We start from the raw sequence: 144,179 nt of genomic DNA on the forward strand, positions 1-144,179 counted from the left end.
GATATATTGCTGAGCCATGGAAGAAGAGGGAGTATAGAAGATAAAATGAGGGTCAAGTATTATTCTGCCTCCTTTTTCAGGCCTATGAGCTGGCTTGAAGTATTCAAGAAAGTACAACCAGTACTGGAAATGTTCATCAAAGATACAATATCATTATCGGGGTTCCAGGTTACAGTGAATGTCAATGTATAGAATGAGAAAAAGAAGAGGTCTAAAATGAATATTTTTAGTTAAAGAAGGGTAGTCACAGAGGACAGTGGAAGTTGCAGTTATATAGATAGTTTGACATGAAGAGGGTGAAGTTTAAGGTAGACAGGAATGAGGAAGCAGACAGATAGTGTATAATGGCTGTTCTTTTGTCTTTAGGAGTTCAACATCATTGATAGAGGGAAAGTAAGACAAACTTAGGAGCATGTCAACCATTAAGCATTGAGTCCTGGCAGAGTATCAGTGAATGGGAAAAGGTTTATTCCTGAACTCAAGTAATTAAAGCCTTGTTTGACACACCCTATAATTATCTGATCAGCAGGTAGGTAGTGTAGTCTCCTAATGTCTGAAAACCTGACCTTTCATCAAACTCAAGCAGGGACTAGTGGTGTTGTGGCCATGTGTTTCTGGAAGCTTAGGCCAAAGACAAGAGGTCCTTCATGTTGGATCCTGGCTAACAGCAAATAGGAGAAGAGCTTGATCATGTGGTGGCCCCATAGGCCTTATGGAGCCTTTGGAGTGCATGAAAATTGGCATATTAGGCAAAGCCTGTGATGAGGTAGGAAGTGGTATATGCTAACATCCCAACTCAGGCAAAGCAGAACCAGGGGCCTTCTGAGAACTTATCCTCAGAGCATGCATGAACAGAAACTAGAAAGGTTATTGGTTTGTAGAATCTCATAAAAGAAGCAGTAGGTTGTAGCAAGGAGGCCAGAAGCGATGTGTCCTACTGCTTGACTCACTATCAGTAGGAGTTTCAGCCAAGGGTCAGTCTTTCATGTAACTAGCAAGGAGGCAGGAGATGTTATAAGATTCACTTTGAGGCAAGCACAGCAGACCACCTTCTTAAAAGGCTCACTGAATACAATTTTGGCATTTTTTAGTTGTATGAAGGTTTCTTCACTATGTATCATCTTTGTCATTTAAAATCAATATGCAATATTTTAATCTGATAACCATCTTGCTTTCCTCCTAATTTGTGAGAATGGGAGTTTAAATGGAGGAGAGAAAGGAAAGCTGATTTATTAGCTTGGAGGAGGAGGATATGGGGAAGTAGGAAGGCAGAATACTGAGGGCAAGGACTAAAAGGTGGAAGATAGGTACAGAAAGGAAGAGGAATACAGTAAATCATATATTTTTCAGTTTTGTGTAAGGCCTGTATAGTTATTACTTGAAAATCTCTGTGCTATTTTCTGTCAAGTGTGCTAAAAGCTGCTAATTCTTAGCATTGCTCCATTTTGTAAACATTTGTTGAAAAGAGAGGGGGACCATGTGACTTTCAGAGTCTGTTCAACCTATCACCTTCAATAACTTTCCTTAGTCTTGGAGAGTTTAACCTTTGTTTTAGTAAAGAAAAGTCCTACTATGAAGCCTTCATTATGACACAAATATAAGCAATCCTAGGTTCTTGGAGGCTAGCCCAGGGAACTATAAGCTCTGATTTTCTATCAAGCTAGAAAGACTGCAGTTCCCACCCTGGTGGCCTACATCTGAGTGCTAGGTTAGCCAAGTGTAGGGAGGCTCATCATTGGTAGGTTGATTACCAGGTGATTAATTATTTGCTCATGGCAACTTATGAAGAATTCATGGAGAGTGAGAAATCATGGAAGAGTTGTAATTGACCACTGGAAGAACCCTCCATATTAATGAGGACAAGCATATACTAATATATGGAGGAAGTGATAAGCCCCTAGGTGGTACAATACATAGAGCAATGGGTTCAGGATTAGGAAGGCATCTTCATGAGTTCAAATCTGACCTAAGACACTTATTAGCTGACCCTGGGCTGTGTAACTCCATTTGCTTCAGTAAAATAACCTGAAGAAGGAAATGGCAAACCACTCCAGTATCCTTGCCAAGAAAACCCCAAATAGATCACAACAAGTTGGACAGGACTGAAATGACTTAACAATCACAAAAATTATATGTAACCTGGAGTGTAGTCCTATGACTCAGTATTTGTATAACACCTATCTCTTAGTAACATAATAATGCTCATACATACTACCTCATAAATCCTCCATACATGTGAAGTGGGATTTGGTGGTAGAAAAAAAAATAAAGAAGAACTAAGAACCAAGGAGCACTGAGCATCTGGCTTTGGACACAAATGCCAGATAGACCTTATCCTATTTCTGACTTTCTTTTCACCTCCACTCTTTCTGCATGCAAGGGTGGGCTCATACAAATGGCAGAGAGGTATATGGCAAGTATCTAGAAATCCATTTCCTAAACATGACAAACTGAGGCATAAAACCTTCAAAGAAGGCAAGGAATGGAACGCCATGTTGTCAATCCCTTCTTTGTTATTTTGACACCTTTGTGGGTTGAATTTGGCATTTCCAAAGGTTATTTTATTCTCAGTAAGTTGACTTTCCTGTTTGTCATCACTGCGAAGTTTTCAATATTTCCTATTTTCTGACAATTTTTTATAAATAGAGTAATTTGAATTTCAGCTGTATGCTCATTGTTTGTAGAGTTTCGCTTAGCTCTAGATAATGGAAATGTCGGTTGTAAAAAGTATCATTTGATTAGGCTGAAGGTGTGCTTTGTTCCCTCGATAACTTTTTGACATTGAGACTGCCAAAAGAAGACGGATTTGTGCTTAAAATGCTTTTGAGGTTGAGACAATTTAAATGAGTGAAATTTCAAATGTCTCATTGAGACACAGCAAATTCTTTCACTGCCTGCAGCAGATAAAGAAAGAAAAAAGCCTGCCTCATTTGAGTTTCTCCTTTAAAGCATTGAAAAAGTGTAATAATGAAGTGTTTGCATGTGTCAAGAGTCCAGAGGCTTGGGGAGATGATTAAGAGAAAAGCAATAATTCTATTTATTGATGAGGTAGATGCATTAATTACATTTTACTTTATTTGCTTTCTGCCTGGTATCTGTACCTTTCATGGGTAGATGGCATTCGATAATATTTTATCCTTTTCTTGCCTCCAGGCAAGGCCAAACTGCCTCAAATGGTCATATGTGATTCCATGAGCTTCCCTGCCTTCATACACATTTTAGACAGGTGATACTATGTGAAGATAAAGGAGAACTCAGATTTCTATAGCATTTCAAGGTTTACAGAGTTGTCTTCTCACAACAAACTCATGAAGCAGGCAGTTGGTGAAGCAGTAATTTTGTAGTTGTTGTCCAGTCATGTCTGACTCTTTGTGACCCGTTTGGGGTTTTCTTGGCAAAGATACTGGAGAGGTTTGCCATTTCATTCTTCAGCTCATTTTATAGATGAGGAAACTGAGGCTAACAGGGTTAAGTGACTTGCCCAGGATCACATAGCTAGTAAGTTTCCAAAGTTGGATTTGAACTCAAGTCTTCTTGACTTCAAACCCAGAGCTATTTTACTGTACCACTTAGTTGCCCCAAAGCAGTAATATCCTTATTTATCACATGGAAGGCAACAGATAATGGTAGATAAAGAGCTGCCCTCTGGAATCAAAAAGACCTGGCTGAAAACTTTATACTTGACACATATTGGCTATGTGACCCTGTATAAGTTCTTTTCAACTGTCCTTATCCCAGGCAGTTCTCTACGACTCTAAATCACAGAACAGTTGATAATCTGTGTTGGTAGAGGGAAATATTCCGCTGAAAGTTCCCTACGATAAGGAGATCATGGTTTCAGACCAAATACATTTATAGAATATGTGTACATGTGTATATAAAGGGCAGCTAGGTAGCATAATGGATAGAATGCTGGGCCTGAAGTCAGAAAGAATCATCTTCCTGAGTTCAAATCTGGCCTCAGACACTAACTGTACGAGACTGCGTAAATTACTTCATCCTGTTTACCTCAATTTCCTCATCTATAAAGTGAGAGCTGGAAAAGGAAATAGCAAATCACTCCAGTATCTTTGCATGACCCCAGTGGGGTCATGAAGAGTCAGATACAACTGAAAATGATTCAACATGTACCTACCTACCTACCTACCTAAAGAGATAGATAGGCAGATAAAAAAGTGGTCCTAGAGTTAAGAAAATACAACTGGGTTTAAATCTGGCCTCAAACATGAACCATGTCACTCTGGGCAAGTCATTTAACCTCTGTCTACCTCAGTTTCTTCAACTTTAATATGGAATAAAAATAGCACCCACCTCCTAGGGGTGTGATGAGGGTCAAATTAGATAACATTTGTACCATCTTAGTGCAGTTCCTGGTAAATAGTAAATTCTTTATTGTTTGTTTTTTTGTTTCTTTATTGTTTCCTTCCTTTCTTCCTATATCCATACACATGTGACCATGTTTCCAGGTCCACTAGGTTTCCTATTGTATCATTTGCTGCCACTCTGAAAAACAGGTAAAGAAAGAATCACTGAAAGGGAAAGGTGCTGACCAAATCTGGTCCCTTCGTGCCTTTTTCGTCTTTTTACCCCTTATTATACAGCCCTACTGCCCCACCACATGTTCTGTGATTCAGCCATTTCTTTGCTGTTCCTTGCATAAGACGCTTCATCTCCTTACTGGATGAACATTTTCACTGACTGTCCCCCATGCCTGGAACTCTCTCCCTTTTCTTCTTGATCTCCTGAATTCCGACTTCTTTCAAATGCCATCTCAAAGAAGACTTTTCCAGTCCCCATCAATGTCATTGCCTTCCTTGTATTTATTGTTTCCATTTTGTTCTGTGCATATCTTGATTGTATATAGTTGTCTGTATGTTCTCTCCTCCAACAGATCATTTCTCTAGGGTTTAGTGCAATGCCTGATAGATAGTAAGTGCTTAATGAAGACATATTACTTGAATGAATGACTGAAAGACTAATTAACAAATTGTAACATAAAGCACAGACAATGAAGGAAGCCCTGCCTTAATTTACTTCAGTGATTCGGGGGAAAATAGTTTATATAGTAATATAAATACATATGGTGATATAGCATGATGTTATTGTGAGAGATGATCTCTGAGATCTTTCAGGGGTGAAGCCTCCTCAAAGAGTTGTTTCCTGTCCTGTTGAAACATTTGTAGTAGGTTGACCTTGTAGAGAAATATTTTTCAACATATTCTGTACTTTCCCAGACTTACCCCCCTTAGGCAGATTGTACCCTCCGGGCTTGCACCAATGAGCCCTCAGGAAGGGGGCGAAGGAGGAGAGGATTGCAGTTAGGATCTATATAATCTACTGAGCTGAACACACCTCCACTCTCTTCAGTCAGTGCCAACTTGTGGGTTGCTCTGAGGGACCCTTTCTCAAGAAAGTCAATAAGTGAACTATTCTTTCTGCTAATATCTCTGAGTCTCTGATTTCTTGGTAAGGGTCTCTGTACCCCACACGATATGAATACGTGGGTCTTAGGTCTGTTTTGTGTGAGTGCATTGGGGAACTCCAAAGCATATATTCCTCCCAAGTGTTTCATCTCAGTAAAATTCCATTCGTTTGCAAAGGGAAGGTGAGGCATCATCTGCTCCATCAGGAGAAAACCTTACTTACATATTCTTTGTGCATTGGGTGCATTCTTTATATGCTGTAAACGAGTACAGCTATTTTTTAGTTCATACATAAAACTGTGATAGTAAATTCTTAGAAAATTGTACTTTTTATGAGATGAGGAGGGGAAGGAGAATGGCAATCTCTTAGTTGTACTGTGAAGCTAAGTATAGTATTGTCCTTAGGCCCCTTTTAATAACAGCTGGCTAAGCTGAATCCTCACCCTTTCTGATTAACTTGGCACCCACCTACTTGGTTGAAGTAGACTCATCCCCCAAGGGACATCTACTTTAGGAATTTTTTTAAGAACTCTATGCTGTCCTATAGTGTGATTTTTGAATGAGAAGATTTTATCACTCAAATTGTGAAATGTTTTGGGCATATAGTTTGAGATTATTTAATTGTGATTAATTTAGACAAATTCCCTTTACTCCCTGGTGTCCTTTGCTGAAAAAGTGCTAATTTAGAGGTATCTGTAAGATACTTACAGCTCTACTGGCCTGAGGCAAGAATTACTTTTTTTCTTTTCTATCAAATAGGGTGAAACAACTGGAAACATATTTATAGATTTTCTTTCCAATGCTCTAGCTTTTCCCTCTGTTAAAGAAAGGTAAGTCTGCTTACCCTGTGGGTAACATGGTTAAGTTTCTTAAACATTTAGATTACAATCCTAAACCCAGAATGCATGCTCTGTCATCGCAGAGTTGTGTTTAACTTCTAGCCGTCTTTGTCTTTGTTGTCATTTAAAGTGTCACCACTTAAACATCAGAGTTTCCAGAAGGAGCAAGACGTTTATCTCATTTGATAGCCATGTGTCATCTAGCACACGGAAGGAAGAAAGGAAGACTTTTTCAGCAACTTCTTAGAATCAACCAGAAGGGTCTTGTGAGGCTCAAATGGAATAACTGATGGAAAGCGCTTTGGAAATCACAAAGTTGTATAGAAATTCCCATGATGATGACGATGATGATGACCACGACAACTATGACTAGCTTTCATTCTGGTGATGACTTCATTCCTTAAGCCCTTTTAGTAAATATATTATGAGCTCAAACAATGTTAAAACAGAAATATAGGGGATGTGCTTATAAATGTTAAACAATTGTCTTCTCTCTCCCCTCCCCAATAAGCAAACATATGTACAGTTTTAAATTTAATTTACATTATTTTTTGATTCAATTTTGCTTTCAATTCTGAATTCTCTCTCTCCAATTTTCTCCTACCTCATGTTGAGAAAGTAGAAAGTAGAGAAGAAAAAAAGTTACAAATATGTATAGTTAAGAAAAACATTACTGCATTTAATCTATATTAATCTTTTTATTTTTAATCTAGACAATCAACAGGGCAGTGAGGTGGCACGAGGATCGAGTGCCAGGCCTGGAGTCAGGAAAACCCATCTTCTTGAGTTCAAATCTAGCCTCAGACATTAGCTGTGTCACCCTGGGCAGATAATTTAAACCTGTTTGCTTCAGTTTCCTCATTTGTAAAATGAGCTGGAGAAGGAAATGGCAAAACATTCCAGTATCTTTGCCAAGAAAATTCCAAATGGTATCACAAAACAACAAATCAAGCTCTAATTTGTTGCTATAACCCATTTCTAAGGTATAAAAGCTTAACAATGAAAGTTAACAATGAGCTCCTGAAGTCCATTGTTTCAGTATGCCCTTATATAGGGCATACTTAATCTTTGGTAATACATGGCAAGTCCATCATTTTGCAGATCAGGTAACTGAAGCCCAGAGAAATTGAATGACTAGCCTAGGGTCCAATGAAATTGGAATTCAGGTTCACTCACTTTCCATAAAGCTGTCTTGCCTCTCACTTCTGACCTTGAGTGAATAGAAGGGCAGGGATAACCTAATAGAAATAGGGAAATATGGAGGAGTAGGTCTAGCATAGAAGGAAGTTAGTTCTATTTTGGATATGTTGTGTTTTAGTTGTTGGTGAGACATCTAGATGGAGAAGTCCAATAGGCACTGGTAATGCAGTCTCACATTCTTCAGAGATGTTAGAATGAGAAACTGAGAGGAATATTCAAAGAAGGACAGAGAGACAGATAGATTCAGGAGTCATTTATGAAGAAATGGTTATTGAACCCATAGGAGCTAATGAAATTACCAGGAGAGGTTATATGGAGAGAAAAGAGTGAGACATGAGAGAGAAACTTGGGATATCACTACTGTTAGTGGGAAACAGTGATTGAATAAAGGAAAATAAGAAGTTTCATAGGCAGGATGATACACAGGAGAGAACAGTCGGAACTCAAAGTAGGAAATCACTCTTCATAAATAGGATTAGTTGATCAGTCATGTCAGAAGCAGCAGAGAAGTCAAGTAGGGTGGTAAAGTGAAAAGCCAGCTTGTAAGGGATAAATGGGCTGTCTCCTCTGACCCTGGGCTCCTCGCTGTCTCTCGCCCCCCATATCCAAGGTTGCTAAGGCCTGTTGATTGTACCTTTGTGACATCTCTCCTACACACTCCCTTCTGTCCTTTGACACTGACACCACTCAGGTACAGGCCCTCATCACTTTATGCCTGAACTATTGCAATTGCCTGCTGGTGGGTCTGCCTCCCAGAAGTCTTTTGCTACTCCAGTCTATCCTTCATTCAGCCACTGAAATGCTTTTTCCCAAAACAAAGGTCTGATCATGTCACTTCACTACTCAATAAATTCCTGTGGCTTCTTTTGGCCTCCAGGATCAAATGCAAAATGTTCTTTTTGACATTCAAAGCCCTTCATGATCTCACACCAACTCCCCTTTCTAGTCTTCTTGCATCTTCCTCCCAAACATATTCTCTTTGATTTAGTAACAATGGCCTCTTGGCTGTTGCATGAAAAGGACACTGTTCTAGGCATTTCATTTGCCTATTCCCCATGGCTGGAATGTTCGCCGTCCTTTGGTCTGATTACTGACCTCCTTGACTTCTTTTAAGTCCCAATACTTTTACTATATATTGGGCCCTCCAGGCTTAGAGGGAATGTAATGGTCAATGGTAACTGTTTCTCTTTGAAACAGCAACTCTGAGGGTCTTGCCTTCCCAACTTGATTTTTTTTTTCTTTTTTTGTAATTAAAGTGGACATCTCTTGACTTCTTAAAGAGGCCTGTTCACTGAAGGGGCATTACCTCACTCAAAGTGAGAACCTGAAAAGGCCTTAGCCTAAAGGGCCAGGATCTCCCTTTGCATCCTGGGTCATCTCCAGTCATCCTGATGAATATTTGGCCACTGGATCCAGATGGCTCTGGAGGAGAAAGCAAGGCTGGTGGCCTTGCACAATCCTCCCTCACTCAAATCCAAGTCAACTGCAAGTCATGTCATCATTTTCCTGATGCCATGGTCTTCTTCAAAAACGAAGGACAAGCACTATACCATATACTACAAGAAGCTTTTCCTTTCTCTTCCTAATTCCAATGCTTTCCCTCCATTAATAATCTCATAATTATTCTGTATACAAAGGTTCCTTTGTATACACTTGTCTACACGTCTTCTCATTAGATTGTCAGTTCCTTGAGGGCAAATATTGTCTTGAGCCTCTTTTTGTATACTCAGTGTTTAGCAAAGTACCTGGAACATAGTAGGCACTTAATACACTTTAATTAGTTGATTGACTGATCTATCCTGATCCAGTATAGCCTAGTTTTACAAGAAGTTCTTACTTTGCTTTTACTATAAGTAGTATCTAATAGTGTGGTGGAGTAGAAAGAACCCTTTGGAGTTTGAAGAGAAGCTGGCTTTGAATCCTGACAGCCTCTTAAATACACCTATGGACCTCAGTTTCTTCATTTTAAAAATTAGAATATTGGACTAAACATTTTTTATGGTCCCTTCTAGCTCTGAATCCTATGATATCATATATATATATATATATACTATTGTACACACACACACACACACACACACACACACACACACACACACACACATCTTTCTAGGCCCTCTACAGTTTGGTACTACCCTACTTTTATCTCCCATCACTCTTCTCTATACATACGACATTCTAGCCAAAGTGAACTATCCCTTTCCTTCTAAACATGGACCAAAACTTTCTCGGTTCCAAGTCTTCACTCATTTTACTCCTTGTCCCCCACATCTTTGACTGTTTTCAGTCAGCATCAATTTCTTTGGATGTGTACCCTACTAAAATAGGCAATCAGGAAAGCATAGACTGCTGCACCCTTGGATTTGGGTTGGGAAGTCAGGGACACTAACCCTTGCTTGAGTGATCTGCTTCTACAAGATTCTACCTCTCAGTCATGACGAATTTGTCACGATCACAGTATATTGTAAATATACTCTTAAAGGCTTAGGGGCTCCTTCTCCAGCTTCAAAGCACTTTTAGGCACACACTTCACCCTCAAGCACTATTATCAAAAATGGGTGGAAATAAGGGAGGGTCTCTGGCAATGTGCCTCAGTGGGTGATGAGAATCTCTCGATCTGTTTTTCTAGAGTTTGTTCTGTTAGAAGTAATTTCTGCAATGAGATTTTAGAAATGTTCATTTTTACTACAACATATTTTCTCCTCTGTACCATGATTCTAAGCTGTTTAATCATTTCAGTCATATCTGACTCTTCTTTGCCCCATTTGGGTCTTCCTGGCAGATACTGGAGTGATTTTCCATTTCCTTCTCCAGTTCATTTTATAGAAGAGGAAATTGAGGCAAATGAAGTTAAGCAACTTGCCCAGGGTCACACATCCAGTAACTGCCTGAGGCCATATTTGAACTCAGGTCTTCCTGACGGTAAGCCTGGCATTCTATCCATTGTACCACCTAACTGCCCTCTATGATCTTGAAGTTGTATAGTTAACGTGATTTTTCATTTTAAAAAAAGCTTATTGCTATTTACCTACATCTATATAATTAGTTCTATCAGTAGTTGTCTCCCTACTGAGGAGACCTTTTTAAGTTCCAGGGGACCTATTCAGTAAATTCTAGAGGTCAGGAAGGAGTAATATAGAGCTGTGAGGAGCACCTGATCTAGGCCCAACTGTGTTCCCTGAGGCTTTCCATGAACCTCCTTTATTTCTCCATGTCAATCCCCTGTCACTGCTATTATGCTCAAGGGACATGTATACAGTGGAGAACTACACAGTGGAGAAGTTACCACCTCGAAAAACCTCTTATCGCCCTATAATGAGTTCTTTTTATTTGTTCTGTTAGGCTCACGTTCTGATTTACCTCTCCAATTGCTGATACTAGCACAGATGCTAACTTCCCTCAAATTTGGGGTTTACTTAGGGGTATACTGTTAAATTTTAATAACCATTTATCTGGGGGAAAGTATCACATACTTGTAAGTTTAATCTGCATTATTAAAATTTTTTCTACCACTTTCTTAAGGCTAGACAAGCAATAAAACAAAAATTCATCTTGTGGTTTCTTCCAGTGGTTTCAATTCTTCTTTACTACATGACTAATGTGAAAATAGGTTCAATATAAATGTATATGTAGAGCCTATGTCAAATTACATGTGCCTTGGGATGGGGGGAGGGGAGAGATGGATGGGGAGAAAAACTCAAACTCAAAATCTTATGGAAGTAAATGTTGAAAACTAAAAATAAATTAATGAATTAAAAAAAGAAAACTAAAATTTTTAGTGTAAGCACTTACACTTTGGACCTCAGTAGATGCTACAGGCAAGGGCTGGATTTATTATCTTACTGATTGTCTAAACCAGGGGATTTGTTCTATGAAGTTTGGATTTAGTCAAAGGGCCACACTTGAGGACTTCGAGAGCCATATGTGGCTTCAAGTCCACAGGTTCCCTACCCCTGGCCTAGACTTAAAGAAGATGATGGAGAAAAATGGTGGTAATAGTTTAAACTTAAAAAAAAATGCAAACCATAATTTGTAGCCTTTACCTAGTTGGTATAAATATTCACCCTGAAAATTTAACAATGGGCTTCAAGGCCTGTTTTGCCTTGCTTCAGAGCATTTCTACACTGATTTCTTGCCCTTTTCATGACCCTGACAGCTCTCCCATGACCAATTATGCGGATCTAAGTTCATGACCATAGGTTTACATTTTTTAAAATCCTGTCCCCTAATATTAGAATAAGGACAAGGACAGACAGCAGTGCTTGGACCTGTGATTTCATTGGTATAGGAAACACCACAGTATGGAAACTCCCTCTGTCAATGAATATCAGGACCTTCTTGGAAACTTATAGAGTTGGGGGTTACCTTGTACAACAAAGAGATTAAATAACTTACTTGGGGTTATAAAATCATTCTGTTAGAGTTAGGACTCAAACCTAAGTCTTCCTGGTTTAAAGTCTGGTTCTCTACCCACTATACCATGCTTGATGTTTCCCACTCCTCCCTGAGTCATGACCTTAGCAGTATCCCAGAATCAGTATATGTATATACCTTTAGGCAACTCCCGCTGTGGATCCATCCAAGATCAAGTTATATTAGATACTCCACATAGTCGGAATCTAGTACATTATGACATTTGGCAAGATAGTTCAGCAAAAATGAGAGCTTCAATCTCTTTTATAATGTACTCTATTCCTGTTAGGGCCCAGTAGTAAACCAAGAGCTGTTTCAAAAAGAAGGTAATTATCTATCACTGCTGGAAGATGACATGTCCAGAATCCTATGGCCTGGTTAGGCTATGTAGCCTGTATCATCTGCCACAAAAACCAGGTCACATCCTGCCCCATCATGAAAAGCTCAAGAACAATTGAGTTCTGAGAAATAAGGTCCCAGAAGGACAGCATGTCATAGCCCTGAATTGACTTTTTCCTGGTTCCTGATTACCTGATGTAGGGGATACAACAGGGGATAACAAAGTGACAGAGAAGGTGCTGTCAGACCCAAGCAAGCCTATTAAATGCTCAGTCTCTTATTTCAGGTCTGGCAGCTTTTCCTGCTGGGTCCCACATCATATGACTGCCAGAAGCTGCACAGTTTCCATGAACACTGAATTTCAGCAGGATTTAAAGCACAAACTTGATTTTCAAGGACTTCTAGTAGAAAATTCATAGCCCCCTTCCCATCCTCAGAATAAACTTAATAGTATCTATGTAATGGGAAAACTGTCATTTTTAGCTAGGACCAGTCTGTGGGTTTGACAGACTAAATAGTGGCATAGTGTAGAGCTTTTGACATACCTTTAAGGATGATCAAAGTAAACTGCCTCCTCCACCAAACTCAAGGCAAATTGGGCTTAGCAATAAGAGGGAATGAGGACTGAAAATATAACATTGGCCAGGTCACCATACTCCATGTCTGACTTCAGGAGGCCAGTCTGTTCCCATGTCTGGAATTCTTTCCTTCATTTCTACATCCTAACTTTGATTTTCTTCAACTCTCAGCTAAAATCCCATCATCTTCAAGATGTCTTTCTCTTCCTTCTTTCCTTTCCCCCCTTCTCTCTCTCTTTCTCTCATTTCTTCTGCATTTGGGGTTCAGTGACTTGCCCAGGGTCATACAGCTAGTAAGTTTCCAAGACCAGATCTGAACTCAAGCCCTCCCAACTCCAGGACCAATGCTCCATCCAATGCACCATCTAGCTTTCTTGCAAGAAGTCTTTCTTGATCTCCCCCTTAATACTAATACCTTTGCTTTGTTAATTATCTCCAATTTATCCTATCTATAACTTGTTTGGATAGAATTGTATGCACATAGTCTTTCCCATTAGACTGTGAGCTCCTTGAGGGCAGGGATGCCCTCTTTTGCCTTTCTTTGTATCCCAAGTGCTTGGCACAATGATTGGCACATAGTGGGCACTTAATAAACACTAGCTGACTGACTAAAGTTCTTATTTGCTAATAGTAAGAATATCTAGCATTTATATAGCCAATAAAGTATGCAAAGTTTACTTACATTAACTCATTCTGTCCTTATAATGACCTTGTGAGGTAGGTATTATTATCCCTATTTTACAGATGAAGAAACTGTGCCACAGAGGTTAATGACTTGTCCATGGTCATACAGGTGGTAAAGTCTGAGGCAGGATTTGATCTCAGTTTTTCCTTACTCCAAGTCCTGAGCTCTAACCATTAGACCACCCAACTGTTCCACATATCCATACATCTCTTTGATATGCTCAAGAATAGTCTCCATATCGTTAACCAGTACAGCAAGAGTGGAACTACCTAATTTAACTCATACCTCATACTTATCTGGCTTTTGCTAACTGTTTTCTTGATCAGTTGTAATAAGGAGTTAAATATGACCTTGAAATATCTGTTTTTAAAAAGTCATTGTTATCTGGATAAGGAGAGAGCTGTTTGATTATAGGATTATGGAATCATAGATCTGGAATGGTTCCTAGAGGATTTGGGGTGCTGCAAGAGACTTGACAAAAGAAAAAAACAAAAAACTAAGAACTGCAAAGATTAAGTGACCTGGGCAAACTCACAGAGTTAGTGTGAATATCTGAGGTAGGTGGGGTGGTTCTACTATTGATGCACTAAGTAAGGATATGGTCACCAGGCTGGAGCGTATTGGAGAGATCTTTGTCATTCTGACTCCAAACCAGTCTTCCAGTTATCATTTTACCTTGTACAGGTTAGGAGAAGGTTTGAGAGGTATAGCATCATAGGTGAAACTTTACATGTCCATCTTCCAGATATAAGTATTTATCTTATGATTCTTTCCTCTGGCCACTAACTTCCCTATATATTCCCAAGCCACTACAGAAGACTGAAACTGATCCCTGAACTAAGCTAAGGCATTCAAGCTTATAATAGGTTTTCTTTGTAATGCTATGTATTATTTTTTTTTTGGCATTTAAAAAATAATTATCCTAAGAAGGGATCTATAGATTTCACCAAACTGCCCAAGGGATCCATGAAAAAACAAAAAAAGGCTAAGGATAGCACCCCTGCTAGAAAGCTTATCCAAAAGTCTGTAAGTATGTGCAAGCAATTCCAATGGACACTGAGCTGCATTCGGAATAGAAAAGAAAGAGGAGGACAGTGGGATAAATTGCTTTTGGGAAATTGAATGGCTCTTTTATGAACTCTAAGCTTCCCATGAGAGCTACGGTCCATCATTTTAATACTAACATTTTACTAATGTTGCTATGCGGAAATGAGAGATGGGGAGAACATTGCTGCCTCTGAAGAACAAAAGATGAATATCGCACAAGGGCAATGGATGAGCACATTGGTTGTGAGCAGGCTGCATCATATAATCAACAAAGGTTTCTGAAGAAAAATGAGAGGGAACCACAGGAGCAATTTATTGTATAGCAAGAAGACAGGATGTATTGGTCACTTGACAAGAAGAAAGGATGACAGGAGGTAGCCAGAGTATTCCACTATTACTGCGATGATGTTGAGAGAAAGCAAGGAAGGCCTCCAACCCAGAAAGTGATAGAATCTCTGGGGTCCTTATGTCAACTTTGACTCTTACAGACTGGCCAGGTTCCCCAGACCAAGGCTGGCTACATCTTCTCCTTGGGGTTCTAGCAGTAATTGTAAAGCTTTTCAGGGATTTCTCTAATGCTGAAGATTTGAAGCTCCTATTCTGGTGGGTTTTTTTCCTCAATATTAATCATTCAGTTTCCTCTTTAACATCATCTAATATCTCCTTGGTATAATCAGCATCACTAGCTTTGACCCAAGCTTGAACAAAAATTCATTATTTCACAAAAACTGCTGGGAAAACTGGAAAATAGTATGGAAGAAGCTAAGTATAGATCAACATTTCACACTATATACCAAGATGAGGTGAAAATGGGTACATGATTTAAAATGGGAAAAGGTCCCACATGTACAAAAATATTTATACCGGAATGCCCATCAATTGGAGAATGTCTGAACAAGTTGTGGTATGTAATGGAATACTATTGTGCTATCAGAAATGACGAACAGGTGGACTGCAGAAAAATCTGGAAAGACTTATATAAACTGATGCTGAATGAAATGAGCAGAACCAGGAGAACATTATACACAATAACAGCCACAGGATAAGAGGACTGTTTCTGATAGACTTAACCCTTCACAGCAATGCAAGGACCTAAACATCCTCAAAGGATTCTTGATGCAAAATGCCATCCACATCCAGAAAAAGAACTATGGAATCAGAATGCAGAATGAAGCAGACTATTTTCTCTTGTATTATGTTTTGTTTTGGATTTTCTCATGGTTTCTCCCATTCATTTTAATTCTTCTATGCAACATGACCAATGTGAAAATGTGTTTATTAAGAATGTATATGTATATATTCACCCTTTATGTGTAAATCATGTGCCCCCCCCCCCACAATGGGCACATGATTTACACATAAAGGGTGAATATAAAGCAAATTAGGAGACCATGGAATAATTTATCTGTTAGATCTATGGATATGGGGAGAATTTATGATCAAACAAGAGATAGAGAGCATTATAAAATGTAAAAGATAATTTTGATTGTATAAAATTAAAACAGAATTTTGCACAAACAAAATGAACACAACTAAAATTATTTTAAAAAGCAGAAAAATGAGGGGAATATGCAAAGAATATCTCTGATAGAGGCCTCATTTCTCAAATATATAGAGAACTAAGTCTAATTTCTAAAAATACAAATCATTCATCAATTGATAAATGGTCAAAGTTTGAGACAAAAAAATCAACACTATTTGTAGTCATAGGAAAAAAATACTCCAGATCACTGTTGATTAGAGATATGCAAATTAAAACAGTTCTAAGGTATCATCTCCCACTTATTAGATTGGTTAATATGGCAAAAAAGGAAAATGACAAATGTTGGAGAGGATGTGGGAAAATGGGGATACTAATGCACTGTTGGTGGAGTTGCGAACTAATAGAACCATTTGGGAGAGCAATCTGGAACTATGCCCAAAGAACTATAAACCTGTGCATGTTCTTTCATCTAGTAATACTACTGCTAAGTCTATATCGCAAATACATCCCCCCAAAATGGGAAAGGATATGTATGTATAAAAATATTCATAGCATTCTTTTTTGTGGTGGCTAAGAATTGGGAATTGAAGCGTTGCCTATAAACTGATAAATGGCTGGACAAGCTGTGGTTTATGATTGTAATGGAATTATAAAAAATGACAAGCAGAATGATTTCAGAAAAACTTGGGAACTTACATGAACTGATGCAAAGTGAAATGAACAGAACCAGGACAGTGCTGTATACAGTAACAGCAATATTGTTCAGTGAAGAACTGTGAATGACTTCACTATTCTCAGTAATACAGTGAATTTGTATTCATTGAATACAAGAAAATCTCAAAGGATTTAGGGTGAAACATACTATCCACCTCCAAAACAGAACTGATATTGTTTGAATACAGACTGAAACATGCTATTTTTCACTTTCTTTCTGCCATTCTTTTTCTTTTATTTGAGTTTTCTTGTACAAAATGACTACTATGGAAATGTTTAACATGACTGCACATATATAATTTTTATCTGATTGCATATGATCTCACAGAGAGAGGAAAGCAGGAGAGATAGAATTTGGAACTCAAAACAACAAAAAAAACCCCACAAATGTTAAAAAAATTGTTTTAACATGTAATTGGGGGAAAATATATTTTAAAAATATCCTTATGATATCTAGTATATCATATTTCCTATTTCATTTATCTTCTGCCCTGTGCGGCCACCTTCCCCTCCATTTCTACTACTTATGAAAAGATGATTAAGCTAACAGTTGAAGAGTATAAAGTGTCTGTGTATTTTGTGTAGCTAAGGAGTTTAGATCAAAATTGCCAGGCACAAATTTAGTCTCCTCACTTTGTTTACACAATGAGGAAAATAAAATTAGTTTATTAAATGTTTCGTGTAACTGCATCCAAGATTTTCCAAGTAGGAAACTTGGAATTTTCCTGTATATTTTTAATTCTAGTTTTCCTAATCTAGAGATCAGACTGTTATTTTTGCATGATATATGTAGTGTCTCATGACTAGAGTTTGTTTTGTTTTATAGTATCTGTCCTCCTTGTATTTTTCAAGAACTATTTTGTAAGCAGATGATGTATTTCTCCATTGAAAATACAAAATAAAAAAGCACAACCCCCTGCAAAATCGTTATGCTTTAACCAAATAACATCAATTAGCTTTTGCAAAATGGAACTTTGCTCAGAAAACATAGCAAGAGCAAAGACAGAAACAGTCCCCACCACTGAACTAAGATCACATACTTCCTTTTATCACTTTGGCTTTTAGAAGAGTGGGTGTAAATGTAGTAGTTGCTACAGAGCGTTTGCCCTTCTAAATTCAGTACTGAATATGACATAATCAGTGGGTGAAGTGTTTCCTTTCCCTGAAGAAACACTTTTGTCTTCCAGAATCTATTCATTTCTGGGCTAAATCTCACAGGTCACTTTCCATGTAAATGCTTGTACCTCACCTGTCTTGGCAACTGGCAACTGTGATATTCACTCCTATTCCTGGATTGCAAGGCCTCCACCCTTTCAGATTTAACAAGGTGTTTGTGTATCCATTACTCCAACTAACAACAGCAAACATTACCTGGAGGAAACCAAACATTGGCACCATGTCTGTGGCCACTTGTTGGCCTATGTGGTGAAATTGGCGGCTGCCACCTCTACTACTTTCTTACCTAATAGCTTTATGGTAACCCTCATTTTCTTACTCAGACACAGATTAGGAGTCAAGAGACCAAAATGCTCCTTTTTCAGTCTTTTAGGTGAGCTGGTTCAGGCTCAGCAGACAATCATGAAGGCATGCAGTAATATATCAGAAAATTCCATAGAACAGAAATTCTAACTATTCTGAATTGGACAGCAGGGACCTCTATTAGCTTGCCTGGAAGCAGGCCTCAAAGCATTCTTGTGGTTCCTCTCCATGGACTACCAGGACTGAGTTTTCACTGGACTTTCTCATGTTATTCATTCATATTGCATTGTATTCAAATCATATTATACATAGAATTTATAAATGAATATTCATAAATAATATAAATAAATAAATGAATATTCATATATGGGAGATACGATTAAAAATGTTTTCTGAAAGTGTATAATAGCAATAATTTTGTTAAAAAGTATCCAGACCACTGTTTTAGGCCTTTACCAGGTTTCAGTTTTAGACCAAACCATACCTGAACTTATGCTACACAAACCTGATGGCATTGTATGCTAGATTGTTATTTTATATTCTCAAGATTGATCATCTGGTTTAGATTAGCAGTTAAAACTTCTCTGCTTTTAATAGGGCAGCTGTCAGTGCCTGTAAGAATCACTTAGGCGTCACAGACCTCCCTTGGCATGCTCAAGTTTTCTTGGACCCCTGCAGCCAAGTTAAGTCATCCTGAGAATTTTTTAACCACTGTCAAAAAAGGCTGTGGAGTAACCTTGTTCTTCCCTGGGGAGAAGCAGCTGGCCAGCTACACTGTCCAGACTTGCAGTTGTTCAGGGGGAGTTCTTAATCTCAGTTCCTTCTGCTCACCCCACCTCCTTTCACTGAGCCCCTCTGAGCACACCCCAGGTCACGAGGCAGTTATAAATCTAAAGGCTTAGGTTGGCAGATGGGAGTGAGAAAGAAGGAAGTCTGAGGTTATTCTTAAATTTAAACTACCTTCAGGTCCCTTTCTTGAGTCCTTAATTGATGACAAGAGGAGTGCATATATATGCACATACACATATATTATGTATATACATATTTATATATATATCCACATATATACACACATATATACTACGTATATATATGTATATACACACACATATATACGTATATATTTTACACATACATATATATGTATTTGGTATCATTCAAAAATGTGTTCTTTTAATTTTCAAGTAGTAAAGTTTCTGTCTGGGACCACCACTGAAGGAAGTGTCCATATTATTATCCATGCTTAGTTTCTTTCCAGGTTCTACTCTTGACTCTAAGCTTTTCCAACTTACCCCTGACTTCCCCAACTACTTTTCCACATCCCTTGTATTTCTTATTTTCTTGCATTAGAATGTAAGTGCCTCAATGGTCAGCATTTTTTTCTGGTATTTGTATTTCCAGAAATTATCATAGTACCTGGCACATGGTAAGCACTTAGTAAATGTTCTATCTATCTAGTCTATATTATTTTAAATTGGATTTTATGGTCCAAGTGTGAATTCATTTTTCACCTTTAACTTTGTTTAAAAGTTCCCTGTTACCTGGACTACCACAGAGGTCATCCCCAACTCCGTCCCATCATCTCAGCTTTATACATACTTCACCTTGACCATAGTTTCCATAGTTTCCATGAACTCTTCCTCTGTAAGCAGTCCTCCTTGTCCTTCGATGAGGCTTGATTACCAAGCTTAGAAACCAAGAGTCTGAAACTTTGTCAACTTTGACCCTACCCTGGAAGAGCAAATTATCTTACTTACGCAGGTTTACCTTCTATATGAGATAACAGAAATCTGTTCCTTGAAATACTGTTTGTGACACTAGGTTTGACCATCTTGATGTGGCCTTTCAAGGAACAGAGATAAAGCCAATACTCAATTTACTATGGTTAGTTGACATAAAAAAAATTAAAATTATTTGAATAGTAAAAAATGTAAGATATAAGCACAATTAGTTTCGTTTTTGTCCCTGGCTTCTGCCTCATCCAGATCCCTAAGGGACAAAAGCATTCCAGAAAAGACCATACAAGTTGGCTACAAGTAATCCACAAAAGTCAGGGCTAATATTGTTCGTTTCTTAGAACTCAACAAAGAAAAATTCGCACTTTTCTAAAAGGCCCCAAACTGGTAGCAAAGTCTCTTTGTCTGTACCACTCACATGCACATAGGTTTAGGCTCATTTGCTTTGGTACCATATGACTCTACCATAGGAATCCACTACTTAGTTTTGGATATGCTGTGTATGTTTTCTTTCTCTGTCCCACACCCACATGTAAGGAGGAGGGAATAATGATAGTGCCGGAGATGACTTTCATCATCTGGAATTTTTAGAGTGCTGTATCACAAATATCACCCTGTGTTTATAGGTGCTACTGTCTAAAGCATAATTTTTCCAAGCTGTGAAGTTCTTAAGGTTTTAGATAAATTTAGATCACAGGATCAGAGATATAAGGCTGGGAGGTACCTCAGACCATCTCTAAGCCAACTCCATCAGTTTAGATAAGAAGAGACTAAGGTCCCAAAAGATAAAATAATTTCCACAAGGTTACCAACTCCAGCATTCTTTCTTTGATACTATGTTGAATCTTAAAATGAAACTACATGCTACTTTTATGAATACTATAATTCTAAATCCCATGTTGAATGAGAGACTGTTTAACCTAGTGGAAATAGCACTGGGCTCAGACTTTGAAGACTTAAGTTTGAGTCTGAGGTTCAGTGTTTTCAAACTGAGTGACTGAATAACTCTTTGATTGTTAATTTCTGCAACTTTAGAATGAACAAGGCACTTGTTCATTGTTTACGGTAGAACAGAATCCATGCTAAGTTCTTGGGATACAAATATAATCAAGCAAGACAATCCTTTCTCTCCAAACATATTCTAATAATGGAAGTCAACACATAAAGGGAAGTTTGGGGAAGGGGAGAGAGGGTACCACAAATTAGAAATGAGATGATGTGACATGGTGACCTTGCTATGAGATAAATATGGTAAAAACTCACCTATCAGCATTTTGGGTTTCAGAGGTAGAATCTGAGTTCCAATGGGAGGAATAGAAGGGTCAAAGGAAAATGGTCCAGATGTTAATGAACTATCTTATAATGCTGTTGTTAGGAAGCCATATATCCATTCATTCAAACAAAATATATTTTAAGCACCTATTGCGCCTAAGATAAAGTTTAGTTAAGATGTAGTCATCCTCTACTCACCAAACTTGTAGTCTGGTGGGGGAAAAATACATAAACAAAGCTACAGTATCTTATCTTACATGGTTTGTTTATTTAATTGTTGAAAACAAAATTGTACATGGTATCCAGAGGACAAGATCATTTTGTATAGAGGGATCAGGTAAGGCTTTATGGAGGAGGAGATATTTGAGTTGGACTCTGGTGGATAGGCAGCATTTCGGCATGAAATGAGTTGGTAAATCCCTGGGCATGTTCCAGAGAAAGGGGATAGAGTTCATTTAGGCTAGAGAGAAGTATGCTTGTAGGGAAATTACATGAGAAAACATATGAGTGGCCCCAGATTGTGGCAGGCATTTGACTCACAATTTGATCCCAGATTTCTGACTCCAGAATGTTTTTTCCATGGTGCTAGACTATAAGATATGACATATACTTAGGCATATGCTTATTTCATGTATGACCTTGATCCTTAAACTCCCTGGGCTTCAGTTTTCTCACCCATAAAATGAAGGTGTTGGGCCCTAATAGCCTTTGGGCATCTTTCCAGTTCTAAATCAGTAATTCTAAATTTGTAGTCTGGGAAGCTCTAAGTACCACTGGGTTATTCTGAATTTTCATGGGCCCTGTGACCATTCATTCTGTTTCTACATTTGGGTGCCATAAAAAGAATGTATCAGAAGAATTTGTGAGGATAACAACAACTCCATTACCATAGTGACAAGTTTATTGTGAGGAAAGTGCTTCATAAACCTTAACATGTTATATAAATATTGGTGTATTGTGAATAAGATTATCTATTCCTGCTTCTAGCATAATCCTAACTCACAGACAATATACTAGATAATATACCAACATAATTTCCAAATAACTGGTGTCCAGTAAAATAATTCCATGTATATCAACCAATATTAAAACATCCTTTGAATGTTTGCATTTATTTTCCCTTAACACTTTTACAATTCCCAAAGCAATGGATCATCATTTTTACTAAAGAAAAACATTTTCCCTTCTGAGTGAACAGAATGTGCCTGGAATTCATTTTTTTTAAAAATCATGTTAATCAGCACCAACGTTAGTACACATTCAGCTCTGTTGGGCTTTTTCTGACTAAGGAGGTCACTGACTACAGGAAATGAACCAACCTATGCTTCTCCCCACTTCTCTGGCATTCTCCCCATCAGTCAATACTTGGAAATGATTGTAACTCAATGTTGCTCAGGAGAAACCCTATTTTGCTTTATCCTCTATGCACTTGAATATTCGACCACACACCTTCAAAGCCAGCTCCTCCCCAAGTTTTTTGGAGAGAATCTAACTGCCCATTCATGACCCTGTCTATCTTTTCCAACAGGAGTCACTCTGGTGGAATAACAATCCCAGTAGGATAGCTAATATCAGAGGAAAACATGGTTTTATTCATGGGAAGTAGTCAGTTTGTGATTCTAGAGATGGAATAAAGCACCCCACTTAAATCCCCACCCTTTTCCCCTGTAAGCCCTTGAGAAGAGTCACCCTTGGAAACTGTGCTATGAAATCAGATGATCAGCCATGTAGTATTTCACTATAGGTTAAAGAACGTTAAGTTGCCTTTGAAAGGGCTTTCACACTGGATGTGTTCTCGGTGTCGGGCTGTGAGTGGCCCGAGCATATCCACGTAGCAGAGATTCTGAGGGTAATGTTTCTCAGAGAAGGAAATTGTAAGGCTGCTTCCACTGGCAGTCATGCAGAGAGACTCTGCGGGCAAACTTCTGGACTTCCTCCAGTCACTACACATTTGGAAAGAGTTTCACACAAAGGTATTTTGTGCATGAATGGTCTCAAGGAATAGGTTTCTGGACCAACTGGTGTGTAGCTAATTTTAAAAAGTCAGTTTACCATAACAATTATTTTATGGGCTGCAGAGCAGATCTCATTAAAGTGGGAAGGGAATCATAAATTAGAGGAGATCCAAACACATTAATATATTTAATGCAACTCCTCTTAACAGGAGCATTACAAATAGTAATAAGAAAACAATTCATCTGATCTTTCCTTTTCCCTTACACTAAGACTTACACTGAACACTTTAATGGAATATTTCCAGATGTGATATTTACCTGGTTTCTTTCTCTTTGTTTCCTTGTAGAGACTGCTTAATAACTATTACTTTGTTCAAGAACCTCTCCAATGTTGTCCTATTTTATACTGCTCTATTATCATATTATCTTTCCTTTTACTGAAATGCTCAACTGTGAACAACCCAGAGTTTAGGCTTTTATTGCCACAGTGACCACCCACCTTCCTCTGAAAACAATTTTGAAATTAAAATTAGCAGCTTAAGGCTGTTCTTGCTAGCTAGCATACATATTTTGACTACCAAATTGCTATGCTTCATCATTTTTTCTCTCCTTTTAAAATGTAACTTTTAAATTTTCAGTTGCATTCATATAAAGGCATAGGGCATTTGGGCGTAGGAAAGGAAGAAGTAGGTTTGTAGGAAAATACTTTTCTTCTATCTGATATGCAATTTCCAAAAACAAACAACTCAGAGGTGCCTTTATATACATGTCTGAGAAAGAGATAGAAATCTGCATGTGAATCATAGAGCTGCATCAGATATCAGAGATCACCTAAAACAGTTCTCTCATTTTAAAGATAAGGAAAGCATGACCTCAAGATAATTGCATATTCAAAGCACTGAACATTTACAGGATGCCCTTCCCATTTGAGGCTTCAATACTCACATCCGGTCAACAGACAAATATGGCAGATCCTAATGTCTACACCATATCTTGCATCTATCCCCTACATGCCACTCAAAGAAATTGCTAATCTCATTTAGGTTCTTATCCTCCCTCACTTGAATTATTACATTAGCTTCCTAAATTGATCTCACTGCCTCCTATTAATCCTAGTTCTCCATTTTATAACCGACACAGCTTCTATATTGATATGTAATTATTATAGCAGAGGTTGCAGCAGAAAATGGAGGACTTGGCGACCATTTCTCTAACTTGCCATTTCTACCCAGGAAATCTAGAATCACATTTTAAATGTTCATCACAGTCTAGCACTTAGTCACAGTGGACTGAAGGGCATGAGTAAAATGGTAGCATCTCTGGATTGGGATTTCTGCATTTTTAAGATCCAATCCTCATAACAGACTCAGCTGAGTCTAAGAACTACTAGACCTTCTGAGCCACGTGGACCTCCCCTGACTCTCCTTTTATGGGCTTTTATGACTTTTATAGAAACCATTTGCTTGTGTAGACTGTGCAGTCACCAATTCTCCTTTCACAAATGAGGTTCACAAAATTCAAAGACTAATACGTTTAGATAAATATATAAGGCTCAAAACAAAATTCATGGTTAATGCTCTTATCTATCAACAACTCTCCTTAGAAGCATTTATAGCTCCATTTGTTTAAAGCTATGCCTTGCACTGGGCTACCAGAAGGCACTGCCCCAAATGAAGCTTCTAAGAACATGTCTTCTTCAGAGGTTCTGCAAAACCTTGGCAAAAATACACATCTTCACTGTACCTCCAGTAGTTACTGTACAGTGTAGCTCCTTATTCTTTGTGTAGTTCTAAGAAGAGAGTGCTTTTTTCTCCTTTGTTACAGCTCACAGATGATTTCCCAAAAGTGAAGCTTCTTAGGCAAACTGTGGTCTTGTTTAGGTCTATCCTGAACTGCTGTTGAGTGTGTAGAAACACCAGAGCTCCTTTGTCTTCATATACGAAATTCAGATACCTTGTATCCAGTTAGACTACAGTTTTTCTGCTTGATAGCTTGTTCTACATGGTCTTCTATGTTTCTTATTCCCTCTCTTTTCTAAGTGTATCTACGTCCCCATTACCAGGTTGGGTTGGAATGAATTTCTCAGTCTTATAAGCTGTCTTCCCAAGCACACTGGTCATATACCACCTCCATTTTTAGGTTCTTCAACCATTGAAAGACAAATCTCTAATTCCTCTCCTAACCTATGGCTCAAAAATCTTAACTCAAAAAAGGATATATATTTGTGGTCCTCTCAAAAATGGTAATTTAAGTTGAAAATAGTGATAGCTACATTTTATATAATGCTTACAAATGCTATTTCATTGCCCAGCAATGTTGGTACCACTATTCTCATTTTATAGATGAGAAAAGTGAAACTAGAAGAGGTTAAAAGACTTGTTCAGGATCATACAGCTAAGAAGCTTCTTAAGCATGACCAAAATTCAGGTCTTTCCAAGTCCAAGTTCACTCTATTTCATCACTTAGCTGCATGGACCAATCCCTGCCCAGAGCTGTTCCTTTGAGACCAACTGAATTTGACTCATGTCTCTCAAGGCCTTCTTTCCCCTCTAGTCACTAAAACCTACAAACTTACAATGTGAGAAAAACTTATCAAAATAGGAATAGTCAGAAAACATCAATCCATGGACACTGTAACCAGAACAAAAAACCACCTCTTACCAGGTACAGATCCTCTCTACTTACGGTTCTCATACTCCAAACTCACATTCTAACTGTTCATCACAGTCTAGCACTTAGTCACAGTGGACTGAAGGGCATGAGCGAAATGGTAGCATCTCTGGGTTGGGATTTCTGCATTTTAAAGTCCAACCCTCATAACAGAACTAGCTGAGTCTAAGAACTATTAGTCCTCCTGAGCAATGTGGGCCTCCCCCTGGCCCTCCTCTGATGCACTTTTATGACTTTTACGTGAGCCTTCTGCTTCTCATTTTGGACCAAGGCATGATGTTTTTCCTCTAAAGCAACCTGAAGCAACTTTAAGTCTTTCAGCTTCACTCAGTTGACCTCAATTTGAGTGGGTTTCTAACAGTTCTGTTATCACCAATTCTGCTTCCACCATGCTCAGTGAGAAGGTAGAGCAAAAGAATAACTTGCACTGGCAAGAATTTTTCTTTAAATCACTGTACAAGAAGAATTACTCCTTCGAGAAGGGGAAAATGAACCCCTAAGTGAGAAAGTACATCCCATTACCGTGTATGACAAAATACTTTTGGGTTGCTTCCTATGAAATCCAGAAGAAGGATATGATGTTGAGAGTTGCCAAGCACTCCTCTAGTGTCTACGAGTTCTGAGAAGAAGAAGGTGGATCTCACAATAAGTAGAAAAAAGAAAATTGCATTTAGAGAATATTTTTGTTTTCTATTCATTCTACTGGGTTGACTCTCTTTTGATTAACATTTTCATTTTTACCTCTGCCTTTACCTGAGCCTTTCCTCTGAGCTATGAGCTTTGCCCCTCTTCACTCCTGCTCCCCTTATTACCACTGGTCCTTTTCCTGAGGGAAGAGAAAAAAGTCAATAGTCATTCTCTTTGAGGGTATGTTTGGCAAACCACACCTATGCATATGGGGAGAGAGAGTAAAGGAGGCAGGAAGCAAGGAGGAAAAGACAGAGTAGATATATTCCCCCAAAATGCTATTTCTCAAGTACCACAGGTAGGTGTCAGATATGCCTTAAAAATATCCCATCACAAGAGATATGCCGTAGGATCACTGAATATCAGAGAAGCAAGGGACTTTAGAGGCCATCTAATCCAATCCTTGCCTTAAGCATGAATCCCCTGAACAATTCTATTAGCAATTCTCCTGATGGACACGGGATTCTCATTTCAGAAGCAATTAAAGAGTGTGAATGTAATGTGTGTGTATTCCTAAAGAACTACTTCCCCCTTTTAAAGTTTAAAATGATAAATTATATCAATCGGCACACAATTTCTAATTCTTTTGTTTTTTTGTTACTTTTTAATGAGAAAATATATTTAATATTTACCAAAAAACTAAAATGAAAAATTGTCCTTATTTTATGGAAACACAAAGTAATACAGTTTTTAGGGAGTATGTTGGAGAAAAAAGTCAACAGAACAGCAATGTTGGGTTTCCGTCTAGGTGACTGAATTAATGATATTTATTGTGGATTTGGAGATGTTATGATAGAAATTAATTGTAATAACCTCACAAGGTTATTGTAAAAACATGCAAAATGCTAGTGTGCTGCTGTGTAAAATGCATGGGACTCAATTAGGTTCACCATTTTTGAAACCCAGAGCTTTCTCCTTGTTGGTTGGCTGACCAAGGATGAGCAAGTCCCCAAACCTCACAGTCATAGCTTTCTTCTCTGTGTGCTGAGAAACAGATAGGGACTGTAAAGAAAGTTATTTATAAACTTTAAAGTTATATTTATAAACTTTAAAGCATGTATAAATATGAGTAATTGTTATGTAGAGTGCCCTGGCTAACTTTGTGGGTTGCTTGATTTGAAGTGATAGGCATAATCTGGAGGTAAATGGGATCCCATTAGAAGTGAGGCAATTTACAGAGGGGTCATTATGTATTCATGTAACTATCACTGGCAAGTAATATTGTTATATTACTATCAATATTAATGTTTGGGGAAAGCTAAGGCAATGAACCAACATTAAGACAAGGAAAAGAAGCTGGAGACCCAGCATTTGAGAGCCAGGGGGAAAGGAAGACAGCTTGGCTCAAATCACTGAGGAAACTGTCAGCAACTGGTCCTTGCCTTAGTGACCAATGAAATGTCAAACAAAGAGAAAAGACAGATTTCTGTTCATCATGCAGACACTGCATCTCTGGGATCTTGGGGCCATTCATGTACCTAGGCCTTTTATGTTTCACAAACAGCTTTAAAAGCCCCATTAACCAAGTAGACGTGGTTGCAATAGGTTTGACTATGAATTTAAGCCAAAGATAGGCACCTTTATTGTTTAAAAAAAAGTGTTTCATAAGTCATTCATAAATCAGGAAATAACAGCTCCCTCAGGAACACTTCAAAATGGAGAAGTCTCTCCGCCAAAAATTCTTTCCCTTTTCTTATTTCCACATGGAAAATGTGGAACATTTCAACAAGTTTCTACAACATTCAGATCACTCTTAGAGGATGATGATACAAACACAAAAATGGAAGCAGCTCCTCTCCTCTTCTTCTATGGGGAGAAACAATTAAATTCAATTTAACAAGCATTTATTTAGTGTCTTTTATGTGCCAGCCACTCAGATAATCACTGGAGACAAAGATAAAAATGAAAATATCCTCGTCCTCAAAACACTTACATTTTACTACAAAGAAACAACAGGTTTACAGATAAATAAATATAAAATATACAAATGTGGGTAGTCCACTGAATAAATAAATCTATTATCCTGACACTATTAAAATAAATGTCAAGATGATGTGCTCTGATAAACAGGTGAAAACACTTCTCTCCAATCAATCATAGTCTTGAGACTAAATGTGGAAAAAGTCCTTAATTAAGCTTTGAAAGTCTCTGATGAGTCAACTTGCATACATCATCTGGAAAAACTTGGTCATGCCATGTGGATTGTTGATAAAATACCAAGATAGTTCAGAACAAGATTCAAGTGTCCTGCAGCTTAATAGTGGAAAACTCTAGCCAAGTCCTGTAGAAATTTTTTTTTGAGGGTGGATATTGTGAAAGTGCCTCTAACATAGTATCCCCCATCCATGTCGACTGAGAGAAGAAATGTGAACTTTGGATTACCAAAAGACTCGGACTTTTCATAGGTATAGTCCCTGGGACAGAACAGCAACTGGACAGCAACATCCCCACAGGGAGCTGACCATATCTTTGATATTATAGCCTATCTAAGTGGAATATCTTGAAGATTACATCAAAAGAACTTCCAGGAGCTATGAGATACCCCTTTGCTACATGTACTATATAAGCTGGAGTCCACTTTCCCTTGGATTAAGAATAGGCAAAGTCTTTTAGGGCTATATTTTGTTCTTTAATATTCTACTTTAGCAAATACCCCTTCAATAAAACTAATGAAGTTTGACCAGCTACTTGATATCAACTGATAATCACAGCAGAGGTGGGAAAGAAGAAGAGAAACACTGGTGGGAGTTCCTTAGCTATGGGGTTAAAGAGACAACCCCATCACCCTCAATACTACTCCTAGAGACCCAAGAGAAGTAGTACCTTTGCTTTGGGACCCCAGTCTGTCAGAGTCAATGAGGATTAGGAAAATAGATGCTTAGTATTGCTACAAATACAAAGGATTTACAAAGTGATTTTAGTAGTTGAGGGAAGAACAATAACTAGGAGAAATAAGAAAGCCCTCCTAGTAGGAGGTAGTATTTGACCTGAGAATTAAAGAGAAATAAAGTTTCTAAAGGACAGATATAAAATTAAAAAGCATTTGAGGCAGGGGTAACAACCCATACAGAAAGCACAGAGGCAGGAAGTTTGATGTGATGCAAAAGGGGATGGCAATTATGCCACTGTGGATAGAATGTAGAATGTATGAGGCAAAGTAGTGTGTAATCAGCCTGGAAAAGTAGGCTACAGTCAGAATGTCAAGGGTTTTACATATCAAAGAGACGGGTTTGTATTTTATCTCGAAGACAATACGCAGTCACCAAAGTTTCTTGAGCATGTAAGTGACATGATCAGATCTGTGCTCCAAGAATATAAATTTGGGAGGTACAAAGAGAGCATATTTGAGAGGAGAGAGACAATATGGAGAAAAACCAGTTAGAAGCAATGTAGTAGTCCCGGAAAGGGATAATAGAAAGATTGAACTAGGATGGTGTCTGTCTAAGAGGAGAGAAGGGGAAAGACCAAGAAATATTCTTGAGGTGGAATAGACAAGATATGGCAACTAATTAAATATGAGGTAGGAGTGAGAGTGAAGAGTTGGGGATGACATCTAGGTTACAAACCTGGGTGACTAGAAAGATGATGGTGCTCATGATAGAACAGAAAAGTTAGGAAGGAGGGGTTTAGGGGGAAAATAATGAGTTCTGTTTTGAAAACATTGATTTTATCATGCTTATGTAGAAGACATATAATGGGCAGTGGATGATATAGTACTCAAGCTCAGGAAAAAGATAAGTCAATATTCAGAGTCATCTGCATAGAAATGATAATCAAATTCATGAAGATCTTACAAAGGAGTCTGAAAAAGCATGAGATGGAGATCCTGGAAAGATCAGGGTCACCAAACTCCTGGGAGGAGAGTATCAGAATATAGGACTCTTATTTTTTTAAAAGGAGTTTGACTTTTAAAGGGAGGAGAGATGGAGGATGAGAACTTGAGGGGAAGGAGGTCACAGAAAGGCTTTTTTTCCAATATAAAGGAGATCTGGGAATATTAGTACTTAGTAGGAAGAAGATAGTAGATAAAGAAGACTGAAAATGGGAAGAAAGAGGACGATGGAAAAGGAAAGCTTTAGAATAATGGGAGAGCATTTGGAAGTTTGGGTCTTGGAAAGGAGGAACACATTTTTCTTTTATACTCCAAGAATGGGAAGAATGGGGATAGGAGGTACAGAGCTAAACACAGGAGGAGACTTAGATCAGCCTCAAAGTGTATCACCTGAACATAGGTGAATAAATATAAAGTAAACTGAAGAGGGGAGGAGTTCAAAGAATTAGGAGAAACATTAGGAAAAACTTTCCATGATGCATGGCATCTGAGTATAATTTTATATAAAGGAGAGGATTCTGAGAGTTAAAGGTGAGAAAGTAGGATATTCCAATTATGAAAGAAAGGAATGTATGGACACATGAAGATGGAGTGTTGATTTTCAGGATTAGTTAGATTACCAGTTTGGCTTTAATGTGAAATTTGAAGAGGCCACAAGTAATGGCTCACTTCACTCTTGACTTACTGCCCTGCCAGTTTTTTTTATTTTCAACTCTACCTAGCAAAGTGCCCTTCCCAGGTTAAGCTCATCACTTCTAATATCACCATGCTACTAACTGCTGTCATCTGCCTCAGCCTCCTATCCTCTCTGATTACAGAGTTAGAGGGTGGAGTTCCAAACTCCTCTAATACCTTCCTTTATAGAGGACAGAAATTGAACTTCTGGGCTCATGCCACTCTGCATCTTCTGCTATGCCTAATTTTTTCAACACAGAACAAGATGCCCCTGCCCTTTACTGCCTCCTTTTGTGTGTTCTCTCCCCTTATTAGATTTTAAGCTCTTTGAAGGCAAGGACAGCCTTTTTATTACCTGTATCCCTAAGGTACAGTTCCTGGCCCACAACAGGCATTTAGTAAATGCTTATTGGATTGGATTGCAGAGAAGATGGAATAATTCTAGAAAAATTAAGGATAAATCTTAGAAAGCAGTATGGTGAGAAGGCATTTAGTATAGCAGATAGGAGTACAGGATTTGGCAGTCATGGATACCTGGGTTTGAATGGTACCTCAGACACTATGTATCCTAGGGAAACCCACGTGACATCTCTAGATCTGTTTCCCCCACTACGAAATTATGGTGATGCACTCAATGACTTTTAAGATCATTTCAAGCTTGAAAGCTGATTCTTTTTGGAACCCCGTGTTTTTTTCCATTCTTTTCTTTCTCAAATTATTTTGTATTGTTACGTATGGAAATGTCTTTCACCCAGAGAATATATTCTCCTTAAGAGAAGATGCTATTTTAAAAAACTGCTTTTTGTATGTTTCTGTAATTCCACCACTGTAGAGGGCCGAGCTCTGGACCGTGGCCCCCTGGTGAGCCCGGAGACGCCCGGGGGTGAGAATCCCCCTTCGGGTGCTGGGAACGCCCCTTATGGAGCTGACTCCGCCTCCAGGGCGGAACATGGGAGGAGCTACGGCAGGGTATGGCGGGGGGAAGGGAAAGGGAAAGGGAAAGGGAAAGTGAATAAAGTGCAGTAAGCAGCCTCCTCGGGTGAACTGTCTGGTCATTCCCCTCCCCCAGGGGAGGGGCCGGAACCGTTGGAAGACTGGTAAAAGCAGTTGGTTTCCAGGAGAGGTAAGCTTCCAGGCGATGGCCAGGGGACAGCACAGACCATGGTGCCATGTATATAGTAGGAACTTAATTAATGCCTGCTGAATTTATGAGTAGGTGTCTATCTGTCAAGTTCTGCAGTTTTAGAACAGAAATTGAAGATTAAAGGAAGAGAGAGACCACCTTGCTCTTTTATTTCTTCACTTTCCTAGCTGACAAGTGGTCCTGATTGATTCTTTCCAAACTAATCCTTTCTCCTCCCACCAGAAATCCCACTAAGTCTAGCTTCCTTTGAGCCTTACCTTTGCCCTGACTTTTTGGAAGATGGAGCTTTATTGAAGTACTTGCGTTCTAGTCATCTAACTTTGGTTGATGACTTTTTCACTCTAGGGGTGAAAAATTACTGATTTACATAGATCTCTCCCCTCTTTATTAGCCTATAAAAGTTATTAATAAAACCAGAACCATAAAGCTTTCTCACAATTACAGCACAGTGCCTCCAACATAGGCTAAAATTCTAAGATCCTAGCTATATTAACTATATGGTTGAATTGGGTGCATTTACAACTATTCACTGATCTCCATTTCTTACTCCCAACCCCCTCCACAATTAACATACAGATATGCATCAAAAAAAAAGTTATGATTAATCTTAGTTTTTACATGAAACTAAAACAGGAAATAGAAGCAACTTAAAGGAATAAAGAAAATCATATAGGAAAAGTATCTGGTGACAATAAGAATAAAGTAGGGAGATGGGGGTGGGGGTGAAGAAGTTTATCTTTTTTCTACAACTCTCAAACAATAACTATAGCCAGTAATTTTAGTCCAGTCAAGTTGTTTCCCATCTAAGTTCTTTTAATAAGCAGGGGAAAGCTCTAACTGCATCAATACTTTTTTTTTTTATTCTTCATTTAATAAACCTGCATCATGATGGCAAACCCAAATTTGCTTCAGTCTGAGCTCCAGAATTTACAGCTAGTTGGTAGATTGTTTTTCTGTATCTTCAAGAACAGAAGTAAAACAACCTGTTTCTTTAACATACAACCTAATTTATTTGTAGGACAGTATGAAATGAAGGTTTCCTTCAACAGGCAGCTTTCCTCCTCAGCATGCATCTTGTCCTGAGCAGGGAGAGAATAGTACACAAATTATAAATGAATATATCTGAAATTCCATTACAGAACAAGGATCTAACTGCCTTTTCACTTTCCACCTTCCTGTAAGTCCTATAATGTTCCATATTTTTACATGATGAAGAAAAAAAAATCTTTGGTACCTTTTCATTTAACTCTTACCTTCCTTAGCTGACATGAGGGGATCCTTGGGTCAAATATGTCACAGATAATTGTACTGTGAGAATTTTCCAAATTTCAATTGTTTTTGATAATAATTGTTTAATGTCTTCCTCTTTAAATTCACTTCTCCTCATTGTTGGACTTCTAAGTCTTACTTTCTACCATCTCTGCCACTGAGATAATCTTGTTCATCCCTAAGTTACCTATCATCCTCTTCCTTTCTGAATGAACCACAGGTCCTACTTACTGTGCTTTTCCTTTTTTTCCAGAGGAAAAGAGACCAGAAAATCTACCACCAAAACACCTATTTTGTTCTGATCACCTCTGTTGACCAAGTAGGGATTATTTCTTGCTCTGTTACTAAGCTCTAGGCATCTCATCCATGTTCAATTAAAAGGGATGGATTTTGACTTTTTCTCCCAACACATATGTAGTGAATGTTGAGATTCATGGTTTCTTGATGAGATATCTAAGGCCCAGATGAGGTAACCCCAGAGTTAGCCAGTTGTGTTTAACCCTGAGCTATATTTGCAACTTGAATTATAAACACAATTGATCCATTGCTCTCCCATATAGAAATACCCATAAAGCTAAATACTTCACAAATTGTCACTTTGATATGTATTTCTGCAAAGCAAGTATAGATTTGATCCTGTGTCTGTCTTTTTCTGCTTTCGGTTATTTTTCCTCAGGGAATGTGCCAGGCTGTCATCAAGGTATGGCATGATTCACTAGTTAAAATTAAAAGGAAAAACTACCTACCTACTAGAAGGTTTGAACAGAATATGTGAATGTGTTTAAGTGTATGTGCAGATGAACTGATCTTTTCTAGGATAATCAAGCTCCCTGCTGATGAATTTTCATTATTTCAATTTTTCTACAACACTGCATTTGATGTTGCATATTCTATTGTTCAGGAACCTAAAATCACATGACTACTCTGTAACAAAGAGGAGACACCATAGATCTAGATTAGGTAACTTCCAGTTTGTGACTTCATTTTATCTATCCCATGGTAATTTTCTTAAAAAAAAAAAAAAAAGATGAGCCACCTCTGTCTCCTATACTTAAATAATTAAATTAATTTTGATCTCACTAATGAAGATAGCTTAATAACGTAGAATCTGTGTTTACTTGTCCTATGTGATTCTTAACCATATATCTCAAGCAGAGACAAAAATCTGTTTGTAACACACTAAATCACTTGGGATTAAAAATATTTTTAAACAGTTGCTTTACTTATGCAGTAACAATTCATAATGAGCATGATTCTTCTTGACCTTTCATTGTCTCCAGAGTTTCCTTTCAATAACTCCAGATAGAAATGGCCTACACAGAGATAAAGGTTTAGTTTGCTCTGAGAAGTTCCTGAGGGTCAGGCCAAGCTCTCCTGAACACTTCTTAAGACACCCCTATCCTCCAGAGGGCCATTCACCCAAGAGGCCAGTTCCTGTTCATTCATCTGGAGAGTAGATTCCTTTTCAACAGCGGTGAGCTGTACTGTGCTCATTCAAGTCCTTTACTGCCTACCACAGTCTACCCCCTGACCCTTGTTCTCGTAATTACCTAGGACGTTAGGCAGTGAAACACTAGGAGCTGATACCCCTAGCTGAGATAAAGAATGTCAATCCTTCATAACCCATATGGTCTCCAGTTTTCTTAAGACAAATATTGTTCCAGTATCCCCTTTATAACCCATCCTTCTCAGGATCCCCAATTTTGTGCTAGAGGGGGAAAATCAGGTTAAGCCACAAGGCTTTATACAGCACCACAACGGGACTTTAAGAGGTTATAGAGAACCTTTCTATGCTGCTGCCCTTGATGTCTGCAAACTGATGTCCATTATCACTGCCTGTGCTAAAAGTCATATCCTTTTCTGAGCTGCTGGATGAGATTCAGCCTTCACATTGTCCACTTTGACTTTATACCCAAATACAGCTTTCCTACCAAAATTGGCAGTGGGGGTAGAAGAATGTTTTTGATCACTTATGCTAAAGCAAGAGACCAAGAGAAGCTTGGGGTCATGAAAGACTTTAAGATCAATAAATATCATTGCACATATATTTGAAAGAGAGCTCATAAATGGGTAGTACTTGGTGCCTCTTTAATCACAAATCCTCTGAAATCTATGTCCAAAACTCATGGCACATTTGTGTCAAGATCCACTTAAAACCAATGGCTCTGTGCTGCTACGCATGTATTTCTCTTTTAGACCCTTGTTCACTTTTATCATAATCACACACTGTAGTGAGTAATAAGAACAATTGATTTTAAACTTTAAAAGCATTTTGATATCAAGAAGTACCAAAAATATATCAAATACAATTACTTCTCATGTAACTTCTTTCAACACTGATTCCCAGTGTGTCAGGTGTCTAAGGGTGAATTCTAAGTCTCAGAGAACCAGTGACTAAATGATATCCAGTTTTGATGCCTGGGGACAGGGATAGGTGGGGAAGGATGTGCCCCAGAGGAACATCCAAAAAAGGACTATGTCACCATAAGAAGGTGCAAGGATCAGGGATCTACTTCATGATCCTGTGGATATAGATAGGGTTTCCAAGGGCTGGAAGAGCATGACCTCATGTAGTCCAAATCTAGTCTGGCATCATTAGAAAGAACAAGGAAAGTCACAGTGATTACATGAAGCTGATGCTTCAACACCTAATTTCCAAAAGAAAAGGATAGGGACAGGAAGGAGGGAAAATCTCAACTCCCTTTCAGGACAAGTTATCATTTTTCTTCCCCGGTTGCGTGGCTTCTTCTCAGCTGTATTGCTGAAACTCTTTTTTTTTTGTAACATGCAGCTCCATGTGTTATTATAATCTATATCATGGCAGACCCCTGGCTTAATGGTTTCTGAGGGAATTCTAAGACAGACAAAGAACATGAAAGAGTTCTAGCATGGTCCATTGATTCCTAGAGAGGCTGTGCTGGCTTCCTCTCCCTATTGCCTTCCAGGATACATTCCTTCCTGCATCTCTAACATGGATATCTTTCTTGTTCAGGAATCCCATGTATTTCTTTGTTTTTTCTATTCCTTTCCCATCCCAAATTTGTCTAGGAAATCTAAGTGTTACAGAGAAATCAAAGCTGGAATGGTCCTTGGGAAATTAGGTGTTTATTTTAAGAGAAGAAAATCCTCTCTCTCACTCCCTGCCACCACCCCACCTATTCCATAAGATATTAAATAATCATCAACGAGACATAAATTTTTTGTCATGTTGTTACCCACTGAGACTTTTTTTTTAAACTCTATAATCTTTACAAATAGCACGCAACTTCACTCTACCTATGGAAACAGTAGCAGAATATTACCTAGCTTCACTGTACTTATGGAAACAGTAGCAAAAAAGAAAAAAAAAGAGGTGGAGGAGATCTGTAATTTAAAAAAAATAATTTAAATTTAAAAAAGAAACATGCAGAAGCAGAGTAGGGTGTAGATTTAACTATAACCACTAAAAGTTACAAAAAATACTTTATTCCTCTTCTTGTGCAAAAAAGTAAAATAAGGTTAGGTTCCATGACCTCTAAGGTCCCTTCTAGTTCCAAATGCCATTATCTAGCTGTAGTCACTGAAAGTCCCCTTCAATCGGTGACTGAAACTTTTCAGCACTTTTTCTGGAGCAAAGTGACTCAGATATTTAGAGTAAGGTCAACCCAGCCCAGAAAATGAGAATTTATCTTTATTAAATGTGCTCACCATCCTGAGCATCCTAGGACAGCTCTGGAGATACAAAGGACTTTCGAGGTTATCTAGTACAATTTTACTGATGAGAAAACTGAATCCCAGAGAGGATAAGTAAAATGCCATCATCATACAGGTAGAAAGTAACTATTTTTGTAGTTACCTTGTAAGAGCTAGGATTCAAACTCAGATACTGTGACTCCAAATTTAGAAGACTTTTTCCCCCTGTAGCATACCATCTCAAAGATGCAATAATAGTAAATAAGTCCTATTTTTCCATGGCTTCATGCCAGGCTTGGAATGTGGAAAGTGACATGACTAGAATCTCTTACAGTGGAAGATGATCAGTCCTGACATGAATGTACCCATTTACACCATATAATATGGAGATAAAGTGTAATCATTCAGTCTCTTTGTGGAAGCCAAAGTTTAACTGAGGAAGACTTCCTCTTTTCAAACAGAAGAGAAACCTCTAATTGTTCTCAGATCAGGACTGTCTCTTCCCACTGTTCTTAGCTATGGGCATAAACTTCTCTTTGATCAAGGTCCCCCTCATCCATGCCTCTTCCCCTTTCCTTTGCTCTTGGTTGGTGTTTTTGCCTGAGGCCTACAATGTCTGAGCCTAGAGGAAAACAGGCCCTTTGGTTCATGTAACTTCTCTTTCTCACCTTTTTTGAGGGGCTTAGAAAAAATTCAGGTTATTAATAAAATCATCAAAGCTCACAGACCTCAGAACAGAATTGTTCAGATCACTAGGATAGGTTTTGATCCTTCCATATATGTATACATACATATATATGTATATAGGTGCATCTCTCTGTTCATGTATATGTATATATATAGTATGTGTATGTGTGTGTATATGTACATATATGCACATATATACTTATTTAAACTAGTCACTGCCATCTCATTTGCATTCTCTGTGTTCAATGAATGACCCAAATGCAATTATGATTGATTATCTAGAGAAAGCTAGCTTTAAAGTATTTTACAAAACATCAAATAAATAGCTTAAAGGAAAAGCAAAAGTAATTATACACTCTTCTTGTTAGCACATATGGGTATGGGGAGGGGAATATGAGAAGAGTCACATGTTCCAGAGCATTCCTCAATCATTAAAGTAGCAATTCTAACCCGGAGCTTCAGACACAAGGTAACTATAGGGGTTATTCAGCTAGGTGGCACAGCATATAGAGAGCTGGACTAGAATTGAGACTACCTGATTTCAAATCCATCCTTAAACATGTATTTACTAGCTGTGTAACCCTGGGCAAATGATTTAACCTCTTTCTGTCTTAGTTTAGTTAATTGTAAAATGAGAATACTGATAGCACCCAGCTTGTTGTGAGGATCAAATAACATTATATAAAATATTTAGCATACTGCAACACAGTACATAGTGAGTTTAGGATTTGTAATGAGGATGGGCAGTTTGGTGAAGGATAACTATGAGAGTCCTACGTATAGAGTAGGGAGAAACAGTACATTTCTTTTTGGTTAATTCAAGAAAACTTCATGGAATAGTCAGAATACCAGAAGCTCTACAAATGAAAGAAGAAAAGGACTCATTGCACACTCTCTTTTCTAATCCCCTTGTCACCCCTGAATGTCCTGTGTGGTCTAGGATTCCATTTTGCTTTTGTGAATGTAATGCTCCTCAAGAAGCCATGTTAATTACTCAAGTCATGTTTTACTTCATCGAATGGACCGAGCATAGGAAATTACTGCCTCATTGGTGATCCTTAATTTTGACTTACAGATTTTGTATCTATAAAGAGATATTTCATTGACTGGGTTCAGCTGGTGCTAGGTTTCCCTGATGAGACTGATACAGCGTAATGCATTGACTTGCGTCAGTTCTCATGATGTGTTTTACAACTGACCTGAGATCAGAAATTCATTTTACAGACCACTGAACAATTGCCAGATGACTATACACCTCCATTTTCCAGCATTCACTAATAATTTTTTCATCATTAAAGATGGCTCTGTGATGGATTTAATGGGTAGTAGTCAAATGACCTAACAGTGAAAATTTACATTTAGGGAACAGGAAGGTCAATTTTGCCTGAACATATAATTTTATTGCCCCTGGCCCCTCTTCTTCAACTTTATCTATTAGATTTTCTCTTCTTGATTTATGCACTCAGCAATGTCTACACATCAATGCTCCTACAATCATTGCTGCCATCAGTTGAACAAAGCAGAATTTTTAAAGATTCCAAAATTTTGGATGAATGAGGGGAAAATAATCCTGAGGAGAATAAAGGGTAGTTAAAGAACTGCACAGTCAAGGGCAGAGGAAAATTTCTACTGTCGAGTAAAGCTTGAAGACCAAAAAATTTTTTAAAAAATTCAGATTTGACTGCATTATATTTTACTATTGGCTTTCCAATAATCAGTAACATGCCATTGTGGAAAAAGTGCCAGCCTTGGTGTAAGGGAAACCTGATTTTATGGCCTGACACTAACTAGCTATGTGACCTTAGGCAAGATGCTGAACCTCTGAATGAGCCCAAGGAACGTTCTTAGAGTTACAAAAAAGTTGCTGATTTGCATGGGTGCAGAGAGTTTGGAAGTGCGTACTCCTGATAAAATCAGATATCAAGACCATTCCCAAATGTTTTTTAAAAAGAGAAAAATTCATATAAATGAGTACATCATAATTACAGGGTAAGGAGCAAAACAGGATGACCAAAGAAAGGAGAGGGAAATAAATGTGAGAGAAGGTGAGCATTCCCTGGTGCCTAATGTACAATTATAATAGGTCATGCTTATATTGATACATGTATGTGTGCATACTTATCCCCTAACCCAAAGATCCTTTGTTAAACACTTACCAACATACCCTCGTATTGCCCTATACAAACACATTGTTGAATTCATTAGGAGTACAATAGAAGGTTCAGGGAAGGAAGTCATCAGGAGACTGAAGACCTGGTGACCAAAGGCCACCAATAATAACGATAATAAATAGTATCAAAGAGAACCAAAATGACATTGTGATGTCAGGGTCCACGTATTGTGTGTCCAGCTGTGTCTGATCAGACCAATACAAGTTCAGAAGACTCTACCACAGATTAGGCACAAATAGTCCACATGACCATCTGGGAGAGAGTTGTCTCAGTTTGTGCAGCTCATGTTCCTTTTGAGCTACTACAATTCTGCTTTACTCATGGGGTACATCACCTTCTTTAATGTTGGATGATCCTGTGCCAGTGTCTCCCATGTGTCACAACTGATACTAAAGCGCTTCAGAGAGACCTTGAGAGTGTCCTTGTGTCTCTTCTTCTACCATGTAAGTGCCTGCCTTGTGTGAGTTCTCAGTAAAACAGTCCTTTAGACAAATACACATTTGGCATTTGAATGTGGCCAGCTAGTATTTAAATAACGTTTTAAACCTTGAAAGTTGTTTACATCCATTATCTCATGTGGGCCTCACAAAACCCTGGTATAGAATTATATTCCCAATCTCATCCAATTTGTGTCCTACAAAAGAATTAGGCTAATTACTGATGCATGCTCTGCACTTGGAAAACAATCTAATCCATCCCCTCTGGCACAGATACTTAACTTTTTATTTTGGGACATTTCTGTTGGAACTTTTTTGATGTTCCAATTTTCAGTCTGTTGAAACCTAAGGATCTTATTAAATTTTGTTTAAATTCATAAAATTAAATACTCAGGGCTACAAAGTAAAGGATTTGCATAGTTATACAGTTATCAATTTTTTTTTTTTTAAATTATGACCATCGGGTTAAAAACTCCTGCCCTAAAGGAAGTTCTGTCATCAACCCAGAAAAAAAATGAGAAAAAGAATTTTTTTTAATGAAAAGAATAATATAAAAGAGAAAGGGATAAAAGATTTTTACCTAAAAATACGTTAGAGGATTGGGGTATGGAATAAGTTTGACATAGATTATACAGTTGGAAAGCTAATATTATTAGAATACGAAAGAGTGGTAAAAGAAAGCCTAAGCATTGCCAATGCTGATGAAAATTAACCAGGAAGATTAAATTGAAACTGATAGCTTTACAATTGCATTTGCAACTTTTTGTATAATTTCCATATTACTGTGTAGGAAAAAACTGAACATATATACATTTTTTTAAAAAGCTAACTGGTAAATTTAAAATTCATAAAGTCCCATTTTTTGCTTTGTATGTCAAATGCAATTTAAATATCACCTTTTGCTTGTTCATATGCAATTTAAATATAATCTTTTACAGATTAATTTATCAATATTTGCTACATATTTGATAGAATGGCAATTTAATAGAATCTAACATTTGAAAGATTTTTGAAAGATTACATACTTCTGCCTTGAAGTTAAGTATATACACATAAACTAAAATGGATATAAATCTTCTGAATTTTAATTTTTGGAGATTTGTTAATCAGTGCTTCTTTCTCAAGTACAATCATAAAATTTGCCTAAAAAAATACTGATATAAGAAGATCTGGATAAAATGAATTGATTAACAAAAATGCAGATTGAGTTAAGGCATCTTTGTTTTCCTTCCAAATGTGTTTGTTTATTTCCTCATTTGAAATAAATAAATGAAGCTTATCCTTCATTTCTCCTTATTCTGGAAAGTGATTCTTTCTGCTGACCTCTGCTCGCACTAGCCAGGCTGCCTGATAATGCTGTCACTTCCTTTCACAGTAGTATTTTGGCAATGTATCTCTGTCCCAGCAGTAGGGGTTCTTAGACTTTGTCCAAGGTCAGAGGCCATTGCTTGTCTCCAGAATATTTCAAAGAAGAAACTCCAATATGCTGCTGTGATTCTGAGTCTTTATTGTCTGGGGAATAGGATACAAGGTAATAGGGCTTTATTCTCTGGTGGGTTGAAGCATTTGAAATCTAAATGTTGCAAAATATTTTTGCATTGCTCTTTATGCTAAATAAATAGTGCATTCAAATATCACTGCAGATCATATAGACTGCATACCCTTCAATAGAATTAAGTAAAAGTATCCAATAGTGTGACTATAATTTAAGATACATGCAATGGTCTGCTCTCAATCACCCGCTTCTCTGCTAAGCAATTGGAGATAAATTTCACTCATTGTCTATTCTCTGGGATCAATTCTGGTAATTATAAGAACAAATATTTTATTGTTTCCTTACTGTTCTTTTTGTTTAAATTATTATAATCACTTTATAAATTGTTCCTCTGGACCAAATAATTCTTTCTACAAATTCTTAATGATAGTTTTGATGACCTAAAAAAAGAATCACATATTCATATATGCATGTGTATATAAATACAGACACAGATACTGTATACATATGTATAAGCATGTACATATATGTGTGTGTGAGAGAGAGACAGAGACAGAGAGACAGAGAGAGACTCTATGTATATATTCTAAGGAATTCACTTTTATGATTTAGGAATACCTCTTTGAACTGTTATATTTCCAAAACCATAACACATTGGACAAGCTAAAAAAAGTTTTCTCCCTCAACTATCTTTTAGGTAGTATGTTCTATTAAAGAGCTATGAATTTGCATAGACCTTTTTCCATCCCCTACACTCTCAAAATCCACCTCATAAATTGCCCTTAGACAGTACATGTGTTCCTGTTTAAGTTGATAAAAACCTTTGTAGTTCACTGCCATCTTCATTATGCATGAAATGTGACTATGTAGAACATACCGTGACTCTAGGAAGAGTAATGGATTACCTGGGGCTTCACATAGATCAAAATCAGAGTGTTAGATGGGAAGATAGTATATAAGGTGAGTTGAACAAAACTGTTATTTTTACTTGAGGTTTCAAGCCTTGACAGATTTTTCCACTGTGTCAGAATATCATATTACTAAGGATTTTCATGAGTATTTGAGCTCTTTTATTCTGAATATTATGGATCATTCAAGATCTCATCTCCTTTGTAGAAAAGGAGGGAGAAAAAAGACAATCTTTAGTGATTTGCTTTTTCCAGTTATATGTAGTATCCTAATGCACTTTCAAACTAACTCAAAAACCATTTTTCAATGCTATCAGGATCCTTTCAGGAAATGATTAGTGATGATATGATATATATGTATACCATGCCATGGCTCTTAACAGAGGGACACTTTAATGGGCAGATGCACAGTCAGTTCAGGTTATCTTTCCCATTTTACCTCATATCACTTTCCTCCATTCAGTCTCTTTTCCATGCAAAGTGGACTTTGTTCAATTATTGAACATATACTATGCTCTCCAATTTCCCTCCCTTTGCTCAGGTTATTGTCTTTGTCTAGAATGTACTTCTCTACTCTTTTGATGTGTTGAATTTCTACTAATCCTTTAAAGCCTAACTCAGATGTCATCTTTGCATGAAGCTTCTCCTGATTTTCTTAAACTCATAGAATCAAAGATTTCAATTTAGAGCTGGAAAGGATCTTAGTGACCAATCTTTCCATTTTACAGATGAGGTAGCTAGGCCCAGAATTCAGCATCCAAAATGATTTGCCCAACGTCACATAGGCAGCAAGTGGCAGATGTGTGTGTGTGTGTGTGTGTGTGTGTGTGTGTGTGTGTGTTGAGGGGAGTGGGGGGAGTTGTTGAATTTGCTTCTCTGTCTCCAAACGTAGCTTTCTTTCACCTGTACCATGAATACCACTTTATTTTGTAATTCCCTAATATGCTTATTCTATAATATTCTGTTACTGGTATCTGGGTTTCTATCATATCCCCCAATTACAAGCTCCATAGGGACCATTCCTTTCCTATAGGAACTTAGAATTAATATCCATTGCCTACTATGTATAAGTCATTGTGCTAGGTGTTGGGATTACAAAGAAAAAACTAAAACTGTCTGGGACTTCAATGAGCATACTGCAAGGGTTCTTAAACTGGAGTGAATGGGTTTTGTTAATATTTTGATAAGCATATGTCAATATTATTTTCTTTGTAATTATATATATATTTTTGTTTTTATAAAAAATAATATTTTATTCTATAATAATTTAATTATTTGGAATATTGACATATGCATATGTATAAGTATATGTTACATAGATTTTAAGTAAAATATTCAAATCACAATTTAGAAATTCACAGTAGAGAACTTATATTTCAGTTACAAATTTACTCCCTAATTAGTTTTCAAACTACTGCATACAAAAAAAAAGATTCCCTTCTCTCTTATCTGTGTTTCTTCTGTCCGTCTCCTCAACTTTGCCAGTGAGTGAGTTCAAGTGAGGAGACCAGGGCTTCTTAAACTTTGTCCACTTGTGACCACTTTTTGTGTTTCTACAACATTTTCCTTGGCATTGTATGGCACAGTGCAGAGTGTGCATGCTTTGTTTTCAGAATCAAGGCTGCAACTGAAGTCATGCGATGCAACATGGGCAAGCACTGCCAGAAACACCTCAAATTCATGATGTGTTTGATTTTTAATTCATTTTGGTTGTTACATGTTCAGAAACCTTTTATTGTTGTCAAATTTTTCACAGTCTCACATGAGGTCATGACCCACAGTTTAAGAAGCGTTGGATTGGACCACAGGAAAAAGTCAGTTGAATTTTACCAAGACACAAAATATAGACAATCCTAACAACATACTGGATATTACACAAATACAAGCATTAAACTGAAACAAAGAAAAGATAGACACATAGAAGCACTTGCTGGCAAAGGTTTTTCCAATTAATCCAGAGAAGCTAGTTTTTAACTGAGAACCCAAACCAAACCATTCAATTGATTAGACTGGTGGGGGGAAGGGAGAGGAGGGAATTGTCATTTGGAGATCAGGGTGGCATGGCCAATCCTTGCCAACTGAGTACAAAAACTCACCAAGTTCTCAGCACTGACACATGAGAGCTAGCCTGAGTAGAGGAGCTCACAGCATTCCTAGTTTGTGAGCTTTGGAATTCTACTAATCTGTCCGAGAATCCCACTGCCTGCCACCATTTACTGTGGGTTAAAATTGTTGGTGTTACCACAAACTAAAACCAGGACCAAAACTCCAAATCATAACCTAAACCCAGTACCATAAATTTCGGAACCAATGAGAGTTTACTGAGTTTGATATCAAGGGAGCTCCACTCACAAGGGCAGAGTCTCTCCAAATGAACAAAAGGACAGAGCTTATATAGGGTTCAATTTAGGCAGGAGGTGAATTGGGTTTGATGTACCTTAGGAATGAACAGAGCCTGTTGCTGGGAGTTTGTAGAAAGGACTAGAGGATGTGGTGTCCTATGATTGGACAGGCCAGTTGCTGGGAGCTTGTAAAAGGAGCGGTTTTTTTTAGGTTAGCTATTTTTTGTAACTCTGCCCTAAGAAATATGACTAGCTGTATCAGTAGTAAGGAAGGTGGGGGGGAGGAAAAATGGTGATTGCTGCATAGGCAGGGTTAGGGGCAAGAAAGGAGAAATGCAGAAAAAAGGAAATTTCTTTAACTCTCTCTGATATGCAAAATGTGTATAGGTAGATGGATAGATAGACTGACATATGTCTATATTTATATATCTTTGTGTCTATATATTTATACACATACACATTTATGAGAAGCAATCCAAAGATTTTGCCAGACTGCCAAAGGAATCCAAGTTAAAATTCCATGTACTAAGAAGACATAATATATGCAAAGATAACTAAATATAACATATATAACAATATAAATTCACGAGGGGATGTGTGAAGGAAAGAGGGCTTAGGGAAGGTCTTATGTAGAAGATGGGATATGTGTTCTGTCTTAATGAAAGGTAGTAATTCTCAGAAGATAAGGTGAGCAGGGATTGTGTTTCTGAGATTGATGATCACCTGTACAAAAACATGGGTGCAGGAGAAGGAATGCCACGTACAGGGAATAGCCAACAGGTCATTTTGACCAGAATGGAAAGTGGACAAAGGAGAAGAATAATGATAATGAAATGACTGCAAATGTAAGTGGAAGCCAAATTGTGGAGGGTGTCAAAATCTCATGTTAAGGAATTTACATTGTATCCCCCCCAAAAAATGAGAAGCCATTGAAGATTTTTGAATGTGGAGCAAGGAATGGTGACCCTTGGTTTTTATCAAATAAATTTGACAACTATCTAGCCATAAAATGGGAGAGGGGAGAGATGGGATGGAGGGACCAGTTGTGTGTTCGTCTTTCATTGCCAAAGAAGACCACGCCATCAGAGAAATGACAGCTTCACTTCTCTTCCCCAGCCATCTGAATCCAGGATGACTGGAGATGACCCAGGATGAGGCAACTGGAGTTAAGTGACTTGCCCAAGGTCACACAGCTAGTGAGTGTCAAGTGTCTGAGGTGAGATTTGAACTCAGGTCCTTCTGACTCCTGCACTGGTGTTCTATCCACTGCACCATCTAGCTGCCTTAGGGATCAGTTAGGTGACTACTGCAATAGACCTCATAGCACATGATAGACTTAGCCTTGATTGGAGAAAATTGAACTGATAGAAAATCTTCCCAAGAACCTTGCTTTATTCATGGTAAGTGCTCCATTAAACTTTTTTGAATGAATGGACACATTCCAGATGGTAGTAATATCCAAGCTAGTTCAAGTATTGACTATAATAATCTACTCAGGAAGTTATAAAAGGCAGGTGAAAAATGAAGCACTCAGTTAATTACATGGAAGCATTGTGTAAATGATTTTTCAAGTAAATTGATGCAGAAAGGGAAGACAGAAATAGGGCCACAGTAAGCAGTAACAGGGGATATAGAGAAGTGTTTTTTTTGTTTGTTGGTTTTTGTTTATTTGGTTTTTGTTTGTTTTTAGGAATGATTTGGATCTGTTTTTTGCAGGTCATGGGTAAAGTGCCAGTACACAAGGAGATATTAAAGATTAGGGTGAAAGAGGGTGATTATATGGAAGTTTTCTGGAGAAGACAGGAGAAAAAGGATTGAGGGTATAAGTAAAGACATGGAGCCTTGGTATGAAAGAGGGCTCTCAATTTCATCAGAGATTAGAAGAAAGCAGAAAATGGTGAAGGAAGAAGACATAATGCTGTGAGATGAAGAGAGATCACTAGATAAGGAGAAGGGGAGGAGTGAACATTCTCACTCAAAAGCATTTTTAAAAATTACTTCAAGAGTCAAAAGCCTCGGCTGAGAAGGTGCAGCTTAGAAGTGTTGGAAGCTTAAAAAGAGGTTTAGAAGAATCTCAGTGGGGAGGAGAATTGAGAATTAATTCAGATAAAGTAGAAGGATTTCCTTGTTGGAGTAAAGCCCACTTAAAACTGGAAAACACAAATTTATAGTAAAAACTAGTCATCATAGTTTCTAGACTTCCTGTACATTTACATTCTGTAGAATATAAGTAAGAAGGATGAAGGTGGATGGTGAGAGTAACATGGGCTTCATATTTGGTGGAGTATTGCTAGTGGAAAGACAAGGGAATTGAGATCAGAAAGCATAGCATTGTTGAACTGATTCACAAAAGGAATGAGATTGTGAAAAAAGGAAAGGATAAACTATAGTGACAGCTTGACAAAAAAGTGGAGAGGAGGTATTAAAGGTTATGGTGATAATGTGGAATAGATTTATGAAGAGTGAGGCGGGGGAGATAAAGAAGGATAGAAAAAAATGTGATCAGATAAAGGAATTTCATTCATTGATTATGGAAGTGAAACACTTCTATAATGATGGTAGCATCAAGGATCCAACCGTCTTAATGTATAGGTAAATTGAAGTGGAGAAATAACTCATGAGAGTAGAATAGATTTAATTGGAAGGGTAGAATATTTGAAAGAATATAAGCATGAAAGTTGAAGTCTTCTAGGATAAAGAGTTCTTACACCTTATCTTCTTGGATAAGGTATCTTCTTACACCTTACTTTTCTATATGTGTTCTCTGATCCAGTGATACTGCCCTCCTCCCGTTTCACTAACAAGACAATCATCCTTGTTCTGGGCATTTTCTTTTTCTGGCTATCCCTCATGCCGGGAATGCTTTCTCTCCTCCACTCTGACTACTGACCTCCCTGGTTTCCTTTATATTCCAATTAAAATCCCACCTTCTCCGAGGAGACTTCCCCAACTCCTCTTCATTCCCATACTTTCCCTCTGTTAGTGATTCCCGGTTTATCCTGTATACAAACTGCTTTGTACGTATTTGTTTACAAGTTGTTTCCCCTATTATATTTTAAGGTCTTTGGAGACAGGGACTGTCTTTTGTCTTTTTTTTTTTTGTATCCTCAGAGTTTAGCACAGTGCCTGGCATTTAGTAGGTGCTTAATAAATATGTACTGATGGACTGGTAAAGGCTGGAGTTGGAAAATAAGAATATCTTGAACCAGGAATTGAACTCATTGATAAAGGAGGGAGAATGTCTTCTTGGTGTAGGGGAGCTAGTAGATACTAAAAAGAAGAATCTGCATTGGAGATTGAACCTCAAAGGAGGAGAGATTGCTGAGTCATGGTGGAAGAGGAATAGTCTGGATTTGATAGTTCCAAATATTCCAACTTTATGGTAAGGATTAGTTGAGAAGTGTGAAAGAAGGTACAACTAGTTGCATAAAGGATGGGCTTAGATCTAGTGTCATACAGGAAAAGCCAGGTAATGACAGTCAGAAGATGAAATGAATGTGAAAGGAGGCATAAAATGAAAGGAAATTTATTAATTGTTGAAGAAAATTTTCAAAGGGCACAATGAAAGATGTTGGCTCATACAGAGTGAGATACTGGGAAGCAGTGTTGAGTTAGATGGGGATGAGACAGCAGTCAGCAGAGGTGAAAGAGGAACTTGCTCTTCTACAATTGAAAATTCAGTATTACAGGGGTTGGGAATATTAAAAGAGAATTAGAGATTGTTAAGAAATGGGGATTGAGTCCAAGCATAATGTTAATGGAAGGGAGGAGTTCTACTGATGAAGGCAGAAATGGCAAACCTGGTGTAACTGGCCCGTTGCCAATCAGTTATCAAGTCTTGTCATTTCTACCTCCACAAAATCATATAGCTTCTATTTCGATTCAGGTTGTTGTCACTACTGTAATAGCATCTTGATTGGCCTCCCTCTCTCTAATTTACACTTTTCTCTCTAGTCCAACCTTCATATAGCTTTTTTTTTTTAATTTATTATTTTAATCTTAAATACTGAAACAAATATACAATATGAAAAGAAAAAGAAAGCATTGCTATGTGCAAAGCAGAACATAAGAGAGGATTCAAAATGTACAACAATAAATTTCCATTTCAGGATAGCCAGTATAGTAAGTACTACACATTGTGTTCAGATATGCCCATCTTTTGTTTCCTTGTAAGTTTCCTTTTGTGCTCTGCTGTGCGCTTTTTGCTTTGTTCTTTTTCCCCCTTCCTCACTCCTTCCCCCTCAGAAGGCTACAATTAAGTGTGGATACACACACATACATACACACACAAATCTATCTATCTATCTATCTATCTATCTATCTATCTATCTATCTATCTATCTATCTATATCTAGATATCTGTGTATATATATATATATACTATACACATATACATATAGATATCTATAGTCATGCTCATATATAGACATGTACATTAATATGCTTCTATATAAGATGGTACTATACCTGTTTGTCCTCTGTTTCTCTAAGGGTGGATAACATCATCCTTCTTAAGTCCAAGTCTTTCTATATTTCTCTAAATCCACCAACTCATCATTTCCTACACCACAGCAATATTCCAATCCTATAATGTCTAGTTATTTTAAATAGTCTAAAACAATATTGATATGGCTTGATATGGCTGACAGCGTAGTTTCCCTATTTTTATCTGTTGTCTAGATCTACTTTAGCTTTAACCGTGTCTGATTACTACCCCTGCTTTTTTCCTAATAAATTCTACTCCTCATCTTTATTTTGTTTGTGTGTATCTCTTATTTCCTATCCCTTCTGACTCATCTACTTTACTTGGACCTTCTACCTTGTCCTCCTACCCCACCTCCAAAGATCTTCCCCTTATCCTCTCCCCCCACACTTTCCTCTTACTTTGTTTTTATCTGAAATTTAGAAGACTTTTATAGCCTTCTAATTATATTTGTTACTCCCTCTTTATCTCATTCCCATTAATCTAGACATCCTTCTATACTCCTCCATTTTATCTTTTCACCCTCTTATTTCTTTATAAATTTAGGAGAGTTTTATTTCCTTCTAAATGTATGTATTGTTCTCTCTTTAACTCAGATGTTGTGTGAGTAGGGTTCCCTCTAAAAAATCCCTACCTTATTCTCTCCTCACCCTTATCCCTTTAGCCTTTTATTTCTCTTTTAATTTGGAAGACTTTTACACCCTTCTAGATATATATGTATTGCTCTTTAACCCATTCCCAATCACAGTAGGGTTCCAGAACTATGAGCCTTCCTCCCCCATCTAATTCCTCTGTATCAGTACTTCCTCTTGCACCTCATTTGTATAAGATAATTACTCTTTTTACCTTTTCTTAAACAGTTTTACTTTTTAGAATCACATTCTTCTCATATCTACTCCAATCTTTCTTTTGAACTATTCTATTGTGAATAATAATCTTAGATCCTAAGTCTTATATTTCTTCATGTAAAAAGTAAGCATTCTGTCCTTATCAACTCCCTTGTAACTAGTCCTTGATGTATACCTTATATTTCTCTTGGATCTTTTATGTCAATTTTCTATTAAGTTCAGTTTTTTTTTCCTTTTTGCAACAAAATCCTGAAAGTCTGACAATTCATTGATTTTGTTTTTTAATTCAGGACTATGCTTAGCTTTGCTGGGTATGCATACAGTTTTAAAATCAATATTTTTAAAAACAGAAATTTGATCATTTGCCCACTCCTACTAAAAAAAATTATCAATGGTTCCACATTACCTGTAGGACAAAATTCTAAATTCCCAGCCTGGCATTTTAAAGCCCTCTACAGTTTGCTTCCCACAGTTTCCAGTTTTTGTCACATTGCTTCCCTTCACATATTCTTCATTTTGGGGGGAAAAAATCTATTAGATTTTCATGAACACAACATTTAATCCTTTCCCATGCTTGGGATATATTTCTTCCCTACTCCTTGATTTTTTTAGAATCCATAGCTTTCCTCAAAGCATAGCTCCTGGTCTACTGTCTACTTGAGGTCATTCTTGATCCCTGCCACACTCTCTATCTCTTTAAAATATGTGTATTGCTTTATACACTTACTACTTTGTATTCTGGATTCCATCCCCCATCATATTAGGATGGAAGCTCCTCAAGGACATGGACAGTTTCTTTTCTGTCTTTCTCACCAGCACAATCTTCTGAAAAGAGTAGATGTAATAAATGTTTACTGAATTGAATCAAACTCACTTTACCCAATTTAATTAAATTCAGCAAAAATTTATTCTCCAGCTATTGTGCTCAGAGGACTGTTCTAATTGTTGAGGGGAATAACAAGTTTATCTCACATAGTCTCGGTTGTCTTGGAGTTTATAGTCTACTATTATCAACAATTTCTAGTTTTAAATGAGCTTGTCTAAACAGGCTTTCTTTCAGCTTCCTACCTTGGCTAGGCCCTAGGTTGAAAATAAACCAGACTACAGCTTTTTATCTTTCTGATAAAACGTTAGGCTGAGAGTCAGCAGATTTGGGTTCTAGTTCTCTCTAGAGGACTAGAATCTCATCAACTTGCTATGTGACCTTGGGCTTCAGTTTAATCATATGTAAAATTAAGTGGTTTTTCTGGGAGTGGTGCTGCATGCCTTATAATCCCTTCTACTCGAGAGGCTGAGGCTGGTGAATCACTTGAGTTCAGGAGATCTGTGTTGTAGTAGCTTTTAGGGTAGTAGTTGTAGCTTTTAGTCAGTTGGCTTTAATCTGGCATTAATATGTGAAATTCCAGGAGTGGGGGTCACAATGACAGGGTATGGACCCAAGTTGAGACCTTTGTCTCTTACCCCAAAAGAGTTTTAGTCCCATATGTCTCAAGGGCCCTGGAAAACCTCACCTTGAAAGCTCCTTGGATTTCCCTACTTGAGCTAGCATTCTCTAGAGGACCATAATCTTTTCATCATTACTATGCCCAAATCTCTGTTACACTTCCCACCCTTGATCTTATCAAAATCCCATTCTCCAGGTTACTGGCCACTCCCATCAAGATACTCCCTAAATGTGATCTTTATTCACCCCAGGGTACTGGTCATTCCCATCAAGACCATCCATGGAACCCTCAGACCACCAGACCACTTCCAGATCCCTCCTACAGCCTTTCTATATTTATAGATTCTTCTTGTCTCCATGAAGGCACTCATCAGATTCTATCTGGTCTGCTTGTTAATACAAGCAAATGCTTAGGTTCCTTAGGAGTCAACCTGCTATGGCAAATCTTCAATAAACTTTGTTTTATTTTGGTTGAAAGAAGGCTTAGGTTGAATTTATTTGAGTAGGACCTGGCATGTTGGTATTTTGGGGTCCTGAGTATTCTGAACCTCAATAAGGCTGCCTAAGGAGGTGTGGAATAGCTCAGGTCTGAAAGGAAGGAGGTAGAAACTTCCATGGTGATCAGCAGTGGCATCAAGTCTACTGATAAGTGATTCTCTATATCTCACCTAGGTGAGGTAGGGAGACCTAGTCACAAGGTGGGGGAAAGACAGAAAATGGGGAAAAAAAGAATATAAGAAAAAGAAAAAAAATAAAAGGGGTTAACTGGCTGAACCTTAAAGTCCTTTCTAAATCTAAAATGCTAAAATTCTCAATAAACAACTTGAGACTGAATGCAACTAAAAATAACTATAATGATCTCAAAATCACTAATAAAAAGAAGAATGAAATCTTCTAAAATAAAAACAAAACTGTGATTCTTCCCCATACATCTGATTACCAAAGGAAGCTGCCCAGAGTTGGGCAAACATCATACCTTGGAGAGAGAGCTGACTGTGAAGTCTTTAGGACTTAGGTCCAAATAATAATTCTCATTCTCACAATCAGTATGAGTTCAGTTTCCTCATTTGTTATGAAGAGGTGGGAGCAGACGCTCTAGGAAATCCTTTTTGGTTCACATTCTATGCCCTTATGATTCTTCTTAGTGTTTGACCTAAGAGATATTGCTAAAGAACGATGGACTTGGATTCAGAAGAAATGGGTTCAAATTCCATTTGTGAAATTCACTAGCAGTAGGACCTGGTGGGAAGTTCTTTGAGTCTCAGTTGCTTGTTGTAAGACAAAGATAATAGCAGTTCTTATAGTAACCACGTTGCATGGATGTTTTAAAGAAAGCCTTCTGTAAACCTCTGTAAGCCTTAAATAAAGGTGAGCTATTGTTATTTATTATTAGGTTCTAGAGAAGCACTAGTGCTTTCCCATGTAAACATAGAGTAATAAAACTCCTGTTGAGGGATTTCCTATAAATGGGTACCATGATTCTTCCCTGAACATGCTTCAAGAATAAACAGCACTGCCAAGGGCATTCATTTAGGGTATAAGGCATCAACAAATCATATTCCCTCTCCATTCCCTTGCACACTCTAACATTTTTAATATAGGAAAATAAGGCTAAAACCTACTCTAGATTCCATGAAGTCTGGAATACTGATTCCCTAAACTCACTCCCACCATCTTCATGCCTGATGCCATCCTCCTACACCAAGAATACATTCTTCCTACCTATGCTAAAGTTCTCCCCATTGTTAGAAATTTGCCTCAGTCTCTAATACCTTCTCCATGAAGCTTCCACTGTTGCTTCCAGTAAAAGGTGATTTCTCTCTCCTTGAACCTCCCTTAGCATTTTGTATCTCTTCTATGCATCTGACTCATTTTAATTTGCGATAAGTACACAAGACAGGTACACAGAATACCTTTGTTACCTATCTGAGCAAGAAACATTTATAGGACAGGACAGCTTCCCAAGCATACAGCTGATTTTTTTTTCCAGATGTTTGTGCATAAATGCAGTCTTGGAACTCCATGGACTGTGGGACCTGTAGAAAGTACATAAGTGGGTTCTCTTGGAATTAATCAGCAAGCATTAATTGAGTGCATACTACTGCATGTATGTGTTAAGCACTGTGGTAGGTGTTGGAGATACAAAGGCAAGGGTGAAAAAGTTTCTATCCATGAAATGCTTTGACTATTTCGGAATGAACCTTGATAGAGCAAAGTGGATGTTTCAGCTGTTTCTGTACAGCCTGTCTGATGATGAAGTGTCCCCAAACACAAGGGCAAATAATGCTCCACACCACAGTACTGTCTGTGGTGATTTATTCATTTGAAAGTTGTTCTACAAAGAGAACTGCACTTATTTGCAGTCGCTCAGAATACACAGAAAAAAGATGCATGGAATAGACCTGGGGATTCTTTGACTTAAAAAATGGAACTTTGGTAATCAGACAGCTCACTGAGGGGTCAGGAATCCTGGTGAAATGAACCACTGATTTAGGGGTTCATACGAAATGGAAATTGGTAAGCAGAGGTACTCAGACTGGGTCTGTAGCATCTCTGCCCTTTCAGCATGCTGAGCAATGATGAATCTTAATGAATAATAGAATGAATCCTTGTTGTAGTTATTTAGGTCCCTGTTCTAATCTCCCCTTTCAGAGTACAACCTCCTCCCAAGCAAGGACTGTCTCATTGATCTTTATAGCTCCATGTCCCTTGCATGAAGTATGTGCTTAATAAATGCATGTTTAATGTGCTGATTTAAAATGGACTTTAAAAGAAGATTTGAAGGAAAAAAGTAAGTCATATTGGTGTGGCTTGAGGGGCACAAGGTGGTGGCAGTCCCACCCATGATGATGGCAATGACTTTTTATAAGCTGATTATCATGCATATGATCATCAGTGTTTTTGAGCACCAGCTGGCCGAGCCACCTCTTTCTCCTCCACCAGCTGCCTCCCTGAGACGCTGCCCAGCTGCCAGTAGCTCCTGGTCTCTCAAGGTGTGGATCTGACTATCCTAGAGATGACTTTAAATCCCATCACTTAACTGTTTATGCTATCTGTCTGTCTCTCCCTCTCTCCCCTCTGTTTGCCTCCCCCTTTTATTCCTTCCCTCTTTCTCTTTCCCTCCCTCCTCACTTAATAGATATCATTACTGTCTCTGAACTTAAGTTTTCCCCATCTCTGTAATCATTAGAGGACATTATCATCTAATAAATATTTGTTGGGGGAATGAAGGAATAATAAGGATCCAGTTAGTGCTATGTTTTCAACAATTTTTAACTTCTGTAATCCATGTTCTTGTCCAAGTAAAACTTTAGTGTCTTAATTTTGATTTTCAATCTAAATGTAAAAGCTAAAACTCACAAGAGAAATTCTTATTTTTCATTGAGGAGCTGATGATTCACAAATACCTTCCTAAGGTGAAAGACAAGTTCAAGAAAATCAGTCCATTTTCAGGTCCCTGGCCTTAATTTTCATGAACATCAGCAGTGACAATAAGTTGTCATCTAATGGAGGCAGTTCCGTGACCCACATAAAATAAATCAGGGATCTCCATCTAGTTCTTAGTAGACATGGGGGCCTCCTTGTTAACTGCCTCAGTGAGCAAAGGAACAAAAAATTAATTTTGGTTTTTCCCATCTCCAGAGACCTTCTCTCCACTCCATTTGAGACCAGGCTGATTAACAGAAAGCTTCCTCTGAAGTTATTTTTTCTATTGGTTTTCCTTTTTTTTTTTAAATATGAAATCTATTGCACATCCTGTCAATATTTAAATATATACACACATAGAAACATATTTCTGCTTGCTTGTTTTACTCAGATGGTATTCGGATTTTTGCGCAGACTCAATCTTGATACTGGGGACTTATTTGGTAGGTGGTACATCAGTATGCATTAATTATAGAAAACATCTTAGTATTTAGCACTAAACTTATGTTCTGTACTTACAATATTTCAAAGTCAGAAGAGGTTTTTATTTTAACAACTGTTTTACCAGAGCAGATCCTTCTGGAGCACATTCTACCTTAGCTGTACATGAGAGAATGGAATTTATGGGGTTTTTACTCTCCTGTAACAGTTTGGAATGTAATTTTGAAAGTGCAAGCAGAATCCAGGAGTTACAGTTAGTTTCTAAATTGGCATTTAGTTGACACATAGTATTCAAAATTGTCTTTCAATTTCCTGTTCACTTGTTGGCAAGGGCCCTTGTCCAGTGCTTTTAGATGTATTCTTTGCAACTACTATGGTATAAAGATACATTTTTAAAAAATGAACAGCAACCATTGTGGCAATATTCTGCATAGAGCAGAGACCTTCTTAAATTCTAATGTGTGAAAAAGATTCTTTCTCTACCAAGAAGAGACTTCATATGGCTTCCATTTCCTTATTTCAAGTAGCATAAAAGAGTATAATTAAAAATACTTCCCTTTTGTCATTGTTCACGTGTGGTATGTTAGTTAATAAAGCATATTAGTTTGTTATTGCGCAATCAATGACTGTGATTCCAATATATGTCCTAAAATGATGGTCTAGACCACGGTTTCTCTTTGTTTGTTTTTGTAATTTCACCTTAAAGATCACAAGTAATACAAGAATACGTGTCCAAGAAGATACATTTTCAAAAGCCAATTTTTATCTTTGATTATAAAGTAGGAGGTTGTTGTGGTGTTCATTCTTCGTTGAAGAGAAGACCATGCCGTCAGAGAAATGATGACATGACTTGAACTTGATTTTGAGTGAGGGAGAGCTGTGCAAGTCACCAGCCTCACTTTCTCCTCTTGAGCCATCAGGATGACTGGAGATGACCCAGGATGCAATGGGAGACCTTGGCTCCTTCAGGCCAGAGCCTATTTAGGTACTCACTTAGGGTGAGGTAATGCTCATTCAGTGAATGGGACTGTTTAAGAAGTCCTCAGGGGATGGCCCCTTTAATAATGCTAGGAAAAATAACTAAATCAAGCTGGGAGTGAAACAGCAATAGTTACTGTTGATAATCACTCTTAAGCCAGGAGGGTCCAAAAAACAGCCCTTAAGTAGAGCTTGAGCAGGAGCCTAGTGTTGTACAATCTGTGGGTTAGAGAGTGCAGTAGGGGCAGGGTGGGGCGGGGCAGGGCAAGGCGGAGGAGGGGAGGGGAAGGGGAGGGGGGGTAAGGAAGTAGGAGTTATTGTGAAGATGCATACTATAGAATTTATATTCTGAGATGCAGTGTGAGGTAGTGAATAGAGAACTTGAATCAGATTCAGGAAGGCCTGAGCTCAAATTTTGCCATTACTATATAATTGGAGTGTTATTATAGAGAAGTCCCTTAATACCTATGTGACCTTGGACAAGACATTAGAACTTAGTTTACCAATCTGATATTGGTTGAACTTTATAGCCTCTAAAATCTCTTGCAGCTCTAAATCTATGATTCCATGAGCCTATTATCTTAAACCACCAAGTCCTGGGCACAGCTCTCTACAACAAGTTTAGATAACAATGACTAGTTTTCATTGGCAGAGGGAATTTCTCTCCAGAAGTTCTATATACAAATGAAATCACAGGTCTGAAACTGTACCCCTTCCACCCAACATCAACAACACACTGGTCAGAGCACACAAATGCTCAGTCATATACTGGATCAAATACCAGACTCAAAATTTAAACAGCAAAAATTTTGCAACTAAATTGCCTTTTCAGCTTACTTTGTTGTACATGGTCCTCATCGTACTAGCCAAAATCAGCTGGCCTTCTATTTTTGAACCACAGATATTTTTAAAGAGGTAAAACATAGCAATTCCATTAGATCCTTTATATTTAAAAAAGTATTTTCCCATCATGAAGTCAATATTGTAATGGCCTCCCTCTCGAGCAAACTTGATAATGCCAATGGTAAGAGATCTCTTTAAATCACCTGGGTTTTATTACTGAAATGAAACACGTCAGGAACATATTGACCAAGTGTCATTCTTTTTCTAATTTTAGCATGAGTGATATACCTGGAACACTGCTTACACAAGGTTCAGAACAGCGAAGTTTTGTGTCAAGGTAAAAATAAAGGGAAAAAAATAACGTAAACATCCATAAGGAACATTCTGAGCTTTTGCATTTTTCCCTAAACAGCTTCTCCAGAACATTTATAGCTTCAGCAATTATTTATTTATTTATTTTTTCCTGTGTTTTGCAAAGGGTGAGAAATGTGTTAAGCACTTTGCTATTTTGAACTTAGCTGTCATCATGCCCTTACTTGAATTGAGGGAACATTAAAAAGTTTCCATAGATCAACATAATTTATATGACTATTTATTTTTTGTTAAGGGAGGTGATTGCAGCTATTTTCTCCTCATGAAGGAATAAAATTATTTCCCTCTTAATAAGGGGAGAAAACAAATTGGAAATACTTTAGTGGGTTGAGTTGACTATGTTTGTTCATATCTGTTCTCTTTGCATATAATAATAACTGTCATTCCATAACATTTTAAAGTCTACAAAGCCAATGAGAAAAGTTGTTTAATTTGATCCTCTCAACAATCCTGTGAGATAGAATGACAGATATTATTATCTCCATTTTACAGATGAGGAAACTAAAACCCAGGAGGTTAAGGCACTTGCATAACAATGTTGTTAATCTTTCTTCATGGAAGGGGACCAATAACACTACATTGTTGGGGTCAAAGTACAGTATGTTTGCCTGTGACTGTTCGGAACAATACAAGCTTGGACAGCTCTACTACAGGTTCAGCATAAATAGTCTAAACATTTGCACAATTTCATGTTTTCTTTGTTCTATTGTGGTTCTGCTTTGTTCATAGAGCACAGCCCCTTCTTTGATGTGGACACACAATGCTGGGCAGTCCTTTGCCAGTGTCTCCCATGCCTCACCATTAATACCAAAGTTCTTCAGAGAGACCTTGAGAGTATCCTTGTACCACATCTTGTGATCTCCATGTGAACTCTTGCCTTGTGCAAGTTCTCTGTAAAAATAGTCTTTTAGGTAAATGTGTGTTTGACATTTTGGTTGCATGGCAAGCTCATCAGAGTTGGGTTTTCTGCAGTACAGTTTGAATGCTTGGCAGTTCTGCTTGAGAAAACTTAGGTGATTTTGGTCTATATTAAGAGGAGTATAGCCCACAGGAATAGAGAGGTGAGAGTCCTTCTGTGCTCTGCACTTGTCAGACTGCATCTGGAATACTGTGTTCACTTGTGGGCAGTCACAGTTTAAAAAAAAAAGGGACATAATCTAGAAGATGAGCAGGATGATGAAGGGATTGGGGATAATAAAGCTGCAGAGGAGAAGCTTCACAAGGGGATGGCTGCTTTCTTCAAGTATTTGAAAGGACATCATTTAGAAAAGGGATTTGACTTGTTCTGCTTGGCCCCAATAATGAAGAACCAAAAGTAATGGTTAGTCATGGTAAAGAAGCAATTTTTAGACTTGATATCGGGAAGTATATATACAAACAGAGTTATGTGTATGTATATGTCTGTATGTGGGTATATACTCACACATACGTACTATATATATATATGTATATATATATATATATGTATATAATGTATATAATATTATTATAACTAGAACTCTCCAAAAAAAAAAAGAGAAAATGGAAGACTTCTAGAGATAGTGGGCACTTCTTCATGGAAGACTTTAAGAAGAGGTTGCCTATAACCCTGCCATGGGGATTCTTTTGAATATGGGTTGGACTTGATGACCATTGATATCCTTTTATAACTCTCAAATCCCATGATTCTGTGATTTAAGAATTTTATTTGCAAAACTTTCACGTTTTCAATATAGCCAATAGACATTCAATAAACACCTACTATGTGCCAGGCACTGTGCTAAGCACTGGGGATACAAAAAGAGCCAAAAGATAGTCCCTACCTCAAGGAGTACGAAATCTAATGGAGAAGACAACAAGCAAATACATATGTAGAAACAAGCTGTATTGAGGTTAAATAGGAAATAAAAGAAGGGAGGTGCTAGCACAAGATGGGTTAAGAAAGGCTTCCCTTAGAAGACAGGACTTTAGTTGGGGTTTAAAGGAAATCAAGAAAATCAGTAGTCAGAGCACAGTAGGGAGAACATTCCAGGCGAGGGGGACAGTCACAGAAAAATGGCCAGAGCTGAGAGGCATAGTATCTTGCTCATGGAACAGCAAAGAGGCTAGAGTCACTGGGTCAAAGATTATGTGGTAGGGAGTAAAATGTAGGAAGACTGGAGGTGAGTGAAGGGTTAGGTAATCAAGAGCTTTAAGCATCAAACTGAAGATCTTACATTTGATCCTGAAGGAGAACAAGAGCCACTGGAATTTATTGAGTGAGGGGTATTATGGCATGGTTGGGAACTGAAATTAGGAAAATAACTTTGGTGATTAATGAGAATGCATTAGTGTAGGGAGAGACTTGAGGCAAGCAGACTCACCAGCAGGCTATTACAGTTGTCCAAGAGTGAAGGAATAAGAGCCTGGATCAGTGACTGAGAGGGAAAAAGAGAGGCATATTTGAGAAATTTTGCCAAGGTGAAAACAACAGATTTTGGCAACAGGTTGGACAAGGGAATAGAGAGATAACGAGAAGTTGAGGATGAACTAATACTGTGAGCCTGAGGGGTTGAAAGGGTGGCTTTGCTCTCTGGAGTAAAAAGGAAGATAAGAGATAGAGAGATTTCAAGAGGAAAAATAATGAATATGGTTTTGGATATGTTTATAATAAAAGATGTCTACTAGGCATCTAGTTTAAGATATTTGAAACAAATGACAAATGTTATATTCCTTGTATGCCAGCAATATGAGATTAATGATTGCTGACATAAGCATATATATATAAAGATATAAAGCCTGTATAGGTCTGAGGCTACAAAGCGTTTGAGAGTTTTTACATGTTATCTCATTTGCGTCTCAGAACATTCCTGTGATGACAGCATCACGTATGTTAATATTTCCATTTAACAGGTAGAGAATCTGAGGTTCAGACTGATGCTCATTGTAATATAAGTAGTAATATGTTGGAGATGGGATAAAAATCAAGGTCTTAATTTCAATTTTTGGTCTTCTATTCGAACATCTACTGGTCTAAATTTACCTAAGAAATATAGGTTTAATTTGAAGGTAAACACATATGCCTTTCTCCTCCTCTGTAGGCTACACTCCTCACTCTCTAGATTTTCTTTGCTATGCAACAGAAGCCTTTTTATCCAGAAAATGGATAGATAAACTTTACAGATTCTTCCACTGATTGGTTCAATCCTCTAGAACCTTTACTTTAAGGAAAATGCACCAGGCCAGCTCTTCCTCTCCAGTAAGTACTCCTGACTCTCCAGACTTCACAACTGAAGGTAAACTTCATTGTTTCTATTTTGTAGATTAGAAAACTGATACTAAAATAATTTGTTCATTGTCACATGGATAAATAAATTTTAGAGCTGAGATTCAAATGAAAGTTTGGTTCTCTTTCTAATGCATAACTCTCATTAAAAAAAAAAAAACATCAAAACTACTGATTAGAAAGTATAATGCTGTCATCATGCAGGGTAGCCAAGAGTAAATCAAATTTTTATCAAACCTGTTCAAATGAATTCTCCCCAAAGTAAGCAACTTTCTAGGAGAACAGGCTTTCTTTTCACTTAAATGGAAAATATAATGTGTCCCCTGTATGCCATCCTGGAACTCATGTTAGTGTGAAGCATATGTTTATCTATTTGTCCTAAACTTGAGTTGTCTTTTTCCATCCTATCTGGTGGCAAAAAGAAGTTTCATTGAAATGACCTTTTCATCCCCAAACATGAATCTTTAGATATGTTATTTTCAACTCAGTATGAGTTAAAATTGGTGTTGGCATCATGTAACGTGGCCCCATGTAGAGCATAGGAAATACAGCCTAACCCAAACTTTGACCCATCTGTTATGGCCAGACAGAAACTTCCCACCAGCTTCATTTTCTGCCCTGTCTAGGAACTGCTGCAAATATTATTCTCCCAGATACTGAGTCTGTAATATAGTTTGATATTCTTTGCTAAGGTTATCAGTCCTTGGTGTCTTTCCAAAGCTGTCTTTAGTGATCTGCTGCTTTTTTATTGATATTTTCTATTCTTTTACAATTCTTTGTCCAGATCTTCTGTTTACTGCCCCACTCAATCTTATTTCTATTTCTTCTTGTGTAATAAGCTTTGCTCTGTTGTTCATAATTTTCTCATCATTTCTAACAGGGTTTTGGCTTTCTCTTTGGTTTGTATTTTCTAGGTGACAATATGTCATTGAGATATATGCAATCTTTATTAGAATGTGAATTATATGATTTTTGGACAAGATATTCAAATGTTTTATAGTTTTAGTTGTATTCCAATCTACCTATTTAACTGAAAGATGTTTGGTGCTTTTAACTTAAAATTCAATTTGAGTAACAAATATTAAGTGGCCACAGTGTCCAAAACCATGGTGCTAAGTATTAGAGATATGAAGAAAACAATGAAACCATCCCTGTCACACATTTACAGAGATAAGTAAGTAAAAAGTGATTTGAGCAGGGATAAGCTATTTTAAAAATCAGGGAATCTGAGAGGAGGTGGTACTTAAAATGAACTCTGAAGGAAAGAGCATTTTGAAGAAAGAGGTAAAGAGGGAAGGCATTCTAGCCACAGGACACAGATTGTGAAAATGAAGATGAGAAAGAATAATGAGTTCTGGGAATGGCTACTGTCAGCTTGTCTGGAAGAACAATGTCTGAAACGCAATAAAACAAGCATGGGGGCTGGAGACAGTAGGCTAAAGAGGCTTTTTTAAAGAGGCTTGTTTGGTTGAGGACTTGGTATTTTATTTTTGAGTCAATGAGCCCTGAAGATTTTTGGGCAAGGGAATGGCACAGTCCAACCCATGCTTTAAAAGTTTATTTTTTGCAAGTGTCCAGAGGATGAATTAGAAAGCACAGGAAACTGGAAACAAGGAGTCAAATTAGGAGAGATTTTAAGAGGCCATGAAAAGGAAGACACATTACTAAAACAGGTTAGTGACAGTATGATTGGAAAGATGATAAATTAAATAGATGTGTAAAGGCAGAATTAACAATACTTCGCACCAGATTGGGTATGGGAGAGATAGGAGAGTGGAATGCTTAAGAATGACCCCACATTTAGCAAGCTGAGCAATATGGAGGGTGGTGGAACTTAAGAAAAACATAGGCATGTTTAGAGGAGTGCGGTTTAAGGAGAAAGATAATCTAGTGTGTTTTGGAGATGTTAAATTTGAGATACTGTTGGAGTATCAAGGTTGAGATGTCCAGCAGATATTTAGCAACACAGGGCTCAGTCTTAAGGGAGAATAGGTCTCTTAGACCAAATCTTACAGATTTGGGAATTATCTGTACTGATGGCTGTGCCCTAAGAAATGGATGACAATACCAAGATATGTAAAGAAAAAAGTGAGAGCTGCTATAAATCTAAGGGCATGTTTCTTTTAGACTTAGGCAATTTGGATGAATGAAAGGAGTGAGAATTACAACAAAATGATAAAGTTTGCACTGAAAAGGGAAATAAAGAGGTAACACATTTACACAGGGCAAAAGCCTGCCTCCAAGGTTTCATGTTTCAGTCATCTATTTGCTTATGAAAAACTTGAGAACTTTAGAGTTAATGAGTAAGGAACTTTGAACCTCAGAACTTTGTTACGATATTGGGGAAAATGTACTTTGCCTTATTACGGTTTCACTTCCAGATTAGAGTGATCACTTATAAACTGGAGTGCTGCTTCTCACAGTGAGAATGTATTTCTGCTCCAGGTTGAGTATGAGGGTCATAAAATAGACTTCAAAGCTGGGTCAAGAGAAATCCTATTTCTTTACCCTGTCACCTGTTGTCATAAAGAAGTAGTTAGTGAAAGAGATGATATACTTCTATCTGCACAGCCATCCACTGCTGCTGCTGTTGGCTTGTCCTTCATTCTCGAATTGGACCATGACATCAGGAAGGTGATTTGCAAGTGAATTGAATTTAATGAGGGAGGGCTGTGCAAAGTCACCTGCCTCACTCTCTTCCTCTAGAGTCACCTGGGTCTAAGTAGCAAGATACAGATCAGGATGACTGGAGATAGCCCCAACACAGTAGGAGACCTTGGCCTTTTTAAGCTAACATCTTTGTCAGATCTGTTTGACAGAGGCAACACCCATAACACCTACTTACTGCAGAGGAGATTTACAGAGCCCAGCTGAGAATAGAACTAGACAAATGCCAGCCAGTCCTGATCTCTGCACTTTATAAAAGACAATAACAGTAACTTAATTGAGGGCATCAGCTGCATTTGAGATCAGTGGATCAGTCAACATTATTGTTATTATGAAGATCCTACTATGTGCCAGGTATTGCGGTAAGGCCTGAGGATACAAGTAAGAAAAAGACAGTCCCTATCCTAATGAAGGATGACAACACACAAAAAGAAACTATGAAAAGATATAGGAGGGCTGCCAGAGGGTACCCTTGGGGATATTATCTGTGGATATGTTTATGAAGTCGACACTGAGCATTGCAGTTGGTAGAAAATGAAGGGTTGACTGGAAGTTCTGAACCTTTTATAAAAGGCTTTGGGAGGAGCATTTTGCCCTGCTCACCAGCCCTCCAATCAGAGGAGAGACAGAGGCAGCTGAGGGTACTAAGGAGGTACTGAATACCAAAGCTAAAGCAATATTAATGATGGTGAGATTTCTGGTGATTAGCTTATCTGGAGGGAAGCATGATGTTCATAGAGTTGGTGGGAAATAAAACTGGAAGTATGGAAGACTAAATTTGCCTCTGAGAAGTAGAAATAAGCCAGAATGAACAAAGCAAAAGCCCAGTATACCAGGAGAATAACAAAGATACCACACTTAACAATGAAATTTCAAAGGAGAGTTTCTGAGAATGAGAGAGTACATCAATGTCTGTAGCTACTGAACTGTAAGTTATGTTCCCCATACACATTGGTAGGACGGTGGACCCCAGTTTTAAGAGATTAATGGTAAGTAATGATTATTTTTACTTTGCCATTAATTTGACTAATGTTTTATGTGTTAATGAAGATAACACAAATCAAGATGTCAGAGCAGAAGCAGCACAACTCAATTCATCCTTTAACTGTGCTAACAAAGATGGAAAGAAAAGACCAGACTGAGTAGTAATTTGAAAATCTAAAGTGAAGCCACAGTGGGGTTATCTCTCCAAGCAAAAAATAGAAATCTGACGCATAGACAAGTGATGGGGACAGGAATTGTGGAACAGGAGTAGGCTGGGTAAATCCAGATCCCAGGTTAAGAATATGACCAGGATGCTACAGTTCATTCCCAGAACAGGAATCCTCGATTCAGCCCCTGGTTCAGAAGAGGGCCATACCTTTCTCTTTTTTTGACCCAAGTTGAGGATTACAGACTTATTCCCTGGACTAATAACAGCAATCTCAGTTAATTTGCTAAGCAACACTGCTGTCAGTTATCATTCCAGAGAAATAATGATGACAAAAATGACAAACATTCTTGGACATGGTCAACATGGGAATCAATCAACCAGTATTTATTAAGTGCCTACTATGTTCCAAGTACTGAGTGAAGTGCGAGAGATACAAAAAACAAAAGATAGTCCTTGACTTTCAAAAAGCTTACAATCTAATCAATTTATTTTTTCTTAGCTATGTACATTTATTACAATGGTTTTGTTTTGAAGGAAGGAGAGAAAATAAATGCTAATTAAAAGTATGTTTTGAAAACCTTTCAAAAAGAGTTAATAGGCTCAGCTTTGTTGTTGTTGTTGTTAATGGGTAATACGCTATTGGGGGTTCATGTGCTAGAGTGTTAGAAGGAAAAGCAATCCACCAGAGTTGCCCCTAGAACCTTAAGAGTGGGGAAATATAGAAAACACTCGTTGTCTAAGAAACTTTTAGCTTGCTGGTGGTGTAGATGCAGGTTGAAAGGGAAAATCGGCCTGTCCAGAACCAGAGATGAGGTCAAAATCCCTACAGAGAGAAAGGGAATGGTTCTGGGCCTCTTTAAATTATCTCCTATTCTTTCCTTCTTTGCTTTAGTTTATGAGGAAAATGTATTCCTTTCTGTGACAACAAATCCCTCTCTCTGTGCTCCGTTAGCCCATTTCCACCAAATTCTTAAATATAGAATTACCTCTGACTTCACTGAGAACGTGTCTTCAGTCATTCCCTCTATGTCTGTCATCCTCAATTTCTGCCTATCTATTGGCTCATTCCCTCCTATTTTAAATATATCCCGTTCCTTTAATCCTTTCAAAATTGCTGATTTGATTCTGCCATGCCCTCCAAACATCACGTTATATCTCTTCTCCCTTAACAACCTAAATCTGAGAAAATCTGTAATCTTCTTGCTGCTATTTCCTCTTTTCTCAAGCCCTGGTGTGGTCTGGCTTCTGATGGTAGCACCCAACTGAAAGAGTTCTCCACATGATTACCAGAATATTTAAGATAGTAAACCTAAAGATTTTTTTCATCAGTCTTCATTCTACTTCTTTTCCCCCCATCCTTTCCCTATAACATTATTTTCTACCTTTGGCTTAAGTGACACTACTCTTTTGGTAGTCTTCCTGTCTGACTAATCCTTCCTGGGTTCCTTTACTATATATTCTTCTTTTATTTGGTAAGTGTGAGAGAACTCCAAATCTTTATCCTGAATCTTTCTTCTCTCAACTCTCTTCCACTTGCTGATCTCATTAGCTCCCTTGATTTCAAATATTACCACTACAGAAATGACTCCCATTATTATGTATCCAAACCCAAATCTCTCTCCTGAACCCAATCCCACATTACTGAGGACTGGTGGATACCTCTACCTAGATGTCCCATTGGCATCTCAAACTCAATATCTTTAAAAATAATTCATTATCTTTTCTCCTAATCTACACACACACACACACTCCCACCCTACCATCAGTATTATTTCTTGAGAAGATACCAACATTTCCAATTCACCTTGAGTTACAAATTTATAGACAGTCTTGACTCTTCTCTCCCCTTTAAATCCTTTAGACAATTTTAATGGTTAGTTTTTGTTGAACCTGTCCTTATAACATCGCTTATATCTCTTCCCTTCACTCCATTCAAATTGATTGGGCTCCCATTACTATTTGGAATAGAGAAATAATTTCTTAATTGCTCTCTCTGTTTTTAATCTCTACCTTTTCTTAGCCAGTTTATCTACCCATCCTAAAAAAAAAAATTCCTAATATAAATGTCTGAACATATATATCACTGACCTGTTAAAAAAATTTATTGCATTCCCCTTGCCTTTTGGACAAAATGCAACCTTCTCACACTGTCACTTAAAGCCCTCCATAATCTGGCATCTTTCCTGAATTTTCCAATTGTTAATGTTTTCTTCCTCCTCAAATTATCCCTTTCTATCTTGAACACATTACTACCTTCCATGAGCTTTAGGGTCCAGCAATACTAGCTTACTTTGCTACTCCTTATACATAGTACTTCATTTTCTTTTTCTCTGATTCTGCATTGACAGTCCCCAGTGCTTGGAATGCTCTAGTAATACATCTTCACATCTTGGAATTCCAGGTTTCTGTCAAGACTCAGTTCAAAAGCCACCTTCTACACAAAGCATTTCCTCTTATCTCTAAGGGTACTTTGGATTTATCTTGTATATATCTTACATGCACATATCGTCTCTCCCATTAGAATTATTATGTAAGTTCCTTAAAATACAAACTTCTTTTGCTTCCCTCCTTTATCATTAACACTTAGGACAATGCCTGCATCATATATAAATTCTTCAAGTAGAACTTAAGCTCCTTGAAGGCAGTGAATGCATTGTTGTTATCTATGTATCAGCAGCGCCTACCAAAGCCTTGCACGCTATGACTCCAAAATTCCAATATAGTGTGCAACAGAAGGACACTGAGGCATTCCAAGCATTTTCGATTTCTTAGGGAGTTCAGGGGTTACTAATCAATTGGGTCCAAGATCTTCCTCATGATCAGGGACCCCTACCCTTGCATGCTAGCTACTTTTATATACTTTGTAGAGAACTAAAAATAGAATGAGGCAGTGCATGGTGATTGGTTAACAGTAGAAGTAGGGAAAACTCTATGACTGGTTGAGGAGCATGCCTATTAATCATAACTATTTTGTCAGCAGGCTTTTGAGTCATTAACTGCAGGTGTTTTTTCCAGTAAGGGCATTCCACCTGCCACCTCTGCAGGGGTTTTCCTAGGAAGTCAAACATCTGGTGTTTTAGTCAGCGGTATCCAAGGAGTTAAGGAAATGGTGGGCAAGAGGAAAGGTCACAATGAAGAAGTGACAGTGATGCATGGGGTGAGGGGTGCTATAACAAGCTTCAGGGTATTTAATAGACAGTCATATGATTTTATCCTTTAATCTACATTGATGTTACTAATACATAATATCAATATCACTAATATAAAAGAAGTTATTTGGTCCAAACATATATAATTCTTTTTCTAATAGCATTAACATGCATAACTAACTAAAACTTAATCCTATTTTCCTCAATTCACTAATACAATCACTGGTAGCCATCAAATCACAATGAACTAAGTAAATGCTGATTACTTTGTGTTGGGGGTACCAAAATAATCTTTACAACATAGTAACTATTTAATACATTAAAAAAAATTGAATTTAAATGAAACAAATTGGCACATTTGTTTTGGATTTTGTTTTTGTTTTGTTTTTGAAAGGACATTTACAGCAAGATTCATTGGCATCATAGTTTAAGAGGGTTGGGAAGGATAAAAATGACTAGATATCATGATAAAGATGCAGAATAGGATGAGGGGAGTGATGCAGAGGTAGAGACAGAAGGACAGGTGATTATGATCAGGTAGTAGCATTTCAAATTCCAAAGTCATGGAGGTGGCATACTTATCTTTAGGGTGATTTCTGGATTATAATGGTCTCTGTGGATGACTGAGGTAGAATGAACATCTAGTCAAGACAAAATAGGAGAAAGATGAATTGGGAGACCAGGGTATTCAAACACATGTTACTGTGTCCTCATTTTGGTATGGAAACACTTTCAACTGGGTATTGAACTCCTTGAAAAATGGGAGAATAATCTAGAGCCCAAGTGACCTATCTACAAAGATCAGCAGAGAGACACAGAAATAGGTACACTGTACCTCAAAGGAGGGGATGTTAAAGAGTGATGGAGACTGATTTATAATGATGGTGGTAGAAGGAACATCTGGAAGAGATATTGTAGAGGAAGAAATAGTATGCTGACTTAGGAGGAGAGGAAAGGAAGATGAGAAGAATCACCTTGTTCTGGAAAGGGTGGCCCAGGAGGTAAAAGCCAGATTCCAATATGTGAGAGAAAATGAAGAGGCTATGAGAGGAGATAAAAGTGAAGAGGAATTGTGTAATACTAGAACAAAGAGAAGAGAAAGGGGAGAGCAAAGAATCAAAGAGCCTGGGGATGTAGATAGCTAATAAGATGGGGAAGACAGTGCAAAGAGAGATAACAGGAGGAGAGGAGCTTCAGCACCATGATTTGTGAAACACAGGATTTAGGGTTGCAGTGGTGGGAAGTTTGCTATCCAGAAGAGAGAGGAAGTATCAGTAACTCAGGGATCTTACCATTTTGGATTATTTTAATGATGGAAGGTATCTTGCTACAGTGGGTAGAAGAGTGACATCCATAGTATCCATGGAGTCTGTAGCATATTCTGTCTTCAAACACCATGGAAGTAAGTGGGGGCCAAATATTTGTCTCAATAAATACTAGGGGTTAACATGCTTAGGATTGGGACTGGATTTACTTGCACTGGTACATTCATCTAAGGATAAGGCATGAGAAGAAGATATCTAGCACATGAAGGAAAAGCAAAGGGTAATTTGCCTCCTGCTGGCCTGAAGACACTTGTCCTTTGGCTCAGGTATGGATTAATGCTCTGGTCTCAGTAGGGGCCAGTTGGTAGAGGATCTTGGTATCTATGGTTCCTATTCGAGCAGTTCCAGCAGATGTTTGAATACAGTAGGAACTGAGGGAATGGAAGTTTGTAGTCTGGCTCAGGCTTGGGTGAAGGTAGGTGGTTTGAGACTTGATGGCTATGAATGTAGTCTATGTGTATGAGGTGGTAGAGGCAAAGGCAATGAAATAGTGAAAGACCTTTAAGTTGTGGCTTAGATCTGAGCAGGTCTTCAGAAGCACAGGATTTGATTGCTGTAACTAAGATTTGGGTGAGCACAGCTAGCCTGGAAAGGGGACAGTTTATACTGAGCTAGGTGCTAAGTATTGAAGCTTGGCTACTGTGGTTGGGGTTTGGGTTGGGTCCTGAAAACATAGATGGGTAAAAGGCTCTAGCTTGTAGCGGCTTGCGCTAATGGATTTTTACCTTTTGAGGCTCTTGAGATCTGCTTTTTCTAGATTATAGCATTATGGAATACAACAGTCACTAAAAATGGAGGTAGACCTTTTGCACATGAAAACTATAGCAGCCAACGAAAAGCAGGAGTGAGGGCTTCATCAGTATTTCAGATATATTAGAATTATAGGCATATATCTGTTTATGGGTATATATGAGGAGATGTAAGGAGGATTGTGTTATCCTTTTAGAGTTCAGCTTCTCAGGATCCATGCTTGTGGGAATGTCTAGTTTCCAGGTGTTTGATAACAACTCCCAGCATAGTTCCAAAGATCCTAGATAGTAATTCCCAGAATCATAGTGACAGACAGTCCTACTGAGGCTGAACCATGAGATATGGGAGTGACAATTGATATTTACTATGCTTGCACAGAATGACTATATTGCTAGTTAATTTGTAAGCTTAAAGTTGACAAGATGCCTTCTTTGGCTGATTGCCCTTGAAAAGCACTGATCAGTGAATAGAGGTGGGTGGGGGAGAGATCCATGGGTAATAAGGACGGGGAATCTGTGTATCTCAACTGGCCCCCATTGAGGCTTGAGGGGATTTAGGTGATTGCACAGGTGTACCTGTCTTGATTGACCCCATCGAGACACAGGGGTAGTTGACCCACTCACCCTTCTAGCTGGCCCTGTGAAAAGGGTGATTAGGGGATGCTGCTGGCGCTGGTTCTCCCAGCAACCATTTGAGAAGAATAGATGAAAATAAAGATAATTATTAACCCTTCTGAAGCTGTCTGCCTATCTGACCAGATCAAGAGGGAACCTGTTAGAGGCTAGGGACTGAAAACTCAAGTGCCTGCTATGTATTGTCTGTGAAACAGCGAGTAACAAAAGAGCTAAAGACCAAGAGAAAGTATGATGGGTCCTTGAACAGTTAATTGATAAGGAAGGTGCCTGTATATGTGAATTCGAAATTATAAGTTGAAGTGGACTTTATAGAAACATAGAAATGTGAGGCGGGATAAGTAGTTGTATAACCTTGGGCACATCTCTCAGTATTGCTTACCCTCAGTTTCTCAATTTGTAAAATAAGTCAATGTGGCAAACTGTCACCATCTCTCCAGCTCCATGATTTGATGTCTTAATTCATTTTGCTAAGTTTATTAATCATCTTGAGTTTCTTGATTCTTTTAGTATTTTAATCAATAATACTCCCTCTTTGTGTTTCAGTGTAATCTTGACCACCCCAAAACAGAAATATCAGAATTAGATAAAATGAGGGTGTCTTCCACCATGCAGACTTGTTTTACAGTGATATTTTACTTCATAGTAACAATTCAATAATTACCATAAGCGCACACACAAAATGTCACATTCAGAGTTTTCAATAGTAACCATTCTCGCTTTCTGTATCTGAAACAGAAGACTAAGAATTGTTGCTTTCTCCAGTTCTGAAACATATCAGATGTTTGTGACAAGCACACAAGTGCATACATATAGAGTAGAAAGAATGAACTTCAGCTCATTTGTTTGCTTTAGAAATCCCTCATGGCTCTGCTGGCAAAAGGCAACACAATTGTGGGCCTTTCTATCCAGCTGAAATTAGCAGTAGTTCTCTTTTCAGTGCTGAAAAATGCATCTAATAGCAGTTTACAAAAACTCTGTTACTGCAAACTGTCACCAATTTAGGAAAAACTTACTATAGCAGTCTTAGAAGCCCTATGTTCAGCTGCATTTCCCCAAAAGTATTTTGTGCCCCTGTAAAAATGTCTTGGAAATATAAATACAGCACTATGTTATAAAAAATCTTGAAGAAATACCATTTCTTAACTAGTTCCCTAGGGAGAAGCTTGCCAAAGTCCCCACCATTCTGATGTGTAGTGACCATTGGGTAGGATTTTTCAGAGGAATATTTTAAACATGATATGCAAAAATCCTTGGGTAGCAAGCATGCTACTATCTACCTCAATGTGAAATGTACCAGAGATAGAAATGTTGCTTTCAACTGCTATGAAGTTAAAGGTGTGTCATTTTGACATGTGATTGACTTTGTCTCATATAAATGGAAGTTCAAATAATATTTCAAAAGATTGCTCACATTTAGTACGGGGTAACCTAGGAGTTCCTTTACAGTTTCCCACCCCCACCCCCAGATACCTGCTTGGCCTCTGATTAAAAAAATTAAAAAGATCATTGATGTTCATATGTAATTAAAATCTTGACTGATAGGACTAGTGCATTAGATGGTTATTCCAAGTAAAAACTTACTGATTCGTCTTTCTTTTGATCATTGTGAACAGACAGATGTCTCAGTCATAGTAATATTACACAATTTGTAAATTAACTGTACCTCAGTTGTCTACCACTCACAAAACTCACTTTTTTTGGTTTTCTCCAGATGAAGCCATTTTGATTTTTTGACATAATCACATTTAACAGGAAACTATTTACTTTCTAAATATCAGCATACCCTCCCCACCCCCATTTTCTTCCAAATCATTTGCTACATCATGGTTCACAACAATGGAAATAAATGTTCAGATCTAGAAAATATCTTTACTTTTAGTAAATAAATGCATGTATTAACAATGTATTTATGTTCTCAAACTTGGCTAAATAAACATGTTTATGGCTTTGGCTTTGAGATGTTCTGTCATTGCCAGGAAAATGACACCAGCGATGCAGGGCAAAATTATCTTCACTATCTACACTCCATACTCTATTGCATATTCTGCATTTGTTCCACAAACAAACCTCCTATCGATGATCAGCGTGGGGAGTTCAATGGGAGTCTTGCCCAGGGAACAAGTGCAGAATATAAAATCAGCTGGTGTAGCAAGAAACAAATGCTCAGTATGAATTTTAAAAAAATTACAAAGTCACATATCACATAAGAGGTGTGAACTGCTGTTGGGGAGGGAGGTTGCCTTTAAGGTTGTTGTACAGGAACAAGACCTTTCTGTCCACTAACAAGGGACAGAGACTCCTTGATAAGTAAAAAATGAGACCGCTTTTTAAGGAAACCTGATAGTTTGACATTAAAGCAAGGTCATGCCTACAGGACAGTGAATAAGTGTTTTAGGGGTTAACTACATGTAAATATGACCACAAGTATTTGGGGCTAAGTTCCTACAATTACAAAAGCAACGGATTTGTGAAGCTATCAGTTTAATTTTTCTGTCCAATGGGTTGATTCATATTGAAGTATATTATATCTGACTGTATTGGGCAAGATACTGAAAAAATAAAAATCACCAAGGTGCAGAGCTAGGAGAGGAGAAAAATGGATGTGGGAAGGCACCAAAGGTGTAAGATTTGCTCTGGGTATTGCCTCAGTTCCTGTTTTGTTGTTGTTTTTTCCAGTGTGTAGAAAGAGCCATAATTCCTCTTTAAGTTGTAACACATTCAATACTCCAATGAATCTGTGATTTTAGCAATTTAGAAATTCCTTCAAAAGACAGATTGTAATCTATCCATGCCTGACAATCCTGTGAGAATCTTTTTTTCATGTCCTTCCATAAGTTCACCACAAGTGAACTGGGTCCAACCAATATACTGGAGGCCTTCCTTATTTTCTCTTGACATTAAGAGGGCACCAATGGAGCAATCTGTCTTTCTGCTTGTCATCCTTTACGCCTGCCATGTGACCAGTCTGTCTTCTCTTCCTATCATAACTGAGACTACTTTACAACCACCAAACATCCAGACATTTAGACACATACAGATGAATGACTACGTGTTTTACATTGCATCTGAATGTTTTGAGTTGAATAGTCCCAGTGACTAACTATATTTGGCAGAGCTCATTTGCTTTTTGTGCCAGATGGTGTGCAAGGGATAAAGGAATGAAATAGGATTAGTTTGCAAATTTTTGCAAGTCTTATACTATAGCATTCTCATTTACTTAAAAGTAGAGGCTAATCATATTTCTTTACTATATTGTGTTAGGGTGTTTTATATGTTATGTATGTACATGTGTATAAGTTTATATAAATGTATATCTAGATATATACATAAACATATTCATAAATGCATACACATTAAGTACATGTGCTCACCAGTGGAGAGTGTTTCCCAACACTGTGTTTTTACAAAAAAATAAATCATACCTTTCTGATGGCAACCTTCGCATGGAATTCTCTGGCATTACAAAATGTTATTTTGGGATTCAATTTTGTCAATGGAATATTTACACAAAATTCCTACTTTATATTTGAACTCCTTGATCTTCTGTTTCAGTATCAGTAGGATGAAATTTTTCAACTCAAATCTTTTTTCCTTTACATTTATAGTAATAGCAAATCATATCTAAGATTCAAAATCTTCCCCTTATCCCCCACAAAACCCCAAACTTAGATGATTATTATCCACAAATAACAATAAGTTTGGTAAAAAAAAAAAAGTGGTATTCTAAAATATACGAATGATGTATTTTAATTCAAATGAACATCATTAAAATAGCAGGTACATCTTGTATACTGATAGTATTATACTTTAATGACTCCATTTGAAATTTGAAAAATATAGCTTAGATTTCCACAAGAAGCATATCACTTGCCCAAGTAAATTCTCCTTTCTTTTCCTCAGTTAGAAATGTTTTTCTTCCAGTGAGCTAGTATTCTTCAGATAAATTTAAAGTAACTTTTACCAGGCAAACCCCACCCCAAACTATTTAGTGTCTTCTAAGGCTTATTCAACGTGAAGGACTGCAAATCAAAGTAACAAACACACCTCACCACACATTTATCCATCCATCCTTCCATCCATCAACTTATCAATTATTCTTTGAGAACCTCCCATGCACAATGCACTGTGTGAGGCACTGTGAGAGATACAAAGATGCATGATCCCCATTCCCTGGTCAGTGAAATCATTTTCACACAGAGAAAATCAATATACTTAAAGCAAAAAGAGAAGAAATTAGTTGAGTAGGAAAAAAAAATCTAACTATCAAGTTCCTATGATAAAGATCTCATATTCAAGACATATAGGCACACATTCAAGTATGTAAGAACAAAAGCCATTCCCCAATACATAAATGATCAAAGGATACAAATAAGAAAGTTCTGAAAGGAAGGAATCCAAACTACTGACAACCATATGAAAAACATATTTCAAATATTCCAAGTCCAAATGATTAAAGCAACACAAGTAAAACAAAATAACAACAACAACAAAAAGCCCTTGAGATTCCACCTCACACAATTATGATCCTTAAAGATGACAAAAAGGAAAATCACAATACATAGGAGAGCTATGGAAATACAAGTACATTGAGGACTCTTGATGAAGTTGCAAACTGAACCAGTCTTTATGGGCAGCTATTTAAAACACTGAGTCAAAACCCACTAAATTGTGCATATGATTTGACTCTGTGGTGATGCCAATATTCAACAGAGATCAAAAAATAAGGTGGAAAAAAAAATATACATAAAAATATTTATATCCACTCTTTTTGTAGTGGTAAATTGTAAACTAACAAAGTTCCCATCAATAAAGGAAGGGCTAAATTTATGCATGCCAAGCCTAGAGGCCTGTATTGGGCTACCTGAGTCTTTCTTACCTCACCTCCCGAGGTCTTCGGCTGGCCACGCCGGATGCACGTATGAGAGAAAGGACGTTCCAGAGTCAAACAGGGGTTGAGCTTTATTACAGGGTTTCGGTTACAAGTGCAGGGGAGTCTTCCTTAGGAGGAAGAGGGGGAGATTTCCTAAGGAGGCTAAGCTTAAGGGATTGGAAGTAGAAGTACAAGCGGGGAGAGAGGGGGAGGGGAGAGAGGAAAGAAAAGAAGCGGAGCCCTACTTTTCTCTTTGGCTCCACACGTGCTAAGAGAGCTTTCTGGCTTCCTCAATCCTACTTAATCTTCAGCCACACAGTTTGCATCTCAATACCGTGCTGTTAGGTAACTAGGTGTGCTCCAATCCGGGACGACCTCGAGGGCAGGGAGACTCCACCCATCAGGTATCTCCGGGGGAGAGGCGGAAATACCCGAGCTAGCCGAGCTAGCTCAGTCTGACCTTCTCGAACCCCCGCTGTTCATGGAGGGCCTCGTAAGACTCTAAGATTTAGAAGTCCCACTTTTACCTGCCCGAGACTGTCCACACGGAATTGAGCTTCCAGTCCCAACATATGCAGTTATTATAAGATAAATGGAATAAGAAATTATGCAAGGGACAGTTTCAGAGAAACCTGGGATGACTAATATGAACTAATGTAGAGTTAAATGAACCAGGAAACCTATTTATATAACAATAACATTGTAAAGTCAAATAACTTTGGAAGGCCTAAGAACTCTGATAAATTCAATGATCATTTGAGATTGCAAAGGTGTAATGATGAAGCATGATAAGCAATTTTTAACAGAGATGGTGGACTTAATGTGTAGAATGAGATATGCATTTTGAGCTACAGCCAATGTAGAAATTTGTTTTGCGTTAATATATGTATTAGTTACAAGGATATATCCATATATATCCATATATGTATATGGATATATATGTGTGTGTTGGTATTAGTTACAAGGGTATATATCTTTACATCCACTCTTTGTAGTGTAACTAACTGGAAACTAATGAAGTTCCCATCTATTAAGGAATGGCTAAACTACTACTACAGTTTTTATTTGCTGGTTTTTGCTTTAATTTGTTTTGCTTTAATACATATATTAGTTACAAGGGCTTTGTTTTTCTTTTTTCCAATTTTCTTTTTTGAAGAAGTGCTAGTGATTGAAGCACAGAGAGATCCCCCTGCTTCTTTCCAGAAGGAAACACAGATTCACAAGACAGCTTTGAAAGTTACAGGCTAAATTTATTTTATATTTGAAAAGAAAAGTTAATATTATATTCATAGTTATACATATTGTCCTCTTTTTCTATTATACTTTGTATAGGGAAATGGTGATTTAATTTGGTGTTTGTTAAGTTCAAAATAAAACAAATAGAAATCAAATCAGTTCAACAAATGCTTATCAAGCACCAACTTTGAGTCAATATTGTGCAAGGATCTAGGAATGCAACAACAAGAAAAGAACATGAAATAGTTCTTCCTCTTTTAAAGCTTTAATTCTATTGAATCAAAAAAACAAAAAACAAATGAATCCAAGAGCATAGATGTGTATGTGTAAGCCTCATTACAGAGATAGATCTTATAAGAGACAAACAAGGCAAAAAAAATTCTAATTTTTGCTATTAGGATTAAAAATGCTTTTTGGGGGGTGGGTGACTGACTGACAGGTCAGTCTTTGTTATGCGCATTTGCTGAGTAGCTGATTTGTGTTAAAATGATTTATATACACTTACGGAGACCTGCATATGTTAGTCTAGGGGCACATATCCACTAATTCTTTTCACATTTGGAGCTCCTCAGAAGCCCAGAAATCCAATTAAATTCCAGGGGAATTGAATGGGGATATTAATCTAGTCTACTTAAGGAACACTAGAGGAGAACAAGCTCCTTTCTTTGTGACATTACTTCCCAATGAGGCTTACCTCTGTAAGTGCCATATCCTGTGCAAAAACGATTACATACTCCAAATGGCTTTCCAGGAGGCTGAAGTAGGGTAATAGGGAGGGATGACATTCTTGTGACACTGGATCAAAACTGCTGATTACTTTTGTGGGCTTTCTGAAAGTCTCTCTTGTTTTTAGTAAAGCCATGTGTGCCTGCAAACAATGTATAATGTGTGTTATTTCTGGATGAATGCACTTAATTATCTCTAAAAATCATTTCACCAACAGATGTCTCCTCCTCCTTTTCCTTGTACTAATCATTCTCTGCAGTGGAAAACTTTTTTTTCCCTGGGTCCTTATGTTCCCTTTCCTCTTCTTTCTGAAGATTCCTCCTCCAGGGCAGTTCTCCCTCTCAAAGTCAAGATGTGTAGCCACATAAAGTACACCATAAAAGCTTTGCCAATGTTCCCTAGTAAATATTTTAATACACTACAGATCTGTCCAGGAAAATAAAATGAATATTCATCACTTTAGTAATTGTTACAATGTCATCATAATCCAAATTTATTTATCTCTCATCAATTTGTTCATCTGTGTGGCTATATACGTATGTATGTGTACGTATATATACAAGTATATAGGTATATACACATATATAGGTATGTATGCTTACATGTATATGTATATATACACATCTGTCTATGTACAGATATATGTGCATGCATATATACAACTATGTATATGTAGACAAACATCTACCTATATGTGGCATGTGTATATATACATATATATCTACATAAACACCTATAAATATGTACAAATTTATAATTCATTTATCTGTAACATTATTTTGTAATTGGCTACAAAATTACAATTACTTTAGATAATATCTTGTTCTAATGATATTTTTGGTTTTAGTTTTCATGAAGTACAGCAACTGAATTTCCTAGTTATTAGAATCACTCAAGCCTTTCTCAGTTAAATGTGTTTACCACATTCCAAATTTCTAGATCAGACCTACACAAGCTGCAGCCCACAGGTGCTTGCAGCATGTCAAAGGATTTCAGGCGGTCCATGAAAAATCTTCTACATGTTTTATGGGCTGGCTAAAATCCTTTGGTGTGCTTGCAAGCAGCCCATGGGCCATAAGAGGCCAGTGAGCTGCAGGTTGTACAGGCCTATTCTCAATCACAGTAGAATAGTAAGTATTCTGCAAGCTGTAGAAAATACAGGTATGATCTGTTGTGATTGTGTATCCACTTGGAGTTTTCTTAGGTTTAAATGAATACTTCTATCACAACTCAAGGTTAAAAGACGTTGGTTCATTTTTCAAAATTATTTACTTTTTTCTCTCTTCTGAATGGATATCTTGAGTTTTGAAATGGCCTTGCGAAATGGAAGTTACTTGGGTTATTCAGGAGTGGCTAAGGGAAAATGGATCTTTGGTACATGCTGAGAAATCATGCCACTTGGCCCAAATTCTGTCCACGGGTTAAATTAAATTACTCTTGGTGGCAAGGTAAGTGCATTAACTCTTCCAAGCTATACACAGAGAACAATTTAGTGCACTGTGTTAGCAGGGTACATCCTTGGAATGTTCACTGGCAAAAAGACTGATGCTTCCTCAGTAATCCCTAGAACACGCAAATAACTTCCATCTTCATGCTTTAGAATAATAACATTATTCAGTTGATTATTCAGTTTGCTCAATGATTTAATTATCTCATAGTCATAAAGTTTCACATTTCAAATTGAGGGTATAGTTAACCAGAAAAGGAAAAAAAAAAAGCCAAGCCAGCATACTGTTGATACTTTGATATACTCTTAGTATTCTATTTGTATATGTTTTATATTTTTTGGAGCATTTATTTGGGTTTGATAGCAATGTATGTGTAAAGTCCATATCAGATTGCATGCTGTCTTGGGGAGGGAGGGGGAGAAAATTTAAAACTTATGGAAGTGAACATAGAAAACTAAAAATATATAAATTAGAAAAAAAAGAAAGAAAAGAACATTTCTTTGGAAAAACAAATCAAACCAATATCACAGACCAAAGTCAAGATGAAGTTGTAATGTTAATTTCAACATGATACAAAATTTCCCACCTCTGGTTTTTCCCCATTAGCGGTAATAATTTCCTTCTTCTCCTTTGAATCCCCTACTTCCTTTAAGATTCAGATTAGACTTTTGTAGAAGGCCTTTTCTAATACCTCTAGGTTTTAGTGCCTTTCTGTCTAAAGTTACCATGGATCTGATTGTGTCTTGTATATCTTTTCTTCTTAATTTGATTGTTTTGATAATCACCTGAGTGATCAGTGTGAGATCTAGTAGGGCCAGATCACCTTCTTTTGCATTTTCCCTTCATTCATTCCCTTACATTGAGCTTTTGTTCTTCCAGATGAATTTTGTAATTATTTTATCTAACTTTATAAAATAATTTTTGACAGTTTGATTGGTAGGGCACTGAACAAATAGATTACTTCAGATCAAAATGTCATTTTTATTATATTGACTCAGCCTTTCCATGAGCAATTGATAGTTTTCCAATTGTTTAGATCTGACTTTATTTGTGTGAAAAGTGTTTTACACTTGTATTCGTATAGTTCTTAGATTTGTCCTGGCAGATAGATTGCCAAGTATTTTATATCATCAACAATTATTTTAAGTGGAATTCCCCTTTTTATCTCTCTTTCTGCTGGACATTTTTAGTAACAGATAGAAATGTTAATGACTTACATGGGCTTATTTTCTATCATGCAACTTTGCTAAAGTTGTTAATAATTTCAAGTTTTTCTTTAGTTGACTCTAGGCTTTTCTAGGCATAACATCATATCATCTGCAAAGGGTGATAGTTTTGTTTCCACATTATCCATTCTAATTCATTAATTGCTTTTTCTTCTCATTGCGATAGCTATGATTTCTAGTTTAATATTAAATAATAGAGGTGATAATGGGCATCCTTGCTTCACACCTGATTGTATTGTGAAGCTTTCTGGCTTATCCGCATTATAAATAATGCTTCCTGATGGATAAATTACATTTATTCCTATGTGTGCTCACATTTTTTTTTTTTTACTAGGAATGACTGCTGTATTTTGTCTAAGGTTTTTTCCGTATCTATTGAGGTAAGCATGTGGTTTTTGTTACTTTCTTAATTTAACATGGTCAGTTGTACTGATAGTTTTCCTAATACTGAACCAGCCTCACATTCCCGGTTTAAATCCCTCCTAGTCATAATCTATTCTCCTGATGATGAATTGTTATAATTCCTTTGCTCATATTTTATTTAAAACTTTTGCCTCAATATTCATTAGGTAAATTGGTCAATAATTTTCTTTCTCGGCTCTGGCTCCTTCTGGTTTAGGTATCAGCACAATAATTGAGTCATAAAAGGGATTCTGTAGAACTCCTTCTTTGACTAATTTTCCAAATAGTTTATACAGTATTGAGATTAATTGTTCTTTAAAGGTTTGGTGGAATTCACTTGTGAATCCATCTGATCCTAAGGATTTTTTCTTAGAAAGTTAATCGATGGCTTGTTCAATTTCTTTTTCTAAGTTTGGGTTAAGTATTTCATTCCTTCTTCTATTAATCTGGGTAATTTTTATTTTTGTAGATATTCATCCATTTCATTTAGATTGTCAAATTTATTGGCACATAATTAGGCAAAATAGTTCCTAACAATTGTCAATTTTTTCTCCATTTTTGATGCTAGTAATTTGTTTTCTTTCCTTTCTGAAAAAATAAAATTAACAAATGGTTTATCTATTTTATTGTTTTTTTAAATAAAATCAGCTTCTAATTGTATTTATTAGTTCAATGAATTTTCAGGATTTCCAATTTGGTGTTTAACTGGAAATCTTTGTTGTTGTTTTTTTTATTTTTTTTTAGTTGCATCCCCAATTCATTTATCTGTTTTTCTCTATTTTATTGATGTAATTAGAGATATGAATTTCCTCTTAATTACTGATTTGACTACATGCCATAAATTTTGGACATGATGTTTTTTAAATCCATTTTAAGTTCTTCCAAGGAATCATTTTGTATCTGAGACCAAATTACATTTTTCTTTGAGGCTTCACAAGAAGCTATCTTGACACTATTGTCTTCTTAGCTTATGCCTTGATTTTCCCTGTCACCATAGTAACTTTCTCTAGTCAAGTCTTGTTTTTCTGGTGTGTGTGTGTGTGTGTGTGTGTGTGTGTGTGTGTGTGTGTGTATGATAGTGTTTTTATGTGAGAGTTGGGTTCTGGTCCTATACTGTCCCTTTCTTCAGTGCTATGACAATGAAACTATCAAAGAATTATTTTAAAGAACTAGAAAAAATTTCTAACAAAAAGTCATCTGAAAGAACAAATGTTTAACAACATCAATGAAAAAAATGTTAAGGAAGACAACCTAACAGTTCCAGATTTCAAACTATATTATAAAGTGTTCATCATCAAAAACATTCTGGAACTAACTTAGAACTGAGTGGTGGATCATTGGAATGTATTAGGTACACAATACACTATTGTAGCAGACCATAGTAACCTATCAACCTATCAACTAGTGTTTGATTAAACCCAAAGATTCAGGCTTTGGGGGTAAGAATTCAATATTTGACAAAAATTTCTGAGAAAACTGGAAAGCACTTTGGCAGAAAATACACATAGACCCATATATTATAAACCAGAATAAGGTCAAAATGGATGATGCATTTAGACAGAAAGGGTCTTATTATAAGTAAAATCATAGGAACATGGGAAAATTTACCTGTCAGATTTTATGGATAAGGGAAGACTTTATCACCAAATAAGAAATAAAGTGGATTATGGGAAATAAAATAGACAATTTGATTACATGAAATTAAAAAGCTTTTGTACAAACAAAACTAATGCAGTCAAAATTAGGAGAATAGGAAACTGGGAGGAATTTGTGATAAAGGCCTAATTTCATATGTGTATGTATGTACACATAAATATGTATATATACACATGCATGTATGTATACTTATATATGTAGTAAGCCAAATTTATTAAACATGAGAGCAATTTTCTAGCTAATAAGTGTGCAAAGGACGTAAACAGGCAGTTTTCAGAAGAAGAAATCAAAGCTGTCCATAGTTACATGAAAAGAATGCTCTAAGTCATTACTGATTAGAGAAATTCAAATTGAGACAACTCAGATACCACCTTATACTTATCAGCTTGGCTTATGTAACAGGAAAGGAAAACAACAAATGCAGGAGGGGATGTTGAAAAGTTGTAACATTAACGCACTTTTGGCAGAGTTGTGAACTAGTCCAGCATTCTAGAGAACAATTTGGATTTATGCCGAAAGGGTTGTAAAACTATGCATATCCTTTGACCAAATAATACCACTATTAGGTCTATATCCCAAAGAAATCAAAGAAAAGGGAAAAGGATCATTTGTGTAAAAGTACTTATGGAAATTCTTTTTTTGGTGGCAAAGAATGGGAAATTGAAATGATGCCTACCTACTGAGGAATGACTGAATGATTTGGGGTATATGATAGTATTGTGCTATAAAAAATGATGAACAGGAGAGCTTCAGAAAAACCTGAAAAAACTTACATACATATACATATGTATGTGTATATATACACGTATACATGTATGTATATATGTATATATGTATGTACATATACATACAAAGTGAAATGAGAACAGAAAACATTCTACATATTAACAGCAATCTTGTAAGAATTACCAACACTGGAAAAACAGTTACAATTCCAAAATACCCATGTGTAATGCTAATGAGATTAAAGATCTTCCCCATCTATTAATGGGTTGCCCATTAAGAGGAATTTGATTAGGAGAGATTTGTAGGAAGGCCCACACATTCTGTTAATGAGGCACTGGTTCTTAGGGGTTGTGATTCCCTCTGGCTCTGAAAAATGCACAAATACTCTGAGGTGAGGTTTTACTTTGGGGCTTACTCATTTGAAGTGTTTGTTTGGCCAGATGAGACTCTGGGCAGCTACTACAGAGACCTGGGCTTTGAAAACCCAGATGCTGGTGATTCTCTTTTTGGTAACTATGTGTGTATGGTCAGTTATCTGTCCATTGATCTGTGGTGTATGTATTGCTTACAAACAGTTGGAAGCCCTGTCTGTTTGTTGATCTTTGTTTCTCTATATTTTGTCTGAAGTCCAGGGTGCTGACTTTTTCCCCTGAACCAAGTGAATGATATATATGCTTGATTAAAGTGATTGCTGACCCCTCAAAAGTTGCTTTCCTTTTAGAAAAGCAGCTCTAAATACCTGTTCAGCAAGCTCTTCTGTGTATGTTGGGGTGCCTGCTTTTGTACCATGATGAAAAATGATATCCACTTCCAGAGAGAGAACTCTGAATGCAGACTGAAACATACTTTTTAAAACTTTCTCCATTGTTATGATTTTATTTTGCTTGCATTTTCTTTTGCAACATGGCTAATATGGAGATATGTTTTGCATGAACTCGTAGTGTGGTAAAAATCAAATTACTTGCCATCTCAAAGAAAGAGAACTATTCAGAAAGAGGGAGAGAATTTCAAACTCAAATTTTTTAAAAATGATTGTCAAAAGATTTTTACGTACAACTGGGAAATATTTAATAAAAATAAAAATATTTTTTAATTTTTTTTTTTAAATCACAGAATCTTTAGGTTGGAAGGGACCTCAGAGTTTATCTTGTCTAATACCTACTCTTCTCTGCAATATCTCTTGCCAGGACTTGGCACCTTCAGTAAAAAAGGAACCTCTTAAATCCTTAGGTATCTCAATCCACTTTTGAATGACTCATTTTTAGGATATTTTTCTTTATTGCTTTCTTTTTAAAATTTTTATTTCTAAAGCATAGGCTTCATCATATCACTGCTCTATCCGATACATTCCAGTGGTTCTCTCTTACTTGTTGGACCAAATACAAATTCCTTTTGGAATTTCAAGTTTAATCTGCCTTTCAGCTTATTCTTTGGTCTAACCAAACTAGTATTCTTGCTGTTTAATTCTTTTTCATTTCTCTACAAGGCTGTCTCTTGCGCTGAATATACTCCCTCTTATTTCCACTTAACATTCTAGTTTCATCTCAAACTAAATGTTCCATAGACATCTTAAACCCAACATATTAAAAACTGACTCATTTTTTCCTGCCAACTCTTTCTAATTTCCCTATTACTGTTGGAGGTACCACCATTTCCTTAGTCACCTCTGCTAAGTGAAATCCTCCACTCTCTCTCACTCCCCATAACCAATTTGTTACCAAGGTCTGTCAAGTTTACCTTCATAATGTTCACCTCTTTCTCTCCACTAGTACTATCACCATCCTGATAATGCCATGATCCCCTTTTTCCTGGTCTATTGCAATAGCCTATTTTGTTGTCCATTTACCACAATTTTCTCCCCATTCTAGTACATCCTCAATTCAGCTGTCAAAGTGATCTTCCCAAAGCACAGGTCTGATCATAACCCTCCTTACTACCTGACTTGATAAATTTTCCTGTCTCCCTTTCACCAATAGGATTAAATATAAGATCCTGTGATATTCATTCTTTCATGCCCTGTCCACCCCAACTCTCCAGCCTAACACCTTACTTCTTCCTTTCATGAATTCTGTGATCCAGTGACATTGATTTACTTTCTGTTCCTTTAACACGAATCTCCATCTCTAGAATTGGCATTTTCGTTGGCTGCCTCCCATGCATATGATATTCTCCCTCCTCTTCTCTGTTTCCTAGCTTCCTTCAAGGCCTAGCTAAAATCACAATTTCTACAGGAAGCCTTTCCCTATCCCCCTTAATTTTATTGTCTTCCCTCTGATGATCATTTTCAATTTATTCTGTATACAACTTGTTTGTGCATAATTGTTTTCATATTGTCTCTCCCAGTAGACTGTAAGCTCCTTAAGAGCAAGTACTATCTTCTGCCTTTGTTTGTATCCCCAGTCCTTAGTTCAGTGCTTGACATATAGTAGGTGTTTAATAAATGTTTACTGACTGACTAGTGTCCTTCAAAGTAGATTCAAGTACCACCTCCTACATAAAACCTCTGACTTCACAACGAATAATGCCTCCTTCCCATATACCTTATATTTACTATATACATACATATGTACAAATATATACATATATAGTTTGTGTGTACATGTATTATGTAATGAGAAAAGCATATACACATATTTATATGCATATTTAAATACAGTCTTAGAAAAATATATGTATACACACATTTATTAGCTGTCTTCCAATTCAATGCTGCATCATCTATGTGATCATCCATCTCCTTTCTGCAACGTTTGCAGGGTTTATAATGCCATATTCCATTAGTTATCCTCCTTCTACCAAGTATCTGAGATGCCAATTATATCAAGGTGCTCCTTACACTTACCCAGGCAGTTATTGTTTTTCTAAGATATAATGTACTCTACTCAAAATGAATGAGTGTGTTCATAATTATGTGAACTTATTTAGAATGAGATTGTAAGTAATATGCCACAACATTTGTATGAGACCATTATATAAGCTGCAGGCTTGGGGGACGGTAGTTAATGAAGCAGTTTATTCCTCAGTTATGGCATCCAGTTACAGAATAAAAGTGCAGAGTGTGGGAAGTGAGAATGCTTGACATATGTTCTTGAAGGGAAGACAAAAGGCTTTTTGTGAGAAGTGAGGGCATAAAATACAATCTTTAGAAAAATTTCTTCATGAAGTAATAGAATTTAGGTGAATTGATCAAAAGCACATCACCCCTTGTTGTAGAAATGAAGATTTGTAGCATTATCACAAAAGAATGGCCAGGAGATAGCCACCCAAGGCTAACTGCTGTGCTATGTTTAATAATAAGGTTGCTGCCTAATGGCCTTTCCTCTAGGAAAGTCATTATTGCTCAAGGGGCCTTAGCTTTAGATATAATTATTTGTGAACTTTATGTGTGTACATATGTATCTAGCTACTTACCTGCCTGGAATTCAACAATATTAGTTTGTTTAAAGGCTTGTTGGATTTGTTATCACCTTGATGTTCTAGTTATAGTCACCTTTTCAGGAATCACACAAATAGTTTGATTTTGTTTTTTTATAAACACAATATAGATTAAAAAAAAATTAACCTTTTGTACAAAGGCTTATTCTTATCCCTGTTCTGGGTAGAGATTGGAACTATGATTTTATTTTTATGAGTAAGTCTTGAGTGAGGAAAGACCCTTTACCAGTGCAGGTAGGTGCTTTCTTTGCGCTTCAAAGTCTTAGAGCATTCTATAGAACTCTCATTAAGAGAGTAAATAACTAACTCATGTTCATGAAGCAGGATGTGTCAAAGGTGGGAACTATATCCAAACCTTATTGACTTCAAGCTAAGCTTTCTATCCATGACTTCATGTTATCTCCATTTCTATACGAAAAAAATTAAGAAAATTATAAAGCACATTTTTCTTTTCACTGAAATTTTTCTCCTTCCTGATTTCCGATTATTGTTCCAGACACTTAGCCTTATTATCTTTAACTCAGTGAATTTCCATCTTGTATATCCAATCAGTTGCCAATTCTTGTCAGTTCTCACTCCCTAATAACCTTATCTGTTTCTTGCTTTCAACTCACTTGTATGACTCTGGTTCAGGCCCTCAACTATTATAACAGCTTCCTAATTGATCTTCCAGTTTCTGGTGTCTCTGTAGTCCAATCTTTCTTTCAAATAGCTGCCATAGTTCTCATCCCAATAGATAATTTTGATCCTGCCATAGACCAGGGCACTAGTGGAACTGTTAAGGCTTGACTTACCCCCCTTACTCCTATAATATCAACCTATCATGTAAGTCAAGATGCAATGGAGTAAATTTGAGGCAATTTGAGTTAACTTTGTTCCCAGGTAAAATGATTTAGGACCCAGTAATGACCTTTCAAATAAAGACAATATAAAAGTGTCTTTTAGGAGATAGGGATTTTTCTGAAATTCGGGAGTTCCATTGCTCATATCATGTCTGTCTATCAATCATCTTAATCTTTATCCATTTGTTTATTTGTTCATTTATCTACTCATTTACATATTCATTCATTTACTCAATCTATTTGTATATGTATGAAGATTAGATCTTCCCATAATCAGTAAGTCTGGAAATTACAAGACCTGCTCATGGCCCCAACTCACCACTGCTAGGTATAGGAGATTTAACCTGTTTAGTTTCTGAACTGTGTCAAATCTCCTCTCCTTAGGCAATCTGGCTGTCATCCCCACCCCATACACACACTTGGGGCTCACCATATTAATAATAAACTTTGCACAGGCACCTGATAAACACACTTCACTGCTATTCAGAACTACCAAGCTCAAGAGCTCTAGCCTCCCCCACAGATGGTATTACAAGCATGTGCCATTATGATTGTTATTAACCTCCTTGACTGTGATTTTCATATGTTTTTACCTTCCTGTAAACTACCTTAGGACTTACTTTTACTTGGGAGTATGTATTTTTTTTTTTTATTAAAGGGATCATGCAAGAAGGTACCCTAAGGGAGTCAGCATGTGCCAGAAAATCAAACCACCATGACAATCTTGACTACTCAACCCTCGAATCCTAGGAAAAGCAGTTTAAAATAGCAGTATAAAACCACCAGAGCTACTTCCATTCCAGCCCTCATAGATATCACTGAGAGAAATCATTGTAGAGATCAGTAGTTACACCTTCTTCCTCATTACCAGAAAAACTTATTAACCAATTGCCACTGATTGGTACATAACCACTAGAGCCCTGAGAATGACAGAATCCCCATAACCCACCTTCACAGCTTTCATCTAGAGAAGGAACTCCTGTGTATCAGACACCAGCCACACCCACCAGCTGCCATGCATAAGGCAGATGAGCAAAATCAGTAGCTAAGCCTAGCTAAATCACTGAGGGAGAGACAGGAGTCAAGCATCCAAGGTAAGTCAAACACCACCAGTACCTTGACCATGGATCCTGATAAAAACATCCCAGGTGTTTGAACCCACAAGACTTGGAAATAAAGCATTACTTTCAGCTCAGTACCCTCACTCATCATCTTAACAAGAAACCAGGAGATGAAGCCTATCAAGTGTAACAGATGCTAAAACCATGGGTTCTTAGAAAATTCTTGCCATCAAAGTCCTCAACACTGTCAAATGATTCAGCATCAGAGACTACTATGATTTTATCAGTGGAAATGACATTCAAGATTAAGAATTATCATCTTTTTTGTCTCTGAACCCTAAGGACCATGTGATCCTGCCATCTGACTTGCAGCTGAAACCTCCCACACGTCCTGTCTCCACTATTAGAATAAGAGCAGAGACTGCCTTATTTTTTTATTTGTTTGTATTCACCTTACCATTTTACTTGTACAAATATTTAATGCTTTGTTTCATCCATTCACTCATTTAATCCTTAGACTATGTTTGATCTATTGTACAACTACCGCTCTACTTTAAAAGCAAATTCATTGAAAAAAAAACAAAAAACCCAACAACAAAGCTATAGAACTTCTCAATTGTCTCCCAAATACATTGTAAGCTTTCTTAGCTTGGCATTCAGAGCTCTAACTCTACCTTTTTTCATATTTTACATTTTGACCAAATTGGACTATTTATTTTCTAATGCCATGCTATTCTCTTATGGCTTTCTTTAGTGCTTCTAGAATGGGGGTCCTCCTCCCTGCATCTCTGCCTGATAGATCTTCCCCCACCTACTACTTTTCAAAATCTTCCTTCTGAAGTGACCTCTTCCTCCATAAATCTCTTAGTACTTTTTTTCTGGATCTTTTGGAAGCATTTGTGCTATCCTAATATGTCTGAGATTTTTGTGCACACACAGTTCCTTGAATTCCAATTTCCTCTATTTCTCATTTCATCTTTATAATTATCTCAGTGTCTAGAAATTAAGCAGTGCCTTGATGATTACTTAATTATTAAGTGTATTTGGGATGGAGTCTCAGATCTCCTCAATTTCTTCCTCAAAAAAAAAAATAAATCAACCAAAGCTTTCCTATTCAAATTTACAGAGAAAACTACTAGTAAGGACAATCAGCCTCATCCATAAGAAAGTAATATTTTGAAAAGTGAAATATCCACTTCAGCAAGTTATATAGACTAAGTTATGTATTTGGAGAAGGGAACATGGGATGTGATGCAAGGCTGGGAGGGGGAAGAGAAAAGAAAGATTGCCTAGACATTAAAAGAAAAAAAAACACAGGAAAAAATTGTTATTCTGCTTTATTAAATGTTAAGAAAGGTTTTGTTTGTTTTTTTGTTTTTTAATCTGCTGAAGCAGGTAGAAACCCTAAAGAGTGGAATAGGTTTTGCAGAGAAATGTTCACATGGTCTCAGAAGAATTTTTATTCTTATTCTAAGTCCTTTATATTCATTTTTGGAATACAGACCATTATACCTATTCTAGCAGCAGAAATAATTTGTTCTTCCATCTTTCCTAGTCGTTTTCCAAAAACATGACTAACTACAAAGTGGATCTCCCAATGCATTTGTCAAAACAATGCGAGACAAGCCCAGATGCAATACCAACAACAAAGCACTGATGATATTTCTGAAGCAGCACTTAATTAAGTTGTTGTTCATGCAGTAAAAACAACATCAGACTCTTGGGCCCAGCACGCTGAACAGAGGGACAATGCCGCTTCAGAGGCACTGGTAACAAGGACATGCTTCAGGCATAATGAAAGAACTTGCACAAATGTAAACGCAAGTGAGTCAGTAGATTATTGAATCAAAAAATAGTTTAAAAAATTGATCTCATTCCATAGATAAAAAACATCAAAAGATAAAAAATCATGACTTTTGCTACCTCACTGCAGAGTTAGAGTCTTAGCAAACAAAAGGGGAGCTCCACCCCCCTTATTTAGAGGAGTAAAAAGAAGGGAGTGTTCTCTAGTTTTACATAGGGATGCCAGATTTGGTTTTCTTTTTTTTGAACCATCAAGTACAGCCTTGTTTTCTGTGTTCGTAACAACTCACCCAAAGAAGATAAAGCTAAGCATACATAATATAATGGAAGCTCTAAGAATGGAGACTCTGCTTATACTGCACATACACAAGGCACACATTCCAATTATAACATCTTCTTTGATTCTAGATATTTTCAAGCATTTTTGTATTACTTGTCCATAGAGCATGTAGTAGGTGATGGTACTCAAAATAATTTTAAGAATGCTCACCTGACATCCATAAAAAAAAAACAAAAAACTATTCTCTTTTCATGACATTATATTACAGAAAGCATGATACAGTGTAAAGAACATGCGACGTGTCATCAGAAGACCTTTGTTTTAATTCAGGGCAGCCACGGACAAGTCAACTTAAACTGTCTGACCTCCAATAATAAGAATAATAGATATTTATATCATATTACCTGTAACTTTTTCTCAATTGATCTTCACAAAAACTTAGCTCTGTCAAATGATACAAATAATTCTTAAAAGAACAGTAATTATTGGCTACCCAAATATATCTTGGTTTAAGAAATATTTGCTCCACAAAATGGAGGATGGTGAAGAAGAAATTTACTCAACTTGAAATCAAAAGATATTCTCCTCTGATTATTCTTTTTATGGTCTTGGGCAAGTCACAGTCTCCACTTTCTCATCTTTAAAACTTGTGCTATTATGTTCAAAGGGTTGAAGTCAGGATAAAATGAAGCAACGACTGCAAAGCTCTTTGTGATCATAAAAAATAAGCCAGAATTGTCATCATTATTGCTGTGTCCCCTGAGTTATTAGGAAAGGGATATGAGAAACAAAAGAAATGAGGATATAGAATCACAGGCATAGTAGAAGTATTTGTGATTGTCAGAATGAAGCATAAATTTGAAGAAAACAGTTGAATGAGGGAATACAATTGTAAATCTGGCAATAGCAAGCAAAACACTGGCATAAAAAGAGACATTAGATCTTTGAATTGTACTATCAATACAAAGAAAGCTTTTACGTATTCATTTCACTTTTAACATTTTATAGGAGCCATGAAGAAAAAAAGTAACTAATTTATGATTATTCCAAATGTTGTTACTGTTTGTCCTTCATTCTCCAAGAGGACCATGGCAACAGGAAGGTGATGCCACAACTTGCAAATGAATTGGATTATAGTGAGGGAGAGCTGTGTAAAGTCACCAGCCTCACTTGTTCCTCCGGAGTCATCTGGTTCCAGTGGCAAGATATGTCAGAATGACTGGAGATGGCTCTGGGGTCTACAGTGGTGGGAGATGGAGAGGTCTATAGTAGGAGACCTTTGCCTTTTCAATCTAAGGTCTTTCTCAGGACTCAGTTTGACTAAGGCAACACCCCCCTCCCCCCCCCCCCCCATTCAATGATTAAGACTAGGTAGGAAATGAGACAAAGAATTACCTCTTCTAAGTAGTCAAAAAAAAATCAATCTGAGAGGGGAAGACCCTAAAGATTTCTGGGCAAAACAGAACCAAATGCTATTTATAGTCATTCTGATACATCAGGGCCCAAATAATGACTTAGTAGGGCTTGGGCTAGGACTTACTATTGGTCAATCAATGACAGCCAGAGTGAATTAGATTTTAAGTATGGTCCTAAAGGAAGAAATTAAGCTGGAAAAATCTGAAGATATCTTGCTAGGTTTCAGACATCAAAATTTGTTTTTCTTTCGGCAGATCATCCCTAGGTAAGATTATGATATGATTATGGGAAAGAAGGAAGGAAGGAGAGGAGTAGCTACATTGTCCACCTGGAACTGGCCAGTTGGGTCCCCAGTGGGGGAGCCTGTCTGCTATACTTACAAGTTGTTACTGATCCTTTAATTTCAAAGAGGACCATGGCATCAGGAAGGTGATACCATGACTTACAAGTGAATTGGATTTAAGTGAGGGAGGGTTATGCAAAGTCACCAGCCTCACTTTCTCCTCCAGAATCATCTGGGTTCATTGGCAAGTTATAGATCAGAACTGGAGATGGCCCCTCCTCAATATTGTAGATGTCTCATAAACGTTTATTGACTGATTCTGACAAGCTACTCCCTGAGTAAATCTGCAACTTATACTTAGTGAGGCTAGTTAAGTATTTTCTTAGCACATCTTCCCATATCTCAGGTTTCAATTCTCAGATAAGCATTTCTGTGCTATCTGAAAATATCTCCTTTACAGAGAAAACAACAATAAAACTGAGTAGTTTTCCCTCTGCCATCCATTGTTGTCTGTTCTCTCTGAACAGTGGCCTTCTCCTTATTTGATCTCCCTCTTGTTCCCCTACAGAGATGACTGTGGGCTCTTGAAGGTTAGGTCAATGGAGCCAATTCAGTAAGACTCATTACCTGGTGGGCAACAAATTAAGATTTTTGTTGTTGTTGTTTACAGCAACTTACAAAACCATCTATTCAGTTGTAGAGGGGCTGTAATTTGCATCTGTGAAAGCAGTTCCCACACCAGCAAAATCATAGGTCCTCAAAGTACCATCACTTGCATTTATGCAGTTTTGTTTTTCCAAAGGAAAAACTAATTGGGATAATATCTAATCTCACAAACTGCTTCATATCCTACATTCTATCACTGATCAACGTTCCCAACTCTCAATCCAAGCCAGTATAATAAAGAAATGAAAGAAAAAAACAAAATTAACATTTAAAAAACCCTGTGAAAGTGAAATGTGTATTCAATATGAGTGCTTAAAATTAATTAAAGTCATAAAATTGCAGTGGATTATCTCTGGTGGAATTTTAATCCTGCTGTAGCTTCCCTCTAACACTCAGTATACTCCTTGGTCAACAACCCTTTCAGTTCCTCTGGTGCATGCTCGGAGAATAACCATGAATTTCAATATTTGCAAAAGTAGCATACAATTAGGAAGCCAAGTCTTTGGGGGACAGAAAAAAGAGAAAAGTTCAGTAATGCATTTAAAAGTCAAATATAAATTGGACAACCTGTTATTTGGGTTGATCTATACATTTCTTAATGTCATGGACCCCTGTGTTAAACTGGCAATGCCTATGGACCCCTACTCAGAGTAATGCATAAAATAAAATATAGAGTATTATTAAAGAAACTGATTATATTGCAATACAGTTATCAAAAGATTTTTAAAAATATTTACAGATTTTAGGTTAAGAAATCCTGGTCTATATTATCATTCCCCTCTGTAACCTTGAAGACAAAATCTATCATATTCCACAAGTACAATAATTACTTTAAAATAAAGAAGAATCTTTATTATAATAAGCATCAGCTTGATATTTGTGATTCTTTATATTTATACTATGACATCTGTTAGTTCATTCCCTCTTTAGTGTTGCTATTATAAATTAAACTGTTGGTATAAAAATTTTTTTAAAAAATACATATTAGTTAAATAAAATAGATTAATCTATAAAAACAAATACCATCTCCAGAGTGCATGTACTGCCCTTTAAAACGCCATTCCAAAATATGGCTTATAGGTATTTGTGATTACTTTTCCCCAAACCTAACCCCTTGAGACAGTCTTTTGCTGTCTATGAATAGTTTAATCTTTTCTTGCCAAACAGTCAAGTTACATCCATCTAACATTTGCTCACTTTCCAAGGAACAAACAGTTATTCAGCTATCTGATACGTGACATGGTAAATCCAGATAAAAGAGAGATGTCTCAACTCTACTCTTGTGTCACTCCTATCTCCTGCTTAAGACTAGCATTACTCCATAGAGATCTTAGTGGGATGGTTTGAAGTTATTTGGAGGAATTTTAAATCTCTTTATATGAAATAGAAATGGTTGCCAGTCTGACTTTCCATATAACACAAACCAATTATGTAACCCAGAAAAGTAGCTGTCAACCATCCATCTCCATATAACGCAGTGTTTCCATAGTTAACACTGTAATATTTATTTCATTCATTCAATGGATATTAATTAAGCTCTTTCTGTCCTCCAAATGACTGTGATTTCCAGCTGGTGTGGAATCCGTCTAGCTGCTCCAAAACAGTATAGAACTTTGTACATCTCCTATAGCATTAATCACATTTATGATATATTATGGTTATTGGTATAGATGTCTTACTGTCCCCTCACTAGTTTAAAAGCTCCTGGAGGATTTATCTTATTTGCATTTGTGTCGCCTCCAACATGGCTTGTCATAATGCCTTGCTTATTTTGGGATCAAACATAAAATAGTATGATATATTGAAAGACAAAAAGGGACCATAGAAGTTATTTAGTTCACATTATTTTGTAAATAAGGAGACAGAGAGGTTAATTGTTTTGCATAACGTCATAAAAATTTTGAACACAGGTGATGATTTGGAACAGAAATGATTCCAAATCCAATGTTATTTTCCCTATAGCATGTTGCATTATAAAAGCTTAGTAATTGTTTTCACATACATTTCCTTTGATCATCAACAAAACCTGAGGTGTAGTTAGCACAAATATTAATTATTATGTCATATCTTAGAAATGAGAAACCTGAGACTCAGCAAGGCTTTGTTATTTGCCCTTACCAGAGCTTCCTAAACTAGGAAGGTCCTGAGGGAGGACTCAGATCTACATCTTTTCCTGTTTTTCTACCTCGAGGCTCCTGATTATATCTTAAGGACATGGAGAGGTGTCCTGGTGCATACACAAATGAGGTCAAAGCTGTTATTCTCCTGTCAAAGTCCCCAGTATTAACAATTTTTTTTGAAATCTCAAACAAATATTGTGCTATTTTAACAATTTAGTTTTATTTTCATTTCTCACAGCAACATGGAGACCATCTTCAAAAGACCATTTTGATAGGAATGATTTGGTCAGGAAATGGTTATGTCTGCATTGACAAATAAACCACCTGTTTGCAAATTGTGAAGGAGGGCAGTGGAATCTCAGGCGGGGCTTGAACTAGTATTGCCAGTTTAGCCAGGTAGTAATCAGCCAGCACGCTTAGGCTGCAAGTCACAGGCTAATGTTAAATCTGTCGATCATGGGACCCTTCGAATATGTCTGGTGAGCCATTATTTGAGATCAAAGCAAGGTTTCTTGGGAATTTCCTGGATGTTTACATGTGTATGTGTGTACACATGCATAGGCATGTGAATCCATGTACTTTTTTCATGTGTTTTCCATGTGTTTTTTCTCTGATCTCTTCCCTTGAGAAAGGAAGATGTCTTATGTTGGCAAGGTAAAAGTGTGACCCACCTGCTTGAGGCTTTAGACTCTGAGCTGACCAATCAGGAAAGGTTTGGATTCAGAATCTATCTCTATAGAGCAGAGAAAGCTGTAGCCATGAAAGTACTTCCCACACTTTTTCTAATGTACTTTAGGATCAGTGGTCATGGTACTCAAACATCATAGGAAAATTAAATGAAAAATTCAGCTAGATATTGGGATTTTTTTTTTGCTAGCCTGATGCCAAATGTAGGGATATTTGGAAACATTGTAGTGATTGAATTTTTGCAGTTTTCATATGTATTTTGGCATTATGTGAACATAGACTTTGCTGTTTTGAAAGCTGACATCCGACTGATGTTTTGACACATTTAAGCAACTTCATCAAATCATTATCCTAGTCAAATAATTTCTGTTATATATTGTTTGCCTGCACTTCAGCAGAACTGTGATGTCATCAGTGTGGGCTTAGGAAAACTCCCCCTCCATGCAGGCAATTCAACAGATGGTGTTACTGGGGAGGCAATATAAGGGGAAAAGCAGAAAATCAAAGTTCGAGTCTTACCTCTCCAGCACAACTTGCTTGATGACTCTGGCCAAGGTATATAACCACTGAAAGCCTCAAGCTTCTCATCTGTGAAATAGGGCTTAATACTATTTGCACATTGTATCTCTCAGCTTTTGCTGAAGATCAAAGGACAGAAGGTGTTTAAAAGAACTTTATAAACGGTAAAATAGTTCTAGGAGTTGACTTCAAATTCCACCTTTTGTCATTTAAACTTGCTAGGGACCAGTTTCCTCTTTTATGAAATAATACAGTATAAGTAATCTCTAAGGTCCTTCTTCATTTCTATATCTATGATGCCATTTTATTTTTATAATATTGCAAGGCACCATTCTGAGCTCTTTTCACTCTCAATCATACTGGTGATCACCTCTTTTCTCCTTCCCTTTATCTCACCTACTTAATTTAAAATCAATCCAATTTATTGCTTATGAAAATTCTTCCCTGCTACTGAAGGAAATAGTCCCAATGAGATGTGAGCAAATACATCTACCACAAACCATATGTTTGCTTTCTTTCTCTGTCTCATTAGTCTATGGATACAATCAAGGAGAACTTGAAAAAAAAAAATCTTGAGGCAAATAATACATTATACTTGGCTACACTTGCCTTGTATAGTCAAGGGCAGTGTGAAATAGATCTATGAACTTAAATAAAGATCCTTTATGCTTCTAAGCATTGGATAAACAAATGGATAGCCCAGAGCCAAACTTCTACTGGAATTATTGTAATCTGGGTTGTACAAGCCTTGCTTGAAAATTTGGTCAAAACCTTGTATTTGTTAGGTTAACATAGAAAATAATATCTTCTGAAAAAAAATAGATCATTAGGCCAGCAGGTGGGAAAGGTGGTGTTGTTTAAACTCAACGCCCAGTGGAATAAAATAGTCATGGTGTTACTACAAATCCCCTCTTAGTCTACTGTACTCTCCTGGCACAGAAACCAAGGCAGATGGCAAGCAAGGAATGGAGTGAGGGTTTGGGGGTAAGAAGCTGGGTGTAGGGTAGAGAGGGAGATAAATTGCTTGCTACTGTCTGTCTGTTTAACTCTCCATCTGGAATCCCTTGGAACTCTTCACTTGACCCCAACTTCATTATTCACACTAGGGTAGATATAATAATTCTAATAAGTATTTATATAATGCCTCACTATTTCTATAATGTTGTGCATACATTATTTGGTGCTCACAACATTTTGAGGTAGATTTTATTATCCTTATTTTAGAAATGAAGGAATTGAAGTTCAGAGAAGTTCACAGTGACTTTCCCATGTTCACATAGTAAATAAAAATCTGAATTAGGATTCAAACCCAGATCTCTATGAACTTATTTTAAGCGTTTTTTGGATGTGCCTCAATACTTGACTTTTTGGGGTGGCAGTATAGGGGTAGAGCTGACTGTGAGCTCTGTCCACCTTCAAGCACCTGAAAACAAGTGATAAGAGACAGTGGAATAACTTGCCCTGCCTCCTATTTTCCGAAAGTCCTGGTACTTAGAGTGAACAGCTGTGGAAACTGATGTTAGAATCCCAGTGGTGGGCTGGGGCCAGTTCATATGACTCATGGGAGCCTGTTTTACATTTTCAGCATGAACATTTACATCTCTGAAAATGGTAAATGCTGCAAAGGAGGGTTTGATTTGTTATTTTGTAGATTGTATCCCTTTAAAAAAGCGATAAAGAAGATAGTAATAATTCATATCAAATGTGATTAAGAAATCGTTTTTAAAAATTTAGGTTAAGCCAAGGTGTATCCTGTGCAGTTTTGTTTTTGGAGAGATGAGTTGTTAAACACTTACCAGCAACCTCTAAATATGCTCTGTACATCAACACTGTGCTTAACTATAACTGTGATGGAGGTTCTGATGGATTGGCTCTTCTTTCTGATAGCTAGCAAACTGATCATTCTTATCCCCTCATTTTCATGTTATTTTATGTTGTTACTGTTTTAAGTCAAAAATCTTTTCCCCCCAATACCTTTCATCCAATTCTCTCGTCTATAACATAGAGAGACAGCAATATTTTGTGTTGGTCAGAATATAGTACAGAAATAAGGAATTTTGCGTTTTGCTGTGAAAGATTTATTTTTTAAAGTACATATATAGGCTAAAAGCATGGATGACAAAGACTTTTCTTTTTAAACAATTTTTTTCTTAGTTTCTTTTGTATTCCAAGACAGAGATGATCTTATGAGCAAAATAGACCTTTGTAAATTTAATGTATATACTGCCGCTGTGGAACTTTTGGTAAAGTCTCTGAAAGAAGTTTTGGGAATCATAGTTGCATCAGGGATTTAAAAGGAATGACAGAGATAAGCATCTGGGACAGCATACTTTGGCACCAGACACAGTTAAAAGAATAGACTTTTAATCTTTGTCTTGGTGACCTCTGGCTGCCCATCAGCTAGATGTGAAGGATTGTAGTTTCAACTTTTGGCTAAAAGACCCCAGATTGCCTTTGCCAGGGAGAAGCTTTTTAGTTTCTATACATTAATAAATAGAAGATAATCATCCTATGGTTCTGAAGAACAGAAAACGGAAAAGAAACTTCTGTGGTTAACAGAAATATCCATCAATGATAATTTTCACAGCAGATGATATGACCTGGAAACATCATCTGCCCTGCAACATCCCTGGTTTAAATTATCCTGACCATGTCCATGACTTGACTGTGAAATAATGCTTCACAATTATTCATTTTTCTTGAATATAGGTGTTAAGCATATATGCTCTTTATGTTTTTTGGTCCTGTGTCTTCTGTATGTATGTGCTTTCCTCTTGATAGTGGTAACTTACGGGAGAGTATATACTCCATGTATATAAGGGAGTTCTTTCTTGTCACATTATTTGCTATGCTATTTATATAAATATATTTTCTTTTGAACTAACATATCCCCTGTTTGGTTTATGAAATGAATACATAAATCAGTGCTCATGAACTTCTTAATATATAAAACCAGCTTTAATCTCATTCCTGAATTGCATGTTGGACACTTCAATCTGGAAATCCTATAAGAAAGAACTAATCTTGCCCCCGAGATCTGACCATTCTCCAAACTTTCCTATTTCTATTAAGGAACCACTATTGTTCCACTCACCCAAGATGGTAATTCCAGAGTTATCTTTGAGTCATTTCTATCTTGCTCCATATCCAAGCAACTCAGTACATTCATCAGTTCTACATCCATAACATCTGTTACATCAAACCTCAGATTTCTACTCAAATGTTCAATAGCTTCTTTTGTGAGCTACTATCATAATCTCCTAATTGGTCACTTTGCTTTCAGCTCTTTCTCTATTCAATTCATCTTCCTCATACCTACCAAATTAATATTACCAGGACACAAGATTGACTATGTCACTCATTTGGTGAAATATCTTTGACTATTCTAAGTCGAAACTAAATAATACATACTCCTCAGGATGGCATTTGAACACCTTCACAAGCTGGTTCCAGTTTAAGTTTCTTGCTTTATTTCACGATTCCCCTTCATACTATCTATATTCTAACCAAATTGGCCCAATGGTTATTTCCTGAATTACTTCACATTCCATCTTTGTGTTTTGTAGACACTCTTCACCATGCTTAGAATACATTACCTTTTAACGTTCCTATTTTAGAATCATTAGCTTCCTTGAATTATGTTTAGTGAACCTTCTTACATAAAGCTTTTATTGGTAGCTTTAATTGCTGGAATGCTCAGTCACCTCAAATTACAATTACTTTGTATTTCCTTATTTGTGATTACGTTGTATCCCCCCAACCCCAATATAATGTGTCTCTCACACAGTAACTTTCATTTTTCTTTTTTTACTTCCTAGCACTTAAGGCATTGCCTTGCATATAGTAGAGTGGTTACTGAAGTGAAATGTTTATTTTTCCTTCCTTTATTTGTTATTTAAATATCTGAATATATTGCTACCTGTGTACAAATAGGAGCTGTCTCAAGCTTCAATATCAGCAAAGACTGGCACATAGGATTAAGGACAGCCATCAAGTGATACCAACAATTAGGTATTTGCCTTAATGGTTGTCTGAAAAGGGCAAGATTCCAAACTATATTAAGTGGATGCTGAAATCAAAATTTGTTTTCTTGTTTTGGTGGGGAGATACATTGAAGAGGGCACACTGGTTCTATTTCCTGAGCATGACTTTGGTTCCAAGCTTATTCTGTGGTTGTGGATAGGACTGGTTCAGGAAGAAACAGATCTCTGCATTCGTGAATGAAGAATGTTTTTATCCTAAACAGCAGGACTCAGTGGCTCATGGCAAAAAAAAAAGAATCATAAGAAAATGTTCATTCACAGAAAGGGGAAGTTTATATACAATCAGTTTGCTGATAGGTTGGAATACTCTCATGCAAACAATGAAAAGATCACAATAAAAGAACTATAATTAGGAAAATTGCCTAGTCTTTGGCTTGCAACCAAAACTGTCTGTATCCACTGAGCATGCTTCAGTTTTCTGTGATGACTAAGAGGAAAAAGCAAAGAAAACATGGGGATGAAGTGAACAGTGTCTACACATATAAATAGAGAAAAGTAGAGGACACTGAGGGAAACACAGTGTATAATGCAAAAAAACAAAAACAAAAAACCCAAATCTAGTAGATTTAGAATAAAACAAACTAGATTCAAAACTCTGTTTGGCTCTCTTTTACAAGTATGGCCTTCTGAGTGAGCTTTATTATTTGTAAAATGAGGCGGTTGGACATTTTGGAGTTGAACTGAGGCTGGCCAATGTTTCATTCCTGTCTTTATTGTGCTTCTGACCTCAAGGACTTTACCACCATGACTCAGGCTGCCTTTTTATTAAGAAAACTCCCTCAGCACCAGGAGCCTTTAATATCCATCCATGTTGCTGGTCTCTTCCTCTCACTGGCAAGTTCCTTTCAGTTCCACTTTGGGGGTTGGGCCCAGGCTGACCATGCTTCCTTCTCCACCTAACTATGCTTCTGATCTTGAGGACTTGTGGCCCGACTCCTCAGGTCCTTTCTCCTCTTGGGCTCCCTTTTACGTACTCTCTTCCCTGATTAGACTCTAATCTATTTGAGGACAAAAACATCTTTGTTTCTGCATTCCTGGAGCTTAGCATGACATATAGTAAGTGCTTAATGCATTACTACATGACATGTAAGGTATTTTCTAGCCATATCTGTGATTTTAAAATTAGATTTATGGTACTACTGTAATAGGGAATTCTGAATGCAAACAACACCTTCTCCGCAACTTAGAATCTTAGTTGCCTGGTATTCTGAGAGGGTAAGGGATTTGCCAGTATCTTTTAAAAGCAAAACCTGAACCAAAGTCTTCTTGATTCTGAGACTGGCTATCTAGCCACTGTAACATGGTGCTTCTACAATACTATTATTACAAATATATTTTAGCTCAGACACCAAATTCTTTCAGGTTCAAGTCCTATGTGATGATCATGCATTTCTCCTGGGTGCCTTTTTTATCTTCTCTCCTCTTCTTCCTTCCTTTCTCCATTTGCTTTCTAAGCTATTAACTAAATCCTATTTGCAAAAGGCACCTAAGGCCAAGAATTTTATTTTAAAATCATAGCAATGCTGCTTGTTCTCTTACTGTTTTCATTATAAGCCATTTGGATAATCAAAGAAGAGGAGAAGGACAAAGATATCTTGGGACATAATATTATTGGAGACAATCAACTCAGAGATCCTGGCTAAAAGTGAGACTCATTAGATCTAAATTGTACATAAAATGAAAGAGTTTGTGAAAATGAAATGAAATGAGGTTTAGAGGGCAGGGAGAAGGTGTCTAATAAAACCCAAGTGTTTATGGTTTTTATACCAGAGAAAGAGTTTAAAGCATTCAGAGTAAACAGCTGCATGCCGAATTCAACAGGCTGTTCAAATAGAGGATGATAGATTTGGACATCTGTATCTGTTCCGGCCACTGTCAGAATATAGTACTTGTGACTAATATCACCTAGCCTCTAGGGTACCATTCACATTTATGGGCAGAAACAAAACAAAAAAATTGAGTAAGAAAGAGAACACTTAAGGAGAGACCATCCCAAACAGTTCATTTAAAAGTGTTTTGTTTTTTTTTTTTTTTGGATATGGTTATGCTCAAAGATTTCATTCCAAAGACCTTGAAAGTACTTTCCTCAAAAATATTACTCTCATAAATACTGCTCCTTATTGTTTTTTTCTCTGTTTTCATATAGCCTCAACAATGACATATGAAAGAGATCAGGATTGGCCTTTGTGATTAGTGAAGAACTTCGATCAATTCTGATCTAGATGAACAAAGTTCATAAAATTGAAAAGTGTCCTTTTTCAAAAGATATCAATAAAATAACTTCTGTTTATTGAAATTTTGCAAGTCATTGTATCTAACTTTGCCACTGGCAACTAAAAAGAACACTTGAATAATTAAGTAATGTACATTCAATACAAATGAGCATGGAAATTGTCAATATTTTTAAACAGTCACAGACCAATGTATTTTTGACTGTTTCATTGTTTCTGGACTTGTGACTCCTGTTAACTTTTTTCTATCGTTCCCTCATTGAATTTTATTCCTGTACAAATCTAGTACGGCAAATATAAGAAAGAAAATGTAATTTCCTCAATAATAATTTCCTTTCGGTATCTGCTTTAGAGAAAAAAGGGGTATTGGATCTGATTTTTGCCACACTACATTTGGTTTTAGGTTTCACATATTGTAAATTGGTATAAAAATTTAAATTTGTCATTCTCTAATAATTTTAAGCAATCATAAATAATTTTGATAACTAGTTTCTATATATAAAGACCTGGTAATGTTATGACTGCCTTATTCTTGTTTTTTCTCACTATCTTCCTTGAAGTTCTCAACCTTCTTATGTATTAGTATCAGTTATCTATATATTTTACATTCCTTACCTTTATCAGAGAAATTGGCTATAAAATTTTTCCTAGTTAACTATTTTCCTTCAATTTTCATTTTTTTATTTTATTAATTCAAAGGCTTTGTCATTTTTTCTGATTGATTGATGTAATCCATATTGTCCTTTTTATCTTTTATGGTTTTCTCTATCTCTTGTCTGGTCAAGAGCTCTCTCCCTTCCTGTAGTAGTAAAAGATAACTTCTTCCATCTATTCTAATTTGTTATGGGGTCTTTCATATATATATATACATATATATCAATTTAAAGATGATTACAGAATATGGTATAAGACTTAAGGTAATCCTAACATCTACCAGACTACTATCCAATTTCCTTAGCATTTTCTTTTTTTCTTTTTTTCTTTTTTTTTTATTAATAAGGCACCCTTACCCCAGAAGTTGATGTTCTTGATCAGAAAATGCCAAGAGCCAGTGGAGGACCTTGTTCAGGGAACTTCAAGGAGGTCAGTGTTGACAGGATTAAAAAGTATGGGCTTTGGGTGGAGGTAAGGGATTTTGAGTTTGTTCCTGGAGGTGATAGGGAGCCACTGGAATTCACTGAATAAGGGGATGACATGGTTGTACCAAGAATTTAGGAAAATCATTTTGGTGGCTGAATGGAGGATAGATTGGATTTAGGAGCAACTTGAGGCAAGCAAACCCACCATCAAGCTACTACTACAAATAGTTCAGGTGTGAGGTGATGACCTGCACTAGGGTTGTGGCATTATCAGAGGAGAGAAAGAGGTATACTGGAAACGTGTGGCAAAGGTGAAATCAATAGATCTTGGCTCAAGAGAGAATAATTAGGTGAGGTCATCTGTCAATCAGTTAGCCAATAAACATTTTATTAACCACCTGCTATGTTCCAGGGACTGTTAAGTGCAGGAATGGAATTAGATGGAACATAGTATAAGAAAATCACTAAAAGAAAGGATAAAAAATGCAGTCCTGAAAAAAAAAAGGTTTATGCAGTACTGGTGAGAATTATTTCATACAACACAGGGGGAAACAGGTAGTTTGTAGAAAGAGCCACAAAAACTTAAAAATATAAGTATAAAGGTTCTTAATAGTGGTCCTCTCAGCAATATATTGGAGGAAGCTTTATCTATTCCTTCACAAGCAACCTCCTAGCACCAGTCTAAAGTGAATCCATGGCAAAGAAAAGAGTGAAGTTTGGGGACAGGACAAAAAAGATAAAAAAGTAGGCCCAATTAGAGTGGCTACTCAGGGCCCCTGCATTAATGTCACCCTCACTCTCTGAAAGTCATGGAATTCATCCGACCTAGTGTGAGAAAAGGGCTGGGGAGATATGAAACAATGATGGGCCATTAGAAGGGAAAATATTGGTGGTTAAGAAGCACCTTTCAGCCTCATACAAAAATCAGAAGAATGATTAATGAAGATAGACAAAAACTGACTGATGAGGGCAAATAGACACTTTTCAACAAAGGAAAATGAGTTGAAATTCCCCAAGGAATTTGAACGTATCTAAATAAAATCTGCAAGTCACTATAAAATGCGAGCAACTCTAAGAGTCTTCAAAATTATTTCAGAATAATAAAGAAATAAGCAAAAGTTTTGGGTTAGCTGAGTGTGAACAGAGTAGACTGGGGCTGGGTGAAGTGCTGGATGCATGTTTTTTCCTTCTTGAAATTATTTTGTATAAGTTTTTATATTATGTATTTTATTATCTATTTATCTCTGTTTATGTTGTGCCCACCATTCAGTAGGAAGTTAATTTCCTTGAAAGCATGAACTGTTTTGTTTTGTTTTTAATGAGAATTGCCTCCTAGAAGGTTCTTTTATTTTTTTTCTTGCTGTCATTGCTAGTGTTCTGGATTTTAGAAACACTTTCTGGTATTATTTGGTGTGATGGTGGGGAAAGCTGCCCTAAAGAATACCTCTTACTCTACTGTCTTCCCTGGACAATCATCCTATTTTCTGTTACCATGTGAACTTGGAAAGCAGTGATATCCAATATACTTCACTTTGCCAAAACCAATAAATTCATAATTTAAAACATGTCAAACACAAAACATGACTGATACAATATCACAAGTGCAAAATGAGGAAGGTGGATCTGGGTCAGACAAAGAGAAAGAGATCAATAAGCAAGACACTTTAGGTGCCAATAAGTGGGTTCATAAAAAAAAAAAAAAACTTCATAGATTTGAAAGAAAATATCACGTGAGTGCCTTTATATGTTCTTTGCTGATGCTGTTACAAGGGAGAACATTAGATGTGATTTTTAATTTCCAATTAATACGACATTTCTATCCTTTCATATGTACCTTCAATTTAGGAGGGAAAGAAACCACAAGATCTTCATTAATGAAAAGATATTCTCCTAAATAAAATCAGTAGCTAACCTTAAAATTCATTGGTCACTTATGCCTACAGACAGACTAACAAACATGGTTATTACACTTACAATTCTTTTCATTCCTCAATGTAACATTTCTTTCTAGTTATAAATATATATAGAACAGCAATAGTGGAGAGAATAGTAGACATGAAGTCAGGAATACCTAGAATAAAATTCCACATCTGTGGAATTTATTAGCCGTGCTCCTATAGGTTATTTACCCTATCGGGGCCTTCTAACCATGTTCATCTGGTTGTATGTGTTTTTTCCCTCTTGAAATTATTTTGTGTAAGTTTTTACATTATTTATTTTATTATCTGTTTATCTGTATTTATGGCATTACCACCATTTGGTAGGACGTTGTTTCTTGAAAACAGGAACTATTTAGTTGTTTTGTATTTTTATCTCTGTGCATGTCAAGCGTCATTGGCATTTTACAGTGGTGCTTAATAAATACTTATTGGGTTAAACAGGTCTTATAGGTAGGGTTTTGATTTCATTGGTGAAAAGCATTCCTCACATTCAGATCTTTGACTACTCTTGACATATATATGTTGCATATACATTATATATATATATTACACATATACGTAAGGTTATCAACTAATAATCTTACATATATTATAGATATCTATATCTAGCTACTTATCTATAAAAGGTTATTAGTTTTCAGCTACTATGAAAAGAAATGACTATAATCATTTCATCTGGATGGTGGTTAAGGGGTAAAGTTTCTTAATAGTTTAACTTAATGTTTCTTAAAAACATAATGAGTAGTTCCATATATGCCACATATGAATCACCAGTTTTCAAAAAACAGAAAAATCAATGTGCACTATTACCCCATAAAAATTAATAATTGCACTGATCTTAACTCAATAATATATTTATTATCTACCATAAATAACTGAATAATCAATGGACAAATATGTATCAGGCACTTATTATGTCTAGAACATTGGTTTAGGCATTCTAAGGAATTCAAAGCTTAGATAAGCAATGGCCCCTGTCCCATTTTAGCATTCTGCTTGTAGAATCAACTTATTTATAAGTTGGGCCATTTTTCTTTTAAAAGGACTGGAAATAGATTTTTTTTTTGGTCTATGATGTTATCAAGAATGTAAATATTTAAAAATAAATAAATTAATCCTTAGTGCTTTGTGCAAAAGAGGAAGCTAATAAAGGCTTGTTGAATTTAATTGAATATATAGTATGAATGCCTAAGCATCCCTTTTTACAAGAAAGAAGAAAATGTTTTCATCTTGAATCAAAATGTCATGTTTTCCTTGCCCAGTGGATTTCCCTTGGACTAGAGGGTGTAGCATTCTGGGACTTGGTTTCCAAGTTCAAACTTGAATAGTTAATGAGATTTATTGTTTATTTGCTTGTTTTTAAATGTTTTAAATCTTCAGAAGGGCACTAGAATGGAGCCAAGTAAGAGAGGTAGATAACTATATAGAAAACAAATTGGGGCATTTAAAAATCTCAACATTTCTTTATGTAAATGCTCATATTTTTACTGTTCTACTCTCAATTCTACTCTAAATACAAGTTAATATTTACCGTAGTACTCATTTTTATTGCTGCTCTTCAATCATTTCAGTTTTGTCCAACTCTTTGTGATCCCATTTGGAATTTTCTTAGCAAAAATGCTGGAGTGGCTTACCATTTCCTTCTCCAGCTCATTTTTGCAGATGAGGAAACAGTGGTTAAGTGACTTGTCCAGGGTCACACATCTAGTAAGTGTCTGAGGTCCTATTTAAACTGAGAAAGATGAGTCTTCCTAGTTCCAAGCCTAGTGCTCTATCTACTGCACCACCATGGTGCCTCTGTTGTTGAATCGGATTTATTTTGGGATAAGCCATATTGTACGCATTATAGTGAAGACTGTAAAGTTGGAGTTTTAAGGGGACAAAATTTTCAGACATTGCCTAAGGTATTTACCTGAATTGTACTAGTGCTGGTCTTTAGAATTAATAGTGTTAATGTGCTTTATCTACCTGCTTTTGATAAATAACCATGCAAAAAAAGTGAGTATTTTTAATTAAATTTTTCATTTATATCTTACCTTTAGCATACTTCCTTCCTTCCCTAAAATCTTAAACTCAGTGTACTCTGAAGCCCATAGATTGGATGATAGGTCCCAGCCCAAGCTCCACTCAATGGGTGATTCACTGGACCCTCCTGGCTTAGAGTGATTATCAATAATAACTGTCTCTTTTTCCCTCCCAGCTTGATTTAGTTGTTTTTTTCTTTTTCTCATTAAAGTGGACATTCCTGGACTTCTTCTTACAGAGGCCTATTCACTGAATGGGCATTACCTTGCTGCAGGTGAGTAACTGAAAAGGCCCTTTGCATCCTGAGTCACCTCCAGTCATCCTGATGAATATCTGGTCACTGGATCCAGATGGCTCAAGAGGAGAAAGTGAGGTTGGTGACCTTGCACAGCTCTCCCTCACTCAAAGTCAAGTTCAAGTCATGTCATCATTTCTCTGATGTCAAGGTCTTCTTCAAAAACGAAAGATGAACACAACTGCAGGAAAGGTGTTAAACACATAGACATGCAGCCCAAGATACCTAAACAAGATTAAAATGTAATTGAGAAATATTTACCAATATAAATACATATACTATGAAACAAAGATAATATTAATATGTAGTTTTCTTAGTTAATATGCAGCCTATAGGTATACTTATTTATGGTTTAGTGGCACCTGTTTCAATTTGAGTTTGACACCACTGTACTACATACTTGGCATTATTACTTAGCATTAATAAAGCACGTTGTATTTTCAAAATGTTTGATAATCATTAATTACTCATACTTCATAACATCCCTATAAGGTAGAACACTGATTACAGAAAATTAAGACACAAACAAAGCAGACTGCTACCGATAAGAGAATCCTCATTTACAAATGACAATTTCCCAAATAAAATATTAGTAACATACATGCAATGATATTTACAAGATCCTTTGTATTGCTAGATTGAAGAATAAGTCAAAAGACTTTTACTACAGATCTTAGATTTCTATAGTGCTTTTTCTGAGGATGTTCATATTTGAACATTTGAACAGGATGTAAACATGGAAATATTATTGGGATTTTTTCATTTTATAAAAGGACTTCTAGAAATTAGTTATCTTCCTACCTTAAGGCTATAATCATGGTTAGAAAACTTAGATATACTGACATCCAGCCTAAAGATTTCTAGGGGAAAAATTCACAGCCTTCTTTTAGTATTTTCATAGTGATTTTTAGGAGACTGCAGGGCCCAGAGAATTCACACAGTGAGGTTTTCCTCTTGCCTGAATAACATTTTGATACAGGCAAAATAGGGTGACAATGAACATCAAAGAAAGCCTTGATCAATGAATTTAACATAAGAAACAGAGAGATAGTGCTATTGAAAGAAATCACTGGACGGAGCTTACGTACCTTTCCATGCTGATCATAATTGTATTTTACACAAGAGGAATGAGTTACAGACTCTGACTTCCTCCTACTATTGATGAGAAGCTTCCAAATACAAGAACATTAAACTTAAACTTGAATGTGTGACCCTAAGGATGAGATCAGTGTGAATATAACAAGCATGTTCCCTTTCCTGGAAATTGTAGAGGTGAAGTTTCTCAGTTTCAACTGGGAATAAATCTGAATAAGGTAGACAGTAGAAGTAAAGTAAAAGAATTACCTCTAATATATTTTATTCTTTTATATCAATGATATTTTTCAAAGTTTTCAATGTATTTTCTTTTAAATGAAAAAGTTACTAGTGTTATCTAGGTGGGGCAGTGGACAGAGTTCTAAACCTGAAGTCAGTAAGACTTGAGTTCAAATGGCCTCAGCTATTTCCTATCTGCATGTCTCCAGGCAAGTCACTTAACCTTCTTTTGCCTCAATTTCTTTGTCTGTAAAATAAGAATAATATTAGCACCTACCTTCCAGGTTTGTTGAAAGGATAGAATGAGATAATTTGTAAAGCACCTGGCACACAGTAGGTGCTGTAGAAATGTTAGCTGTTTTAGTATTAAAATGAAAAAGAGGTTTAATCATATTCCTTTTCTCATTTTAATTCCTATATTTAGTGACAAATGACTGCAAATGAATGACTTGGTGGTAAATCTTGCAATTGTTTTGTTTATTTGTATGTGTATCCACACAATATTGCATAGTTCTAGTGCAGCTAACATCCATATTTGTGTCTACATCTAAGTCAACATAACAGGAAAGGGAAAAAATGAAAACTTACATAGAAAAATGAGATTTATTGACAGATACTGTTTCTAGGCAACTGAAGGTAAAGGGGCCATAGATGAGTGACTAAGTGTTTGGGAGTGCTAAAGACATCTGAGGATGCTTCTGGTACAATTGAGAGGTAGGAAAGGAAAGGAGGCAACTCCAAATATGCCTCAACCTTCTGCTTATCGGAATCACCTCTCCTCATTTCTTGAAAGCTCTATATCAGTCATGGGTAGGAAACTAAGATTTTAATTTTTACCTCTGTTCTGTGGATGTGTACTTAGGGACCTTTGATCATTGTAACTGGTCACAAGAGTGAAGACAGGGGAATTGGGGAAGAGTCTGATTCATGCTGACTTGACATCTGTTCTTATAGAAGTAGGGAGCTACTCTTGCTGACCTAGGCTCTGAGAAACTGCAAAGAACTTAAGAACTCATATTTCCAGTAGTAGGCCATTAGCTTAAAATTGGCCTCATAAGAAAACAAAAAACAGATTGCAATAGTTTCTTTATGTCCTGATTTTTTTTTTTTAGTCTTAACTCTTTGGTATAACTCTCCAAAGGCTAAAATATGTTAAGATTTAGAAAGTGCCTTACCTCAATTATCTCACTGGATTCTCACAACTCTATAAGCTAAGTATTATTATTTCCACTTTACAGATGAGAAAACTGAGCCCGAGAGACGTTTAAGTGATTTGACCAGGGTCACATGGCTAGTAAGTGAATGAGGCAACACACAAACTCATGTCTTCCTGGATGCAAGTCCTATACTGTGAAACAACATGTAGCTGACTAAACAACAAAAATATTAATGTTCAGACAAAGCTTTCTGTTCAGTTCTTTTGGTACTAGGTTGTCTCGCATCTATAAGATAGGCCAGCAGGCAATTACCAGAGGATAATACAGTCCCTGAACCACCTTTATAGAAAAAGCAGCTGTTACTGAGAAAATGAATTCCTTGCTAAGTGTCTTCCCAGTAAACTCTATGGGGATATAGGTTACAAAGTCCCCATGATATACATACTGTAGGATAGAAATATTTTATTTTTAGAATCTCAGAAAATATTGAAACAGTTTGCTATAGCAACGAGAAACTGTTTGTTTATAGCTAGTATTTAATAGTGCTTTATGGTAACACATGTACACTCATTTGATTTTCAAAAGAACCCCGGGAGAGAGGGGTTCCTATTATCCTCATTTTTCAGATGAGGAAACTGAGACACAGAGAGTTAAAGTGACTTGTTCGGGGTGACACAGCTGGTTTGTGTCAAAAGCAGAATTCAAATTCAGGTCTCCCAGACTCAAAGTCCTGTGCTCTATCCATTGTGCCATGTAGCTATTATGATGATGAGGCCCTTCTAAAAAGATTTCATTCAGCAAATCACTTCTTTTTAAAGGGGCTGTGATATAGTCCAAGAAAAGGCAGTAAATTACAGTGTGTTTAACATACCAATTTAGTGCTACATAAAACTACAAAAGTGTACATGGGGTGGGGTAGGGAGGGATTGCTTTGCATTTTCCCTTTTTAAAAAGTGTTTTAAAAAGATTAGGTAAATCCACCCAGTCATTAACCCCTAATGGTTACACAATTGCAGAGTTTGTGAGTTAGAAAGGACCACAGGAAATACCCATTATACCATAAATTACAAAAAGCCTCCAGATTCTTCTTGATAACCTCCAAATGAGGGGGAATCCATGATCTCTTGAAGATCTAATTCTGGATAGCTCTAATGTTTAAGAATTTTTTTTTCCTGATAGCAAAACCAAATTTGCATCATTATTACTAACATGTCTAACTACATAATCATCACTCTTTCTACCCATTTGGGATGAAATAGAACAAGTGTGATCTTTCTCCCCAAGTGACAGCCCTTCTGATGAAGGACTTGAAAACTTGAAAACAATTATCCTTCTACTCCCCAGACTAAGCATCCCCAGTCCCTTCAACTGATTCTCATACTCAATAGTCTCAATGATGGTCACCAAGCTTGTTGCCCTCTTCAGGACACTTTCTACCTCATCAATGCCTTTCTTAAACTGTGGTATGCAATGCTGGACATAGTACTCCAGGTTTTTGTTGTTTTTTTTTTCCATTAATACATTATCTCATCAATGTGAGTAATTCCTACATATAACACTTTAAATTTTATTATTTTTTTGATTTATGAAATATAACAAGATTTTCATAACATAGTATAATAAAAAAAGATGACTGCACATGAAACTGAAAATTCACTATCTACAACTATACTATTCCTTTTAAATACACAACAGAGTTATCATGTAAATTTCCTTTTTGCTTTCCTCCCTGCCCCCCAGATGGTTACCATTAGACACATATAAATATGTATGTACATAATATGTATATATATACAGATTATTCTATACATACTTCTATTTTGTAATTATTTCTCTGGATGCAGATAGTATCTTTCTTTATATGTCCTTTAGAGTTAATTTGGGCATTTATAATAGTCAAAATTAATCACCCAAAGTCATTCTTAAAACAATATTGCTGTTACTGTATACAACGTTCTCTTGGTTCTGCTTATTTAACTCTTCATTATTTCATGCAACTCTTTCCATGTTTTTCTAAGATCAAGAGCCTCATCATTTCTTAAAGCACAGTAGTAGTAGATACCCAAAATTTGTTCAACCATTAGCATTTTAAATAGTTACGGGGGGGAGGAATTTCTAAGGTCATCTAATCCAATATTCTGATTTTGTAAATGAGAAAAATGAGGTTAGAGGGGTTCAGTGACTTAAACCCATATCTCCTCTAAGGGAGCAGCTCTAAACCTAGCCCTCTTTCCACTGTGCCACCAGGATTACAGATCATCTTAACTTGGCTAGTTTTAGTTCACGTTCTCATTCTATGTATCCTCTATGGAGGATCCAAGCAAATGGAGGCCTTTCTCTAGGTTTTTATAATTCCATGAAAATAAATACAGTGCTCACTCATGTTGTCTCTCATCTGTTATCCATCACTTTGGCTCTATAGCTCGTCTACCTCCTCTTCTACCCATAAATTTCTTTCATGTTATGATTTATGCTGTGCCTCATACCTCATTTTTTCTTTAGTAATATGATGCAGCGTATTTATGCTTACCATATGTCTCTCTATCGTACACTAAGTCACCCACAACTTTGAGTCTCTACAAGTTTTATTATTTCATGATTCATAGCAATCCATATCAGTAGAAAAATATAAAAGACATATTTTTGTGTAATAGAGAAATCTGTGATTGTTGAAATCATTATACAGTTGTTTACATTTAGTTCAGGTTGTTTTCTTCTATTTAATTCTAGAACTCACTCAGTGTCCATCTGACTTCTGTTTTAAAGATGCAGTGGCATAACAGGCTGCCAAAGACTCACTTCCAATCTCCCCGGCTGGAAGTGGCCTTTCCTGGTTATCCTCTAATTACCACTTGAGCTCTTGACTTTCCTCTGAGATTACCTCCCATTGACTCTGTATATCTCTTAAATATACCTGGTAGTTTGAATGTTGTCTCTCTCATTATGATGTGAGCTTGAGTGCAGGGACCTTGTTTTGTCTTTTATTAGAGTATCCCCAGTATTTAGCACAATGACTAGAACACACTAAGTGCTTAATAGATTCTTGCTGTTGATGATGATAATGGAAAATAAATATTTTTCATCCATATTTTTAATATGTGGATTGTTAGGTCAACTTCTTTTGAGCTGCTGTGGATCTCATTAAGGAGGCTTTATAATATATACGGCTTTGTGTAATCCCTAAGATATCAATTACAAACAGGAGGATTTGGGAAACCCATTCATCTACAGGAAACTCCTCTTCCATTTGGACCCTGATCTACATATCTTCCATGACAGTCAAATACATTTGCTGTATGTATATACATATATGTATATATGTGTATATATACATATATGTAATTTTTTTTGTAACTTCTTTAATCTTGAACAAAATTATTTTTGTTTTTCGTCTGTCGGATAATCTTCTACAATAGAAACATATGTCTAGAAATATTGCCGGACAACTTTAAGGCTCTGTTTTGTTCTTATAAGCCAAATGCTTAAAACATGAATACATAATATTTAACATATGAACACTGTAGCATATTGAATTCTTTATAATTATTAGGCAGTTGTGAAGACATTGTCTATTGTATAAAATTGTTTGTAAAGCCTGTTTGTTCCTTTTCTATATTTTCATCAAAGATACACTGATATATGTGTGGATCATTTTGATTAAGATTTGAGAAAGATGAAAAGAGAGACATATGGGTCAGTAACTATTGAAGTCTTCTTGATTGCTTTTGTCAGTAATAATGCAATCTGTAGCTTATTATATTTTTGCCAGTTGTTTGATATCTTACCTTCTTTCACATCTTGAAATTGATTCTCCATGTTTTCAAAACTATGTTGTCTCAAGCACAATTTCTTAGTATTATATCAAGTTTGCTCTAGTTATTCTTCCTACTATAGCTTTAATGTCATTTCTTCTTCCTTATATAGCTTATCAGGTGCAGATATGGCAGAGTATAATCATGGTGGTTCCATTGTCGAAAATAGTTTGTTAAAGCAATGTTGCCAGATCTGTTCCATTTTTTGTTTTCCTTAAATTCATTCATCCTTAAATTTTCTTGGGATGATCTCTCTTAATGTTGTTTGACTTTCTGTAGATCCATTTTTCCCTCTCTTGTTTGTTATTTTATTAGGTGATACTGCCCATCATTCTCCACTACCGCCTTTGCAAACTATGTCTTATGAATCTGTATTTTAACCATTGAAATCTCTGACTGCTGTGTCTCTTCATTTGGCAGAGAGACTACAGAGGCAGGGATACTGTGGCCTCAAGACCACATGCCACCTTCCACATCTTTGGTGCACAACAAATCCTTTTATTAGGGAGATTTGTTCTGGGAAGTTTGGTCTCAGTCAAAGGGCTGCACATGAGGACCTAGAGGACCACAAGTGGATGCTAGGCCATAGGGTCCCCACCCCAGACCAAAATATGTTAGTTAAGGTAACTTCTGGATTATGTTTTTCAATCTCTTTACTGTATCAATTACCTTCCATATTTAAAAATTTATAGGAAATTCAATAGTTGGGTCAATGAATTTGTCTTTATCAAAAGTTTCAGTGGGCTGTTTGAAAATGTTAGTTGGGTATTGTTATAAGTGTGTATCATATCTTTTGATTTTTCCCTTCTAGATTGTTGCTGAATTGACTTCTGCTATAACAAATCATTGGTTTGTCAGTTACAATATGGTTAGTTTTATTTGCTACGATGGTGCTTGGTGTTCTTAGTAAGTCTGCAAAACAGACAAAAATTACGTCATCAGAGAAATGTAAGACAAAAATTTACAATGGTCTGGTTACATAACAAGGGCAAAGAATGATTATGGGACAGCTTCCATAGTCTAATGCTATACTAACAATGTTAGGAGAAAAAAATGAAGGCTTGTAGAACAATGGGTGAACTCCTTTCTGTGAATGTTTGAATTTGCTGTTGACTTTGTCTTCTGATACTATTCTAGAACATAATATTTATGATATATAGCTGTGAGGCTTCTGAATTATTGTACAAGCCTTAGCTTCTTTTGCTTCTGAAACCTAAATCATTTTCCAAAGTATTTTTACATCCCTATCCTGTTTCAAATATTGCTCTCATTCAATATGAAAGTATGTATGGACTTGATTTAAGTCCTTTGTGACTTTGTAGAATTTCACAACCACTTCATCCTCTGCAATGGATATTAAACCATAAAATTATTTTCATGGTGACATGTAAAAAAAATGTACATGCACTACATTACCAGATGATTAGGTATTCCAAGAAACCTACTGTTCACTTTAGAAACATGATCAAAGTAAGGCTGTCCAACCAGTCAGTCAGTAAACATGTAGTAAACATCTACCATATGTTCCAGGCACTGTGCTAAGCACCAGCTATACACACACAAAAAAAAAAAAAGGCAAAAGACAATCCTTTCCCTCAAGAAGATAAGTCTAATGAGGGAGATAACAAAAAATATGTACAAAGAAGCTATACACAGGTCAAATAGGAACTAATCAAAATATAAAAAGCACTAGAATTAGGAGGAAGTGGGTAAAGCTTTCTCTTGAAAATAAGATTTTAGCTTCAATTTAAATGAAGCCAGGGAAGGCAATGGTTAGAAATGAAGCAGAGCATTGCAGGCTTCTGGACAGGCAAAGGAATGTCTAGAACTGAGACATGGACAGTTTTGTGCACTAAACATCAAAGACCAATGTTACTGGATCAAGAGTACATGACAAAGAGTTAAGGTGTAAGAAGACTACTGGGGAAGAGGGAGCTCACTTCTGAAAGGTTTTAAATGCAGAATAGCACTCTGTATTTGATCCTGGAAATGATATGGAACCACTGAAGTTTGTTGAGTAGTATTCTTTAGGAAAATCACTTATGTGGCTAAATGGCGGATGGATCAGAATAGGGAGAGACTTGAGGTAAGCAGATCCACCTACAGGCTATTGCAGTAATATAGGTGTGAGGTAATAGGGACTTACAACAGGGAGATGACAGTGTCAGCAGACAGAAGGACATATTCACTCTTTGGAGAGATGTTGTAAAGATGAAATCAATAGGTCTTGATAACAGATTGGATATGGTGAAGGAGGGGTGAGTTGAGAGACAGTGAACAATCAAAGATGATACCTAGGTTGTCAGTTTGAGGGACTGGGAAAATGGTAGTGCCCTCAAGGGTACTGTTCACTTTAGAAACATGATAGGGATAGGGAAATTGGAAGGAAGGATTTGAGAGTAAAGATAATGAGTCTGTTTTGGACATTATGAGTTTACAATGTCTATTGGATATCCAGTTAAAATTTAAGAGTCATCAACATAATGAAAATAATTAAATGAACAAGAATTGATGAGATAATCAAGGGAAAACATACAGAGGGATAAAAGAAGAGGGTACAGGCACAGAATCCTGTGGAACACTTGTAGTTAGAGGGCATGATCTAGATGAGGATCCAAAAAAGAAGACTGACAAAGAGTGGTCTGAAAGGTAGGAAGAGACCCAGTAGGGAGTGGTATCCCAAAAACCTAGACAGAAGAGAATAGCAAGGAGAGGAGGGTGCTAAGCAGCAATGTCAAAGGCTGTAGAGAGGTTGAGGAGAATGAGCATTGAGCAAAGGTCAATGGATTTAGCAATCTAGAGAGCACTTGAGATGGTCTTTGGAGAGAACAGATTTGGTGGAAGCTAGATTGTAAGGGTTATGAGAGGAGAATAAGAAGGCACCTACCTATTGTAAATTAAGGTGCTCAGCCACAAAGGACAAAAGAGTTTTAGGACAGGAGTGAGTGGGAATAGAAGGGATCAAGTGAGAGTTTTTTGAGGATGGGGAAGAGATGGACATGTTTGGTCTTCATTCTTGAAGAGAAACAATGGCATTAGGAAGGTGTTGTTCTGCCTTGCAAGTGAACTGGATTTAAGTAAGACAGGGCTGTGCCAAGTCACCAGTCTCACTCTCTTCTCCAGGGCTATATCCAGTGGCAAGATATAGATCAGGACAACTCTGATTCAATGAGAGGCCTTTCTAAGCGAAAGTCTTTCCCAGGTCTTGGTTTGTCTTAAACAGCACTCATTCAGAGATTAAGGTTAGGTAAGAAATTAGGCAAAAAAAAAATGCCTCTTTTATGTACTCAAAAAAAAAATCAGTATGGGAGGGGAAGATTCTCGGGGTTTCTGGGCAGAATGTAAACAATTGCTATTTCCACTCACTCTGAGCCAAAAAAACTCCCCCCAAAAAACAATGAGCCACTGAGGCTTGAGTTGGGGCCCATTATTGGCCAGGCAGTGAGAGCCAGAATGATTTGAATTTAAGGCATTATCAAGTAGCTCCATTGAAATCCCAATGGGCTTTATCAAAGTCTGGTTTCCCAGAGTACTATTTCAAGAAATATATATTCCTTTGGGCAGAACATCCATATGTAAGTGGATTACTCTCCATGGGGAGGAAGAAAGGAAGGTGCAGTATTGCTCAAATGGAATCAATCAGTTGAGTCCCCAGTGGGGCAGCTATTGTTGTGTGTATTTTCATTCTTGAAGATGACTGATGACATCAGAAATGTGAAGTCCTGACTTGAAAATGAATTTGATTTAAGTGAGGCAGGGCTGTGCAAAGTCACCAGGCTCAGAAAGATATGGACATGTTTGTAGGCAAAAGGGAAGGAGCTAGTAGACTGGGAGAGATTGAAAATAGGTGATAGAGTAAGGATATATAAAGGGGCATCTTTTGGAAGAGAAGTGATGGAATGGAATTGCTTTTTACAGGTGGAAGGGTTAATCTCAGAAAGAAACAAAGACTTCATGTAAGACAGGTAAATGAGGAGATAGAGGCAGACTTGGGAGCAGGAGTGGGATTAAAGGGGATGAGAAAAAAGAATCAGGTGGTAGGGTTTGGGGAATGAGGTTTGGATGATGGATTACAGGAATTCAGAATCATTGGGTTATGTAAGAAATGTTCACCATTGTTGAGTGGAAGACATTCTTCTCATAGGAGAGTGGAGATCAGGCTTGAAAAAAGTGAAACAAGAGATGAAAAAAAAAAGAACAGACTGGTGTCCCATTTCACTACTCCTTTTCCCTCTGTGACAGGTGGAGACTAGACAGAAAACTGTGTAGCAAGAGATGTTAATCAAACTTGCATGGTAGATGGGACTGCCACTTCCTACTGCATTTCCTCTTCCTCTCCTCTCAAGGGACAGGTGCAGCAGGAGATAGAAGGTTAAAGGGAAGGTTTTTTCTCTTTCCATCAAAAATTGGGAGATTAGACTGGCAGTAGGAGTTCAAAGTTGTCTTGAACTGACACAGATGGAAATCATTCCTTGGACCCCTTGCTATTTTCTCTCAGCGGACATATATGTGCATCAAGAAATGTACGGGAATACTCAGAGAAAGATCAAGCTCCTCTCCTCACCAAAGGCTGTAGAATAGGTGAGTGCAGTAGGAAGTGGAAGTCTCCTGGCACGGCAGCAAATTTCTTAGGGTCAGATGGAAATCACCTAGCCCCTTGTCCCCTTCCCTCACAGGACATGCTGTAAAAGATGAAAGGTGTGGGATCAGAGAAAGTTCTTACTCCTTTGCATTTAGTTGCCTTTTCAAGTCGAATATGTGAGACATTCTATTTAACTGCAGCTTCCTTAGGTCTCTTTTATTGATTGCTAGTGATAATTTCAATGCTGAAATGTTTCCAGTCCTTAAGTGATAGTTTTATCAATGCACTGGTTGTTGAACAACAATGTGTGTGTAGGCATTTGAATGTGTGTGTATGGGTGTGTGTCTGTGTGTATGTAAAGCTGGATCTACAACCAGAGATTCTCAATTATTTTTGTGGAACTTCCACTTACTACCTCTGTTCCCTTGTACAAGTCATTTATTCTTTCTGGGCCTCAGTTTCTTTATCTGCAAAATAAGGGCTTTGGATTAGATGTGCTCTGAATCACTTTCCAACTTTAAAACTCTAATTTTATAATCCCACTAAAAGAGTACTAATATTTAAATGGATATTTGTAGACTTACTGTTCTCTAGCCCTTTGTCCATTTATCCATACCATCACTGCAGAAGCACAAAGAGACAATGTAGGACTAGAATTTTTTCATGTATTTTTCTTTCTTTCATGGGTTGCCATGTCTAAAGAATTCATTACCTAATGGCCAGTCTACTGGTGATGAGCATTAGCTTTGATGGGCCCTCACACAGAAGACAAACTCTCATAAGGATTCTACAATGCCAGCTTTCAGCTGTAGAATCTTCCAGAACTTGTTTCATTGGTATAACTTTCAGGAGCACATGGTAATTTCTAGGACCATTGCAATTTTTTTCCCCTCTGACTTTTCATATTAATTATATATGAGAGTTAAAATTAGAAGAAAATATTTAGTTTTAATGTCTTTATGCAAGCAATGTTTGAGAGCCTATTATGTTCAAGGCACTGTGCTCCGTGAAATGAACTGTCATGTTATTCACTCAAAATCTATCCAGAATATGATTTTAAAATGTGAGCTTTCAAATATTTCACTTCATCTTTCACTTACACTGTGGGTAAGAATCTTCAGTATGCTGCTGGTGTTTTGTTTAAAAATGCTTTTTTCAATTTTCACTTTAAAACTCTATGTAAACTTTGACTTTTCTATTGAAATGTAAATGTAGTTGCTTTGACATTAAAGTTCCAATTACACACTCGTACAAGCGCACACACATCTACAATACCCTCAATACATTTTCATGGGGTAACACTGGTCTCTCTTGGTTCTGGAACCCCTTGCTACCACTGGTTTAGGTGAGGTGATTTAAATAATTACAACCATGGAAATATTCAGTAGAGACTCCATTATGAAGCAAGGAAGTAACTATCTTAAATTTTAAAAAAATAAATGGATTTAATTTAGACAGAAAAATAATATAAATAACACAGGAAAACTCAATAAGAATCATTTTCAGCATTCCTCAAACTTTTAATACACATGAGTGCAATCTCCATAGTGAATTCTAATATTTTTTCTACCACAGTAACCTAATTGTATCTTCTCTTTCTCTGCCAATCCCCTGCACCACAGATATTTTTTTCTTAATTGCTTATATCTTAGAAAATTCATACCAGTCAGAACCCTTGCTTCATGATACCATTGTGTTGTGCCTAGATGTAAAGTTTCACATCAAATAGATTTCAGGGAATTTCTTCTTCCCACAAGCACTCCTATATTGGGATGGAGAGTGGGGGAACCATGTATAACAGGAAAGAAAATACTGGAAACTAATATAATAATAAGCATATAATACCACAGGGGGCAAAACTAGTTAGAAGCTTTAATTCAATGGTTAAGCAAGCTGCCACAGAATCCTTTGATGCACTCTTAATCTTTTCAAAGACAGCTTGAAAAATCACAGCTAACCAGACATTAGTCTAAGAAATCACATCTAGTTCTATCTTCAAACACAAGAAAAGTGTGATTTCAAAATATTTGTTTTAGAATTTCTGAAGTTGGAAAATTAAGGCAAGTAAAACATCAGATTTTCACAGTCCTTTATATCTGTGTGTGTGTGTGTGTGTGCACTCATGCGTCTCTCTTTCTGTGTCTGTCTCTTTCTGTCACTCTATGTCTCTGTCTCTCTTTTTATCTGAATTTGATTCATATCACTTGAAAGGTCCACTCCAATGATTGTTTGTGTTCGTCCTTCGTTGCCAAAGAAGACCATGCCATCAGAGAAATGATGACATGACTTGCACTTGCCTTTGTTTTGAGTGAGGGAGGGCTGTGCAGGTCACCAGCCTCACTTCTCCAGAGCCATCTGAATCCAGGGACCAGATATTCATCAGGATGACTGGAGATGACCCTTTTTGGCCAAGGTCTTTGCAGGTACTCACTTAGGGTGAGACAATACCCATTCATCGAATAGTACTGTTAAAGAGGTAGCCAGGCAGGGCCCCTTTAATGAGGCCAAGAAAAAGACAGCAGGCTGGGAGAGAAACAGTAACAGTGCTGATAATCACTGTAAAGCCAGGAGGGTCCAGAGGAGCCCTCAGGCAGGGCCCCACTGTCGTCCCAGCTTCAGAGTGCAATAGGTTCATGAGACACTTTTAACAAAGAGCACATTTTTTAACTTAAGGATTAAAACAGCAAAAACATGAAAAGGAGCCACTTTTCCCAGAGTTCCTCTCCCACCTGAGGGTTAGTGCTGTTTAGACATAGGCATAGAGTTTAGACATTTGGTTTGTGGAGCACAGACTCAAAGTCTTATCCTGGAAGATGCCTGTACTCCACTTTAGGTTGGGTTCACCATATTCCTCTGTGATTTCAACTTCCACTTCAGAAATTCTAACCTAGGGATTTTCCCCCTCAGCAGAGAACTCTGTATTCTCTGAGCAGCTCTATTTCTTTTTATCAGAGATAGCTTAGCTGATGAGCTTACACCCTAATCAGGACACTTCCTCTCTGATACATACATTCATTAAGCATCAATTGGTCTTGAACACATAAAAGAAAATGAAACTTGCACAATGGCTCCATTCCTCTGGGATCTGCAGCCCAGACATACCAAAGGTTGACTCTATTATCTGTTTCATTACTCCATATACTCATGGTGCTACATTTTAAATGCTGAATAAAAAAAATATTTTTATACTGTATAAAAACCTAGGTGGCACAGTGAATAAAGCACTAGCACTGGAGTCAGGAGGACCTGAGTTCAAATCAGGTCTCAAAAACTTGACACTTACTAGCTGTGTGACCTTGGGCAAGCCACTTAACCTCAATTGCCTTGCCTTCTTCCCCTCTTCCAAAAACAAACAAAAAATCCCTCCCCCCCCCCATAAACCTATTAGTATCTTGGTTTTCTTGAATGAAAATAGGACACTTTTAAGATTTTTCTTTTAAAATTTAGATCATACTAAGAACATGTATGGAATGATATCCTTTTACTCACTGAGAAGTGAAAAGGCAGCTGGTTATTTTCAGCACTGATCTGTGTTATTCACTAGATGTCCATGACCTTGAGTCTTTTTAAGTATGTGTTTGGGGATTTAGTTGGTATTGTCATAGATCAAAGAACTGTATTAAGGTAGAAAATGTTTAAAGTTTCTCTTTCCTGCAAATTAACCTTTAAAAATTCACTACTTCTAGATATTCTCCTTTGGCTTTTTGTTCACACAGGAAGACAGTAATACTGGTAATGAGCCTTTATTAATTAGAGCAGTGGATTAAGATAGCAATAGCACTATTAAGTCTATTTCCCAAAATGATTAGGGAAAAGGAAAAGAACTGTATGTTCTAAAACACTGAGAGCAGCTCTCTTTCAGGTGGCAAAGAAATGGAAATGGCAGGGATGCCCATCAATAAGGGAATGGCTGAACAAGTTGCAGTGTATGGTTATGGAATGCTACTGTGCTATAAGAAATGATGAACTTGATGATCTTAGAAAAACATGGACAGACTTGCATGAAATAATGAAGAGTGAAATGAGCAAAATCAAGAGAATGTTTTATACAGTAACAACAACATAGTTTTAAGAACAACTTTGAACAAATAAGTCATTTTGACAACTATAAATATCCAAATTAGGGATCTTATTTAGTAATGCTAGCCAATTGGACAACAGATTCCATTCTGGAGGAATGGAGAACCTAACTTTATGGAGAAGGACATCTGATACAGTAGTCTTTGTTACCTTCATATATGGCATGTTTTGTTTTTGACAGACTGTGGTGCTTTGATTTTAATAAAACAGACTTGAGTGAAAAAAATATCCAAATTAACTACAAAGGGCATGTAAAGGAAGTTTTTATCTTTAACCAGAGAAAGAACTGATAAATAGAAGTACACATATGTGTGTGTACATGTATACACACACACTTATTTCTGCCCAATGGTAACTATCTTTAGGGTGGGAGGACAGAAAAAAGGAAATTTACATAACTTTATTATATATTTAAAAGGAATAGTAAGTTGTTCACAATAGATTTGCAGTTTCATGTGGAATCATCTTTTTTAAAAAAATTATGCTATGTTATGGGGGAAACTTTATATATTATATATAATATAATACATTATATTATATATTAATTATACTATGTAATGGGAGGGAAGCTGCAGAACAGCTCAGAGCATCTGAATTTTACAAGTATATATAGATGCATTTAAACATTAGAAACAAGGAGCCAGAGATAAGGAGCTTATGCTCATGGAAATAGTCAATAGACAGATATTTAAGACAGATTCAAGTTCAGTGTTGTAATGAAAGTGACCAAAGCTCTAATGCAGACAGAAAGTGAAGAACTTTCGTCATTGTCATTGTTCAGTTCAATCATGACTGACTCTTTGTGACCCCACGCACTGTATAGTCTATCAGGTTTCTTCAGCCAAGATATTAGAGTAGCTTGCTATTTCTTTCCCCAGTGGATTTAAACAAACAGATTAAATAACTTCCTCAAGCTCACAGCTTGTAAGTACCTGAAACCAGATTTGAATTCAAGTCTTCCTGACTCCAGGCCCAGTGCTGTATCTACTGAGCCATGGAGCAATATAAGCTTTCATGTCATTCAGATACAAAGGAGGCCACTTATCCATACATAAAGATTCCTGCAGGACTCATGCTGACTTAGTTTTTAAAATGTAACATTATTTATACTTTATTGTATTTTTATTTACTTTGTTAAATATTTACCAATTACACTTTAATCTCTTTTGAGGCCCACTTGGGAGAGTTATGGGCAGGAACTTTGACACCTTTGTTTTAAATGTTAGCCTGCAAAAGGGATTCTATTGAAAACACAGCTATCTTACAAACATTGAGCTAAAGAAACAGTGTTTTGGCAGGAGGCATTCAATTTTATTTTTTTTTATAAAAGATTATTTGACATCAGAAATGCCTTAAACCTCATACTTTTTGAGTTTATAGTTCATTATTACCTTTACATTTTACCTCACTTGATAGCTCACTTACGCTCTTCTTGAGGTTAAAATCTATCTAACCATCCATCCATCCATCCATCCATCCATTCATCCATCCATCCATCCATCTTCCAGAATTCTGCTACATAAACTTCATCAGAAACAAAGCTGGCTCTATTTTATTAGTTCTAAGAAAACTGATTTCGGTTTAATATTATTTCCAAAGGACTACTGCCTTTAGGGACGTTTTCCTTTCCTTTCTCCTCTTTAATTCAGTATGTATATTGAAGAGGCTGTCAGCGACCTAAGCAATTATCTAATGAAAACAGCTCTTCCACGCTTCCCTCCTGCCCCAAACAACCTCATTTGACAAATAAAGAAATTGACACCAATAGATGTTAAGTGACTTGTCCCAAGTCAAATAGTTTACTGGTCTTTCAACTCAGTCCATGTTCAACTAACAAAAACAACTTTCTCTGGCTTTTGTTCATCTTGTAATTATTGTACCTTCAAATAATATAATACATTACTGTCAAATCCCCAGTTATTTTGAATTGTAGAATGGTGACTGTCTAGATGTTTTTGAGGGGATTTCACATAAAAAGGTTGAGTCCTTTTTTTTGGCAAAGAGATGTCAGTTTACTATAAGGAAATTTTTTTTTTCTCTCTCAGGAGTTATTATTAGATCTATTCCAAAGTAGAATGGTCTGCCCCAGGAAGCAGTAGGTTCCCCTTCACTGGAGGTTCTAGCATATGCTAGTTTGACTCAGTATCATTTCTTACTCTTTCATCTCAAAATCCAGGAAGTACTCAATGTATGATTGAGCCCAGGGCAGTCATGTGATCCATGTAGTACTATCTCCAATAAGGATGTGACTACATAGATGCTCCAAAGGGCAGTCAATGTGAATTCCAATCTATTCAATTCAGTGAGCATTTTGTAAGGATTATTGGTACTATGCCATGTCTTGGAGATACAAAGACAAAAAAAAAACTTTGAGACCCTTGTCTCCAAAGCTTACATCATATTGAATTTATTAGAATAAATCAGACTAGAATGGGTGAAAATGTCTTTCCCTATTGTTGCAACAATCTATTTTTTGCTTTGTTCTCAAAATTTGAGTTTCCTTTGCCTGTGTAGGGACATTTCAAAACTTCATTAGGCACTATCTGCCAGATTAAGATACTAATATCTGAGATGTCTTCAGACATCTGTATTTTTGAAGGAGGTATAACAGAGAACAGAAAAATGTTCTTTCAACTAAAGTTTTAAAATGATGGAACTGATTTATGTAAGACTTTTACTGTTTATATATCTCTATAATATTAATAGAGAACTTTGAATTTTATATAAACAGTACTTCATTTAATCTTCACAACAACTTGTGAGTTAGACATTACAATTTTCACTTTATAGGTAAAGAAACAGATGATTCAGCTATCTCTACTGGCTAATGACCTATCTTTTTTCTCATTCTTTTGGTTAATCTCTTTGTGATCAACATCTATACTAGATGCCTCCATGTCCCCTCCTCTCATTTGCTTCTAGACCCAACTGTATTTGGCTTTTAATCTCTTCATCATTAAATTGAAATTGATCCATTCAGAATTATCAATGATCTTTTAATTGCCAAATATAAGGTTTTTCCCCATGTCCTCATCTTTCTTTATCTTTCTGTAGCATTTGATACTGATGTTCACCCTCTCCTGGATACTTTCTCCTCTGTAAATTTTCATAATACTGTTCCTTCATAAATTTTTTTTTCTTTTTGTCTAATGGCTCCTCAGTCTCTTTTGCTAGTTTTCCCATCTATATCATGTGGGCCTCTCCCAAGTCTTTGTCATGAACTCTTATGTCCTCTACTTTTATATGATCTTGCTTGGTGATCACATCAGCCTCCATGGTTCAATGATTATCTCTATACTGCTGATTCCCAAATCTATATATTGATCCCAACTTTCTGCCCTAAGCTCCAAAGCCATGTCATAAAATGCTTTCTGGATATTTCCAACTGGATCCAATAGACATCTCAAATTCAACATGTCCCAAGCAAAACTCATTATATTTCCTCCCAAATCCTCCCTTTTTCCTAACTTTCTAATAGGTTCACAATCTCAGTATCATCCTCAACTTCTTTGTCACCCTCATATACTGTCTACTGCTAAATTATGTTGTTGCTTCTCTATGGATATCTCTTTTATACAGCCCCTCCTTATTATCTCTAGGATCATATATAAAATGCTCTGTATTGAGGATGCTATTCTAGAGAAGACAAGACTTTAGAAAAGATTAGCTTAGAGAAGGGAGAGAATGGTGACTGTCTAGATGTTTCTGAGGGGATTTCACATAAAAAGGTTGAGTCCTTTTTTTTGGCAAAGAGATGTCAGTTTACTATAAGGAAATTTTTTTTCTCCCTCAGGAGTTATTATTAGATCTATTCCAAAGTAGAATGGTCTGCCCCAGGAAGTAGTAGGTTCCCCTTCACTGGAGGTTACCATGAAAAGGCTGGATAGCTGCTTGAATGTTTTGTTCTGGAGGAAATTCTTGTTCAGTAATGGGAAGAAGCAGATGGTCTCTGAGTTCTCTTTCCAGTTTCAGATTCTATGAACTTTATTTTAGGCTCAACTGTCCTCACAGATGTAAGCTTAGACACATTTTGTTAAATAGTGTTAAGACTTCAGAGTTATTTATAACTACTTGGATGCAAGGTATCTTTTTAAGTTTTCTTTCTATTTTTTAGATATTGACTCTATGAATTGGTACTATGGTGAACACAATTAGTGATGATCCTGACTTTAAGATCTAAGTCTCAGTACTAACTCATAGAAACATAATAATATGTACCCTGTTGCAGGAATATATATGCCTACAGGTATATTTTTCCACTCATAAAAATGAAACATTATCAAACAATCTTGGTTTTAAAAACCTATTGTCTATTACAAAGATTTACTGAAATCACAGCCTTCCCTCAGTCAAAACAAAGTCATGTCATTATTTCTCTGATGGCATGGTCTTCATGGACGAACACACACACACACTCTTAGTAAAATCTAAGTTTTACATATCATTGATTTCTGAGAAATAGCAGAATTTGGAAGGACTTTCTGGGTTGCATTAATTACGCAGTTGTAAATTTTCTGGAAGATGAGAATCCAATCCCATCTAACAAGCACTTACTAAGCCGCTTCTAAAGTCAGGAAGATCTGAGTTCAAATTTGACCTCAGACACTTGCTATGTGACCCTGGGCAAGCATTTCTGCCAAGAAAACCCTATAGACAGTATGGTCCATGGACTCATGAAAGACTGAACCGAACTGAATGACTGAACAACAAGAAAGGCACTGTGCTTTATGTTTATCCCAAACCAATATAAAAGAGAGATCTGTAATGTAGTTCCCCAAGGATACGTGATTGACTCCGTTGTATCCAACATTTTTATGCATATCTTAGATAAATCCATAGAAGACATATTTCTCAAATTTGTAGGTGATACAAAAACTAGGAGAGGCAGCTGTTATGTTGGATGATATCGTCAGGATTTAAAGGAAGGAAGGAAGATTTAGAGACACCAAATACAAACAGTAAGTAAAGAAAGGTTAAGTACTAAGTATTCTTCCCCCAACCTTTATATATTATATAGTTAAACTGAGCTATATCAGTAGATCTGTCCTTCAATATAATATCAAAAAATTATAACAAAGCTTCTTAAACATTACAGGTATTCAGTATATTTTTGTGGATTTGATATGAAATTTCTGAATTCATAAAGCTCCTGGCTTTCATTCAAACCACCAGATAAGGATTTTCTCTTGCACAATTATTACATAAAATTGAAGGCACTTGTGACAATAAAAAGCAGTACTTTTTTCAAAAACATCAGTTGTATATTACAATAGGCCTTATTTTGACCCAGACTACCTTCCTATTGCTTTTATATAGGGTCTTCAATATTAATAACTTGCTCACACAATGTTTCTTAGCAGATGGATAGCCTGTGCAGCATAGAGCACTGCATTAAGTATTCAAGAGTTTGTAGGTCTAGTTACAGGATCAAAAATGTCATTAATCATTAATACTACTTGCTTAAAATGCATTAGAATAAGCGTTTACTTCTCACAGCAGAAAACACAAAACTTATAGATTACTTGCTGTCTAAGACTGCTTTCTAGTTTTATCCACTTGAAAGTCATTTCATTTTTAGGTTTTATAATTTAATTCTTTCAATGGAATATTGTTTTCATTCTTTCCTTTTAAAAGTAAACTACTTAAATGAGGATGAGAATTTCTTTCTTTACCTTTGTCTACTGCTTTCAGATTCTATGAACTTTATTTTAGGCTAAACTGTCTTCACAGAAGTAAGCTGAGACACATTTGTTAAACAGGAATTATTTTCCTAAGCTAATGACCCTTAAAATCATAAAACGAAATTTCTGAAAGTTTATTACTGAGTTTTCCTGAATGAACTCTATGCTATTTATACTACTGAAATTAGTAAATAATCAGCTCTGAAGGAAAGTATGGGAGAGAAGAGGTATTCGACTGACTACCAAACTGAAGGTCTACAGAGCTGTTGTGCTGATGTCATTGTTATATGCTTGTGAAACATGGACAGTCTACCAGCGCCATGCCAGGAAACTGAATGGCTTCCATTTGAACTGTCTCAGGAAGATTGAAGATCACCTGGCAAGATACTTGAACTAAACTAGCCAAGTATTCAAACTATGCTTCAGAGAGTGCAACTCTGATGGGCTGGCCATGTTGTTCAAATGCAAAATGTACGTTTGCCAAAAAAACTATCTTATGGAGAACTTGCATGGGGCAGGTGATCACATGGTGGTCAGAAGAGGCGATACAAGGACACTCTCAAGAGCTTTGAAATTGATTGTGTGACATGGAACACAGTGGCACAGGACTGCTCAGTATGGCTTGCCCACATCAGAAAAGGTGCTGCGGTCTATGAGCAAAGCAGAATTGAGATATCACAAAGGAAACATAGGATGCGCAAATTTAGAGTATCCACCCCAAATGTTCACAGGGACTATCTTTGCCCAATCTGTGGCAGAGCATTCTGAGCTCCTATTGGTTTGATCAGCCACAGTCGGACACATTGAAACTTGAAACTTGACGTTATCAAAGTGATATCATTTTGGTCCTCTTTGAGAATGAATTACAACAACCAATTAGCAAATAAATAAACTTTGAGCAAGACTTTAGAGTCTGTACCTGAAAGAGCTATGAAATCAGTCTGAAAAACAATTTCTGTTATTTAGTCTTTTAATATCTCTTTTTCTTAAATTACATAATTTCCAACATCTCCACTTTTTTTTTTTGCCTGTGAAGATATAATTTTAAGGGCAGAGTAATCATCAAGAGGGATGGTTACCAACCAGTTGTTTCATCATTGTAACAGACTTCCTGATGTGGAAACTTCACTTGCTTATTAACATAAACTACACCTCTGTAACTTATGGTATTAACAGATTTCCGTGGGGCACCAAAATGACTGGCCATGTTGTGAACCGGTTCATATGTGTCAGAGGCTGGTCTTCCTTACTCTAAATCCAACACTCTACCATTAGGCCATGCTGCCTCTGAAAATATAACAAGAAAGTAAATTATTAGTTCAATCATTTTAAGATGCTTTTAATATTGAAAACTATATAAAAAGAGATGCTCTAGGAACGTCTACATGAAAAAAAGGGTTAGTCTATTTTTTGAATAGAATTATCTTTTTTTAAATTACACTTTCATTCAAATGGCAAAAAGAAAATATAAGAGTTCCTAGAGGTGTCAGTGTCTTGATAGTGAAAGTGGTTTCTAACTGAATCCATTAATGGGAATGGCCAGGTCAAAATGATCCACTCAGTTTTGGGAATTTTGTTTTAATTTGGTTCCCTGGAGAGGAGTGTAAACAGAAGAATGATGCATAAAATAGTTACTTAGCTTATAATACACTGAGAAAAAGAGACAGAGACAGATAAAAGGAAAAGGAATGGATTAGTAAAAATCTAATCTCCTTTATTGGGCTGAATTTCTGGTGGTCTGCCAATTCCCAAACATTTTCCTTTTTGATTTCTTCAGTGCCAAGATGCTGAGCATACACAGTACCTGAGAATGAATTTATTCTCCACATCAATCCCACTAGGGAGTTAATGAAAATAATACTAGCAGGGGCAGAGTACTGAGCAACTATTGGGGAGAATTAATGAAGGACTTAAAAATTCTACTAAAGAGTTCATAATTGAGTAAGCATGACAAAACAAACGTGGAAACAAACAGGAAAACATATACAATACACTGCAGCTGTAAACGCAGAAAAAAAAAATCTGGCCCAAGCCTGGCAAGACTACAGTAAGTGACCTGGAGGACTCTTGATTATACTCTAGCCAGACCTGCCCATAGTGCTTTGCTCACAGAGCCAGCAAACTCCAGGGATTAGTGGAAAGTACGAGTGGGGCTGGGTAACCTGTCAGGCTGAAAAGTTACTGGTTATAGAGGGTGAAGGACTACAGTCCAAGGGTTAAGCTGGTATCTGCAATTTAGGCTAATACAAGGTGTTGATTTCCATTGTTAGGCAAGGTGAAGGTCTAAGGATCTACAGAAGTTATGGAAAGGAAAGTGAAGGACATGTGGAAAAGTAGACCTTTTAATAATCTCAAGTAACTTCCTAGAAACTTGGGTGTGTTGTAGAGGCCCATGTGCCCAATCCTAACTAGTTCTGAGAAGGTCTAACTTCCTTCTGTGAAATAAGTTTGCTTTCATGCAACGCAGTCTGATAAAAACAGTCTGAAAGCTAAGATTTCTCCAATACGTCAAATCTGTGTATAGTTTTTCTTTCTTTTTTTTAATTTAATCTCCTAGGGAATGAGTCACAAAGGAATAAGATTATTCAGACTAAACCTAAACCCAAATTTATAAAGATAAGAAACTTTGCCCCAGAAAACTTAGGCCTTTCTCTACCATTTATGAGTATGAATGAGTGTTCTTTATCACATACCTTGACATCATGTACAGCATGACAGCAGCTTTAATATTCATAATTATGGTCTTTTTCAACAATATAGCTTCTCTACCTTCTCAGTTCTAATGAACATTAATTTGTCCGCCAGGGTGGTCACACTTTAGACCCTATGATCTATCATTTGAAATTATTTCACCTTCAAGATTTTAAACTTTGAAATTCCTCCTTCTGACCACAAGCTCTTATCCTTTCATTACTCCCACACTCAGCCCTAGGAAACTGCTCCTTTGCCTTCATCGCGGCTTTCTATGTCTTTGTTCCTTCCTATTCTCCCAGTTTGTCACCTCTGTCCAGGCTTCATTTTCCTCCTTCCATGAACTTGAACACATGGTTAACTGTTTAAATAATAGACTCATCTGTACTCTTGACTCTCCCTTTAATTTACGGAATGCTATCACACTGTCATTTTCCAATCCATTCATATCTAAGATGTTGTGACATAATGTCTTTCTAGAGAAAAGTTCTGAATGGGTCTTCTCCTAGCTTATTGTCTAAGTTAGATCTTTTCCATTTTCAAGTAATTCTTTAATTAAATTCAACAATAAACAAACATTTATTTAATATCTACTGTGTACCTAACTAGAACTGACATATAGCTTAAATAAGGTCCCTGATCTCATAGTCTAGATGGAGGCTTCTTAAGTTTTTTCCACTCATGATTCCTCAGTACTTCTTAAAATTTGGGTCTCAATCCTACAATCACAGTTTGAGAAGCACTGGTCTACATATTCAATTTTCTATATATAATTAACAAAAATGCTATAAAAATACAAAAACCTCATATATACATATTTGTGTATATATTGATGTGCATGTATAGATGGATACATGAATTTTATTTTTGTCTCTGTGTCTTCTCAGAGCCCAGCATAATAACTCTATGCCAGTAAGTAGTTAGGTCAGCATTGAATGTTGAATATGTGAAAAGAAGAAATGTCTAGCAGATAACTGACAATAAGGCTACATCTCTGGAGACTGAGATATACGTGTAGGACTCATATGTAGAGATATTATACTTAAATCCATGAGAGCTGATGAGTGGTCAAGGGAGAGAGTATAATTAAGTAGAAAACCCAGGAAAGTTCTGAGAAATGCTTGTGATTAAGGCAGGTATAGGCATGTTCCTCTCCAACTAATGTCAACCCTCTCTTCATAATTTTCCTTATGCTACCTATTATATCCATTTAAAATGTGTCCTGTTCCTCCTACAGAAAAATTTCTATCTCTTGAATTTCTTCCTATTTTTTTAGGTTCCACTTCAGGGGCCACCTTATTCCCCTTCCCTGATAACCTGTAATGGGAAATTCTCTAGCACTTCTCAGAATTCTCATCGCCTTTCACTAGTACTCCTCCACTGAAGTTTTCTTGTTCTGATTTGTATTCTAGTTATTTGTGCACATATCTAACCTCTCTTTGCAGTTTCTCAGATCTTTGAAAACAGGGATCATGTCTCATCCATCTCTGTTCCCTGTGGGATCTGGCCTATAACCTGCACATAGTTGGAATGCATTTTTTTCTAAAAGAAAAATTGTAATTTCCTGGAACTCCATTGAAAAAATTTCTCAGAAACGAAAAAAGAAAGAGTTGTTACCTGACTCTTTCTCTTAATTTAAGACAGAAAGACAAAAGTCATTGCCCTTAAGCAGTAGCAAAAGTCAAGTAGGAGTATTAGACTACAAAGCAATCTGTTGTAAATTATTAATATTCAAACTCTAGCATCAGCTTAGCCTTGTGTAGAATTATAGTTATTAAGCATTAAAGAGATGTTTTTCCTCCCAATAAATGTGTTTATTTTAAAACACTTGGAACCTATATCTCAAGGGAGTTTAACAATTCCCTATTATTACTACAACCCACTTCAAACAATTTATAATGCTAATTTAGAAACAACTTAGATGATCTATGCAGGACTTATATAACTTTCTTGAAAGTGGAGCATTTATTCAGGAAGTGGGCTATTCTGTTTTCTACTATCTTTTTTTTTTTTTTTGCTGCTACTTTTCTTAAACATATTATAGTGCATATAATTTGTTATTTCTGTTCCCTTTCTACTTTCTGTTCACTTTCCATTACACCTGTACTTGTTTTGAACTCCTCATCCTTACATGGATACCCCCTTCATCCTCTCCTGATGGGTCCCCCTTTCAGCCTCTCCCCCCCAGTTTCCAGACTCTTTTTGCCTTCCATCTTCCACCAATACACTGTAATATCCTCTGGGGAAAGCCCTGTCTTTCTTTCTCTTATTTGTATCCCCAGCACTTAGCACAGTACCTAGCAAATAGTAGGCATTCAATACATGATTATTTAATTGAATTTAATTTTCTGGTACCTATCACAGGCAAGAGGATATCTAGCAGTTTTTAGTTGCTACATACGTAGCATTGTGGCCTATGGAAAGACCACTTTAGATGTTGCCAGTGCAGGCCTAGGAATGGACACTATGTTTGCCAAGCAAGGATCAGCAGGGCCAGAATTCTTAACTCTCAGTTTAGATTTTTTTTCCATTTACTTCAGTGAACTGATAGTCTATTTGTGTAAGTACTCCTTTCATTGATATATATCTTCATTCTTGAATTACTCAATAGAAATGTCTTGGAGTGCTCCTAAGGGCAAAAAATTAATCAGCACCCAATAATCAATGTGGTGATGACCTTCTCCAAAATTAGCTAAGCTGGAGCTTGCTTAACCAACAGAGTCCATCCTTTAGCCTGGACTGCAAGCCTTTCTGGAAATAGACTATGAGAGAGGTCTCTGCAGTCTTAGACCATGACCCTGACTGGTTAGGGTCATAGGTTCTCACACAAACACACACACACACACACACACGGGCTTATTCCTTCCTGCCATCCATTCTTTTGTTATTGTTTTCTTTATTTTGGATTGTGTGAATGTGACTCCCCTAACCTGCTGGCAATGATATGCTCCTGCAAACATTACCATTGTGAACTGACTGTAACAGGCTTTCCAAGGATTGTCCCAAGGAAGTCAAATTTTAGGACTGAAGCTCTAGATCATGGCAGAACCCCATCCATGCCTTCAGGCAGTATTCCCAAAAGCAGAGAGGAAGAGTCAGGGACCTTTCTGCAGAATTATTAGTAGAATTCCCAGAGTCCAGGACCACAACAAAATATCACTTTTTCTTTCTATTATATCCAGTACTAAATGGTCTAATTTTAGATGGTTGCCAAAGGGAATAAAAAAGCAACCAAATAGTGCTTTGCATATATGGCACACAAACAAACAAATCTAGGACAGAAGTAGGAAATCTTTCACCTTCTGAGAGTCACTAACTAAAGAAAGGAAATCAATCGAAATCATGCCCAAAGACAAATTTATATATAAATAAATTTAGTTTTAGTTTAGTTTGTTGTTTTTTTTATAAGGAACGCTATAGAATGGGCAACTCACCTCTTTCAAAAATTAAGGACAAGGATTTAAAAGAAAAACCCACAGGATTTATAAATATGGAAATTTTTTTTAAAACTTAGCTAAAAAGCAAAGCTGGATGTAGAGAGAGGTACTTCAGCCTAACCCAGGAGTGGGCACTGATCAAAAACATTTTTGCTTATTTTTTGTTGATTCATTTTTTTCTACGTTTAAATACTAAAGGTTTTGTTTAAGATTTTACCCCTTATTCTATATGCATATTTTATTATTTTTTTTGATGATTAGTATGTTTATTATAAAAAATGTATTTTTGAAGATTCAGGAAGAAACAAATGGAAAAACTGAGAAGAAAAATAGAATGAAAAGGAAGGGCTGAAGAGAAGAATAATAGAGAGATATAGGGATAAAATTAAACAGAGGTAGAAGAAAAAATTCAGAGGAAGAGAAACTGAACAGAGGAAAAACAGGTCAGCACAGCCCTCCATATCTGATCTTCTGCTTAAACTTAATGTGAAATGATAAATTTACATTATTTACTAATTTTGTACTAATATTACAAGTATAAGGGACTAAGAAGAGCCAATGCTCTTTCATATCCACTTTTTTTTTCTTGCATTGAAGGGCCTAGTTAGCAAGCATAATTAGGGACACTAAAAGCCTACCATCACGAGATAATAGGATCATGGGCTCGACCTAAAATGGGCCTCAGTGGCTATTCATTCCAACCATATAGTACACTTCCTTTTTCTGGAAGGTGGGCTCTTTTTTGACCTAGTCCTGCCTATGTACATAATGCAATGGCTTCTACAGCAGCAATTTCTCATTATTCAAGTTCTTTCTCCTCATAGGTCTGGTATCCAGAAAGACTCTTCCAGTGGAGATGGTTTTGGGATCCCCAATTCTTGACAAACTGATGGTACATTTAGTGTCGCTTGCCCCAGGGACCAAAATTACTAGGTATAGCTGTGTTCACAGTACAGTGAAGTAGAAGGAGCTCTGGTTGAGATGGCAGAGGGCCTGGATTCAAACCCCACCTTTGAGACTAACTGTGTTACCTTGGGTAAGAAATAGCTTCCATGAGTTTCATGGGTTCATCTCTAAAACCAAGGGATTAGATTGGATGGGGTCTGTGGTCCTTCCTAACTCTAAGTTTGCAGTCCTCCGCATTTGCTATATAATTATTCTGCATATTCTGTGGTAGAAATAAGACCTTACATACTCTGTCATACAGAATCCAGAAAAAAAAGTATCCTTCTAACCAAACATTTCCAGTACCAAATTAGAGAAATGTGCAAAGTCAGAGAAGAGATGCTAAACATCTATCGTCATGCTTCTTGGGTTTACCGCCCCCCTTACCAGGTCATGCTCTCTTTCAGCATGCTGTGGCATGTACATTAATATAATGTAGACGAAGACCAATTTAAGGCAGAAAGGTTAAACATCCCTTCTATCAGGGTGGAACTTCCAGTGAGCCAAACTGGATATTTCCCAATGGCCTATGTGCTAACATAGGTACTGATGAAAGCAGTATTAATTTGCCACCTTTGTAAATTCTTCCTGGAGATTCTAGAATCTTGATTCCTGTTAGAAATCAGTATTAATTATTCATTGCCTCCCCTTCTCTGAATCACTTAAACCCCTATTTTGTGTGTTGGGGTAGAATTGTTTCATGTTCCTGAAAGAGACTAATGATCTGTACAGGTGCTGCTCTTTTTTTATGAGAAAAAAGGTGCATGTTTGTCATACAGCATTGGTTTTCAACATTAAAGAGACCCAAATTAGGGTTACTGAGGGAAAGCCTATAGGAGGATTTAAAAGGATGCTTTAGAAAGACTTGAATACTAATAGCATATGCTTATATAGTTCTTTAAATTTTGCTAAATGTTTTCCTGTCAACAACTTTGTGAGTTAGGTAGTGTAAATAATGCTACCTCCATTTTACAGACGGGAAGCCTGAGGCTCTGAGGGACTAAGTGACTTATCCATAGTCAACCAATTAGTAAGTGCTGGAGGTAGAAACTAAATACAGATCTTCTGACTCCAAGTCTACACCTCTTTCCAGTATAATACACATTACCTCTTAGTTGAAATAAGAACACATCTGACCTCAGTGCTTCCTAAATGGGGAAATCTCTTTCATCAGCTTCTTTGTCCTTTGGAGGAAAGTTTACAGAACCCAAACTAGCCTAGCGCAGTCTCCCAGGGACTGAAAAGACCAAGCAGTCCCTAGTGGATAGGGTATCTGTTGGTATCTGCACCAAGTAGCACTGTCCAATGCTATGCACTATTTTTTAGGTTATTGTGATGGTGTAAAAATGTTTCTATGTTTTGGTGAAGAAGAAAAATACATTACATAATGTTATTTTTAATTATTTTCCCACTCATTAGATTCTATAACAACTTGGGCCCCAGGATTTATTCAGCCATCAGTGTACAATTTGAAAGCACTAGTGTGTGAGAATTATTGAATAAATGTCTTTTGAATATGCATATGCACCTTGCCTTCATCATGAAGACATGCACCATCAAGCCCTAAAGTAACTCCAGAAACTAGTCCTTTATTAATGTCTTTATTTCTAAAAAGGTTGAGTGAGGGGGAGGAGATAGAGTCAAGATAGTGAATAATGTCAGCAATTTTGCCAACCTTTTCTAATCCATCCCTCTAAATAACTTTTAAAAAGCATGTCAAATCAGATTCTGAGTGGCCTAACCAATAAAAAGTCATAGTACTTTGTTCAACCTAAAGAAGCCTAGGACGACAGAAATAAAGGTCTATGGACCATAGAGTGGGAGTTAGCCCATACCATGGTCCTGCAGAAGAGCCACTGACTGGGCCTTAGAGGTACACAGGCAACAGCAGTAGTAGTAGCATCAGGAATGGGCAATGCCTGAAATTTGTAAGGAGACCAAACATCTGAACAGAAAAAGATTATGGGTAAACCCATGTGCTAGCACTGGGAGCAGGAGCAGGCTACATTTGGAAGCTCTACCCCAATTGCCCAGTTCTGGAAGGTGGTTCCAAGGTAGAGAAACTGCTGTGGTAAGAGGGAACCCAAGCTCTACCTGGGTATGGATCAGAGCGTAGACTAGAAGGGTAATGACTGGACCACACCCTGTATCACACCACTATGGAAACACTGAACAATTATAGGACCCCAGACTTAGCTGTGAAAGCAGTCATGTATAAACTCCCTCCACAACCCCAAAGCTGTGCACACAGAGTTAAACACAGCCAAACTCTAACATAAAGTCAAAAGTCAAGAAGAATGTTAGAAAAATGAGCAAACAACCACACCAAAAAGGCTTGACCATAAAATGCTGCTATGGTGATAGGGAAACTCAGGACAAACTCAGAAGACAAAGATTTTTTAAAGAGCATTTTTATATAGATCTTTTAATTCCCAGATCACATAGGTGATGTTTAGTACATGGGGGTGCTAAGTACAAACCTAAAAGTATTATAAACATTTTTTGGGTGTCAAAAAAGTAATAGTTAACAATCAAGTTTAAATAGGAACATTTCTAGTTGGTTTTTTTTCATGACTTTAAGACCCAATGTAGGTGATATACCAGAACCATCTTCAAATTGTTATTTTTCTGGAATATGTTAACATTTTCACAAACAAAAACAAGAAGAAAACTAATTCTAACATCCCTCTTCAGCATCCTCAGTTGGTCATTTTTTAAGTCAAAGTATAAAACAGTCAGCCCTGAGTTCATGTATTTATGTTCTGAAGGTGCCATCATAATTATTCCTAATTATTCTTGACATTTTTGTCCATTAGGCCATGAGGTTCCTCAGAGGATATGAATAATCATCCCATGGTGTAGACTAGCTAATAATCTATATTGTATAAGAAATCTGTGGTATTAGAGATAAAACCTCAATTATGGAAATTGGTGATATACTTAGACAGTAATAATATATCTTGGAAGTAACTGCTGTCCACAAATTTAGAAATCTTTGTCATCATTTTTGCTTTACTTTCCTAAACTAGTAAAAGCTCAGTTGCAGCATAAAATATGCATAAGCATATTACATACATACATAAATGAACTGCATCATAGAGAACTACTTTATAATAAATAATCACCTTATAAACCTGCAAAAATGATACATTTTTCAAATTGATTACTTTTATTTATGCAGAACAATTAGAAAGTTCGCACCTGCCTAAATTGGAAGGCAATTATGATGGTTATTTGGATCTTCCAAACATTAAACATGAACAGAGTAGATCATTTTATAAACGTTTATTGCAGTTGCAATTTTATATAAATTCTTAACATACAATTTGGCCCCAAATGTTCCTTTGGATTAGAATCTGTGATGCTGCAGAAGTCACATGCATTCATTGGAAGCATACCAGCATATCCTAAGGCAAAATGTAACTTATTAAAGGGACTAGCTCTTCTGTAACATATTGGAAATTGTGACTGTGTCTACGTGGTATCACAGCAAATGGTTGGAAAGTGAAAAATTCAGTCAATTAACTGGTTGCTTTATCCATATTTTACCAAAAGCCAGTTTGACTATTATTCCTCTCTACTGTATATTCTGATTGTTTGTTTTGGCACCCTGTAGGAAGAAAAATGGAGGGATGTGTGTCTCTATCTGTGTGTGTAGCAGGGAAACCAACCATTTTGGTTACAGTGTTTGTACCTAGTTTTTACGTTTTTTAAATAAAATTAATAACAAAAATACACAAATAATCCATCCAATATGGAGTAAATTTCCAAATTAAATCTTGTCTCTCAAACTATATTATATGATGATTAGAAAAATAATGAAAAACTATATAAATTTTAGTTGTCAAATTTTCTGTGCTTTAATTTTCTAATTTGCAAAATTAGGAGCACATAGAAAATTATATATATATATAGATACACACATATGTATGTTGCATATAGTTCAGATATTTTATCCCTCTTGGAGCTGTTTTCTAATTTTAGTCTCTAATCTGGCTTGTGATTATTGCAAGTTCATCTCCAGTACATTGGGAGTATAACAATGACTATGCTGTTCCCCTCTGCCTGAAAACCCCCCTCCAAGTTTTAATTACTCTTAAGAGGAATTCTGGATGTCTTTTCTCTGCCATTGCCTTAAGCCCCTATTCATTCTTCTCCCATCATTTTAGGAGGTCCCCACACCCTGGTTCCATTTAGTCATTTAACAGTCAAGATTAGCTTTAACAAAGGAATAATTGCTTCCAAGGTATAGTAAGAACCACAAAAACACTCTCCCCGTCCCAGCACCTGAGGTAAATAACTTTTCTATGCCAAGTCAGTTCCTGGGGAGAGAAGGAGGATTAAGTTTACAGCTTACCTCTTTTCCTATATAGGCATGGTCCCACCTAGTTCTAAGATCAAAGCCTCTTTGACATGAAGCCAGCACTCTGTCCTTTCAGGGCTACCCTGATGAGCTGGAATCATCAAAAAGTCTGAAATCTTAGTCTTAAGCTTACAATGGGTCAAGCTTCTCAATCTGAGGACTTCACTAAATTGTGCCTAGAACTAAAAAAACGACAGAACAAATCCTCATGCCCTATTCTTGGGGTCATAGCGCCTAAAAGAGAGGATCTCCTCCCCAACACAACTCACTGTGTGGTAGCCATAGTGTGGGTGAACAAGAATTTTACCTTACCTCCTGTAGGCTCTGCTGGTGGTATGTGTGTATGGAGAGAGAGAGAGAGAGAGAGAGAAAACGAGCCCGCACCCTCTTGTCTTTTATGTGAGGGCCTCCATTCTCTATTAGGTGATTTGGCCAATCATGACACAACCATATAGCAAAGCTTGACTGCAAGAGAAAGTAATGTAAGTAGAAGGTTCAGGATCAAGAAAAGTTGGATTTTAGTCATGGATCCCTTACTTACCGATCATGTGATCTTAGACAAGTACTTCAACTCTCTGAGTCTCAGCTGTCCTATCTACGAAATGACAACAAATTTGGTTCTTAAATGTGAAGGAGCACAAACTACAAGGACTGCTATATAGAAACTTCTCTTGTTACCTACAGGATGAAAGGGGAAAGCTTCTGTAAAATGATTTTCCAGGAATAATTCAGCAGTAACAATCAAACTCTGATCTTTAACTACATAAATTCGGTCCTTGTCAGTAAATTAATAAGCATTTATTAAGCATCTGCTAAGTCACCAGACACAAGGCTAAGTTTTTCCAAGTGTTTCTGAAAGCATCCTGTTTGTCATTTTTCAGAGATAATAGTATTCCATTACAATCATATACCACAACTTGTTTAGCCATTCTCCATTTGATGGACATTCCCTCAATTTCCAATTCTTTGCCACCACAAAAAAGAGTTGATAAAAATATTTTTGTACAAATATGTCCATTTCCTTATTTTCATTCTCTATCTTTGAGATACAGAACTATTTGTGGTATTGCTTCATCAAAGGGTATGCTTAGATTTATAGCCTTTGGGGCATAGGTTCAAATTACTCTCTACAATGGTTGGATAAGTGCATAAGTTGTCCCAATTTTCCCATATCCTCTTTTAACATTGGTCATTTTCCTTTACTATCATATTAGCCAATCTGATAGGTGTGAGATGTGGTACCTCAGAGTTGTTTTAATTTGCATTTCTCAAAGCATTTTCTCATATGAGTATAGATAGCTTTGATTTCTTCATCTGAATGCTATTCATCTCCTTTGACTATTTATCAATGGGGGAATGATTTATCCTTATAAATTTGACTCAGTTCTCAAGATATTTGAGATATGGAGCTTTTTTCATAGGCACTTGCTGTAAACTCTCACCTCCACGGTTTCTGCTTTCTTTCTAGTCTTGGCTGCTTTGGTTTCATATGAAATCTTTTTAATTTAATATAATCTAAATCACTCATTTTATATCTCATAATGCTCTCTCTCTCTTGTTTGGTTATAAATTCTTCCCTTATCCATAGATGTGACAGGTAAACTATGTCATGCTCTCCAAATTTGCTTATGGCATCACCCTTTATGTCTAAAACATGTACCCATTTTGGCATTATCTTGCTGTGAGATGTTGATCTATACCTAATTTCTGCCAAACTGCTTTCAAAATTTTCCAGCAATTATTGTAAAATAATGAGTTCTACTCCCCAAAGCTTGGATCTTTGGGTTTATCAAACCCTAGATTAGTGTGGTCATTAATTACTGTGTTGTGTGTATCTGACCCATCTCTTTATTTCTCAGGCAGTACCAGGCAGGTTGTTTTGATGATTACCACTTTATAATACAATCTGAGATCAGGTATAGTGTGAGGGGCCGAGAACGGACCCCCTAAGTGGGTAGGAGACACCCTGGTGTTGGGACCCGCCCGAACCCGGAACTGCCACGTCGCGAAGGCTACGTGGCCGCCGAGAACGGGTGCTGGGGAGGCACCATAAAAGGAGATGGCTTCACCCTTGGGGAGGATCCGGGACGGACCCGGAAAGAGAAAGGTATATAAGACAACGCCCTAGGGAGCTCGGGGGGACTGGACTGAGACACGCCAAATAAACGCTTGCTCTACCCTACTCTGGTCTCTGCTCGATTACTGCTCCTTTCCCTTATTCCCCGGGAGGGAGCCCGGAGACGTCCGAAGCCGTGGTGTGCGGAGTAGAGAGAAGACCTCGCTCTCAGGGATCGCGAAGGTGGTCGGTGGTTGTCGCCCGCCCGCGACAGTATAGATAGGTTAAGTCCTTTAGAAGTGTATCTGTCTTCCATTTTGAAGTTATAGAGTCAGTTAACAAGAACAAAAATAAACAACTCACAACCAAATAGTGCTTATCAAACTACATTGCTTGCAAAACTAGTCCTTTGTAGGAAACACTTTTCCTCACAACTCTGTGACTGAAGCAATGGCAATTTAATTCCTTAAATGTTTACCCATGAGAAAACTACAACTTGGGGAAGTCTGATGATTTGACGACTGGTATATTGTTAATAAATACCATAGTGAAGACTAGAATCCAGGTCTTCTAAGTTTCAGTTCAACTTGACATTAGTAGCTGCTGGTACTGGTAGACCTGAGAAGTAACTTTTACAGTAAAGCATACAGTATACAGGAATCAAAATCCACGGTAAATATGGAATGAGTTTAATATAGTTATGCAACTCTGAGGAAAATATGTCTCTTATTCTAATAGTTATATAATATAAAGGGAATAAAATCCTTTGAAAACAAATAAGTTTACTGTAATATTTTATTTAAGTTCATTTAGTCTATAATACCCATACTAATCTGGCATACTTAAGCAATACGACATGACAGACTGTACAGTAGTTCTGATTAATGCAATTCTTTGGTGCCTCTAATCTGTAACAAAAGCACATTAATCAGCATTACTTATTGCAATTTTAAAATTTTCATTTTAAAAATTAATATTTGGAAATAATATTGATAGCATCATGTGAAATAATGCTGAATGGTTTTCATTGTTAAAACCATATGTACCATTTAAGTGTTCTGTCTATACAGACATCTACTCATATGTTAAAAGGTACCATTGTAGTTTAATATTCAATCACTACACCAGGAGATGATCTTTCTAGCCATAGCTTCCCTGTGCATTAGCTGTGTGACCTTAGACAACTGACTTCCTCTCTAGAAGTCTCAATTTTTTTTTCCTTTATTAAATGTGAAAGCTGGATTTGGTGGTATGTCAGTCTCTCCTTCCACCCCTTTATAAACAAGTATTTACTAAGTACCTACTATGTGCCAGGTATTGTTTTAAATACTTCATAAATGTTACCTCATTTAGATTCTCACAACTCTGGAAGGTAGGTGCTAATATCCTCATCATCACGATCCCCACGTTACCATCAATGTTCTGTGTGAAGATACATTCTGACTTTAAAAAGGCAAAGGGTAAAACGCAAGTTACACAGTTTAAGGGTGCAGATTTCCACATTTCCTACTGCAAAATAAATATTTTAATTTTCAACAACCTCTCTCCCCTTTTATTTCATTTTTCCTGATATTTGTTAATTTTGACTCATCTAATTCCTGTTTAGAGGTTTTGTATGACAAAAGGTCCCTCTAGATTTCTTGCTGTTGAACCATGGTGTTACATGCATTCTCATTTTAATAAATCAGCTCAAATATTAAGCACTTCCCCATTGAATTGTTTGAACTCAACTGATATAAGGGGAAAGGGCCAACTGAGATGAAAAAAATAAAGTGTTATAAAAACACGAGCATGAAAATGGAAATTAAGAAGCACAGAGAGAAAGTATAAAAAAACCAAAAAATTAGGGCAGTCTAAGATACAGTCTTATTATGGAGGAGTAATATTCTGATCTGAAATCAATGTGTAGTTGCTATAAATAGTGCCTGTTGATAAGAAATGGACTGGACATCCACAACTTATGCCCGGATTTTCTATTTAAGTTCTTCAGAAGAATAAAACATTGTTAATTTATTTGTTCATTACTTGTAGAATATTAGAACTTAGAAGGATCACAGAATCTTAGAGCTGGAAGATGGTCAATGCTACCTCCCTAAATTTTTTCACACTGGAACAGACATTTCTGAGGACTGATTA

At 36.8% G+C, this 144,179-nt stretch overlaps 1 long non-coding RNA gene across 1 annotated transcript; it reads left to right on the plus strand.

The window, feature by feature from the left end:
* Positions 1 to 32,045: 32,045 nt before the first annotated feature.
* Positions 32,046 to 108,371, plus strand: LOC140509483 (uncharacterized). The gene is made up of 4 exons (XR_011968779.1): positions 32,046 to 32,150; positions 80,751 to 80,796; positions 103,587 to 103,669; positions 107,842 to 108,371. It is a non-coding gene; the product is annotated as an uncharacterized lncRNA (long non-coding RNA).
* The last annotated feature ends 35,808 nt before the right edge of the window (positions 108,372 to 144,179 follow it).

This window comes from Notamacropus eugenii, chromosome 6 (genome assembly GCF_028372415.1).
Source record: "Notamacropus eugenii isolate mMacEug1 chromosome 6, mMacEug1.pri_v2, whole genome shotgun sequence".
Taxonomy (NCBI): Eukaryota; Metazoa; Chordata; class Mammalia; order Diprotodontia; family Macropodidae; genus Notamacropus; species Notamacropus eugenii.